Source organism: Cupressus sempervirens, chromosome 10 (assembly GCF_028749045.1).
Source record: "Cupressus sempervirens isolate cs-2001-9-10 chromosome 10, ASM2874904v1, whole genome shotgun sequence".
Taxonomy (NCBI): Eukaryota; Viridiplantae; Streptophyta; class Pinopsida; order Cupressales; family Cupressaceae; genus Cupressus; species Cupressus sempervirens.
This window is the reverse complement of record NC_143127.1, coordinates 478,229,897-478,374,075: the sequence shown is the minus strand read 5'-3', so window position 1 is coordinate 478,374,075 and position 144,179 is coordinate 478,229,897. Positions and strand designations below refer to the sequence as shown.

The window sequence follows — 144,179 nt, the reverse complement described above, 5'->3', positions numbered from 1 at the left end:
TAGTTATTTCTTGTTTTCCAAGAAGTGTGGGGTGTACATGGTGTTGTTCCTCTGGAATGACCATTTTTAAAGGAGTTTTGCAGAGAGGATAGAGGTAGAGTTTTCAGAGTTTTACCGTTGCAAAGGTTGTAGTTCTTCAATGTTTCTAATTTTGTAGAGTGAACTTTCACATTTTCTATGACTCTATAGCCCAATGGATCTTAAGGTCACTAGTTGTATGCATGGTAGGCTTGCATCCCCTCTGAGTCGCCAAAACTATTGATCATATTTGCCTTCTTGTCAAAATTAGGTTTTGCTATCAAATATGCCAATAGTCACATTTATTTCAATATTCAAATGGCCCAATGTCACAAAAATACATTTAGACCTTAGGTTATTTTTTATTACCAAAGTATTTTAAGTGGACATGTACTTTTTTAACCTTGATAAGCCCCTTCCTTTCATCCATCTAATCCTTTGAAGATCTACAACAGTCACTTTATCGTTGTTAGTAATTGTACATCCCAAAGTCTTAATGAAAAAGTGATAGTGTGCCACATATCTAGAGTGGGCCTTTCTTTCTCTGTAGCTAGTAGAGTTGTCAGACGAAATATAGCTGGCAAGGTTTTATTTGTGGCTCGTGAAAGTGGGTTAGTTTCTCAACGTATTTTTGTCCACCATAAAATCTAGGGTGATCAATGGTTGTTGCTACATCATTATGTGAAAATATAAGTTCATTTTCCTTAGAGACATAATGAAAATATGATGCATGGACATGTGGGTCCTATTTCCTTTATGGGTTGCAAGCAAGGTGGAAAAGGTGTTAGATGAGTTGGCATAAGGCAATGTTTCCATTGGATGAGGTACTGACAAGGGTTAATCAATCTTTGGGACCATTAGATGGAATGAATATCAAGCATCATCATTATGTTTCTAGTCAAATATGTGAGGTCATTATCCATGGCAACATAATGACAGGTGGACACGTGTCTTAGAAAGCCCGGTCAGAAAGTAAACAGTCATGGTTAAGTTCACAATTTTGTTGGACAAACAATAGTTAAGTTTAAAATGTGGTGAGGTCAAAAGGATAAGGTGGTTAACTCATGAAGACTTCATGAGCTAGCAAAAGGAAATAATATTATTGGTCCATGTGGCTCATCTTGGTTGCTTGACCTAGTTGACTGATGATTCTTGATGTTTTGTTGAGCCTTGGATGGAAGAAAGTAGTTTCTCCTACATGATCTGATCTCCATGATCAATCCCAACCACTTCCAAATGAATTTCATTCTAGAAAATTGTGAAAGACATGTTTCTTGTTGATTGGTTGTCCATTTGAAGAGTTTCAGAATTAATGGTGTCATTTCATGTCACCTTCAGGGTTTCTTCCAATCAGGTTTTGATGATTTTCCTGCCTCTGAAGGTGTTCCAGATCAAATCTATCATCCAAATCACATCCAATCACCCTCTAATAGTCTTAAAAGCATCGATGAAGTTGTGAAGCAATCTAGAGGTTATGCTTGAACTATAAAAGCATATTTCCAAACCCTTGTTAGGGTTGACTCTTCTCTGTTTTCCTTGGCATTGATTTGCATGCACATTGTAAATTCCCTTTGCCTCTAAAATTCATGACATTCTACCTTATCTTTTTCAGCTATTGATGTACTATTTGAGATTCATTTGCCTCTCATCAATGTATTGTGGTTGTATGTCATTTGCATGATTGTATTTCCTTTTGGCCTATGAATGATATATAGTGAAACCCTTCTTCCTTGTGTCAATCATCTAGTTATCTAATCTACATGTGATTGTTAAGATTAAACAAGTCTAACTTTGTATATTTTAATGTCATGATGGTCAATTGTGCATGTATGGGCAGAGACGAGATTGAACACTCTATTTTAGTGCATCACCTCCTTAAGATAGATTAGGTAAGGGTTTCATGCATGCTTTCTTCCCTTTTTCTCTCTAAGTATAACTTAGGTGCACGCTAATAGCAAAGGAAGTCAACCTTCTCCAAAGATTCAACCTCATTGTTCAAGCCCCACAACTCAGAGGTTGTTTCCATGTTTCACAAGGTTTCCTTTACGTAAAAAGTTGAGGCAAGCATGCAAACTTTTGTGACAACAATACCTATAGAAGATAACTGACTAGTAACAATATTAAACTCATTTAAATGATCTAAAATAGATTCACCTTCTGCCATCTTCATAATAAATAAACACTTCATGAGAAATACCTTATTTGAAGTGGACAACTTTTCATACACTGTCACTAGAGTTTGCATCAACTCTTCCATTGCCTTTACTTTTATAATGTTAAATGTCACTGATGGTGCCAAGTGACCCGCCTCACAATAGGTGTATCATAGTCATGCACTAGGCCTTGCTTAGGAATAATATATTCAAACTAAGGACTATTTCTCCCACTATGAGGTGCATTTAATATTATCAACCCAGGGACAAATACTTGAAATGGTCAGCACAATATGTGCACTAGGTCTCTTAATGAGTCACTAAGCTTATGTTGCAAGAAAGTAAAAATGCAAGGAAAAGAACTTACACTATTGTTGCAAGAAACTAACACAATTAACTCTATAAATACTGGAACTACAATAAAAAGATAACAAATATTCCAACTTGGCCATCCACTAAAATTGTTCTCACATATGCTGTAGGAACATTCACAAAGTGTGATGCTACAAGAAGGAACTCACAACTTCTAACTAAGATGCTATGAATGCTTGAAAATTAATTTATTCTATCCTAATCTAATCCACCTTCCAAGTGGGCCCCCTTAGTTGGCTTCTCTAAACTACTAACACAATATGAAAGCCGAAAACTATTTCATTCAATTTAGAAATTCATTAGATAACATAGAACTATAAAAACACAACTGTAAAAGTTAATAGTCTGTTCTCAAAAAATATTTCTTCTAACTAGTTCTAAAAACTTAACACACTTGGTTCAATTCCTATATATATAGGAAATCACCATTTATTCCATAACAGAAAAGTAAATGACCTAGCTTAAAATCTGCAAGAGAGAGAAAATAGGAAGATAACAACTGAAGGCAGGAAGAAGGATTACTGGCTTAAGGTGGGAATAATAAAGTCTAAACATCCACTCACCATAGAGTAAATGTAGAGAAGGTAATAAGTCTTCATAGTTCCTCCTTACTCGTTGTCGTGTCTTCTGGAACTGTTACAACTTCCTCCACCATGGTTGCTCCTTAGCATTCTCTTCTCCTTAAATGTTGTTGATGCTTAGCTTTTGAATTCCTCCAATCATCTTTTAGTCTTCATTAACAGGTTAGTTATAACATAAAACATGTTTGCAAATAAACATTTATCAAATTAAATTCAAATATAAGAATGCACATTTTGATAACTATATGAAATATTGCATACTATATAGAATATTAGCAAAAGATGGCATAGTTTCTACCCCATAGGTTTATCATAGGTTCAATAAATATAGGTCCACAAATGTTTTAACAGAGTATCAACAAAGTATCTTAAACATCATAAAATAAAGGCAAATTTTGGTCTCATCATCTGCCCCCTGCCAAACTAATGCTTGTCCTCAAGCATTGCACTTCTTTGTCAGTGACCTAAACTCTCCAATGTTTGTTCTTCCCTTTCTATTGCTCTTAAAAGTGTAGTAAAATCCTTTGGTTCTCTCCCACACTTCTCTCTTGTGATCTTCCTACAATTTTTCAAGTTTGTCAACATTAATGTCATACAAGGGCCATCAGAACATTAGAGGCTGCATTGTTAAGGGACATCACAACTCTGATCTAGGTTGCTTCCCTAATTCTAAATATTTTGGAACTCTGTTAAGTGTTGCTTCCCAGTTAATAAGGTTGTGTGGTTCTGACTTCTTAAGAGATTCAGGTAGTCTGGCCCACCTACTCTTAGCACTGGTCATGGCTCTCTGAAATGCAAAGTAGGGAATTTTTTCATATCCAGAATAGACCTTAGTTCTGGTAGCAAAGATCTTCCATAGGTCAATGTGAACCAATCCCTAAGCATTTCATCCAACTTACTACTTTCTGCTCTTTAAGGTAAAGGTTTTGCTCTTTCCTCATCCCTATAGTTATTCAACTGCCTGTCATAATTCACTTCATTGGACATCCAGACATAAGGGCTTTTAGATGTACATCGATTCCATTTAGTCTCCAAAGGAATAACAAAATTATGAACATATAATTCACACAATAAGTTCTGTTGCCATGGTGGTAGAGTCTAATACAATCCATAAAATTCCTATGTTGATTTAAACTTTGCATTCACATTCTTGAGGGTTAACATTAATTGAAACAAAAGAAATTGCTCTTTCAAGCAGAGAGCATAAACTCTAGGTGGTGGCCTACAAGCGAGGGCCTGGTCAGTTAGCTTAAGAGCATGGTCCATGCACTATTTTTGGTTTTCTAGTTGTTCCTTCAATTCTGCAATTTCCTCATTTTGAGATACTATAATCTTATTCATCTTTTTCTTTTATTCTTTCCACAATACCTCAGCAAACAAATATTGTCCATACATTTGAAAGAGGAGTTTTTGTAGTGTGATAGTGTTGTGGTCTTCTTCATCATCCCTTTTCCTCTTCCTTTGTCCTGCCATTGATGTTCTGCTAAATCAATGATCCATGTTGATCTATGTGTAACTAAGGCAATGTTTGGATCAACATATTCAGGAACTATCTCATCCCTACAGTTGGAGATGTCCGGTAAGTCTGTTGGGGTATCATCTAGATTTTCTTTAATTTCTTCCATACACTCTTCAATAGGATTATCGGGAGTTCTTGTAATCTTAGGATGAGGGGGAGAGTGATCAAAAAAAAAATTCATAGGGGATTCCCTAGTGGATGTTTTAGACATAATAGGATCCTTAGAAGCTTTCCCTCTTGTTCTAGGGCTTCTCCTTATAGGGGTTTCTTCTTGTGTTACAACCTTTAGCCTACTTTTCCCCTTGGGTGTTTTTGTTGTAGGACCCTTCTTTGTTCTCTTTTGTTTTACAATTGTAGGGCTTGGTTCTTGTTGAACATAAATTTCTTCTAGCAATTTTCATTTCCTCTTAACTTTGCAAGTAGCAAGTTTAGGAATTTCTTGTACAAGTGGAGGCACATTGTTTTGAATAGGGGTAGTTTCTTGTTCATTTCTTTGAGTCCTTGTAGTTTCAACCTCTTGAATGTTTTGTTCGATAGGCTCACTACTAAGAGCTACATTTTCTCACTATGTTGTTCACTAGGGCCAGATTGGGGTTGCAGGGTTTTAAGTTGCACAAATTCGTCCCACATTAAAGGGAATACATCCCTAAGCAATAACTCTATTAACAAATTAATTAAAGCATGATGAGTAATAGAATTCTCTTTTCCTTTCTAAGTCTCCTCCACACTAATGCAAAGCATATTATACAATAAATTTGGAATATTCACAGCAAGATTATGCCTTACACAACTAAGTAGCTTGAAATGATGTGCATGCAAGTATGAAAATCTGCCTTCACATGTAAAATACCTGATTATGTGCATGGCTAATTCATTGTATGGTGGCAGCAATGACATTCTCCTACATCCTTGTTTTGTGATATCCAATTGAGGATTAGGTGGCCTGGTAAATTGGGCTCTCGTTGACCTAGTGTCATGCATGCTTGGGTAGTGTTCTCCCACCGTAGGTAACCCAGTTACCTCAATGATACGCTCCTTTGTTGCAACTACTATTGAGCCCCAAACAGAAGCCTCTCCTTTGTTGAATGTCTTTGTAAATTCTGTAGTCGCCTCTTCATCATATGCAGTTAAACTCAAGAAATACCCTAGCCATCCACATGTATTGAACCTTCTTACAACTTCTACATCTAACAGTAACATAGTGTGCTCTACTATCTCTCTCCTTTGCAACTTCCCACCCATTTACCTAACACTTCCTCTATTTTCTCTATTTTTCTCCCTTTTTGGATTCAAGCTTCAAACTGTTGTGTTATTCTTCAGACTCCTCACACTTCTTTGTTTTAGGAAGCAATTAATTGTCATAACAAATTGTTATGCACAACAATTAAGTTTTGAATGAAGGTAAATTATAAATTTGTGTGAGAATCATTTGAAAATAGGGTTTGAATGATGAAAAAATTTAAACATAGGTCACATCACAACTTGACATAGAAAATCATTCAAAAATGGGAAGTACAACACCTCACTTTGTGTACTTATGGCAATAATTTTTTATTAATGAAGGGTAATGCGAAGATTTAGAAAATCATCACGGATAAATAGACGTGCCTTTGGATATTATGACCTTCCTTGCCCCTTGCTAAATTTAGACAAGTGTCCTCACTTGTCAGAATCAGTATGGGTAAGAGACTAGGATAACGTTGCCATTATATAGATTATGTAGTATTAAATACAATTACTGAAATCTATGGACTATAAATGAAATATAATTTGAAAATGTTATACCTATCAATTTGATTGTCGCATATACCAAAAGGTGGCAAAAATAATATCAGTGGTAGCATCCATTAGCATTTTGCAAAATGTTATTGAAAACATGGAAAATTTGATGATGTGGAAAGTGGGTGGATGGACGATAAAGAAATGAGATGAGGTGGATGGGTGAAAGGTAAAGAGATGAGATGGAAAGAAAAAGTGAATAGAAAAATGAACTTTATGCGAACATAAAGTCGTTATTATGAGCATGCACACAAAAAAAAACTAATGTTGAAGAGAAGCAGTCGAAAGTTTGACACCTTCAATTACAGGAAGAGTTATTTGAGTTGTATTTGAATCCAGCTGTTGGAACTACTGCAGGAAATCTGCTTTTTTTTATGGTCATTTGTATAATCTGAGTCTGTGACCATTGACTAACAATTTGAAAGGTACCAGATCAATGGTGGTTAGTTGAACAGTTCCATTATCAAAGACATGACTAATTTCATATGGTCCTAGTCATCTTGTTTGTAGCTTCCCTAGCATATCCTTGAATCGGGAATCATATAATAATGCCCAATTACCAACTTGAAATTGTTTACTGATAATATGATAATCATGCCATTGTTTCCTTTATTTTTGTATCAGTTCAGTTGTTCCAAAGCAACTTTGTGTATCTCATCCAATGAGTTAAGATGCAGAAGACGTTCTCTTTGTGCTACAAGAAGTTCAATATCTAATGCTAAGGTTGTCCTAAAAGTTTTATGTTCAAATTCAATTGGAAGCATGGCCACCTTTCCATCAAGAGCTCAAATGGTGTGAATCTTGTAGTATTTTTCTAGGTTGTTATGTAAGCCCAAACAACTTCTTGTAACCTTCTAGTCCAATCCTGATGGTGCAAATGGAATGGTTTTGTTAGTATATTTTTCAGCTCCCGATTTGTAACCTCTGCTTGTCCATCAGCTAGTGGATGATAAGGATTGGATTTTCGGTGCCTGATGTTATATTGTTTCATCAATTTTGAGATTAGATTATAGGTGAATTGTGCACCTTGATCAGTGAATAGCTCTTTGGGTACACCATAGCGAGTAAAAATATCTTCATATAGGAATTCAACAACTTTTTCATCATGGGCATGCTTCATAGCCTTAACTTCAACCCATTTTACCAGGTAGTCAGTGCACACCAGAATATAGGACTTCCCGTTAAATGGAGGATCAATTGGACTAATGAAGTCCATTCCCCATTTGTCAAATGGTGCTAATGCCATCTGAGGATTAAGAGGCATTTCATCTATTCTAGTTGATGGGGGCATCCTTTGACATTGGTCACACTTCCTTGTATAGTTGGCTGCATCCTTATGAAGTGTAGGCCAATAATAACCAGTTGTCAAGATTTTGAAAGCTGTTCTTTTTGCTGCAAAGTTTCCTCCACATGGTTCATTATGACATGCATGTAGGATGTCATATGTCTCATGTTCTCTCACACATCTTCTCATAACTTGATCACGTCCAGTGTAAAATAAGAGATTATCTATCCAGGAGAAATGGAAACTTTTCTCTACAAGAAACTTCCTTTCCTTGTAAGAAAAATGTGCTGGTATTTTATTGGCTGCAATATAGTTAGCAATGTCTACATACCATGGAGTTTGAACAGCAATATGAAACAAATGCTCATCTGGAAATGCATCATCGACCAAAGTAGTTTTAGTATCATCATGATGGATTCTTGATAAATAATTAGCTACAACATTGGCTTTTCCAAGCTTATCAACAATAGTTATGTCAAATTCTTGCAACAATAGTAACCATCTTGCCAACCTACCTGTTATAGTAGGTTTGTTCATAAGATATTTAATTACTGCATGATCAGTATGAACAAATATGGAATAGCCAGTTATGTAATGCCAAAATTTGTTGAGAGCATAAACTACTGCTAAAAATTCTTTTTCAGTCACAATGTAGTTCAGCTATGGACCATGAAGGCTCTTACTAATATAATAGATGGCATTTTCAAGATTTTGGGATTGTTGTGCTAAGACTGTTCCTATGGCATAATCAGAGGCATCTGTATATATGTGAAAAGGTAAATTCCAATTAGGGCCTTCTAAGCTTGGGATTGTGGTCAAAAGTTTCTTAAGCTATAGGAAGGCTTCATCACATTCAGATGTATAGTTAAATTTAACTTCTTTTGTGAGTAATTTATACAAAGAACTAGCTATTTTGCTAAAATCTTTTATGAAATGTCATAATATCTAGCATGACCTAGAAAGGATCTTACATATTTTGATTTTGTAGGTATGGGCAATGTTTGAATTACCTCTATCTTGGTTGGATCTACTTGTATTCTTGTAGTGGATATGAAATGACCAAGTACTACGCCCTCCTACATGAGCACGAAACACTTTTCACTGTTAAGTGCCAAATTATGTTCTTGACATCTTACCAAAACCTTTTCAAGATTCACCATTGCTTCTTCAAAAGTGACTCCAAATGTTGTGAAGTCATCCATGTAGATTTTCATACAATCATGTGATATATCAGCAAAAGTACTAATAACTACTCTTTGAAATGTTGCAGGAGCATTGCATAGACCAAATGGTAAAAAAAAGTATGCAAAAGTACCCCATGGACATGTAAATGTGGTTTTATCTTAATCCTCAGGAGCAATACTGACTTGGTTATAACCACTATACCCATCTAGAAAAAAGAAATACTTCTTTCCAACTAATGTGTCCAAAACTTGGTCTATGAATGGTAAAGGAAAGTGGTCATTTTTAGTAGCCTTGTTCGATTCTCTATAATCTACATAGATTCTCCATTTTCCTCCCTTTTTAGTTACTATGACCAAGGGTGACACCCATCTACTATCAGATATAGGATAAATAAAACCAACATCAAGCAGTTTCTACAATTCAGTTTTAACTATTTCTCTAAGGCTTGGATTTATCCTTCTCTAGGGTTGATGGAGTGGTAGATAGCCTTTATTAATGCATATCCTATGAGTGCATAATGTAGGACTCAACCCTTTCGTATCACTATAATCCCATGCAAAGGCCTTTTCATGCCTTTGAAGCAATTCTTTTAGCTATTCCATCTGTGTGGGTGTTAACCTAGGATTATCATGGAGATTATGACCTTTAGTCAATTCAACAGTAGTAGTGGAGTCTATCATAGTGGCTTCAAAAATTGGACTTGCCTCTAATTCACAAGGTAAAGGTGGATAAAAAAATCCAGGTTCTTTGAGCAAAGTACAATTCTTATCACATTCCTCATATGTGATCAATTCTAACACAAAACTTTCAGATACATCTTTTTCTACCACACAGATATTAGTAACGATACTCTAAAGTACTAAATCTTCCTCTTGCAATTTTAGAAAAGACTATCTATGCAACATCATGAGTTGTACTATAGAATTTAACTCTTCTTCTTCATCTCCTAAATCTGGCCAAATGGATGTACTCAAATCTGGTAATGGTTGGGCTAGAGGATATAAATCAAATTGATTTGTTTCTTGGCCATTTGATATAGTCATATTCCCTGATCTACAACTTATATTTGCATCGGTTGTGGCTAACCATGGTCTACTTAAGATGATAGGATAACCAGATAGACTAACTTTAGGGGAGAAAATCATGAAGTTTGTAGGATACTCCAGAGAATCTAAGGTTACAACTATGTTTTCTATCATCCCATCAAGGGTGATAGTAGAACTATCAGCGAGCTATAGGACTATTGGTGTATCCCTTAGTCCTTCTATTTTCAACTTCTTCATGGTATCTTTGGTCATAACATTTATAGCAGCTTTGAGGTCTATTAAAGCATTTTTAACAAACTAACCATTTATACTGACATTCACTACTGGACTTCCTGGATCAAAATATTTTGGTGTAATCACTTTCCCTAGCATGATGTCAGCCAATTGTCCCACAACATGGACTGTGGTGGGGTCCTTCTTCTTCCTTCCAAGTTTCTTCAAGCAGGCTTCCCTAATAGCTTTTCCATAGACTAGAATGTCCTTAATAGCTTGAAACAGTGGTATTTGGACATGTATATTTTTCCACTGATCAACAATGTCAAAAGGTTGTTCCTTAATTTGTTCAGGTTTATTTTTTATCAGTTTTTCTGGAAAAGAAGGTTCTACTATTGGTTGAGTTAGGGTTGACATGGTGACATTAGATGAGTCAACTGGTTTAGCAACTGAAGGTTTTGATGCTGCAGGAGAATCTAGTATTTTAGTTATAAGAGGTGGTTTAGGCATTGATAAAGTTGTACCAAATCTCAGATGTATGTCAGCAACATTTAGGGTGTAAGTAGGATACTACTGAGCATTAGCACTATACATGGGCTACTGTGGTTGTTGGCTATTCAAATTTGGCTGAGGTTGTGTTAGTAATTGTGTTTTCTTTTGAGGTCTAGGATTTGTAGGTGGTGGCATTAAAGCAAGTTGTTGAACTGGAGGGGGTAATTGTAGAGCACCAATATGTTGGTTAGGCCATTGTTGAGATCCCTTCCATTGGTTCGTAGACTGCCAATTCCCTTGGGGTGGTTGTCGTTGGTTTTGCTAGTTTTTCCAGTAGTTTTGTTGGTTTTGTGGCCATTGGTTACTCTGTTGATTAGGCCAGGGTGGTTGGGAATTATGAGGCCATTGGGATTGTTGTGGGTTATTTTGCCTAGCATTGTTCCAATTGGATTGATTCTATGGAGGACCTTGGAAATTATAGTTTTGCCATTGATTACCATATGAATTTAAACTTTGAAAGGGGTCCTAAGGCATACCTTGACATTGGGCCCATGGTCGACGTTGAGCAACAAAGAATACTTGCTCATCATCTCCATCTATCTTGATGTACTTAGTCGGAAGATGTTGGTTCTCCATGCTTGCGACTAGTTTACATTGGCAATCCTTCTTTTGCTTCTAGCAATGAAGACAATACTCAGCTAGTTGTAATTCAACTTCTACTTGTTTCTTCTTTGTAGTCATTGTATCTAGATGTGTAGCAACATCATTGATGATATCTTGTTTGAAATCTAACAATAGGTTAGATATTCCAAGGTTCGAAATGCCTTGAGTGATTCCTTTAGTGACTATGGAATGAGGTCCTCAGCCTTTCTTCATGGTTGACCTTGAATAATTTTGACAGATCTTCTTGAGATCATCCCAGGAAGCTTGATATATGTCACCACCAGCCATTAGGTCCAATGCTTCTAGACAATCGTTATTCAAACCTCTCAGAAAGACTAGCTTTTGTGAATCTTCAGACAATGTATGCTGAGGGTTCTTTTGCAGTATGTATAAGAAATATGAAACATAGTCTTCCAATGTTTCTTCCTCCTTCTATGATATCCTGAAGATATCATCCCCTCTTGAACCAGATGCTTTGCAATATTCTTTATATTTATCTAGAAACAGAGCTTGCATTTCATCCCAACTTCCTATTGCATTGGCTCCTAAGCCCATGAACCATCATAAAGTTGATTCTTTCAATGTTGTTGGAAACAACTTAAGCTTATGGGCATCAATGTTGTAGTCAAAACTACGAAAAAGGATATCAAATTCAAATAAGAAAGTATCAAGGTCTTCAGTTGCAAGGCCATAGAACTTTGGAAGAGCAGTGGGAGGTATGTTCTTAAGATTAGCATTGGTTATAAGACTCAGAAGAGGAAATGGAAAAGTAGGTTGTGTCATGACTGGAGGTATCAGATGGAAAAGTAGGTTGTGCCATGATTGGAGGTATCAGATTATGAGGTTACTACTAAAAAGGGACATTGGGTACTGGATGATTAACAACTAGTGGATTCAAAGCAATGTTGTCAAGAAAACTAGCCAATACTTTAGTGAAGGGTTAAAGACCAGATATATCTATGGGTTAAGTTTTTGATACTATAGGAAAAATAGGGCTTGCATCTTCAAAAGGTAACTCAACTTCTTCTTCTTCAACTTCTTCGTTCAAATTAACAAATCCTCATGGAAGAAATCTATCATATTCATCTCATTTTCTTCCTCTTCGATGCATGCAATTAAATTTTTCACACTGGTGAAAGGAACTTTAAACTTAGAGATTTCTTTAAAAACTTTATCTAGGAACTATGACTCAAAAATGCTCCTAGCTTGACACCACCCTAGGAAACAGTGCCAAAAATGACCTGCCTCACAATAGGTATATCATAGTCATGCATTAGGCATTGCTTAGGAATAATATATTTAAACTAAGGACTATTTCTCCTACTATGAGGTGCATTTAATCTTATCAACCCAGGGACATATAATTGAAATGGTCGACACAGTATGTGCACTAGGTCTCTTAATGAGTCACTAAGCTTATGCTGCAAGAAAGTAAAAATGCGAGGAAAAGAATTAAAACTATTGTTGTAGGAAACTAACACAATTAACTGTATGAATATTGGAACTACAATTAAAAGATAACAAATATTCCAACTTGGCTCATCCACTAAAACTGTTCTCACATATGCTACAGGAACATTCACAAAGTGTGATGCTATAGGAAGGAACTCACAACTTCTAACTAAGATGCTATGAATGCTTGGAAATTAATCTATTCTATCCTAATCTAATCCACCTTCCAATTGGGCCCCCTTGGTTAGCTTCTCTAAACTACTAACACAATATGAAAGCTGAAAACTATTTCATTCAATTTAGAAATTCATTAGATAACATAAAACTGTAAAAAAACAATTATAAAAGTTAACAGTCTGTTCTCAAAAAATATTTCTTCTAACTAGTTCTAAAAACTTAACATACTTGAGTTGATTCCTATATATATAGGAAATCACCATTTATGCCATAACAGAACAGTAAATGGCCTAGCTTAAAATCCACAAGAGAGAGAAAATAGGAAGATAACAACTGAAGGTGGGAAGAAGGAATAATGGCTTAAGGTGGGAATAATAAAGTCTGAACATCTGCTCGCCACAGAGTAAATACAAAGAAGGTAATAAGTCTTCATAGTTCCTCCTTACTCATTGTTGTGTCTTCTAGAACCGTTACAACTTCCTCCACCGTGGTTGCTTCTTGGCATTCTCTTCTCCTTAAATGTTGTTGATGCTTAGCTTTTGAATTCCTCCAATCATCATTTAGTCTTCATTAACAGGTTAGTTATAACACAAAACATGTTTGCAAATCAACGTTTATCAAATTAAATTTAGATATAAGAATGCAGATTTTGATAACTATATGAAATATTGCATACTATATATACTATTAGCAAAAGATGGCATAGTTTCTACCCCATAGGTTTATCATAGGTTCGGTAAACATAGGTCCACAAATGTTTTAACATATTATCAATAAAGTATATTAAACATCATAAAATAAAGGCAAATTTTTCTCTCATCACCAAGCATAATCAAATGCTTCCAAGTGTCTTTTTATCTAAAATCTCTCGGTCGTCATATGTCATGGTTCCCTATTTCTTTGTTTTTCCTTCCAACGTCTTCCACAAGTCCTTCTAATAAAGATAGTCCTCCATTTTCATTTTCCATAACTGAAATTTTTGCCCATTATACTTCTCAACCTTTAGCTTACCCTCGTTTGCCATCACTCACAGTCAACCTTGAGACCTTCCTGCAGAGGATCACTAAAAAAACAACAACAATGATCTGGCTAAAAAAAATCAACGATCGTCTGGCTCTAATAGCACTTATTAAGAATAACCTCAAATAGAAATAATAGTTACATGCAAATATAACCAATATCAAAAAATAATAGATTGCACAAAAGAGAACACAAGACACCAAGATTTAACGTGGTTCACCCAATCCTTGGGCTACATCCACCAACAACAAGGCCCATATTATTATTATCCAGTGATTACAATCCCCAATCCCTTATAGCTCAATACTACCATAAGAAGCTATAATATCATAATTACATTATGAAATCCCTAATCCTAAGCCTTTTTATACAAGCTTTTTTCGCTTACAAAATTAGGGCTAGAATAAGTCATCCAATAGAGAAAGTAGCAGTTGACACCTTTAACAATATAAGGTCATTTTGGCTTGGGGGCACTACCCCCAAAAACCCCCATGGGGGTGTTGTCCCTCGATCCCACATTGTATTGTGATAGGGAGTGCACCTGTTGTGTTGCCCCAGGACCCTGTAGGGGCATTGCCCCCAAACCCTTGTAGAAATAATATGGGGAGAGAACCGTGTCAAATAAACCTCCGAATCTAATTAGGCTCCACATCACAACAATATTCTTTGAAGATTACTTTTCGGTGAGGATCAATGGACTCTTCCTCATAACCCAATTGTTTGAGCAAAGTAGGAGAACAAATATTAAGACCAACTCCATTATCTAGAAGCACACGATGAACATGTTTCTAGTGTATATTGACTTCAATATGCAATGGTTAGTTATGAGGATGAGTCAAAGAACTATCATCCTCTTCAGAAAATGACAAATAATGATGTGAGGTCAAGTTACCTACCATAGATTGAAACCAATCAAGATCAAGATCTTGAGGTATGCTTGCCTCAGTGAGGGCTTTGTCAAGAATTTGCCTATGAGATGGAAAGATTTTAAGTAGTTCAAAGATAGTTATTTGAGCCATTCATTCATTACAATTTTTCAAGGATACTATAGTTTGCAACTGTGGGGGATGTTGTAATTTTTCTATTTTTTCTAGATGGACCAGCAATGGGTTTGTCTTTATGTTAATCTACTTTAGGAGTAGAAGGCGCAAGGCCTTTAAGTACTATCTTGGCACGACAACATGTAACATCATTGATACATAATTGTGACTAATCATGATCAAATGTAAGAGATGTATCACCTCATAAGACAAATGAAATCTTAGGTTTCATATTATCATTTTTTTCCTTTAATCATGATCACATCACAATGTTCAAAGTCCAAAGGTTCAATCACGTTGATTACATTATCACCATTGGTATATGTATAGTTGACCTTGTTATTATTTTTCTATTTAGAACTTTCTCCCTTGTCATAAGGAGGAAATGGTTCCTTAAAAGCTTTGTGATCTAAATTCTTGTTATGTCCATCCACAACTATTTTACCATCATCAATGAGGTCTTGAACCTTATGTCATAGATTAATACAGTTGTTTGTTTTGTGACCCTTGTTTTGGTGGTATTCACCATACATGTTCGCATTCCACCATGTGTGTCATGGTTGTGGATCATAGGGAAGAGAATTATCAAGTGGAGTAATAATCTAATTTTGAAGTAAAGTCTTATAGACCATGTCAAAAGGCTCACCTGCAGGTGTGTATTCACATTTGGGTTGAGAAACCCAAGATGAATTTTTAGCTTTTTTTCCAAATGTCTTGTTATCTAAAGTAGATTGTTTAGTGGTTTTAGACATATGCATGTTATCTATGAGATTAAAAGCCACCTTAAAATGTTTGGGAGTGATATTATCCACCACTCCATCATGTACTACATCTCAATTTTTGTTAACATACTTGGATTTTATTTGCTAGAGGTAGACCCTTGTTTGATGTCTTTTTGAAGGGTTAATTCACCTTTCTTTACCATGAATTCCTCTATTCAGATACCTTGTGTAATCATGTCTTCGAAAGTATGTGGATCTTGAAGTTGTATTTTATACCCAAAATCAAGTAAAAGATTATTCATAAAGATATCAATTTTTTCAGTTTCAGGGATCTTTCATGAGTATTTGTTGTACAATTATCCCCATCATTGGAGAAATGTTAGGAAAGGTTCTCCAACTCTTTTTTTAAGGTTGCACAGATCTCTTATTTTATTGGATGTTGGATGTTGTGTGAGTATTATTGTATAAACATATTGACAATCTCATCAAACATTTTAATTCCAATAGGTAACCGTGAAAACCACTCCATAACTTGACCACCTAGACTATGTGGGAACAAATGCATAAGATATATTTGATTATGCATGAATTCCATGGACAAAGCACCAAACTCCCTCGAGTGATCTTGGGGATCAAATGTTCCTAAGTACTTGTCATATTTATGTAGCTCAACTCCTCTAGGAAAAGGAGGCATGTACAAGTCCTTGTCAAAAGGAAATGGACAAATAGTGTCTAACGTGTATTGTTTAGTTGGTTTATCTTTTTCTTTCAACATTTGGGCCAATTTCTCTTACATGGTGTGGAGTTGTTTTTGTAACTTTGAGGTTTTAGATTCATCTTCTTGTGTGACTATTGTTTCAGCATTGCAGTGTTGAGGTAGCTTTGCTCCTTCTTGAGCGAGTTTGAGGAAATATTTCTCTTTTTAATCATTGAGCAATATTTCCATAATTTTCTAGAAATTTTTATCTTTACGCTATTTCTCTATGTCTTATGCAAGTATCTCTTTAGTATCCGCATAATCATTTGTGTAGGTGTAAGGATCCTTAAGCCTTTCAGTTCTTTGGAATTCCTCTTTGTTTGCTCTCCTATTGTTTTTACATGTTTCTTGATCTTGATCTGCCATTCTAGGGGTATAGAATTTTTTAGTCTATTTAGGTTGTATAGGTGATTTGAATAAAAGTTTAGCTATTTTTTTTAAATACATAGGTGTCTTATCAATATCTAGATGTTCTTGGAATTTAATAGATTCCTAACTTGTTGCAAGTTTATGGAAAAGACTCTTCAAGCATTAGGTAGACCAATAGGTGAAAGAAATCATGATGACACTTCACTACACTCAAACTATATGTAGAACTGGGAATGACCTCTACAACAATTTCTACCTCTATCTCTACCTCATCTTGGTCTATGTGGAGGAAACACATTTCCACTCCTAGTTGCAACAGTCATAGACAATGACTAATGACAAAGTTTGAACAGAGATCATAGTAGAATGTTGTCTCAAAGTAAATAAGTAATCAGTAAGTGTGTTGTATACCCAAGTACGAGTAGTCAAAGAAATAGCTAGAATAGCCAAGAGTTTTGACTATCGTGACACAAGGTATGACAAATACAAGAGAGAAAATAGGATAACACAATAATGAGACTAGTTCATGTGTGGATCAGAAGTGATCAACTAAGTATGTTGTCTAAGTTTTATACTATTGCAAACAGAAGGAATGACTTAATGTTCTTGGACAAAGACCAAATTTGGATCACATTTTGACAAGGGAGCTCAAAATAGCTCACTATTTTTGGAAAATTCCTAACATATAATCACACAAGGAAATGACTCTAAGTTGAGTAAATGTTGTGAACTAGGCAAGTAAAGACCTTTGGTAGACCAATTTGAATAGCTTTGTTAGTTTATGGTGACTAATTAGGAAAGTACTGTACATACTCCATAAAAATAAATAAATTTGGGCCCTATTTTATTAGGAGTTTGGGATGACATGTAATTATCAATTATAACCCTAAAGTAGTAAAAATACTTGTATAAAAGGGCTTAGGGTTAGGGATTTTTTCAATGTTGTGATGTGAAAATTGGTTCTTGCGGCGGTATTGAGCTATAAGGGATTACATATTATAATTAGGTTGTAATTACTAGATCGTAATAATATTAGACTTGACGTTTGGTGGACATAGCCCAAGGATTGGATGAACCACATTAAATCTTGGTGCCTTGTGTTCTTATCCGTGTGATCTATTATTTTTTGATATTGTTTATATTTGCATGTAATTGTTATTTCTATCTATGGTTTAATCCCAACAAGGTTTTAATAGTTTAATGGAAAAATCTTGCATGAAGATCTTGTAAGACTCGTGCGAGGAGTATGTAGACCCATGCAAGGAAACAAAATAACAATTTCTCAAGTGTTTACTTGCATGAAGTTGTCTATTGAACCATGCAAGGAGATGACAAGTTATCAATTTTAACAACACTTTGAGTAGATTGGAACAAGTTGACAGTGTTTGACTATATGATCGTGTGAGAAAACTCAACCTCTCATGCGAGGAAGTATAGAGTATTGCATGAAGAAATGTAGATTGACAAACCTAAAGGTCATGACTCTTGTGAAATTGTGCAAAAAAGTAGGCGAGTAAAGGATAGATTGACATGTTTTGACTAAATTTAAAGAGATTATAATAAGTTCTAACAAGTTTTAGATAGAGTAGTGACAACATTTTTAGTTTTCAATCCAATGTGGACATTGTTTTCATATATTGACACCATTTTGAATTGTTTTGGAAAGTATCCAGTTGATTTTTAGACAAGGGGATACAAGTAGTAATCATAAATAATCCAGCTGGGGACAAAGCAACTTGGAGGGATGGGGGAGTCTTGACCTTTTTGTTTGATCAATTTGGACAATTGTAGACTTGAAAAAGATACTCTTTTATCCCTATAACCAAAAATGGTAGAGGTAGTAAAATCTTTGTCTCACAACTTATGTGCATGTGTTTACCTCACACAACCATGTCACCCCACTAGAGGGCGCTTGTATTTTTGGTGTATTGCAAGGAATCAATAACATATATGCTCAATGATCACCCTTGTGGTAGGGTTCAAGGGCATAGACCACCTTCCAACATCTAGGTACATGTCTATGGTGAGGATCTACAGGAGAGAATCTTCCCCCTCCTTGAACAAAGATTATGTCCCCTTTCGGAGGTGAACCAGGTATCAATTGACTATAATTTTTTTAATAAGCTTTCATTCACATTAATCCTAGGTGGCCGCGTAAACAAGGTTAAGGATAGCAAGCCACAATGACACCTAAAAGTGCACGCACTTGACTAGCAAGACTAGGGATGATGTTACCCAATGCAACAGACAAAGCCTTCTCTTGATATGTGATATCAGAACCAAGAGAAAGAAATTAACACGGTTTTGGAGTTTTTAACTCTAAAAAACTTCTCTATTATAGTGAGGTGGAATCATTGACATTAGGTGCATGCTCACTTGGGTCATTCTCAGAGGTTGGATTGCTTTGACATGCCCTCTAAAGGTTGACTCGGACTTAGCTCAGATTCAAGGGTCCAAGTTTCTAATTTTCCCAAAGGGAAAAGAGCATACTCCTCTACCTCTTCACCTTACCCAAACACATAGAACATATTCATCACTAATCTAGCTTATCAATCCCAATTTGTCTTTTTCTAGGATTTTGATTTTCCTAATTTAGGAAAAGAGCATCATCCCTTCATAAAAAGTTTTTCTTGGGAGAACCACTACCTTTCTTGCCTCCCTCAAGTACCATCTTCCAAAGGTGTTCAAGTTTTTGATTTACTCTTGGTCATCACTTCCAAATAGCAATAAGCATACTCCCTTATTCCTTTTTCTAGAGCCCTATGAAGTTCACAAGCTCTATTAAACTATGTGTATTGAAAAGCATGAAAATAGACACATTATTTGAGCAGGTTTGAATTGTTCTTTGATAAGAAGATCTTTGAAAAACATCCTACAATCAAACCATTAGTACTTTTTGTATGTTTATTTCAAGGTATCTTCAAATATCAGCCTAAAAACCACTGTTAAGCTATTTCATAAATCATAAAACAAGTGCTTCAAAAAAAAAAATAGAGAAAAAAATCATGAATGACAAACTTAAAAATAAAAAATTCTAATACTATGTTATCAAGTCTCACACAAGGAAATGCTTTGTGCCACAAGAGAAAGTGTTTTCACTGCATGAGTATATGCTATTCCACATGAGGAAGTGCAGAGAACGACGCAAAATTTTAGGTTTCTCGCATAAGAAACCTTCTTTGCACACAAGAATTCACTATTTTGTATGGACAATAAATTAGAATGTTGAAAATGAATAAAAATGAGGCCAAAAAATTGATTTCTCTGCCCCACGGTGGGCGCCACAAATGTAGGTGTTAAATATGGACCTCTAGTTCAACCATACACTTCAACATGATCATTATTTATCAGTAATGTCCCAAAATGAATATGAGATTATTCATCTAGCATGTCTGCATAAGGTGATCTGTTGCCTTCTAACTAGACGAGGTTTTACTATATGCTCTCAGAATTGAGAGTTCAATAACTAGACCAAACTAGAACAAAGGATTTGAATGAATGCAAATACAATATTAATCTATGTTTTTTATTTTATTTTAATGCAAATATATGATTAATCTAGGTGATTTTCAAATTAATCTAAGATGAATGAAAAGAAAATTAAGCTAAATGAGTGCATTGTAATCTAGATTATGAGCATGTAAAAGCAATAGAAATTCAAATGCAAGACGGTTGAGTAATCAATCCACCAACAATTTGATACTCTTCACTTACATCCTCCCAAATGAGAGGTCAGGGATATCTTTTTATATAATCTTGGACCCAATCAATGTTCATGATTAAACCGAGTGTATGGTTCAGATCAAATGATAGATCGAGTCCTCCATTTTTTATGGAGTTGAATGAGATGAAATAGGAGATAATATTGATCCATTCAAATATGTGTTCATAATATTTTTTCTAATTAATTAAATAATCAATTTCATTAATTATGATGAGCATATTTGATTAAATCAACATATTTATTTCCTTTTTTTATATGAGGTGAATTAGGAAAGAATATTGATCTATTCAAACATGACATCACAATTTAATATTCTAATTAATTAAATAATTAGTTTCAACACTTATGTATATTTAATCAAATCTATGTGATTAATTCCTTTTTTATGTGTATTAGAAAAAGAGGGTGGTTTTAATTTAATTAAAGTGTTTAGGACTTATAATCAAATTAATTCAATTAGGAGGTTAATTTAGCCAACTTTAATGAATATTTAGGAATTAAATAAAGTGTGTGATTAATATAGATTAGGGATTTTCTACATTCGACACTTATGTCAAGTAAAGGTGATTAGAACCATACATGCCTAGTACAATAGGACTTAAATGATCAAGAAATAGATGTTGTTAGATTTAGAATGCTAATGTGCCAATTTAGGGGTATTACAAACCTTTGCTAAGTTTGCCCTCAATATCTTTAATCATTTTCTTTCTTTTCCTATCTATCTTGGGCACTTTTGTTTCCTCCATCATCATTTTTATCTCAGCTATCTCGTAGGTACTGAATGGCTTGACATTCATGTCAATCTCTTTAGATAGCATTGTAGTCACTACTACTATAACTTCATCAACATTAACTTCATATTGCATCAGCCTCAACCATGCAACCCTTAGTAGTATTGGCTATGCATATATAAAATATGTATCTACCATAAAATATATATCATCAAAATAATTATCTACAACTAACTTAGGTATGCTCATCATGTTTTTCATCTTATTCTTGAATTATTCAAAGTAATTATCCATTATTGCTTAAATTTTTTCTCCCAATCAGTTGATTAGGTCACTTATCTGCTTAACTGTCAGCATGTTCCTATCCCATGCTACAATGTTGATAGTGGGAAATGAACTATATACATAGAAGAATATACAAACAGGGATCCAAACTTACATGAAGTATTTTTTTCCTTCCTTATCACTCCAAGATTCTTAGATAATTGTTGCGATTGTAGCTCGAGAAGATCATAACTATGATCTTTCTTAAAGATTTTTATATCCCAAGTCCACTCCAATGCAAGGTATTATATTCAATCAGCTTGATTGATAAAATTTGTGTGCAATCCCGTGTACTGCAAACTTAATGACATGCTCTTTGAACCCATCGATCAACATTCCATGACCATTCCATTTTGCCTTTGTTTTTTGCTCGACAACATCTTTCATAGCACACCTCATGCTCTTTGTTCTGTCCAAAGTAGGGTAACTAGTAACTAAGAAAATGTTAACCTTGTTAGTCTTTATTGGTCCATCCTCTAACCCAATCTTCACATCGTGAAATTGGCTCAACACAATCATTATCCACTCAACCTTGAAAACCTTCAGAAAGGTTGAGGCATAGGTCAACCCTTTCTCAACAACTATCTTGTTCTCATCTCTTAACACTCCATTGTCACACACTTTCTCGTAAGCTTCTCAAATCTCATAATCTCCAATTTCTCTAACTTTGCACAAGTAACACGATCTTACATCATGAATCATCAACACTCTTTGTGGAATTGATGATAGGGTGCCAGATTCATCACTAGTTAATGCAAGATTTGGACACTCCTTAAATTTTGGTGGACATTAATTGTTACTCACAATTTGTGCATTGCCCTCCTTAAATATTTCCTTAACAGACATAGATGTAGAAGATGCCATTTCTAAACTAGGGTTTTGAACAAATTTGCTTCAACAACTTCAAAAATAACTTAGCTTAGCACCAAAAACTTTATTTACTATATTCTTCCAATTTTCCAACAACACACTATGATTTTCTTGCTATGTCGTTGAAATTTCCTTAATTGCCTTTGAATCACTTGTGCACTAAAAATTGCTTGGTAAGATGAAAATGAGTACCAAAATTTGATATATACCATCAATTGCTCTTTTAGGTCTATAATAAATGTGTTTGTACTCTAGTAGGTGCACAACAATTGTCTCAGCCTTCACAAGTTGTGTTCACACTTCTTTTCATTCAAATACTTAGTCACTATCACTTTGCTCAATCAATACCATTTTGTTCGGTCAATACATCAGCTCGGTTGATGTGAGCTCTCGATCTATATTGCAATGCTTGGTCAATACAAATTATATTACCAATGCTCAATACTTGACAGTGTAACTTATTCTATTACCCAATTCTTCTCTTAGATTTTTTCTAATGCATCTTGATTCATGCTAACATGGAATTTCAATCACATTTTTTATCAGGAACTAATGTATGATATAACATTTAAGTATATAGTGCCTTACATATCTCTTTGCTTAGTTGGATGTGGTGTGATTAACTGATCCATTGGATTGGGTGATCTCAACTTTTCTTGGTTCACTACTTTCAGCTTCTACTATCTCTCTTAATGATTTACTCATCTCAACATTCCCTTTTCCTTTGTTGCTTTCATTGTATGGTGTTGGTGCTCAAGTCCTGCAGTTCTTGCTAACATGTCCAATTTTGAGACAAATGAAACAAATTAGGTTTCCATTCAACCATTTCTTATAATTTCCTCTGAGATGTGTCTTAATGCAGTTCTTTGGAATGTGTCCATACTCTTCACAATAATGAAAATTATACCATGCATTATAATCCCAATTGTAAGAGCTATCTTGCTTAGGTGCATGTATTTTCCCTTTAGATGTCTAGCTAGATTCTTCTTTAGATCTGAATTCATGAGCTCTATGCCCATATTTTTGACAATTGTAATAGTAACCTTCAAATCTAGGTGTAGTAGGCACATCACTTATCATTGACTTGAATTCATGTGCTCAGTGTCCTTATTTATTGCAATTAAAATAGTTACCAATAAACTTAGGTTTAGATTTTTGCATACTATTTTTAGTTCAACAAATGTTGGTTGTATGTCCAAGTTTATCACAATGATGACAAGTAGGTTTGCCTCTGGATTTTGCATTTCTTTGCTCACCACTCTTTGATGACTTTCCCACTTTAGTAGATGAAGAGTGTTTGATATGTCCTGGACTAGAAGTATCACTTGATGACCTTGTTGATCTCATTAATTCTTCAAAGTATCTAATAGCTTCACTTGGTTTGTTCATTCTTTCCAATAGTTATTTCTCATGTCTTAACTTATTCCTTAGTTGATCACTCTATGATCTCAGATTTGTAATTTCCATGTCATTTCTATTCAACTCCTAATTACAAGTAACAATTGATTCATCATATCCAATTAATTGTTTGTAAGTTTTTACACATCAAATGATCTTTCTTCAAGTCTAGTAGTCATTTTTCTTTTGTCTTCTTCATCCACGATCTTAGCTTCTTCAGCTTTCTTCTTTTGTTCAATCACTTCACATGGTATTACTGATTGAATTTTATGTTCTTTCACTTCTTTACTTAGAATTTTCTTCTTCTCTAGTAGATCTTCTATTGATGCATCACTATCATTAGTATTTCCACTGTTAAGAAATCCTCTGACATCAACTTCCTTGTATAGTGTGTCATTCTACTGGATGGTCATATCTTTCTTTTCTTTAAAGATTTCCTTGACTCCTCTTTTGCTCCTTCAAGTTGCTGCAGTATGATCTAGATTTCAATCATTTGGCCCTCAATGATCTTTCCCCTTTTGTAGTCCTCTATTTCCAAGATCAATACTCTCAAGCTATTAGACTTGTTTCAAGTGAACAAAGCTCTAATACCAATTGTTGGAAGTCTTAATGGGAACAAGATATTGAGGGTGGTGGTGGGGGGTGGGGGTGAGTGAATCAGGATCAATAAAACTTTTCACTCATAAAACAATTAATTGTATTCTCACCTAATCCATCTCATATCTTAGATCGCATATCATATAATCATAAACTTGTAATGCTAAAATGAAATCTATCTAAGCATAACATCCATGAAAACATAAACACGTAACACAATGATTTTGGTAACCCAAAAACACTTCAAGATGAAGATAAAATTGGGGTGGGGATGAAACTAACAAATCTTTGCTACTAAAACAATAAAGTTCATATGTTAGGGCTACAAATTGATCACTTCTTATGATCTACCCTATGAGGGGTCTACTCTGTTAAAAGCTTTTAAAACTGTTAGGTTTTACTTTGATTAAAGGATTTTACACTTACAATGAAGTAAGGACTCTATTAGGAGATTTTAGAAAGGTCTATTAAAACCACTCTATTAAGAGATTTTCCTTGACTCAATCTATTAAAACTAATTTAGTACCTAATCCTTCATTTTTCTCTACAAATTGTTTACGGATATCATCTCTTCAATATCTCTATCTAATCTCCTTATTTGATATGCTTTGCAATGTCCTTCACTAGTAGGTTGCTCTGTGTGATCTCCTAATTGACTTAGCCTTCCTTGCTATGTTCTAAGCTTGTTCACTTCTTTGCTTCACCATACATTATGATTTAGGGTTAGAACCCTTCTTAAATAGATAATCATACAAAGTTCTAGATCTTAATCAATGATCCATTTTGAACATCCTTTTGTCATTTTACCCTTCTGAATTTTTGATTGATTACTCTATTATTCTTGGGATTAATACCTTCTACCAAAATACATAATTTACTCCTTAACTATCTCTATAATTATTAAATATCGAGTAGAAGACAGCTAGAACTATTTACATAAGTGTTTGTTCCATTACAAACTCATATGTAAAAATTGGTTTACTCAACACTCAAATGTTCTGATGGTCAGTCATAACTAACATTCATGTTGTCACTCAACTTCTGTACACTTGGCATATACTAGCTCACTCGACATTAAGTAACTTTCCAAATGCTCGGTCTCTATTGTGTTACTCGGCATGTATGTTGATCCGGTCTCTACTAGGGTGCTCAAAAACCTTTGACTTGTTTGGCATGTGAAGAAATATAAACAAATCCTTTGTAGCTCGACCTTCTCTAGATGGCTTGGTCGCAGTGATGACCATCCAATGTTGCTTTTGGAAATGACTGAGTGTCTAGACACTAATAGGCAACTTAGGCTTAGAGATCAACAATAATTAGTAATACTTTCAAGATCTTCTACAAGAAGAGACTTGATTTTTTTGTTGCTTTTTCATTGTTACAAAAAAATAGGTTTTTTATTGAAGCCATTTAGGTGAAAGAAATATTTTCTTATGTAAATCATAGTATAACTTGACAATTCATTTGAAGACCTTTGAAACTTTTGATGATGTTTAATTTTTGTGATCTCTCTCTCTCCCCCCCACCCCCTCTATATTTCCCCCCTTTACCCCCTAAAACAAATTTAAAAATGAAGAGCAAGTCCTTCCCTAAATGGAGTAACAAGACTAAACTAATAATGTATTAATCCATAAATTCACTGTATCGTATCTAGAAGCAATGACATGAGAATTTTCTAACAATAAAAAAGCCTCCATACCATAGGCTTCCTAATAAAAATATGAACAACACTATGAGAGGTGTTTACTCTAGAGACTGACCAAATATTATTGAAGCTTTACAAATTTCTCCAAGATGTTAATGATCCCTAGGGTGATAGAGATAAATTAAACAAGTATAATTTGGAGCAAAATGAAAGAAAAAAATTGAAAGATAACATATTTAGATTACATAAAATGAAGTAGGAGTTGTAGGAGATCAAATCTAAGTTTATTTATAGTGAATGTCCAATCTTGAGGCTTGAAAATGGTGAACATGTGTTGTTTTCAACCATTATAATTATTACCATTGAACCTCTGGTTGCCTTCAAAAATGATGTCAGGGAATGAATCCATCCTTCATGTTATCCAAAGACATAGGAAAGTAGATACAATCAACTTCTCATATTTATATTTTATATAAACAAATGACAAAAATATGAAACACATTATTTGTTTTAAAAAATTGTGGAAAATTTATGTTACCCACATTTGATTTATAACATTAGAAACATCATTCAAATGATAACATGGACCACAACTCTTTTTTTAAATTTCAAAAACTCTAGGTGTGAGAATTGTAGAAACTCTAGGCACAAAAGAATGCCCAAAAATCATCACACAAAAGAAGGAACAATAATGTTTGGGAAAAAATGATTAACAAATAGGACTAAAAGTTAAACCTTTCTTTGTGTTTGTAGAAGCCCTTCTTCATGGGTAGGAATGATTGTTTTGATTCTGACATGCAACAAATATATCTTAAGAAGTTGCATAGGCTAAAAAGAACCATATGCTAAACATGACTTTTTCTACACAAAATTGCCCAAAAAACATCTTCATTGTGAGTAGGGGGAACATTTTTTTGTTGACATGCCATACTTTTTAGGGAAAATTTTTCAAAAGACTTATGAGAACTTCAAGACTATAATTTAGCCTTACTTAGGTTGCAACACTAAAAAAGCTTTCAATTTAATTTAGTAAAATCAATAAAAAAACCCTCAGAATAAAGGAAAAGAAATGTGATTGAAGGAGAAAATCACATTGGATATTTAGAATCCATAGTTTTTGTTTTAAAAAAATCAAATAAATTATTTTAGAAATTTCTTCAAAACGTTTAGTTAAATAATCCACAAACTAAATCATTAGAAATCAAACCCTTGCATTTGTTTTAAAAACCCCATCAAAAACTTCTATTTCAAATAGTGAAAAGCATTGGATTTTTATTTTTAAAAATTGATAAATTTATTGGAAAAGTCTAGGCAACAACCTTGATTCTTATCATCTATAAATAGCCAAAAAATTAATTGCACTTTTTCCCTCAAATAATCAACTCTAAATATTTTAACATTAAAACTATGAACATGTTTGCAACTTTGCCTTACCAAAATGTTAACTCTTGGCCATTCAAATCAAGATGGAAAAAAATAATTCTAATTCTAGAAATTGCAAAAAATAGATACCCATGGGCCATTTCCTACTCCAACTATTTGAAAAATGCTTTAGATCTATAAAACCCTAAACTTCCACAAGATTTAATAGAAACATTTAAGAAACATTAGAAATATACAATGATATTGTTTTTACTTTTATTTCATTCATCACATAATCAATTTGTTGAAATTTTTTACGTAAAACTAAAAACCAGCAAAAATATGAAAAAACAATGAAATTAAAAAAATATTTATTAAAAAATTTAAAATAAAATTAAAAGACTACTGAACATCATTGTTTTCTTATTTAACATCTACCACCACCAACATAGCCATTCAATTAAATATAAATATATTTTTTATATTTAATCTTTAGCCTCCTTTAATGGATTTTAGTGATATTAGTCTCCTTCACTAAAAAATATTGCATCTTTAGCAAACCATATCTCTATATAATTTTGGACACCTATTTTATAATGTTTCTATTGGCTTTGTAATTATTATTTTCTTAGAAATTTGGTTTTTCTCATTTTCGCATTAGTGTGTAAAATGAATAGTGGGGTTGCCACCTATTTTTTCTAATTATCATTAAACAAATAGGTCTTCAAAATCTTTGTGTTTTAGTTGATGTCGAAATATATTAATTGTCCTAATACTAACTTTTGGAAATAAGATTTGTGTGGCTAATAATTTTTAAATATCTAATTTAACTTTAAATAATATTTTTTTTAAAAAAACTAGTTGCACATGGTCTGATCATGTTTGATATAATATTTTCTATATATGTAAATCTTTTTATAAAAATATCGTTTGAATTTTTTTTTTTTTTTTTTTTTAAATACACACTCCTATTTTGTATTATTGTTTAATATAATAATATTATCACTAAAATTATTTAGTTAGCTATTTAGAGAAGAAAAGTTAAAAAGATTTAATGTTTATAACAAAAGAACTAAAAAGTATTATAAGTAAACTAAAAAGAAATTATTTAAAATTTCAATTACACAATGTAGTCTAATAAGTACAATTTGCTTTGAAACATTTAAAAATAATAGAATTTCATAATATAACTTTTTTTTTAAAGTCATGTAGATCCATTAACAAACATGAATAATATTTCCTTTATATTTAAGAAACACAATGTTTAGAATCATGTTATACATTGAAGAGCCCATCTCATTGAAGATATGCATAATTTGGATGGTGTTTTAGATGAGAAGCATGGACTAGTTTCCAATCATCGCACAAGTTCTACAAACTATCTATAATTCAAACTGCATTATATTACTCACTTTCATGTTCTTTGTCATAAAGGATGGAATGCTTTAGGACTATATGTTACATTACTATTGTTCTTCTCATCTAAGATGGTTAGGATACATTATGAAGTTATTACTCAATTTTTTACACGATTTCTCCAATTTATCAAAGTTACATTATAAATCTTTAAATAATACTTTTAACAATACTAACAATATTAGTAGACATTTTTTATACATTTAAGGTACATAAATTTGCCTTTAGCATTTATAAATTTGGTGATCAGCATTGTATGTTTAATATTTTATAAAAGTTTTCTTCCTCTTACGATTATATACATTTAGAAATACAAATTTTAGTTGGATATCTTTACAATAGTCAGATAATATATCTTAAAATTTGAAAGGCCAATGATAATGATTATTTGTATATAGCTTTATGACAATATGTTTTCTTTAATATTTAACAACTTTCAAGCAACTTCTGAAGCATCATAATTAATGTCAACTATTAACTAGTTATGTTCTATTTTTATATATTAACAATTATTACCATTATGTGCTCATTGACATTTTGTACTTTTAAATTTATTTATTTATTTAATTTGACACATTCCTTTTCTTCATTCGCATGCATAGGCCTCTCAAGGTTGATTTGAAAGTTTGGTCATGAGAAAGCATTTCAAAAAATGTAATTATTAGTTTGTCATACGTCTCAAAATTGCACTATGAAAAATGTCTATTATGTCACGTACTTTCTCAAACCTTATTAGTTATTGTGCTAAATTTTTGCTATCTAAAACTATATTATATTGCTAATATAGATTACTAGAATGAAATAGTTGAATTCCATCTTGTGCTTAATAAAATGAAAACTTTAGAATGAGTGAGGCAACACATATTTACTTATTAATCACAAGGAATAAACGTGTAATAAAACCCACTTTTGAAAATATTAAACTAGCTTCATTTTTCCTTAAAAAAAATAGAGTTTGAATATTGCTTCAATTAGCCCATAGCTTTAGCAACCATAGTATCTAGCATTGGAAAAGTCTGATTCAATAAGAAGGTAAACTTTTTTACAAGTTGAGAAATCTAGAATTAAAAAAATTCTATAAAATATGAGGTCCACACTAAATCTAGCCAAACCAAATAGTTTGCGTCCCTTAGTTTTGGCTTAATAAATTAGGATATAGATTTTATTTTGTATTACCCATTTTGCATGAATTTAGTGGCCTTTAAAATAAAATTAAAAAAATTGTGATTTGATAGTTGAAATAGATTTCCTAAAATATAACTTGATTTGTTTCATTCTAACTTTATTGTAACCTAACATATAAATTATGCGACTTGGTAGAGATATATTTTGATTTTGTTGATTCTAACTTTACTATACCATGCCATTTCAATTTTCAAAAAATCAATTTTAACCCTTCAAAGACATAAATTATGACCACATATAAAGCCTGTATAACTGTACTTTACACATGTATCATAATTTCTAATTTGTATCACCCTTCTTACATGATTTTATCTACTTACAAAAATCAAAATATTTTGTGACTTGATAGTTGTAAATAATTTCCAAAAATATGACTTGATTTGGTTCATTCCATCATATTGTTGTACCATGATATTTAAATGCTTCAAAATTCAATCTTAACCATGTGGTAGATTTTGGCTTCTAAGAATGTATGGACAAATTAATATTCCAAGTCTTGAGTGGGATTGTCCAATCATAGGTACAATTGAGTTGAAAACTTTGGAACATGTATTTATCATACAATGCTCAAATGTTGAGCAATCATTGCATATTGTACGTGGTGAAGATTTCTTGGAAAATAAATTTGGGTCAACATATTATGCAAACATTGTTTCTAAGTTCCTCTCCAACAACATGGACCTTTTAGAAAATAATGAAATTGTGAACCAATTGGCAAACACATTTGTTTAACATTAATTCAAACCTCTTGAAGACTAGGACGCATATATTAATGCGTACATGGCAAAGAAAGGTAATTCCTTCATTGGTGGCTTATTTTCCTTTGAATCTCTAAGCTCATGTGATGTTACGCCTTGTGTATATTATTTGCTAAAATTTGTGATTAGCAACAAGTACATGCCTATTGTAGATCATGCATTATATGCTCATTGATCCCAATTTTGTGAGCATTATGCAACCAAAATATCAAAAGTTTGCAATACAATGATATTATTGCAAATAAATGTCTCCTCTTGAAGTTTCACCTTATGTACCCACCTCATGCTCCACGACATTGCCTTCTACTAGGGAGCTTATATAAGCTATCACAAATTTATCCAAAGTCAGTTATCACTATGGCAATTTCTTATGTAGTAAAAGTTCAATTATGGACCATGTTTATTAATGAAACAAGTGTTGTTCCAAGTCACATTGCAAAGGTATTCAATTGTTTGTTAAATATTCCATGTTAAAGTTATATTTTCTTTTTGTAATTTAAAGCCTCAATTCACATGATGTCATCAGTAGGCTTTAATTATTAATACATAGTTTAAATAAATATGTTGCAGGATGGTCATTCCTTACAGACATAAAAGTAGTTTCAAAATTTGAAGCTTACATTGAAATACAGTTGTCATCCTTGCATTTTGATATCTTAGTTAGTGAAAGTAACATGGGTTTCCTTGATTTAATCATGCTAGTAGAAATATGCATTCTCTTAGTGCTCTTATTTAGTGTGAAGCAAACACCTCTTTTTATTTATTTTTTTGGCTTCCAATGTAATGTTGTTTTATGTAATATTGTACATAATTGATATTTTTTTTATAGTTTTGAGACCTTGAAGCAAAATAAGCTATAGAGTACAATGCATAAAACTTCTATACTTTGTTGTAGCTATTGGCATTGGGCAGACATAATTTAATCTGCAAAACAAATCTAGTCCATACTTTTGCAACAAAAAGAAACAAAAAAAAACATATATTGTGGAATATTATACTCTGTTTGGTTTGATTAAATTTTTCACTTGAATTACAAAGTTGACTTCAAGGATGATTAAAATTTTGGAATAGTTAACATGCAACTCATGGAACAAGTATAAGTGTGTGTGTGATAATAGAAATATGTCATCAAAGACTTGTAGTGAATATTCCAACCATCAATAATATAAAGGTGTAAGAAGATGTCAATGGGATAAACATGTTGTAAGAATAAGGGATCCTACAACCAAATGATGCCATTGGCTAGGGAATTTTGCAACTGATGATGAAGTTGCCTTTGCATATGGAAACATTGCATTTCTTATGTGAGGAAACAAATAATTGACTTATTCAAACTCTAACATTATATAATCTCATAAAACTTTATGTGGAGATGAAAATTGCACTATACAAGTGGTCTCCATAGTTCAAAGCACCATAGAAAGTATTACAACTACAATTTTCATTCCATTAGTTGAGCATTCCATTGCATATTTAGGACAATCTTCAAGTGAGAAAATCATATTTTGTCAAATTGGTCCTAATAAGGTAGTTGATTTTGATGCTATTGTCTCCTCTCCTAAATTTCATGGATGATATTGCCAAAAGGGGTCAAGCTCAATGGAGTCTCCGAGTGAGATAACTCATGCTAAATATTTAACAAAAAAATGTACCCAATTCTTCCTTATTATTATGTACTCCTAGAGACCTAGACCTATTAGACAATGTTGTTCAAAGATACCTACCAAAGTAAGTCCTAGAGGGTTGCAGAGAGGATGGTTACAAAGATAAAAACTATGCTAAATCTTGTTCAATATTTTAAAGTGAACCAATTGCTTATTCCATATCCAAAATGGACAGATCTAGTCAATGGTCATCAAACATAGATATATTGGTCGATGCACCATCCAGTTGTCAACAAATTCCCCAATGCAATGATATGTCTAACATGCACATTCAATTTATGTCATTTGCTTCAAATAGAAGGAATCATTTGAATAACATTATAAAATAGTTGGTTTAGTAATACATTTTCCTTCATTACTATCTAGCTCATAGGAGTTGGAGAAAACACCCAATCCTATACAAATTTCAGAACTCCTCCTAGAAGTTTTAAAATTCTAAGTATAGGTATATGTGAAGTTAAAGCTAAAATGAACATGCAAAACATTTTAGAAGGATCACATTTGAAAAATGACTCTAAAGCTAAGAATATATACAAGACCAAAGTAGGTTGTCTGCAAAATATCAAAGTACATGCAAAGGGGAACCTAGAATTGTTCAAGATATTGTCAAATTCTTCTAGAAATTTCTAGCTTAAAGAGGAAGCTTTCAAACTTAGAGGACAAAATCAAAGCCATTGGAAACTAAGGATTGAAATAAGTAGACCTACATGAGATTCAAATTGTACCCATGTTCAAAGTTCTTTAAACATTTAGCAGATATAAATTTGTAAGGTATAATAAGAACTCATTGTATATGGTATCCTTTTTGTTTTTTTTTTTTATGGAGTAGATGTTCTTAGTTAAGAAATAATCTTCATTATGTCTATGTTTGAATGTTATTGGCCAACACTATTTAAAAAGCTTCAAAATATATATCTCTTCAAAGAGTATGCTCAACACCTAAATTTGGGTGGATAAATGTACTACCAGAACATAATGAATTATCTATAAACAAACATATTTTTGTCTGAGAAAATAGATGCCACATAGGTATATTCCAACATTTGTTAAAATTTTGATCAATTTATAGCAAAAAAATCACCATAAATTTACAAACTAACAAGGGGAACATATTTTATAATGTTGGAAGAGAACTTATTGGATTCCATAAGTATTCATGAACATTACACATATTCAATCCATGTTGATATATTCTTAATTTCAAACAAAATTATTTGTGGAAATAATTTCAAAAAAACAAAATAATAGAAAGTACAATAAATCAAACCAAAAAGGCAACCAACAACCTCAACGATGCTAAGGAACAATATATCAAGAAATCTACAATCTCAATATTTAAATTTAATAAACATGGACACATATCTATGCAAATCCCATTTATGCACATGTGGCATTGATAAATCTCTTGAGGAACATGGATTATACAGATTGCATGACTTCAAATACAATATAGGTGATTGCTCATTTGATACACTTGAATTTCTACTCAAGTTTTAACATACATCAACAGATCTTCATAACAGAACAATAGGTTTTTTCATGAGTTGTCTCCAAAATAGTGATCAAGAAGATATAGACGCCTACAACCATGAATTGCACCCTAAAACTTTGGAAGAACTCCACAACATCAGAGATGCTGAGACTTATTTATGAAGAATGTGATTATTTGCAAAACCAATAAACAAAAATGAAGAAAAAGGTTTATAGGGAGATATATTTTGCCTACACTAGTTCTCAAAGTGGCTTAACATTTATATTTGTGTTTGATCTACAACTTATGGAAAATGATATCTAGACTTCAACCACATTCCTACCACACTCCTACCACATTCTTGGAACTATTACATACAATATCTTGTTCTATGATGCAAATCCTTGGTGTGGACATTTTGAACCACCATTATACACTCAGGAAAAACACGCTATTTAGGCTAGCATATGCTCAAAAGAATAATTAGGGAGAACAACAAGAATTGTTCAAACCATTTAAAAGAAAAAGGAAAAATGGATGTTGGAATGATAATTAGATCTACAATGATACATTTTAAATTGAATATAAGGCACCAAAAAAAAACTTATGTGAAACGAAGAGGCTAATTAGACGTTAAACAAAATTATGGACCAAAATACAATGAACACTTAGAACATTGTAGCTTCCCTCGGTGTTTTTGAAGTTCAAAGCAAAGTTAAAACACAATCAACCCTGATGATATATATCCAAAGAACACCTAAGAAAAGAACTATGACACAAATATAAAAATATATGGTTGCAATAGAGGGCACACCAAAACATCCTTGTTCTATTTGTCAACTTCTTAATTTCAAGAAAGATATAAAGTAGCTAAAAAAAGGGCATAGAGTTGCATTCCATAATTTAATAGAATGCAACATTATGCAGAGTGCACACAATAGAAACTATAAAGGATCTTTTTCAATCCTTCAACATGCACAAATGTATCATTGAATGGAACAAGGATCCCTAATTATGCATCTTCAATATTGATTCAACTTTCACCTTTCCCTTCTTAGGTTTCCTCTTTTCTCCTAGGGTCTACCTTCCTTGGATTCTTTGGAAGACACAACAACCCTCAAGGTGATGACTCAAGTCCTAGGGAACTCTAGACTTGGATAAATTATGGATTTATCCCAAACACCAACAATAAAAACACCTTGCAAAATCTAGACACACAAACTGCAATTTTGTGGCTTTTAGCCTTCTTTCCAACTAGGTCTCTCCTAGCAATTTTTCCTCTAAAACAAGGATAAGGTTGTGGAATCAAAAACTTTTGTGATGGACTCAAATTACTCAAATGCCTTTCTTTCACTTCCCCCAACTACCAAGGACCAATCTCACGCTTGCAACACAAACACTCTAAACAACACTTTAGCCTAATTGATCAAGTTAAGCTAGGGCTTGATAGAAGTGCTTCACATTGGGTGCATAAAATCAATCCAATGGCTTGGTGACTTTATGCAGACTTATTTTAGTCTAATCTAACTAAATATTGGAACCCACAACCTTCTTGTTGATACCACACTAAAACAGTTCATTTTAGGCTAAATACATGGGCTTATTTAGCCTAGGGCATCAAATTACAAACAATAAATAAGATTTCCCTGTCTTGGCCTTTTGGAATCATAAATTAAAGTGTCATAACTTTCATTATACCAAGTGGCATTGAATTCCAATGGTGAACTTGCAAGTTAGGGCCACATCTTTGCTTCAAACCCTAAATTTGAGTGTTTTAGACCTACGTACGAAATGTTGTAACTTCCTTTAACAAAACCAAATCAGACCAAACTAGGTGAAAATGAAAACTAGTTCAAAACTCCAACTTCACACAAACTTTATTTTCTTCTACCAATTTTATACAAGGTCGTATAGAGAAAGTTTCTTCCAAAAAATAGGTTTTTCTCTCATAAAATGCTGCTACAATCCGTATAATTTGATGATCCGCAAAGGTAAGATGTAACATACATTAAAATGTCTTAAACCAACCAATTAAAAGCAAAATTTTTGTGGTTATGAGTGTTGGGAAGTTGAAATTCCATTTCATGACAACTTTTCAAAAGTTACATAAGCAATTTTTGCAAAATATGACAACTTTTTGCATTAAGACTCCTGATAGATGCCAAATGGTTCCAAACCCTTATGAATGGTGGAAAATGCATATCTAAGGCAAAAAATAACTAATTTTCATTCATTAGACTCCAAAACACATAAAAACCAAAAAACACATCCTAGTGAACTAAGGACTCTTTTGTTTTATAAGATGATCACAAAGATCCTTGTCTACACAAAAGGATAAAACCAACACACAAACGATGGTGTAAACACATCCTTATTACATAAACAACTAATGAAAAGATAATTCCTTAATAAGGAGATAGGTATAGGTGCCCTGCACCATGCTACAAGGCTTGAAAGAAACTTAAGTCCCTTTGAGTGGAATGGTAGAAAAAATGAATCCAACTTTCTCAATGGCTTCTTTGGTCATCCATGAAGAATCTTCCAAAGGTTTGCCTTTCCATTGAACTAAGTACTCATAGTAAGTCCTCCTTGTTTCTTTGACTACCCTTTTATCCAAAATGCATTCAATTTCCAATGTAGGTGGCTTGAGGAGATGTTTCAACAACTCATACTGTTGGGACTTGTTTCACCTACAACAAAAGAATCATCTATATCACCTTTGTAAGAATAAAGGTCAACCACATTAAAAATGGATGGCAAATGAATATGAGGAGGAAGATCAATATGATAAGCATTTGAACCACTTTTCTTTAGGATCTTCTAGGGTTCAATCTTTTTCATCATCGGTTTGGTATGACTCCCTCTTGGCATTCTTTCCTTCTTCAAATGGACCATTACTAGATCACCAATATGAAAATGCAACTCCCTCCTTTTTCTGTCAGCATATTCTTTATATTTCTCTGAGGTGTGTTGCAACTAATCTCTAACTTGTTTATGAATGTGCTTCATGATTGTCACAAAGTCATTAGCCAAGGCACTAGGCTTCTCCATGTTAACACTTATGAGCTCCAAGACTCCTCTTGGGTGAACACCATATACACTCTAAAAAGGAGTTCTATTGGTGCTTCTACTGGAAAAATTATTATGGGCAAACTCAGTTTGGGCAGGAGTAGAATCCCAATTTGAACCATGCTCCTGGGTTAGACATCTCAACAAGTTACCAAGTGATCTATTGACCACCTCAGTCTGTCCATCAGATTGAGGATGGTATGTTGATGAAAGACAAACATTTGTTCCTAGTTTCTTCCATAATGTCCTCCAAAAGTGGCCAAGAAAATTAGGATCTCTATCTAAAATGATAGACATTGGAAGTTCATGCAACCTAACAATTTTCTTGAAGAACAACCCAACAATGTGTGAAGCATCATGTGTGATTCTACAAGGAATGAAGTGTGCCATTTTGGAGAACCTATCAGCTACCACAAACACACTATCATGACCTATTTTTGTCTTGGGAAGTCCTAGAAAAAAATCCATACTAATTGAATACCAAGGTTTTGATGGAATAGGAAGTGGAGTATAAAGTCATGCATTACAATTATGACCTTTGGATTTTTGACAAACTACACAAGTTTCAACAAATTTCCTTACATCAATCTACAAATTAGGCCAAAAATAGAATCTCCTAATAGACTCCAAGGTCTTGTCCACTCCAAATGTCTTGCTAGGCTGCCCTAATGTTTCTCCTTTATGATATTTTCCCTTATGGAACTTCTTGGCACACAAAGAAATTCACCATTAAACAAATAACCATCTTGAATAATAAATTTAGAAAATTCAGTATGGTACCTTTTTATCATGTCCACACATACCTTGTAGATATCTTTGAAGTCCTCATCTTCATCATACATGCCTTGGATAGCTAAAATCCCTACACTTTCCAAAGCAATATTCTGAACTGTTAAGTTTCTCCTACTGAGAGCATCAACAACCTTATAAGAAATACCTTTTTTATGTTTGATTATGAAGATATAAGATTACAAAAAAAATTTCTACTTCACATGCCTATTATGAAGTCTTTCTTCCCTATTCAAGAAATTAAGAGCATGATTATCAGTAAAGACAATGAATTCTTTTGGTAAAAGGTAGTGTCTCCATTTTCTGAGTGATTGTACCATAGCATAGAGTTCCAGGTCATATGTAGAATACTTTTGTTTGGCCTCATTCATTTTTTCACTAAAGAAAGCAACTAGCCTTCTATCTTGACTAAGTACACCCCTTTTGGTCTTGTTACTTGCATCACATTCTACCACAAAGACTTTATGAAAATCAGGAAATACTAGGACTAGCTATTCTACAATTTTCCTCTCCAAGAACTCAAATGAATAATTTGCCTCTCTAGTACATTCACAAACACATTTTCTTCCCCCCTTAATGGTATTGATGATGGGTGTGCATATACCACTAAATTTTCTTACAAACTTTCTATAAAAGCTACACAAGCCATGAAAACTTTTTACCTTGGGTACTAAAGTAGGAGGTGGCCAATTCAGTATGGCATCTACCTTGGTGGGGTCCATGTTCGAGTTTCCTTTAGAAGTTACAAAACCAAAAAATACCAAATCTTCTTACAAGAAAGAATATTTTTCCAAATTTATCTTCAAATCCTCTTCATGAAACCTCTGCAAAACCAAGTCAATATGATGAAGGTGCTCTGCCCTGCTGCTACTAAAAATTAGAATACCATCCAAATAGACCACAATGAACTTGTTAAGAAAAGGCTTGAAAACTTCATTCATTAACCTATAAAAATTCTAGGGACATTTAACAATCCAAAAGGAATAACTAGCTATTCAAACAAGCCTTCATTGGTCTTAAAGGCGGTCTTCCATTCATCCTCCTATGTGGTCCTTATTTGGTGATAACCACTTTTAAGGTCAATTTTGGAATAGAACTTGACACCCCCCAAAGAATCCACAAGGTTTTCCATTCTTGGAATTGGGAAATGATATCTTATAGTTATTATATTGATTGCTCTTGAGCTAGTGCATAATCTCCATGTCACATCCTTCTTAGGTGCAAGGACTATAGGGACAACACATGGACTAATGCTTTTCCTTATAAATCATTTGTCTAGAAGTCCTTGAATCTGCCTAGAAACTTCTGCATTTTTTTGCGATGTAAGTTTGTAGGCTGCCTTATTTGGTAAGGTAGATCCTAGTATTAGGTCAATACAATGGCTGATCTCCCTAGGTGGTGGTAGAAGTTTAGTTTGATTGTCTGCAATAATGCCTCTATACTTATCTAGAAAATCTACAACCTCCTTTGGACCAATATTTCTTAAGACTTCTTATTTTCTTTTCTCTTTTCTAGGCTTGGTCTCCTCAGGTTTCATTACAACAACAAAACATGGTACTTTATCTTCTTTAAGGATTTTCAAGAACTCTTTCTCCCCAACCATCGTGATAGTACTAGGCACATCCTTATCCTTAGGTCCTCCTACTAAAGGTGTCATAGTAAAAGTTTCTTCATTCTTGGTTAGAGTATATACATTGGTTTTCCCATCATGTTGTGCATTAGTGTCATACTTGCCAAGGCCTTCCTAAAAGGATATGCCAAGTATCCATGTCTACAATTTCACATATCACCTTATCCCTATATTCACCTATTTGAAACTCCACACAACATTGTTCATTAACCAAAATCTGATGCTCCTTACTTAACCATGAAACTCTATAGGAATTTAGGTGTGGTGTTCTTTTTGGACCAAGTTTATTCACTATTTTAGTAGAGGCTAAATTCTTAGTGGAACCTGAATCAACAATTACTTTGCATACCTTTCCTTTCACTTTTCATGTTGTCTTGAAAATGGATTTTCTTTGAGGAGGCTCCTTATTGAGTGGCACCAAGAGTGACAGGTTAAACATCAGACTCTCTCCACTTTCAGGGCTTGCATGTTTTGAAGAAGTAGCTACAATATGGAAGGAAATTGTACTTTAACATTCTTCATCTTGGGCTAATTGTATTCTCCTCTCTCCTTGATTGTGTGTACCCATACTTTTTGGACATATGAAGGATTGATACCCAATTTGATTGCAAGAGAAACACCTGCCAATAAAAACATTTGTTCCCCTTCCTCCAAATGTGCCTCTAGTATTTGGTCTTCTGCCTCTAAAGGAACCTCTGCTATTGTTGTCATTTTCTGCACCTTTACTGCTACTAGTTTCTCCTTGGTTCCTTCGAAAGTTTCTTTTTCCATTAATCTACCTCTCCCCTAAAAGAGTTTCATCTACCTCTATTGCTTTGTTCACCTCTCCTTTTTCTATTTGAGGGCAAGTTGATAACATTTATGGATTGACTCTACTAATACCAAAGTTAGTTAATCTTGGATATAATATCTAAGTCCATTTATATACCTTACAAGTTTTTGTTTCTCATTTTCATATATCTTAGCCCTAAGAGTTAGGGTATGAAATTCTTGAGTATAGGTACTCACATCCATATCCTTTTGCTTAAGGTTATGCAACTTCTTGTAGAGCATCACTTCATAATACTTAGGAACAAATTGTTTCATGATCTCTTCTATCATCCTCTTCTATATAGAGATGGGTTGCTTTTCTTCTTCCACTCTCTCATTTTGAAGGAAATTCCACCAACTTAGTATTGGCCCTTTCAACTTGGTTGTTTTTGTCTTCACCTTTTGATTTGTAGGTATGTCATTAGGTTCAAAATGATTTTCAAGGGCTTCTAGCCACTCCATACATGCTTCTAGTTCTAGCTTCCCATCAAACATGGGCAAGTCTCCTTTATCTTTCCTTCCTACCCTCTGTAGGGTTGCTACCATAATCCTCTGACCTTCAGGTACCTCAGGCAAGCCATCATCTTCCCTTTCTTCTTCCTCAGACTCCTCATGGTCTCCTTTATGCACTTGCCCCTTCAAATTTTCAATTTCTCTCCTCATGGTTCTATTCTCTTCCTTTACTGCTATGTTCTCAACCATCTGCTCCTTCACTATCTTTGCCAATTCAATATTGGTTATCCTTAATGGAATATCTTCTCCTTCTTGCAGCTTGTTATTCCAGATAGAGTCTTAGTGGCTCTGATACCACTTGATGCAGAGTGCACACAAAATAAACTCTAAAGGACCTTGGTCAATCATTCAACATGCATAAATGTATCATTGAGTGGAACAAGGATCCCTAATTATGCAACTTCAATATTGAATCAACTTTCACCTTTCCCTTCCTAGGTTTCCTCTTTGCTCCTAGGATCTACCTTTCTTGAAAGACACAACAACCCTCAAGGTGATAACTCAAGTCCTTGGGAACTCTAGACTTGTTTAAATGATGGATTTATCCCAAACACCAACAATCAAAATACCTTGCGAAATTTGGACACGTGGCTTTTATCCTTCTTTCCAACTAGGTCTCTCCTAGTAACTTTCCCTCTAAAAAAGGGTAAGGTTGTGGACTCAACAAATTTTCTAATGGACTCAACTTACTCAAATGCCTTTCTTTCACTCCCCCAACTACCAGGGACCAATCTCACTCTTGCAACACAAACACTCCAAACAACACTTTAGCTTAATTGATCAAGTTAAGCTAGGGCTTGATAGAAATGCTTCACATTGGGTGCATGAAATTGATCTAGTGGTTTGGTGACTTTTTAAAGACTTAGTTTAGTCTAATCAAACTGAATATTGGAACCCACAACCTGCCTATGCTAATACCATGCTAAAACAGTTCATTTGAGGCTAAATACATGAGCTTATTTAGCCTAGGACATCAAATTACAAACAACAAATAAGCTTTCCTTGTATTGGGCTTTTGGAATCATAAATTAAAGTATCCTAACTTGCATTCCACCAAGTGGAATTGAATTTCAATGGTGAACTTGCAAGTTAGGACCACATCTTTGCTTCAAACCCTAAATTTGAGGGTTTCAAACGTACACTCAAATAAAATGTTGTAACTCCCTTTAAACAAAACCAAATCAGCCCAAACCAAGTGCAAATGAAAACTAGTTCAAAATTCCAACTTCACACAAATTTTATTTTCTTCTAGCAATCCGCACAAGGCCATATAGAACAAGTTTCTTCCAGGAAATTGGTTTTTATTTCATAAAATGTTGCTAGAGTCCGTACAATTTGATGATCTGCAAAGGTAAGATGTCATATGCCTTAACATGTCTTCAACCAACTGATTCAAACCAACCTTTCATGGTTATGAACATTGAGAAGTTGAAATGCCTTTTCATGACAACTTTTTAAAAGTTGCATGAGCATTTTTTGCAATTTTTGCAAAACGTGAGAACTTTTTGCATTAAGGCTCCTAATAGATGCCAAATGGTTCCAAACCCTTAGGAATGGTGGAAAATACACATCTAAGGAAAACAACAACTAATTTGCAATCATTAGACTCCAAAACACACAAAAACCAAAAAATACATCTTAGTGAACTAAGGACTCTTTTGGTTTATAAGATGACCACAAAGATCCTTCTTTATGCAAAAGGATAAAACCAACACACAATGGATGGTGTCAACACATCCTTATTACATCAACAACCAACGTAAAGACAAATCCTCAATAAGGAGATAGGTATAGGTGCCCTGCACCACAACATCCCATTTTTCAATGATAATATCTATAAAACATGTGAAAGTACCTTGAAGAAAAACACCATTCCTAAATATGTTGTCCCCCAAAATATAACAACAAATAATCCACTTAAGACTGTCTGGATTTTGACACAACTAGAGGAACAATTGGTGTCTTTGACAATAGCATTTGTGCAAATTTGGGAATTAGGATAAAAAAAAATTGAGCTTGGTTTAACTAGTTCCATCATAAATATTTATGTAGATATATACATTGTTCAAAATGCGTTGTTGTTATCATTATCAAACATTTCAACAATTGTTGTGTATTTCAAAAGATGATTGGAATATAAGACTGCTTTTCAAAAAGATATGGTGCAAATAAACATGATCATGCATGCTCTACTTGATTTGAGTAACACAACACTATATAAGATGGAAAATGCACAAATAAATGATAGTTAGTTACAAACTTTAGAAATCAACAATTACAATGAAATCAAGGATGATAGCAGTTCTAGTGACTTTGAATTGAAAAGCAAAACATAAATTGACAACCCAAGTGAAACTATAATGCATGGCTACACACATTCAAGGTGTATTCAAAATGTAGAGCAACAACCAATATTGCATTCAATTTGTGAGAATGAACATTGACTAATTTCAAATTATAGATGAGGAGAATTTGAGAATGTCAGTTGGCAACACAAAACATCTCCCAAGGTATTAATTAGCAGACAACCAAAATCACACAAAATTGAATATTCCCCAAATTTGGTTGGTACCTATCACAAAACAATTCCAAAGTCCATCGTGGTCCACATAAAATTAGATTTCGCAAGATTTGCTCCATCATTATGGACATAACCATTAAATATGATAAGACAATTCACATTAGGGAAACATGTAAACCAAAGTGACCGGCCATAGACAAGTTAATAATTGCACAACCATAGACAGTGCACACTATTCAACACTAAATATCAACATAAATCTAGGGGCTCATACTACAATGTACTAGTTCATTTGAGAACTGAAAACATTAGATTTCTTTTGCAACCCAAAAATAAATTGGAATTGTGACTTAATAATGATGGAAAAAACATATAACAACCCAATAATTCATTGTACACACCAAGTATAACCAAATTTCTGAAAAATTTATAATTATCAAACTAATAGAAACATTCTAAAATAGAAAGTGAGAATTAAATACAACTTGATGATTGATAGAAATTATTTCAAAAGTAACTTCCACTTGAATGCAATAATATTCTACACTTGTACACTTCGATGCTGTAGTATCCTACTATTCCACGTGAACTACAAATTTAAAAACGTATGAACATTACACTTGTCCTTTGATAATTCGAGGGCACAATTTTTCAAACAAAGGGACATAGAAAGGTACAAGTGAAAACATAAACCTACGCCTATATAGGCCCTGCTACCTTAGATTCTAAAGATGATTTTTAAATAGATTTATTTATTTATTTACTTAGCCGAATCCGTATTTTATTTTTCAGTTATTAGAAAAACAAATGTCAGACAGATCCTTCAATGTAGCCGAGCTATTTAAAAGTTTAAAGACGCGGAAAAAGAATCGATTTCAGTTCTAAGCTCAAGCTTTTTCTAAATTCGCAGTCAGATTTGGAAGTGGTAAAATGTCAGCAGAAAATCCAGAGGCAGCAGAGATTGTAACGAATCCCGACTTGAGCGAATTGCGAGAGATGAGCAAAAAGGCTGCCTGGAGTGTCAGCTCTTGCAAGCCTGGCAATGGTGTCCACCTCCTCAGAGATGATAGCGTCGAAACCTATTGGCAGTGAGTTTTCTCATTGTTTGTGTTATTCTTTGCTTTTGAGGTTCCTCTGTCTTGCTGGTAGATGAACATTGGGCTTTGCTATCCAAGTGACCAAGACTTGATTGCGTTTTGAACGCCGATATTTGTTCTGAAAGTTGTAAGTTGCGAGGACGCGAAGCGGAGGATTTGTATTGGAAGTTAGCATGTCTTGTGACAATTTGAATATGGAACTTTGCAATGAAAGTTTATATTTCTTGCGGTTATTTGAAACCGAGGCCCTGTTTTTAAGGCCATCACGTCCCGTCGGGGATATGAATTTGAGGCTTTGCCAAGAAAAATGCTGTTCCGTAAGGGTTTGATAGTGGGGCTCGTTGTGAAAGTCTTCATGTCTTGCGAGGTTTGTAGCACGGGGATTTGCTATTAAAATTACAATTTCCCAAGACAGTTTGGACCAGCGCCTGCATTGAAATTTTAGGATTGAACACCAGGTTTCGTTATTGAAAGCTGCTGAGTATATGTGTATTTCGACACGGTATTCCATTAGGAAGGCTGCTATTATATGCAAATTTGGGGCAACACTATTATTGTTTCTATTTCAATTGAGCATTTTAACAATTGCTGTATTTGCCCTTTGCAAAAATTTCTTTTCATATGGAAATCTCTCTCGCAATTAAATCCCTTGATTTTATAATGTGCAAATATAAAGATCAGTTTAAAACTACTACTTCGCAGTTTGAATGACCTTTGCTTAGATGACCGTGATCTGATGGTCAAGCAGAGTGATTGGTATGTTGACACCCAAGGTCTATAGCTCTAGGGCTAGGAGTTGAAAGGTATGGGAACCCTTTCATGCTTCGGGTAAGTCTTTTTTTTAACGAATTCATAATTTGATTGCTTTTTGAGGATCTTACTTTAATTTATCGATGTTATTATTATCTTGAATTGCTGATGTTCAACAAAGTCATAATAATTTTGAAGTAAAAATTATTGTTTATGGTTAAAAATCAAGAACATTCCAAAAGGGGACATTACTATTGGTATTAGATCCTTCATTCTGCCAGCCTAAAGAAGAAGAAGAGAAGTATGGCAGTTAAGCCAAAAAGTGAAAAGAGGCTTAGAAAGAGAAAGGAGCAAACTAGAGGCAAGTAGCAACCTGATTAGAGGAAATGCAGTGGGTAACAGTGATATTAACCTGGGAAGTGAATTGAGGCCTTTTATTGATCAACAACATAAGACAATGTAGATGCTTATACCAACCCTTAAAGTATGAGCAATTCAATCAATACTATTAGGCCTAACCAAACCAATGGAAGGGATGTTAATTCCAACCATTTTGTGAAAAGTCATAAAAATCCTCTAAGATAATTGCCTAGATTGACAAGGCCCACTTTTTTATCTATATAAGAACAACCGAGAGGGTAGGAGGAACCAGCATGATAGCAAATAACCTTGACCAATGTCTAGAATCATATTCAAGAATTTACCCTAACGTAAGGAGACATATTCCATTAGAGAATATTGTGATGCAAGGACAAGAAATACCTCTAAAAGAGAAAGGAAGGGGCCCAACAAAGATTTACAACATAGAGTACGTAAAATGTCTCTTCCCACTTTTGATGGTTGGGGGAAGGCCATTGCACAAGCTTGGGTCCAAAAACCAATACCTATCACTCAGCCCAATGATAGAAGAGGAAGCTATCGAATTTTCTATTCCTTATTTAGAGGGGATTGCCCATGAGTGGTGGCACCATGGACTTGCCACCCAATGACATCAGTGCATTATGATGTGTGATGAATTTAGACAAAGATATGTAGATTAGTTTCATCAAAAGTATCTCGAAAGACATTTCAAAGAGTTGGCAAAATTAAAGAAAAGAGGGCTCAAGAGAAGATTATGTGACAGAATCATTAGAGAATTTCCCCAATGATACTAGGCGTTGATGAAGAAGGTTCACATACCTATTTATTGAAGGATTGATGGAGTCTCTTCTTGGGTTGGTGGGTGCTCTTTATCCCACATTTCTGCAAGACGCAATTCAGAAGGCATTAAGGTTAGAGATAAATATGATGAGGAACAAGCTATACATCAAAGGATGTAACGATTGAGCAACATGAGAAACCAGTATCTCCTAAATACAACATCGTGGAAGAAACCAAGGACAAGCTTCAAAAAATGAAATCATGTTTTATTTGTAGATAATGATGGGAGTTAGGTCATTGATGTTTGAAGAAAGGACAATTACACCATATAGAAGCAATAAAAGATGAAGGATCTAAGGAGTAAGAATTTGAACCAGATGAGAAAGAGCAAAATAAGGTAAAGAAGAATTTGAAAGTTGTATATTGGGTACACTTTCAAGGGCACCTAGGTATCGCCCCTTTTAGATTTTGTAGTGTTCTACAAGGTCTAAAATTGATTGTTTTTCTTGATAGTGGTGCCACATGCAATTTCATTGACAAAGGTCTACTAATGAGAATGAAATTAAAAGCTGAGGACTTTGAAGGTTTCAAGGTAGTCATGGCCGATCAATTTACTACCCCTTATACACAAATAATTCCACAACTAAGAATTACCTTGGGAAGACCAAATAATGGAAGAATTCTATGTGGTAAATACAAGCGATAGGATGTGGTTTTGGGTATTCAATGGTTACATTTGTTGGATAGATTCTATCAAAAATTTCAAAACATGGAACAGTGTTTACAACATAATGATAAGGAAGTAATTCTACAAGGTCTATTGAATGGATCTTGAATCCATCATCCTAAGAAAGGATAATATGACAAACAAACTTACTAGAACAAGCAAAACCTTAATGATTGCCACCCCTTGATCCTAAATTACACAATGGAAGGAAAGACCTTTGGAAGTGGACTAAAAGGACATAAAACATTTCAGAAGAGAAACACTAAATTTAAGATCATAGATTTGAGTCAATCTTCTAATCCTCATCATAATAGACAACAATTTCAATCTTCTTGCTTTGAATTATAGGGATCTAGAAATTAAAAATGTCCGTAGTTGATTTTTGATACTATGTTTGGCGAAAGAGTTAGTTTTATGAGTTAAAACCCACATTGCTTGATGACAAACAATCTTGGGAAGGGCGGACAGTCATCATCCCACCAAACTAGGGTTAGTAGTCCTTAGTAAAAACAGATTGCAGCCTTTATAAGATCAGGTCATGGCCTTTATATCAATTAAACCTAGGCAATAAAAATAAAAATATAATAGCATTTCCTTGTAAGAGACTAACCTGGATTAAAGGAATTAGAATGATATCAATTATTTGTAAGGGGCCAACAAATGTAAGAAAGAATATTATTATCAATGATTAATTACAAGAGTTCACTGTAAAGAGCTGAACTAGGTAAGAAGGAATATAGTTATTGGTGATTTTGTTTATGAAGGGATGTGACTCCCACCTCAATCTAATATATAAAATGGGGTGATCAATTTTTTTGAAAGGGCATCCAGGAAGAATAATTCAGACTATATAAATCAGAGCAGAGATTAAGGAACAAAATATTTAAGAGAAAAAGTGATTCAGATCCACAGTTCAAGCAGCAACTCAAAAATTTCAGAACAGTAGGACATAAATCAATTAACCATCAAACTAGCATCAATCTATAATTCAATTCATCATTTCAAGGCAGAATTCCCTAAATTCACTCAGCAATACATGTATTTTGAGAAATTTGTCAATTATTCTTAAAAGCATTCAAATATTATTCAAGGGATTGATTGTCAATCAATCAAGAAATATCAATCAGCATTAAAATAGCAAATTCATCAAACAGTAAGTTTGAATTGGAGGAAGAGTCTTGTAGGAGTTGGAAGGATGCAATACTTTCATGCTCAAGGGCTAGGAGTTGGAAGGTTGAAAACTCTTTCATGCTCTGGGGCTAGAAGTTGGAAGGTGCGGGGACCTTTTCATGCCCTAGGGCTAAGAGTTGGACGGTATAAGAATCCTTTCATGTGCTGGGCAAATAAATTCCCAAAGAGTTCACACTCTGATTGATTTTTAGGACTGTGATTTGATTTGTTGATCTGATTATATGAATTTCTGATGTTGACAAAGCTATTATCATTTTGAAGTAAGAATTATTGTTTTAGGGCAAAAACTAGGAATATTGTAAAAAGGGACACGACGCATATCATTTTGAAGTAAGGATTATTGTTCAAGGGTAAAGCTCAGGATTATTGTAAAAATGGGACACTGCACATTGATTCTTGGGTTTCCAGAGAACTTTCCGACACAATTGTTATGGGTAAGTCCAAAAGACAAAAAACATTTCTTGATTGTGTTGATGTTTTGTTCTAGGAAGAGAAACCTGGTCAAGAAAATGCTCTCCTAGTACAATAGATGATATGGTGGAGGAAGGATTAATGGAAAAAAAGGAAAGAAGAAAAAATTCCCAAATGCTCTGATTCTGCAATCCATAAAATCAAAGATACATTGCATTATAATTTTCAAATTATACTAAAACTTTCCTACTACAAGTGGCCATGAGCAAAGGAAGAAGGGTGTACGAACAAGCAAAAACATAGAATTGGAAGACTAGAAGCCCATGTTTGTAAATAAAAAGCACACACAAAAGGTTGGAGTGGAAGACTAGAAGTCAAAGCCTCTATAAACAAAACACCCAACTAAAATCTTGTAGGACGAACTCACCAAACGATGTATGATTCACTTTGCTGTGGAGTTTTTTTATAGCCAAAAAATCTATATCTTTGTGGACTAAGTTGATAGTTAACTATAATCTATTCTAGATTTGTCTATCTTTTAAAGAATCTAATCCTAGAAATTTGACACACATTTGTTTTTCGTGTCGTGGGGGTGCCATACAGACATAATATCGCTGTTAGGTAAGGCAGCACATGTACCAAGGGTTGGGGGTGTATTATCTAGTAACTTGGGGGATAGAATCAAATTTGTGGCTGCATCTAATGCCTCCTTTTGGGATAACCCCATACTTTGCTCTAAATTCACAAATCCAAAATGAAACTGTATTAAATGTAATTAGAGACATAATTCTTATCCAAATAAGATGAGATATGCTTTATGCATGTCTGAAGTTTGATTTCTTATATGAAGTTGAACTCTTAGATCAATCTCTTTTATCAAATGGAATTCTTCTGCTCAATGTGCTCTCAAAATCTGAATATTACTCTTTTATTGCTACTCCTCTTATTCATTTCCAACTTTCCTTACAAAATTACCATTCCCTATTACAACAATCACAACCTTTTATAATTACCATCCTTTGGATGAGTCACAACCCTTCATCGTTTCTGCCCTTTGAAAGAGTCACAACCCTTCATAATTGTTCCTTTTTGAAAGGATTAGAAACCTATATAATTACAACCATTTTGAAGAGGCACATCCATTCTTAACTTTTGCCCTTTGAAGGAGTCACATCCATTCTTAACTTTTACCCTTTGAAGGAGTCACTTCCCTATTTTCTTCATATTGTATTTTTTCTTTTCTAATAATTCTTCCTTGTTTCACACCTTCCTTTTTCTTATCCTTCCTCTCTTCACCTTTTAAATGAGGTTCTCTTCTTTCTTTTTATATCTCATGTTTGAGGGAGTTACATCTATTCATTTCATGCCTAATGACCCTTCACTAACATAAATAAATTTAATAATTTTATACTTCAATTTATTTTTATTGATCGGTAAACAGCCGAAGCCTAGATTAGTTATTGTTGTTTATTCCAATTAATTATTTTTATGTGTTGAGCGAATTCAAACCCAAGACCTCCCACATGAGAGGCTCATAAGTTACCATTGTGTTGTAGGCTCCTGTCTATTTAATACTTTAATTTTATTATATTATATTTTTAATTTAATCTATTTTTTGTTCTTTTCTACTTTGATTTCATTATTTTATACTTTCCCTTTGTTTTTTTTTTTGGGAAAAAGGGGTAAAAATTTATTCAATAAAAGCCAAATTACAAAGGCCTTAGGCCCAATCCACCAAACCACAACCCAAAAACCATTAAGTTCTATCCTTTTCCACTAAATGCTCGAAAATCCCCACATAATCAGCAAGAAGATCATCCCTATCAGAAATATCCCAACCAGCTCCCTTCTCCGATGCCCATTTTGCCAAGACATCAGCAACTCCATTCCATTCCCTGGGAATATGACAAAAGGAGATCTCATCGACAAAGCTACTCAAGTGAAGAATCTCTCTAACAAGAGAGGCAATATGCCAGTTACAGTCCTCTATTCTCTGGTTACTTATCATGTCCACAACAATCTGAGAGTCTGATTCACACACTATTCTCCTCCATCCAAGAGAGCAAGCCCGCTCCATAGTCACCTTAATGGCCAAGGCCTCCATCACGTTATTGGAATGAACTCCTTTGTGAACAGAGAATATGAAACAAACCTTGCCATCTGCATCTCTCCCAATCCCCCCCACACCAGCCTGTCCAGGATTCCCACGGGAGGAGCCATCAGTGTTAATCTTTAGGACATCATCTGGTGGAGGTCTCCATCTCCCCTTCCTACACACTCTTCTTTTTAGTGGCTGAGATCTCTTACTGCTTCTACTTCCCAATCCTTTGTTCGCCAATCCCAAATTCCTAACTATCCTGAAGTCATCAAGATCCACTGGCTCCGTCATATCACATTTAGCATAGATAGTCTCCTGAAGCCTGCTTAAGATCAACTGCCATAATTTAGTGACTCCCAGGCTGGAGTTACAGAAAATCCGACGATTACGCTCCAGCCAAAGATTCCAAAGAATGAAAGAAGGTCCAACAGCCCAGGCCACCTGGAGGAATGAAGTTTTTGCAAGGGGTCTACCAAGGCTATCCCAAAACTCAATAAGAGATTTAGCATGAATGCATCCATGACACCATGCCTCCCACCACTTATGCCAGATTTCTCTAGAGAGAGGGCATAAGAAGAATAAATGAGAAACATCTTCTCCATGCAACCTACAGAGGGGACAGAAAGAAGGACCCTGAAACCCTCTTCTCTGGAGGTTATCCCAAGTAAGACACTTTTTTTGAGCAACCAGCCATAGAAAAAAATTACATTTAGGCCATGAGAATCTATTCCAAACCTTCCGCCACTAGGGAATCTCGTGAATTTCATTACATTGACTATCCAGTCGAGCATACCCCTGGGCCACACTGAAAATACCTTTAGGGCTGGGACCCCAAGCCATGATGTCTTTGTCCTTAGAAGAGCTGCACAACCTAACAGAGAGAAGATTGGCCAGCTCAGCCCGAATCTTCGATGAGCCCTCGTGGGGCCAATCCTGAGGATCCTTCCAACTAGCCACAACCATCGAACCGCATCTCTTCATAGTTTTGAACTGAACAACTTTGGTCCATCCTGCAGCTGAAAAAATCTGACATAGAGGCTGAAGGTGTGGATAGCTGGAGAGAATGGGAGGATAGCCATCCCAGGAGCCCTGCCAGAATAACACACACGATCCCTCGTTACATATCCAGAAGAGGCCGTCCTTGATGAGAGGAGCACCTCTTTTAAGAGTGTCCCAAATAAAGGATCCCTTACCATCCAGCTCCAGTCTAGGGATATCCTGAAGTTCCACTCTTGGGAAATACTTATGGGCCAGAATTTTAGCCCAATCTCGTTCTTTATTCTTGCACCACCTCTAATATAACTTAGTCGCCAGAGCCTTGACACCAAGAGCCATACATTTAAGGCCTAATCCCCTAGCAAACTTAGGCAGGCAAACAGTGTCCCACTTGACCAAGCTCCATTTAGAAGAGAGGAGATTGCCAGACCAAAGGAATTGTCGCGACAGAGCATCAAAATCTTTCATAACTCCAATGGGGGGAGTTTGCACCAGACACCTATAAATGGGAAGAGCCTGAATCACAGTCTTGAGGAGGATGACCCTTCCAGCAGAGGAGAGCCATCTATGAGTCCAGTGACTCACCTTGCTACGAAATTTGTCCAACAGACCTTGCCAATATTCTTTCAGTTGAGTCCCCAGGGCTAGTGGTACTCCAAGATAAATCAAAGGAAGTGATCCAACCTGAAACTTGAGAATTCTAGCAATCCTGACTTGAATTGACTGAGGAGTATTAAAGAAATAAATAGATGATTTACCTTCATTAATCTGCTATCCAGAAGCTTTCAAATAAGTATCCAAAATCGTTCTGAAGTTCGTTGCTTCATTAATGGTAGCCAAACCCATCAATCCAGTATCATCCACAAATTGGAGGTGCGTGTACGCTGGAATATCATTGTGCCACTTCCACCCTTGAACAAGTCCTTGTTCTGCTTGAGATTTTATAAATCTGCCCAAAGCCTCTGCCATAATGATAAATAGATATGGAGAGATAGGATCCCCCTGCCGAAGCCCTCGAGAAGCAGAGAATAGATCAGTAGGTTCTCCATTAATAAGAACTGAAAAGGATGTGGAATTCACACAGCTGAGAACCCAATCCACCCATTCCATATCAAATCCAAAAACAAGAAGCACATGACCCAGGAACTCCCAACTAACTCGGTCATAAGCTTTAACTAAATCCAGCTTAATAAACATAGCTTTTTCCTTGGACGTGGCCATAGAATGAATAGCCTCCAAAGCAATAACCACTCCATCAAGAATCTGTCTACTACCAACATAACCTCCTTGTTCCTTGGATATCAAAGAGGCAAGGAAAGGCTTAAGCCTTTCAGCAATTAATTTTGTGATAATTTTGTACGTGACATTACGTAAAGCAATAGGTTTGAATTGATCCAACCTGTTAGCTCCATCAATCTTGGGGATGAGAGTCAGGAAAGTAGCATTCAAAGACTTGAGCATTTGTTTATTTTGATATGATTCCCGAACAACTTCTAGAAGATCAAATTTAATAATCTCCCAAAACTCCTGGAAAAATTCAATGGGAAATCCATCTGGGCCCGGGGCTTTACCTTTCTTCATACCAAATACCACCTTCTCCAGCTCTTCGAGCATAACAGGTTTTAACAGATCTCTATTCATACTGCCAGACACAAGATGAGAAATGCAATCTAAAATAGCCCTTGTCTCCACCAAGGAAACAGGTTCCTCCTTAGAGAAGAGTTGAGAGAAGTAATTAGTGGCCTCTAAAGAAATTGCCTCCTCAGAAAAGAGATGATCTCCAAAAGAAGAAACAAGAGAAGTAATGGAATTTCCAAACTTGCGAGCTTTAACAGTGTTGTGGAAGAAAGCAGTGTTTCTATCTCCCTCCTGCAACCAATCCACCCGGGACTTTTGTTTCCAAAATATTTCCTCTCGAAGCTCCCATTCTTCAACCTCCCTCAAAGTTGAGGATTCTTTAGACAATAAATATGGAGTCATACCTTGGTCCCTGATCTGGCGAGTGACACTGTCCAGCCTGGCCTGGGCTCCTCTTAAATGCACTTGAAAGTTTCCAAAGCACTGTTTATTCCACTGTTTCAGCCTGAATTTCACATGTTGAAGCCTCTTCTCAAAGGTGTACATGGCAGTACCATGAGGAGGCCTGCCCTCATACCACCAGGCTATCATAAGATCCTGAAGGGAAGGATCCCTCAACCACATCAGCTGAAACTTGAAAGAGGGATTCTTAGAAGTCTTGAAAGGAGTGACAAAGAGCCTGATAGGCCAGTGGTCAGAGCCTCTCCAATCAAGAATTTTTGAACTAGTAGACCATCTAATATTCATCCAAAAACAAGATACTAGGAACCTATCAAGTCTTTCAGAGGTAGCCTCCATCCCACTCCTTCTGTTATTCCAGGTGAATATACCAGAACCAGGTTTAACATCAATAAGATTCAAAGAACTAATATTATCTCTAAGCATACTAGAAGAAGGACCCAATCGAGAAGTCCCGCCCCTCTTTTCCTCTAGATTAGTAACAGCATTAAAATCTCCGGCAACAATCCAAGGAAGGAAAGGATCTAAAGATTGGACAAATATAATATGTGACCACATAAGAGATTTGTCTACCAAATCACTAGGAGCATAAATATTGGAGAACAAGCACCTTTCACTTGTCTCAAAGTGAGAAGCCATAAAGGAGATGGAAGACCTGCTCGCAATCCACCACAAGGGAGTCACCTTCTTAGGATTCCAGAGACAAGCAAGACCACCTGAGCTTCCTTGAGCACCTACTCCCTGCCAACTACCATGGGGCCATAACCTTGGCCCACAACTATTCAATTCATCAACTGAAAGTTTAGTTTCCTAAATGAAAATAACATCTGGAGAGTGAGAATCTATCAATCTACGAACAACCTTTTGTCTAGGGATGCTGTTCAACCCCCTAACATTCCAAGAAATAACAATCATTTAGAAGATTGCGAGAAGTGGGAGTCAATGGGCTTCACAAACCCCGCCTCAACCAAAGTCTCACCCATCATCTTAACTTTCTCCTGATTCGTCTTCCTTCCACTCTTAGCAGACTTCTCTGAGGTCCCTTTTTAAAGGGCTTTTGCTGTAAGCCCAATGTGGATGCAGCTTTAGAGCCTTTTGTGTTGTCGGTCACTCCTTTCTTTCCAGGATGGGTAGAGGCTATGATATGTGGACCGTCATAGGGATGTTAGCCACCAGGAATATCACAACTTAACTCCTGAACCAATCCATCTGAACCAACTGGCTAGCCTTGTACTTCCTCAGGAATCTGGACTAGATTCCCAACTTCCTCTAGCTGGGGTTCCAAAAGAGAACCATCACCCGGGGATATCTCAACAGGTATACCTTCCTCCTGAATCAAGTTCTCCAGCACATTAAACCTGTTGAAGGTGTCATCACTTTGTCTATTCGTCCAAGTTCTCTTCTGCCCCTTTCCTTTATTACGCGGCTTCACTGGGATAAAACCCTCCTTATCCCCAGAGGGACCAGCTGGCATAGGGGCTTTACCCTTGTCATCCTTAGGGGTCGGCATAGTGGTTGTTGATGATTGAGAAAATTTATTCCGGGGGCATTTGCGTTGCAAGTGCCCATACTCACGACAAATCCTGCATCTGAAGGGTAGAGTCTCATAGTCCAACTGCTGAATCCATGAATAAGGGCCTAAGAAAATTTCCATAGAATTAGGCAGCGGATTAATAAGATCAACCTCCACACAAATTCGTGCATATGAAATTACCTTTCGATCGTGGGTTTGGGTGGCCGACCCAACTGGTTTCCCAAGCAAAAGAGATATCGAATGAAGAATATCCTCTCTCCAAAATTCCAGTGGCAGATGTGGAAGCCGAATCCACACAGGGACCCGAGACGGGATCTCCTCAGCGGAATTGAATCTAGTGTGCCAGGGTTTGATGAACAACCCAACTTGGTTAAAGAAGTATGGTCCTCCTTCAAATACTTTGTTCTTGTCCGACATGCTTGAGAAAATAACCATAAAATAGTTGTTAGCCGCTAGTAGAATTTCCATATCCCCTTCCGGATTCCAAATCCGATGCTCCCATGATTCCAACACAAGGAGAGAGAGTCGGAGACCCAAAAACTTACATATGAGTGCATGCTTACCCCAATACTCCAAATCTTCTGAAATTTGCTCTGGTTGAATAATCAACATTGGTCGATCATCGGATCTCTCCAAACACCCATTCGTCTTCTTAATTCGGATAGAACCTTTTGATGATGCCGCTTTCTCTCCAAATGGAAAATTGTCCGTCTGGCCTTTAGCCCCTCCTCGCATCTGAAAAGATGTATCAGCCATTACCAAATCATCAGACAAAATCTGAGCCCCAGGTGCCTCCGATTGCCCCATGCTCGGACTCAAAGGCATTATCCCCAAGCTAAAACCTGAAACTAGACCCACCAGTTCACTTTTGTGCCCCCCACACCACCGTAGAAAGAAAACTCCCTCTGTACGCCTAACCCCAGCCGGCCACGACTCCACACAAACGTCCAAAGCCCTCACCGCAGCTCCCCCACTCCTACATAGATACTCGCCCCAACACGCAGCCGAAACGCAGAAACAGTGGCTCTAGACACCGCAGCAAACGCTCGAGACCAGCAGGCTTAGGACACGCAGGCCCTAGCCTCGCAGGATGCAAATCCGCAGCGCAGAGCCATCCTCCATTCTAAACCTTTATACTTTCCCTTCATTAACATAATTAAATTTAATTATTTTCTACTTTAATTTTATTATATTATATTTTTAATTTAATCTAATTTTTATTCTTTTGTATCTTGATTTCATTATTATTATTTATTATTAAACCCTCTGTTAAAAGGGGGGCATCATAGTTTGCCCTTCCCAAAATTGCTTGTCATCATACAATACTTGAATTCTAATATTGCTATTAGGATTCAAATGTGTAGTTTTTGAGTCAAACTTGTTGACCCATCTCTCATGAGGAGTGTTTCACACAAACCCATCTCTCATGAGAATGAATGGAATGCCTGACACTCATTGCATCTAGGTGATGTTCATAGAGGTGAAGCAACAAGACTTCTTGGGAGGTCACCCATCCCAATAACATGGGCCAATGAGTTTGACTCAAAACTATCGTTCAATCCTGATAGCAGTATCACAATTTGAGTTGTTGTGGAAAATATCTCCTACTTATCAATGCTTGAATTATCATGAAATCCCATCCATAATCCACCTTCTGCTATACAACTCTGAAATCATCATATATGTTAACTTTTTTCCCTTATTTTGAATGTGAATTAAGATCAAACTTGGCAAGGCTTAGCTGAAGACAAGTTTTCTCTCATCTCCTAGAGAAAAGGATCAAGGCCATCTTATAACAGTGCCAATTGAATTTGGAAAAACCAACATTGCATGATGGCATGGCTCAAATTCATATATTTTGGTTCACTCTTAGTTATTCTCTTCTTTTAGATCAACAAAAAATATAGAGCAAAGCACAAAGCATACACTTAAAAATATGAAGTATACACATGAATGCATGAAGACACAAAGCATACACAACATGAATATATCAAGACACAAAGCATACACATGAATATACATAGACATCACTTGGACTGCAAGAGGTAGGAGCATCTAACTAGACCAGATCCATCTCTTGGAGTAATCAATCCACATGTGGCAGGAACACTGAAGCAGGACCATAACCGTCTCTTGGAGTAACCAATCCACACGAGGCAGGAATGTCCAACCAAGTATAGATCCGTCTCTTGGAGTAACCAATCTGCAAGAGGCAGGGATGTTTCACCGGGAACTGATCCATCTCTTGGAGCAACCAATCCACAAGAGGCTGGAACATTTGATGAGGACCATATCCATCTCTTGGAGTCACCAATCTGCAAGGGCAAGAATGTTTGGTTAGGACCAGATACATCTTTTGGAGTAACCAATCCTCAAAAGGTAGGAATGTCTGGACTTTGACCAAGACCAAATCTATCTCTTGGAATAATTAATCCATGAGAGGCAAGAATGCCCAACCAAGACCAGATCAATCTCTTGGAGTAATAATCCACACGAGGTAGGAACACCCAACCAAGACTAGATCCATTATGTGGAGTAACAGTCCACAAGAGGCAGGAATGTCCATCCAGGATCAGATCCATCTTTTGGAGCAACCAATCCACAAGAGGTAAGAACATCCAACCAAGATCAGATCCATCTTTTGGAGCAACCAATTCATTACTTAGCCCACAAAGGCAGGAATTTCCAACCAGGACTTACATCCATCCCTTGGGATAGTCTAGCTTGCTTCTTATCTCCAGTCATAGGACTGTCACTTCTCATTACCCTTCAACGTAGGGTTAATTCTCAAAACCTTTGCCCCTCTTGCGTCCTATTCTTGGTTTAGAAAGTTAAGAAGATCTCTTTTTTGGATTGTCATACCTTCTGCTTCATCTATGCAACATAGAGTTGGCATTTCTCTATCATGTTCTATGTATTGTCATCTATCTTTCTATGCTACCTTTGATGTAAGTCTGCAACTATGTTGTTGAAGTTTCCCATATAAACCATATCCTTTGGATTGTTCAAAGGGTTTTAGATTGTCCGAATGGTGTTTATTCACTGTAAGAATTGACATGTCTCCTCCAAGAAATAAAACGATAAACGATTGATCTCTTTCTTTGATTAGTTTTGAAACTTATTATCAATTAGCTCAAAAAAATGAAAAAATCACTTCTAAATATTGCTTATAGTACTCAACGTTTGTACATACTTGCTGTTAAGATCTGCAACAAAACACCTTCAAAAGCTATTTAATTTTCTTTAAAAATCTCTGCTCAGGAGGGTCTGATACAATCTGCTAAGTCTGCTTAAATCTGTTCAGAAGTCTGAAAAATGTTTACTGATAAATCTGGAAAATGTTTGCAATAGATTATGTCAGAATGTGCTTATGAATTATGATGTTTGAAACTCATCCGGTCTGCTAAATCTGGTCACAAAGTCTGGTTTAATTGATAATTAAACCTTCAAAAATCTGGTCAAGGTCAACTAAGATCTTCTTTTTAATCATAGGGATAATCTTTTGAGCCCATAATAAAATGATGTCCATTATCTTCTTATTTATACCCTCCAACTACTACTTGTAGTGTCTCTTAGGGTGGCAGGAATGTTGCTCTGATACCATTGTAATGTCCGTTTTCAGGATAACCATATGTTTTGCCCTAAATTCACAAATTCAAAATGAAACAAGAGCAAAATGTAGGTAGAGATGTAATTCTTACTTGAGTAAGATGAGAAAAGTTGTATAAATGTAATGTCCCCATTTTTAGCAAGTTTTTGCAGTTAGCTAGGTCAGTTCATTATTGCAACCCTCGTGAGCTGACAGTGGGATTTGAGGGTCTCATTTGTTGACTTGCTATTTATAGTAAGTCTATTTTGGGCAGTTACTATGTTTGGCAGTGTAGTGCTGGCATTGGCAGTTGGTCGCCATTTGCAAATGGTTGGTACATTTATTTGATGAAGTTTATAATATTTGGTTTGTTAATGAGGCTTCACATTTATTAAGGCACTTTATGTCACTTAATGTTATAAAATGGAACTGTGAACATGAAACCTCTTAAGTGAAAATTGTCTTCATGAAGCCATGTGTTAGAAAGTTATTTATTTAAAAGAATTTGATGGAAGCTTCTAATTGAATGTTGTGTTGATGAAGCTACCTTAATGAAAGGTGTATTGGTGAAGCGAAATTGCATTATAAAAGAATGCTTCATGAAGCAAATAGAGCATCTAATTGTCATTTGTTTTTATTATCTTTTGTAAGGGTTTGTATTGAGTTAGTGAATTTCAATCCATTACTGAAGAATAATGGACTTGGATTGAGATTTTGGTTCTTTCTCTTACTGTGGCTGCTGTAACTGATAATCAATTGATTTCTGAGGAATTTTCTGAGGGTTTCATAATTGAGTATTGTCTGGGTTATGGTCCAGTTTATTGCTGAGGTAAAACAAACTGGATTAATATTTCTTAGCTTGAAGTTCTATTCAATTCAATGCTGTTGTAAATTGAATTGAATTGCAAATCCTATTATAGTTAATTTTAAATTTACCTTGATATTATCTGAGGGTTTGAGATCAAGTTTGTGCAACAAACCACTGCTGAGATATAGTTGTATTATTTGGTCTGCAATCTGGTTTGGAAGACTTCACTTACTGTATCAACTGTGTCTGAGAAGCATATCATTGCTGAAGAATCTAGTGTGGGGAATTCTGAGATTTGACTGCCATTTCTGCTTTTGTTGGCGTGGCTCTACATTGTATTTAGGCACACTTATTTTCTGCTATCAAAGGCCAAGGTTTTCCCTTGCATTTAAGCATTGGCTCTCTGCAAATTTCAGGCGCCAACCTCAACATGTTAGACGCCTAGATCACTGGTTTATTGGAGTGGAAAACCTCTGCAGATTGGGCATTATTTCAAACTGAATACCATGTGCCCTGTGTAAGAACCCTGTCTGGTTATAGCTAAATCAAGCATCAATTTCTTTCACATTTCAATGTTTTGACATTTTGTCAAACACTTGGCAAGCAGCCCAATTACCATTGAATATATGATGTCTTGAATTTTCAAACACAATATCAGGATGTACAGGAAATTGATCTCAAATTTATTTAATTTTGGCCTTATAGGTTTTGCATAAATAAATACCAAACGCCAATAAACAATTCTGAAATGATTCACACCAGCCCCTGAATTCATTCATCAACAAACCATATAGCAATATAATGAAAAGGGAATTTAATTGTGGGCTGATTATAAATCAGAATTCGAAGCCATCTTGTTTACTTTCAAACTATGTAATATTAACTGAATTTTACAAATTAAGAACTTGGGCTTTGCCGTAGAATGTAATTGCAAAGTCAAACTGAAAGCTGCCTGGTCCAATTTCAATTTGGCATTCACAATCTACCCTTACAAATGCTACCCAAAACAAACTCCAATCTGCAGACTAAACCCTCGTCCAACAACGAAGAAATTATAATATTCAATTGTATAAATGCTCCTCAGCCACAGTTAATACAGAAAGAGGAGACAATAATATAACTCAAAAGTGCACAATACCTCAGCTGTGGATTCTCAGAATTAACTACAATACTTTAGTTGTAGATCCCAAACCCGTATACTTCAGCAAGGGCACAAACTTCAAACTCATAAATGTCACAAAGACAACAAGAGCAAAATAAGTTAATCAAATAATTGGATGCTTTTTTCATCAAATGTCCTTATATTTATAATCTCCAAATGGCACCGGTTTCCCAAAATAACTCCACTTAAGAAGCTCAGTCTACAAAACATTATAATATATTAAAGTGCCATTAATATAATTTATTAATTGCTTTTGGCTCCAAAAAATGACCTTTTCGACCATTACTTAAATTTTTGACACGTAAGGCCATTGTTTCTTGTTCCCACGATTAAAAACTTTTTGTCCCAGTTCCAACGAGCTATGATACCGAGGTGACCAACAAACACCAACAAAAATAGCAACCTCGGCGTATTTAGATGAATAATAATAATAATTCACCTGTGTTGCGAAAACAACTGAAGAAGCATTAGATTCGAAATTTGACAACACCAAAGTGATTCTGATGATGAAAGACGATGAATGAACCTGACGAGGTGACTTACTATAAATAGACGCTCCCTCCAAGATTCTTGGAGCCCAAATCGAAAGCTTGAAATAAAAATCGAGGGCATCACCCAACTCCTCTAACTCAACTGAGTTAATTGGAACAAACAGTTTGACTTACTATAAATAGTAAGTCCCTCAAATGGAGCCAAAACACACCATAGGCTGTTGGAAAGTCTATAACCACATAATTGAGACCCTCAAATCCTACTGCCAGCTCACGAGGGTCACGATGGTGAATTGACCTATCGAACTTTAGGAAGCTGTTAAAAAAGGGGACATTACAATCTTCCCTCCCTAAGATTGCTTGTCCCCAAGCAATCCTAGAGCAAAATGGACATCACAATCCACCTAGATCCCAAAGGTAGAATTGTGTACTATCCCTACTGTGTACAAGCAACTCCTGTAGCACCAACACCCAAATAATGAATATCAACATCAGAATCATTTGAAAACTGATCCGAGTCGTTGATGTAGGCAACAACTCATTGAAACTCAACCCAACTAAAATACCAAACCTGTCCACAGTTGAGTCCCCATCAAACTGATAATCACACTCAACTGCACTGTGGCGATGGTAACAACCATAGGTACCTGAAACACTACCACTAACTCCAACCTCTACCAAACTGTCTTGGGTGTGTAGATATTGCAAGGGGTTTAATTTGCAGCTATCAATCCCATCTGCAAAAGATGGTGCTAACAACCCATCCCATAATGGATGGTATGAAATTGGAGCCAACCCACAATGACGTAAAACCAAATCCTCTACTTGTGGTCCAAAATAAAAGTGATGAGCACTCCTCACAGTGTAATGTCGATAAAAACTCCCAATCTCTGTCAAGGGCTCATCAGTATTAGTTTGGGAATTAGAAGATGACTCCAATCTCTGACTTTGAACTACTGCTTGGGCAGGATCCTGGGCTATCCTCTCAGCATATCCAACCTTAAAATCCCTGTGGGGAAGCATAGTAGATAGTCTCTACAATCTTTTCCACCAACCTCTGAATGACACAAGAGCCTCGGATGAGAGTACCCTCAGACACTTTGTATGAATCCTCTTGCACATCCGAACTCTACAAAAGATACTCCATGAAAGACTCTGTGCAGTAGAAATTATATGTGGAAGCTTCAACCTGCTCCCTTGTGACCCACAACTGATCTCTTTGAAAATGTGGCACTACCATCTGTCCAATGGTACCAACTATATAAAATGAAGAAATAGATCCACTTCCGGTAGAAGGAAGCAAATCACCGTGAGAGCTCGTCTCCCCTGATGCTCTCACCTCCTTTGTATCTACCACACCCATATGTTGGACGGATGTGTCGGTCACATCATCATGTCCCTCATCCCTAATCGTGGAAACAAACTCACCACCAACCACAATATGTAACTAAATAGGGTCTGGGGTTGGTGTTGACTGTATTCGGTCTAACTCCACGGTAACCTCACCCAACTGTGGTTATGACTCTTGAAGAGCCCACTGAGTACACTGAAGAGAGTCCATGGTTACCTCAAGCTCTTGGGTGAGCTCCACCACCTCCTCTTTCTCTAACGATGTCTCATGACAGGTGCTACCCCACTCCACAAGGTAATCCCGGTCAACAACTTGTGAGTAATTATGCTTCAAGATCTTGACAACCTCTCGAAGTACATGAACCTTTGCTAGAGAAAGAGTACTATCACTACATTCATCAGACATAGGAGCACCCCAACCATATGTAGTTAGCATCTGACAGACAACATCATAATGGCCAAGAGCTGAAGAAATGTCACTATCACTCACCTTCAGTTGATTCATCACATGATGCCTCTGTAGCCCCTGACTCCTATGCAACCTCTTTAATTCACTAACTGCACTGTGATAGTAAATTGAGTAAAAAATGCCCACGACAAGATCACTCATACGTGTGGTATCATCCTTGCACAACTCCACATCTAGATACGACTACTAGGTACCTCAACCAACTCCTCATCTGAAGAAATGGAAGCCCTCGCAATATTAGTCTCCTTGCATGTCTCAGCTTCCACCTTAATGGGAAGATCATGTAAACATCGATCTTGGGACTCATCCAAAACCTCCTCGGAGTCATCACCCAATATCTGACAAGGGGTATCATACTCGGTGCAGCTCATAGCATCATCGAGTATATCATCAGATGTATCCACACCATCTGCATCCACATCTCCCGACTTCGTTGTAACACCCATATCACCAACATCATAGTTGGGTGACTCCATACGTGCCTTGGTCCCACCTAAGGAAGCAACTGCCTCCTGTACTGGAGCAACACTACAGTAACTGACATATAAGTCACCAATAACAACTCCCTCCTTCAGTGAGTTTGAAAAGTCAGTGACAACTACATCATCAATTGCCTCTGAACTAACCATAGCGACTACTTTGGGAGCCTCAACTTGTTGAAGCTCAGTGTTACTATCCATCACGGGCACCAACACATTCACATGTCCCTGTGAAATGAGTCCATCAACATTGCGGATAGGACTAGCAGGTGTCACACTAAATATAGGTACATCAGCATCATGGACACCTGTCAGGGAAAACTTAAGCTTCCTTCCCTGCAACTTCAATGTCGGCCTTCTAAAGGCGGAAACCATATACCTCGCTGCCCTCTTAATTGTCATTGGATCAGATAAGCTCGCCGCCAATCTTTGTTGATGAAGCTTAAGTTTCTGCGTTCTCTCCTGTAAAGCATTCTTTTTTTTACGCTAACTTCTTCATTACTCCATTGACTTCTAGAATTGCTAGTCCTATGTTTGTCCATAGTTGGAGAAATTAAAATGTTGGTCACTCTGTAAAAAGATCTGAAAATGAAATAACTTTCCTACGCCACAGGATGACAGGAAATTGCTCTGATACCACTATAAGAACCCTGTCTGGTTATAGCTAAATCAAGCATCAATTTCTTTCACATTTCAATGGTTTGACATTTTGTCAAACACTTGGCAAGCAGCCCAATTACCACTGAATATATGATGTCTTAAATTTTTAAACACAATATTAGGATGTATAGGAAATTGATCACAAATTTATTTAATTTTGGCCTTATAAGTTTTGCATAAATAAATACCAAATGCCATTAAACAATTCTAAAATGATTCACACCAGCCGCTGAATTCATTCATCAACAAACCATATAGCAATATAATGAAAAGAGAATTTAATTGTGGGCTGATTATAAATCAGAATTTGAAGCCAGCCTGTTTACTTTCAAGCTATGTAATATTAACTGAATTTTACAAATTAACAACTTGGGCTTTGCCGTAGAATGTGATTGCAAAGTCAAATTGAAAGCTGCCTGATCCAATTTCAATCTGACATTCATAATCTACCCTAACAAATGCTACCCAAAACAAACTCCAATCTACAGAGTAAACCCTTGTCCAACAACAGAGAAATTATAATATTCAATTGTATAAATGCTCCTTAGCCACAGTTAATACAGAATGAGGAGACGATAATAAAACTCAAAAGTCCACAATACCTTAGCTGTGGATTCTCAGAATTAAATCTACAATATTTCAGCTGTAGATCCCAAACCCTTATACTTTAGCAAGGGTACAAACTTCAGACTCATAAATGTCACAAAGACAACAAGAGCAAAATAAGTTAATCAAATAATTGGATGCTTTTCTCATCAAATGTCCTCATATTTATAATCTTCAAATGGCACCGGTTTCCCAAAATAACTTCACTTAAGAAGCTTACTCTACACAACATTAGAATATATTAAAGTGCCATTGATATAATTTATTAATTGCTTTTGGCTCCAGAAAATGACCTTTTCCACCATAACTTAAAATTTTGACACGTAAGGCCATTGTTTCTTGTTCCCATGATTTAAAACTTTTCGTCCCGGTTCTAATGAGCTATGATACTGAGGTGACCAACAAACAACACCAACAAAAATAGCAACTTCAACGTATTTAGATGAATAATAATAATAATTCACCCGTGTTGCGAAAACAACTGAAGAAGCATTAGATTCGAAATCTGACAACACCGAAGTGATTTTGATGATGAAAGACAATGAATGAACTTGACGGGGTGACTTACTATAAATAGACACTCCCTCCAAGATTCTTGGAACCCAAATTGGAAGCCCGAAATGAAAACCAAGGGCATCACCCAACTCCTCTAACTCAACTGAGCTCATCGGAATGAACAGTTTGACTTACTATTAATAGTATGTCTTTCAAATGGAGCCAAAACACACCATAGGCTGTTGGAAAGCCTATAACCACATAACTGAGACCCTCAAATCCTACTGTCAACTCACAAGGGTCGTGATGGTGAACTGACTTAGCCAACTGCAAGAAGTTGCTAAAAAAGGGGACATTACACCTTGGCTCACATTATTTTGGTGCCATTCCACTGAAGGAAATACAGGTGTTGATCTGCGCTTCACATCTGATATCGTGCCTAGGTTGGAGGGCGATTTGTTATCAAATACCGCCATTTATCTTGCTGCAATTAATTGCCTAGTGCTGGAGACTTCTGCTACTCACCCATGGCCATATACTGTTCACGCGGCTTTCATCATTGCCTGTGTCTAGTTAAGACAGGTCTACATTTCAGAATTGAAGGATTAAGAGCACACAATTCAGGTTCCTATTTAAATTTGTATTTCAAAAATACCGTGTTAAAAACAATGCATATTGGTAACTTGTTGCTTGAATGTTAGTTTCCAGTATTTGAGTTGTGGCAGTTATTTGTGTTCCACTTGATTGCAAGTTCCTCAAAGTTATATATACATTTCAAAAAACCAAAATATTACAGAATTCGAAAAAATTATCACTGCTTTTCATCAACATAACCAGCAGAGCCAGCCCAGGCTCATTACAGTGGCATCAGACCAGTTTCCTGCTATTCTGTGGGGTAGGGAAATAAATTTATTGTGCATATATCAGAATCATGGCCACTAATTCGAAACAATGGGATGGTATTGTGAAATAGTTGAATGCGTTAGTGAATGAGTTGAATTAAAAACTACAAATGGATGACAAAACTGATTACAAATCCAAAAATTGAGCACAACATGATATCTTTTTAACAAAGGAAGCAATGTGATGGTACAATGGACTGTGCACACCGTGAGAGAGCAAGAAAATGTTTTCAGTCAAAACTCCAAGTCTTATTTTTATACAGCAGTGGCCCACATGGGATTATAGTTGCACTTGGTGTCATAGAAAAGTCCAAAAATGTTGTGGATAGAGTAATGGATGACAGTGTGCACATTTTTTATACTACTGAAGAAGATAACATGGATAGTGATTGTCACATTAGTTCTGATTTGCATAACAGCAGTGAGGAATTTTGGCATCATGATGATACTGTGGTAGCTACAGATGTGCAAGACATTCCTTTTGAGTTACCACACGTCATTGCTCAGATGTTGGACACATTGGATGTAGAGTGTGATTGGAAAAAATCTGCAGATTGTGCATTATTTCAGACTGAATTCATGTGCCCTTCCTTACATCACTTTGGTGCCATTCTCCTGAAGGAATCACAGGTGTTAGGCAGCATTTCATACCTGATATTATGCCTAGGTTGGAGGGAAATTTGTTATCAAATAACACCGTTTATCCTGTTGCGATTAATTGCCCTGTGCTGGAGACTTCTGCTACTCATCCATGGCCATATACAATTCACATGGCTTTCGTCATTGGCTGTGTCTGGCTGCGTCTAGTTAAGACACCCATGTTTCAGAATTGAAGGATTAAGAGCACGCAATTCAGGTTCCTATTTGAATTTGTATTAGAAGAATACTGTCTACAAAATAATGCATATTGGTAACTTGTTGCTTGAATATTAATTTCCAGTATTTCAGTTGTCGTAAATATTTGTGTCCCGCTTAATTGCAAGTTGCTCAAATTTATATATGCATTTCAAAAAAGTTAAAAACCATAAAATGGAAATATTACAGAATTCCAAAAGATTGTCACTGCTTTTCATCAGCATAATTAGCAGAGCCAGCTCAGGATCATTACAATAAATATCTGAAGTCTGTTTTCTCATATCAGGTTGATCTCTTAGAATGATCTCCTTTATCAAATGGAAATCATCTGCCTAGTTTACTCTCAAAATCTGAATAGTACTCTTTTATTGTTGCTCTTGCTATTCATCTTTAACTTTTCTTATATAATTACCATTCCCTTTTACAATGGTCCGTACCTTTTATAATTACCACCGTTTGGACTATTATGGTAATATAATTAATGTGTTATTAAACAAAGATCATGAATGATCTACAGATACAAGTATACACAAGAATTTTTCTATAATGAATAAAGAGAGAAATAGAAACATTTTGAAAAGAGAGATAAAGCTTCCATAATGAAAAGAGAGAGAATATGGAAACATAGAAGAAGAGTGACCATTAGAAATAGAAGTAAATCTATAGAAGAGAGAAGCAAAAATAGAGAAATTTGACTCTAATACCCTCCCTTAATGGGCAGTCTAACTTCAAAATGAAAAAAATTTGCAAGGGAATTTGCTTTGGATGTTCTACAATATTGATTTGTGGTGGTATTGACCATTGTAGGACAAGTGTTAGCACCCACAACAAGCGCCTCAAGGCGATGGTACTCTAAGGTCGTCATCTTTCTTTGCTTCCAAGTGTTGTTGTGCTTTTCGTCGAATCATTAACTGCCTTCCAAGAGAAGATTGGTGAGAGGTGCCATGACACAATTTTAATGCAAAAAACATGAATATCTGAAAAAGCACAAACTTCAAGGCAAGTTGATGGAAGACCCACAAAAAATGAAAGGACACCCAGAAGAGCATAGAATACCCGAAAAGATTCAAAAATTAGATTCTGAATCTGCTGGCTCAAAATTTGAGGCACAAAAAATGATGCACCCAAAAAAAATAGACACTGACCTAGTTGAGATCTACAAAAGCATCCCAAGCATCTACAAAAAGTTTTTAAAAATTGCATGGAAAAAGAGAGTTTCGAAGGAAACCCTAGTCATTTATGAAAAATCATAAAATGGCATATTTGATTGTAAAAATGGTGGAAAAGAAACTGCTGGACGAAAATCAGAGATAGGGGGTTTAAAACACCCTAGGTGCCGAACTTTGTAGAAGATGCGCCAAAAAAGACAGGTCAAAAATGCTAAAAAAAGCCATGGATTTGTAGAAAAATAGGCTCACAAGTAAATGCCAAATGTAGGCCAAAAAAGTGCCAAAAAGCTAGTTGTTTTTCAGAGGAAGTTGGTTGCATAGGCAAGGGAAGGGCAGATGATGCACGAGTTGGAGGAGAAAAGCCACGCAAAGAAAAAAGAATATACAAAAACCCTAGACGAATTTTAGAAAATATCCCTGCAAACAAATTTTTGAACACACCTAGGCAAAGGATGTTGAAAATCTCGAGTCTAAAATTTCATGAAGAAATTAAATATTTTCAAAACTTATTTCGAAAAATAACTCAGGAAATTTCAATAATGAAATTATTATTTTTCGATAAAAATAGCTTTGATACCATATTATGGTAAAATAATGAATGTGTTATTAAACAGATGTCATAAATGATCTATATATACAAGTATACACAATAATGTTTCTATATCGAACAAAGAGAGAGAAATAGAAACATTTTAAAGAGAGAAAGATAAAGTTTCCATATTGAACAGAGAGAATATGGAAACATAGAAAAGAGTGACCATTAGAAATAGAATTAAATCTCTGGAATAGAGAGAAGCAAAAATAGAAAGATTTAACTCTAGTATGGAGGAGTCACAACCCTTCATCATTTTTGCCCTTCGAAAGTATCAAAACCCTTCATAATTGATTGTCCCTTTTGAAATGTTCCCGCTAAAATCCCAAAAGGCTAATGGCAAGTGATCCTAGAATGGCCATACGGATGCAACAATTGCATAGGAAGAATGGTTAAGGAAACAGTGCCGTATGGTGTGAATGGACGTATGGATGCAACAAAAATTGTACGGGAAGAATAAATATGTGCTTAGTTATTATAGAAGTCCGTACAGTATCAGAGACCAAGAGTGAGAGGCCGTACGGTGAACTACTAATGGGCCGTATGGTGATAGCAAAGCTGGCCGTACGGTGGAATCAAGTTGGCTGTATGGTGTAATGTAATGGTCGTATGCTGAGACAGCCGTATAGTGACTAGTCGTACGCTAAGAGCACTATTCGTACGGTAAGATAGAAATGGAATATGAAGCCATACGTTTAATGGTGTATTCGTACGGGTTGCAGGGTAAATGCAAAGTGGAGGGGAGTTTCACTAGGCTATACGTTAGGAGGTGAGGCACAAACAATGGCAGTGTGATTTGCAGGGCAGGACAGATAGGTAGAAAGATGCCACAGGAAATCACACAGAGGATGATGGAAATCACAATGTTGCACGATCACACGGATACAGAATATCATTAAATCAATGGTAAACATAGAAGATTTGGAACTCCAAAGAATTCACCAGATTGATAAGAATTGCAAATAATGAGAGCACTCCAATTTGCCAGATACAGAGCAGTTGAGCACCAACGGAATAGGGTGAGGTTGAATCCCACTGAAACCGCACAAGCCAAATAGGGAAGATCTTTCATTTTCGAAATGGCGAACAATGCCGAACTCCAATAGGAATCCGCAGTATGGAGAGATATAATCCAAAAGCATGCCTACAAATTGACTACAAGTCGCGCTTAAATACCCATCGGGAAAAGCTTTCCGAGGGTGTACAAAGTTAGCCGACGGCGACACAAATTACGAAAACTAAATAAAATGGGTCTGGGATAAAATAAATCAATTGGCCCGTTACAAAGATTAAATGAGTAAATTTATTTTATGACGGGGACATTACAGTCCTCCCGTCCCAAAATTTGCTTGTCCTCAAACAAGTGCAGTGCTAGGTGTTGTAGGATGTGTTCGCCTTCTCACGTTCTGTCGTCCAGTGGTAGATGTTGCCAACGTACTAAGTACTCCCTCACGATGCGGTTCCGTAGGACCTTTTCACGCACTTCGAAAATCTTGGCCGGTTCCATAATGAGCTTTCCTTCCTCATTGAGTGGCAGAAGGTCGATAATGACTGTGACATTTTGCCCTATAGCCTTTTCTAGATAGGAAACATGGAAGACATTGTGAGTGCAACTACCCTCCGGAAGTTCCTTATGACGGGGACATTACAGTCCTCCCGTCCCTAAATTTGCTTGTCCTTAAGCAAGTGCAATGCCGGGTGTTGGAGGATGTGTTTGCCTTCCCACGTTGCGTCATCCAGTGGTAGATGTTGCCAACGTACCAAGTACTCCTTCACGGTGCGGTTCTGCAGGACCTTTTCACGCACTTCGAGAATCTTGGCCAGTTCCAAAATGAGCTTTCCTTCCTCATTGAGTGGCAGAAGGTCGGTAATGATTGTGACGTTTTGCCCTATAGCCTTCTTCAGACAGGAAACATGGAAGACATTGTGAATGCGGCTACCCTCTGAAAGTTCCAGTTCATACACTACCTCACCAATGCGACGAATCATGTAGTAGGGACCATAAAAACGCAGCTTCAGTTTCTCCTTTCTTGTTCCCTTTAATGAAGACTGTTGGTATGGCTAAAGTCGAAGATAGACCAGATCCCCCACTTCAAAGCTCCTCTCTATCCGGTGTCTGTTCGCATACACCTTCTGTCGATTTTGTGCCTGTTGCAGGTTTTCTTTCAAGCTCCTCAGAATGTCCGGTCCTTCCTGAAGCAAATCCTTCACCCTTGGGGCATGACTATCGCCTATAATTGTGTCAATGAAGGAGAGTGGTTCGTGCTCGTACAAAGCTTTGAACGGTGCCATCCCGATTGACATGTGATACGTGGTGTTGTAGCAATACTCCTCGAGATAGATCCATTTTACCCATGTGCGTTGTTGAGCCGAGACGTAGTTCCGTAGGTAGCCTTCGTGCCATTTGTTCACAATTTCAGTTTGGCCATCTGTCTGCGGTTGGTAACTCGTGCTCAGTGATAATTCTGTCCCTGCCATCCGAAACAGCTTTGTCCAAAAGATATTGACGAATTGACCATCTTGATCGCTGACGATGTTTCGGGGTAACCCGTGTAGGCGAAAGACTTCTCCGAAAAACAGTTCGGTGACTTGTGCAACCTGAAGGTCCGAGGGGATGGCGAAGAAGTGAGCATACTTTGTCAATTTGTCAACCATCACGAAGATGCAGTCCTTTCCGTTCACCCTAGGAAGACTTGTTATGAAGTCCATTGATATACTTTCCCACTTATGTTCGGGAATTGGCAGAGGCTGTAACAGTCCGGCAAGAAGAGTGTGTTCGGATTTGTTTTGTTGGCAAACAATACATTCTCTCACATGTTGCAACACGTCCCCTTTCAATCCCTTCCATGAAAATCTCTCCCCAATACTTCTGTAGGTTTTAAGGAAGCCGGGATGTCTAGCCAGAGGGGAGTCGTGCACTTCCTTCAAGATCTTCTGCTTCAGTTTGGATTCTGACACTACGTAGATCCGATCTTTATAATAGATGATATCATTCACCACCCTGTACCGATCATCATGGATGTGACCATCCATTATCTCATAGGCAAACATATTCTTGGAATATTCTACCAATAGTTGTGCCTTCCAGTCAGCTGAGATCTGTTCTAGCGAGTAGATGGTGGGTTTTCGGGACAAGGCATTTGCAACAACATTGTTTTCCCCTTTACATATTCAATGTCGAAATCAAAAGACTGAACTTTGCTTACCCATTTTTGTTGCCGTTCGTTCAAGTCCCGCTGCTCCAGGAAATACCTCAGACTGTTGTGATCCATACAGGCAACAAACTTGGCACCAACTAGATACTGCCGGAACTTGGTCAGTGCATGTACAATGGCCAACATTTCTTTATCATAAATAGAATATAGGTGTTCTGCTGGTGTAAGCTTCCTGCTCTCATAGGCGATGGGGTGTCTGTCCTGCATCAGAACCGCTCTAATGCCCTCCCCGGATGCATTGCATTCCAAAATGAACGGTGGGGTGAAGTCAAGCAGTGCCAAAACCAAGCAAGTGCTCATGGCCTCTTTTAGTTTATCAAATGTGAGTTGTGCTTCTTCGTTCCACTAGAAAGCCCCTTTCTTCGTCAGATCCGTTAAAGGCGTGCTAAGCTGACAAAAACCTCTGACAAATCTTCTGTAGTAACTGCATAATTCAAAGAACCCTCACAAATTCGTGAGTGATTTTGGGGGAGGCCAGTCGAGGATAGCCTTAATCTTCTCCTGATGCACTTGAACCCCGTATCAACTGATGACATGCCCCAAGTACAATATCTCTGTCATACCAAACTTACATTTCGACTGTTTGGCGAATAGGGACTGTTCCTCCATGATACTCAGGACTTCATTCAGATGCTTTAGATGCTCCTCCCATGTCCTACTATAAATAAGAAGATCATCAAAGAATACCAATAGATACTTACGCAACTGTTTGTTGAAGATGCAGTTCATGCACGACTGAAATGTGGCAGGTGCATTGGTCAGACCAAACGGCATGACTAGGAACTCATAGTGTCCATAGTGGCAGTAGAAGGCTGTTTTCTCCACATCTTCCCTCATTCGGATCTGATGGTATCCGGAACAGAGATCTATTTTTGAAAACTAGACCGTGCCATGTAGTTCATCCAGTAGCTCATCTATCCTCGGGATGGGGTACCTTTTCTTTATTGTCCCTTTGTTCAGAGCGCAATAGTCCACACACATGCGCAACGTTCCGTCCTTCTTCTTGACCAACACCACGGATGATGCGAACGGGCTAGAACTGGGATGGATCCATCCCTTCTCAAGCAACTCCTGAATTGTCCATTCAATCTAATCCTTGAATTTCTTAGGGCGGCGGTACGAAGTGGTTATGACTAGTTTTGCCTCTGATTCCAACTCTATTGTGTGTTCAAACCCCTGATGTGGTGGTATGCCAGGTGGAATATCCATGAAATTTTTTTCATGCCTACTTAAAATATCCTGAAGCTCATCATCCTGTGTAGGTGTTCGGTGCCCCTTCATAGGTTCCACCGAGATAAAACAATGCGTAGCCCACTCAACATCATTGTGCCGCAAGACTACCTCCATCCGATGTGCGAAAACTTCCTTCGGACCTTCATTTACCATCCCTCGGAGGACAACCTTCTTTCTGTCAACCACAAAAGTGAAGTCCATTCGCTTGAAACTTTGAGTGTACTCATCAAGCGTCTCCATCCACTGTATGCCAAGAATGACTTCCATGTCGGCAAGATCCACTATGAAAAAGTCCTCCTTAATTGTGTGATTCGCCATCGTGATGCTCAACTGAGGGACAAGGTGTGTGCAAGGCTGGAAAGTCCCTCTGGCAATCGTGACCTAAAAGCCTGCCTGTGCTTCCGTAGGGAGACTTCTGCACTTTACCAAGGATGAGTTTATGAAGTTCAAAGTAGCTCCACTGTCCAACATTACAGTGACCCTTTGTCCTTGAAGGGTACCCCGTACATGGAAAATTGTGCACCTCGGACTGCTCATCAAAGCAATGGATCCCCCACGTTGTACCAAGGTGTTAATCCTTTGTTCGGTTTAAACTAGCCATGCTGGTGTCACTGCTAGTTTGGATATCTTCCACTAGCATTTCCTCTTGTTCCTGTTCATCCTCTTCATCGGACATTACCTCGATATAATGGATCTTCCCCTTCTTGAGGCATCGGTGGCTAGGCTCCCAAGGCCCCTTGCAATTGAAACACAACTTCTTCCTTCAGAGTTCTTGTTGGGATGCTTCATCCAATGATGACTTCTTGGGCGGAGGTTTGTCCCTCGGAAACGTCGGTGGTTTCGGATGTGAGTAACTCCGAGATGATGAAGATGATGCCGACGATGATGCCATGCTTCGGGCCTTATTGATCGCTTCCGACAGGGTTGACGGATTGAATCCCTTCACCCAAACCTTCAATGGTTCTGCCAACTCGTCCATAAAGAGCACGACATGCCTCCTTTCGGAGATGTCCATGACCAACATGGGAAGTCTCTGAAATTCTGCAATGAACTAATCTATCGATCCAGTTTGCCTCAGTTGCGCCAGATCTTTAGAATTGAGCTCGGGGTCCTTTCCATCAAATCGTTCTATTAATCTCTTCGTAAACTCTGCATAGGTCTTGATGTGATCATGCCCTAGTGTGATAGTGCCGTGGTGCCACCATTCGTGTGCAACACCCTCCAAGTGCAATGCGGCGAATTTGATAGCTTCTTCTTCAGGCATAAGATTTAGTTGGAAGTAGGTATCGGCTTTCATCACCCACGCCTGTGCTGAAATGGAGCCCGATCTGTCAAATGGAGACGGATTTACCTTACTCAATTTTCTCTTGAGATCATCGTTAAAATATCCTCCTCTGTTTCTGCCTCCCGAGTATCTCATCCTTAGATCTACGTAATCTTTGTAAGAAATATCCTCTTCAAGGTTTGCATTTCTCCAGTCCTCTCTTATCTCTTCGAAAGTTGGTAGTCTCTCCTCGTGGTGTGCTTTCGTTCGTGGTGGGAAAGTCAGCATGGAAGGTCAAGAGCATGATGGTTGAGGGTGTGGTTTACTAAATACCGAGGTCGCGTTGTGCCCATCTTGTTCACCAAATATTTTGTTTTCCACCAACTTCTTGAGGGTTTCTTCCATGAGTCGCTGCGTATCCATGATTTGTGCTTGATTTCGGGCAAGTTCCCTCAGAAGTGCCACAAGTTCGGTGCCGGTTGATTCTCGTTCGTCAGCCACTAAATCAACGGAATGTGTCCTTCTCTTCCGACTATAAACTCTCATTCACTATCCACAGGCTGGCAATACCGAAGGCTCTGATACCATTGAAATGTTCCTGTTGGAATCCCAACAGGGGAATGACAAGTGATCCTAGAATGGCCGTATGGATGCAACAATTGCATAGGAAGAATGGTTAAGGAAACAATGTCGTACGGTGTGAATGGACGTAACGAATGCAATAGAAACAGTACAGGAAGAATAAATATGCACTTAGTTATTATAGAAGTCTGTATAGTATTAGAGACCAAGAGTGAGAGGCTGTATGGTGAACTACCAATGGGTCGTACGGTGATATCAAAGCTGGCCGTATGGTGGAGTCATACGGTGTAATGTAATGGCCGTACACTAATACACCCGTATGGTGACTAGCCGTACGCCAAGAGCACTATCCGTACGGTAAGATAGAAATGAAATATGAAGCCGTACGTTTAATGGTGTATCTGTATGAGTTGTAGGGTAAATGCAAAGTGGAGGGGAGTTTCACTAGGCCGTATATTAGGAGGTGAGGCACAAACAATGGCAGTGTGATTTGCAGGGCAGGACGGATAGGTAGAAAGACGCCACAGGGAATCACATAGAGGATGATGCAAATCACAGTGTTGCACAATCACACGAATACAGAATATCATTAAATCAATGGTAAACACAAAAGATTTGGAACTCCAAAGACATTCACCAGATTGATAAGAATTGCAAATAATGAGAGCACTCCAATTTGCCGGATACATACCAGTTGAGCACCAATGGAATAGGGTGAGGTTGAATCCCACCGAAACCGCACAAGCCAAATAGGGAAGATCTTTCACTTCCGAAATGGCGAACAATGCCGAACTCTAATAGGAATCCGCAATATAGAGAGATATAATCCAAAAGCATGCCTATGAATTGACTACAAGCTGCGCTTAAATACCCATTTGGAAAAGCTTTCCGAGGGTGTACAGAGTTAGCCAACAACGACACAAACTACAAAAACTAAATAAAATGGGTTTGGGATAAAATAAATCAATTGGCCCGTTACAAAGATTAAATGAGTACATTTATTTTATGACGGGGACATTACACCTTTTTTAAAGAGTCACAAAATTTTATAATCACCACCTTTTCAAAGTCACAACCCTTAAAAACAGTGGCCCTTTAAAGGAGTCACTTACCAATTTTCTTCTCATTTCTTTTTGCGTCTTCTATTAATTCTTCATTGATTCCTACCTTCCCTTTTCTCTTCCTTCGTCTATCCCCTTTATAATAAAGTTCTCTTTCTTTCTATATCTCATGTTTGAGGGAGTTGCAACTTTTCATTTCATGCCTTTTGACTGTTCATTAACTTAACTAAATATAATTATTTTATACTTTATTATCATATATTTTTTATTCTTTTATATTGTAATTTCATTGTTACTATTTATTGTAAGCCCTCTTTCAAAAAAGGGACATCATACTGCACCACTCAAATTATCTAATAACGTGATTATGGATGTAGGGCCAACAAATGTGGTCTAGTTTATAGTAGATAATGTTGCTTCTTTTTCTTGACAGTTTCTTGATGGTCAATCCTCCATGGTTTTTAGCCCTTGCATAATACATTTTTTTTTCTTGTTCTTGAGAGTTTCTTGATGGCTAATCCTCCATGGTTTTTAGCCCTTGCATAATACATTACCTTTATCAAACTCCAAAGGGCATTGGAAAACTTGAATGGGTGAAGGAGGTATTTCAAAAGCCTTGCACAATTTAATATGTTCATCTACAATCACATTAGGCTATTGTGTATGACATGCTTCTTCACATCAGGCAAGGAACAAGTTCTAATAGGAGGGACATGATTTTCTATGCACTCGCTTGCCTTGCAAACATTTTTGTCAACAAAAATACATTGGAAATAAATGCTTGTTTGAAATGAGTTGATATAGTTTGGCTTCACCAACCAAATGAATCGTGGAATATAGTTTATCTGTGAGATTTTGGGATTTAATGGAACAAGTGGTTGAATATTTACAGCCTCTAGTAAAAGTTTTGAGACTAGTTAATGGGTAGTAAACTTGAATGGGTTATTTGTATGAGGCCATGGATAAGGCCAAGGAGGTGATTAGAATGGTAGATAACACAAAAAAGTACATGCCATTGTGGAACATAATTGATAGGAGACGGAACTCACAAACAAACCCCCGAATCGGGTCTAAAATTCCATTAACACAGAGATTGATCTTAGGTGTGGGACCCTTGTTGGAGCCAGGCATCTAGAGAAGGCTGACTTCTTCTTTACCCTATATGCACTAGTGTTGGTCCAACCAAGCACCGAATAACCCTAGAATTAAATTGCAAAAAGAAAAGGAGGGAAAAAGAGAAATGCAAAAAATAAAGGGGTCATGATGCGGGTCTGAAATTTCAATAACACAAAGAGATTGATCTTAGGTGTGGGACCCGTGTTGTTGGATCCAGGCATCTAGAGAATGCTGACTTCTTCTTTAACCTATATGCACTAGTGTTGGTCCAACCAAGCACCGAAATACCCTAGAATTACATTGCAAAAAGAAAAGGAGGGAAAACGAGAAATGCAAAAAACAAAGGGGTCATGATGCAACTTGGTTAAAATGGTGACTTCTTGCGCACTATAGTAAAAAAGCCACACAATTCTCTATCTTGCTAGCTTCTAGATGGATGTATGGAGGTTAAGGTTTGAAAGGTTTTAAAAGGGAATGGACAATCCTCGACCAATAACTACAAACAAGGTTAACACAACAAAACCTTAGAAACAATATAATATTCACTAAATCTGGAGGTAATCAGGATTACACAACACATCAAAAGGAGAATAGGTGAAAAATGACAGATCTATATATTTTTAGTTAAGAAACCTTCTTACATTTGCAGAGATCTAGAAAAATATATGCATCTATAAGAGAACTAGGAAAGAACCCCCTATAATAAGTACAAAAGTGCCTTTTTTTTTTTAAGAAGAGGCACCAAAACGTGCCAAACATAGAAATGCTAACCTCTAATGAAACCCAAAGAAAAATAGACATGTATACACTTCAATCAGATTTGGGTGACCAAGGAGGTGTGATAGGAATTTTGCACTTCACTGTATCCTAGAACTAATGAGTTTGAGTGTAGAAGATTACCCACAAAATTTGTGCTCTAGATGGACTTTGACGAAAGAGGCGCTTATAGGCAATAAATGAGGTATGGGTGTTGTCGCCCCTTCTAAAATCTATGCCAAGATCAGATGCATAAGGACTAGTAGATAGGATGGTTACTCTTTATGGGAACTTGCTATTTTTAGTAATTTTGTCATATGAGCTCGGAATGTTTTCATTTTCTACAAGAATGTTCATTTTAGAGTTATAAGCCTACCATAAAAATCTCATTGCTCCAGCTAAGTATCGGAGAAGTTATTGCGGATTTTTGGTGGAAAAATTTGTAGAAAAATCTTTAGGCTCACCGTTGGAGGCCTTAGAGTGCCTGGTTGAGGTCCGAAAACTCAACGGAAGGGCGCTTGCGCGGTTTCAATCCTGTAGATCATGAGTTGGTGTTTCCGAAAAGTGGTTATAAAAGCCAATCAGAGCAACGGTTCGAGAGTTATGGCCTTCCGAAGTTGGGCTACTCAAAATATCTAAAATAATTGTCAAAGATGTATTTGGCCGACTCTATATGCATTGTTAGGGTCTGTCGGCCGTAAGTATTAAGTTTTGTTGTCTACAACCTTCTCGAGTGACATAAAATTGCCTATTTAAGAAAGACCCGAACAATGTCTAGGACAACTCTGGATGATAGTTCGCAGCTTCTTTTGCAGATTATTGTAATGAAGGTGCCCATGTGGGTTAGCATATTGTACTTGTGAATTCTATAATACTGCATTTGCAGCACAAATAAGAAGTCCATATTTTGTTCTTGCATTTGCTGTTGTTTCTTTGTTTTTATTATGAGTTTATGGTATTAAGGGGAGCACCCTTCATCAAAATCATTTAAGATATTCCTAAGTCTATGCCAAGAACATTTGAGATATTTCTATAACTAACATGGATTGAGATTTGATAGTTGGAGTCATTGAGTATTAATGTTGTTTATATCAGTTGAAAACATGCTTTGGAGCTATCATCCAAGTTTTGAGCTCAAGGTTCCATTGTGCCAATGAGAAAACATTAAAACATTTGCGACCTTGAAAAGATTGCTCCCACTAGGCATTGGGCCTCAAACTTGCCACCTATTGCTTGCTGAAATAGGAGTGAAGATTATAAAGGATGATCAAAGTTGGAAGATAAGGAAATATGATGCTTATTTCATGCCAAATAACAGGATGAAAATAAGGGGGAAGCTTGAAGGAAACCAATAAAAAGACTTAGCAGACTTGTAGAATTGGCAAGATTTAGGGATCAAGAGAATGGAGGAAGGAGAAATCAAAAGCGGTAGGAGGATGAGGAGAAGATTGAGGATTGAAGGCCCAAAAGGGGCAACACTAAGCCTTTTAGGGATTGGGTTTTAGATTTTAAGGGGACAATTTAGTGAAGGACATTGAATGCGGTAAGGAAGAAAGGTAGATGCCAAAGGCTTGAAACTTAACAATTTTGACACTTATCCAGTTTTTAGAGGAAGCGAGGAAGGCCTTAGGGCCAATAGCAATAGCACGATGACACAAGGGTAAGTGAAGGTATGGAACCATGACAAATTTGACACTTGGCTGAATTCTGAGTTCTTTGGGGGCACTGGCTAAGGCAAGAACAAATAAGGCTAATACGAAAAACATAGACAACTTTCATGCAAGGTGGTCAATGTGGAATCCCTCATATTGGTTATTGCTGATTAAACACAATTGGGTATGAGATATGAATAGATACCATTTGGATCCATTGTTGTTTTATAGCATCTCATTGAAAGATGATGTTGTGGGTACATGCAACTTACTTGTGAACATCTAGAAAATGAAAATGTAGCTTACCCTATCATTGTTTGAGGCAATTATAGTACTAGTCCTGATGTACAAGTAGACAAGCAATTCTTTTTGAAGGTTTTTTGTCTTACAATGATACATTAAAACTAGGGAGTCTTTATTAATTTTTATCAATTTGATAATCTCTCTATATTGTAAACAAGTATATTAAAAGTTCTAAGCTTTTAGTATATATTACGTAATATCATCTCACAATAATTTCTTTTTTTTGTGCAATGATGAGATATTTGTGGCCAAGGAAAAAAATTCTTTGATGGATGGGAATGTGCATTTTGAGCCAGCATTGTGGTTAATTTGCTTGTGAGCACATTTGGAGTGTTTTTGAATGCATACATTCTAGGACAACTATTTGAAGCAATAACCGATAAATGACTTTTTTTTTCATTCACCACAATCTTCACCCAAAGCTAAAGAACGCTAGAGGTGAGTTTGAAATATGGGCTCTTGTAATTGTTTGTGGCAATCATTATTTTTGTTTTATTTTGAATTACCAAATCAAACTTATAGATGGAAAAATTAGGTATTATTGACCTTGACAAGATTGATCTAGTCTTTAAGCAGATTGTAACCATAGTAATGAGAATTGCAATGATTCACACGATTCGGCGCTAGGCGATTTTTTGTGAATCGGTGAATCAAATCAACGATTTCTTGGCATGAATCGCCATGAATCGGCTGGAAAATCCAGGTAGCCCAATCGGGCAACTTAAAAACATAAAAAATACAACTTTTTTAATGATTTTTTTTCACATTTCTCTTTCTTATAACTTGAAAAGGCCTTCTATTTGTTGAATATGACAAAAAGAGAGGAAAAGTGAGAGTTAGACTTTAGCTAGAGCTAGAGCAGATAGACTTGTCTTTTCATTTTGTTTATAGATAGACATATGTTTCATGGATCTTCATCTTACATACATTTATAATTTGATGTCATGGGTTTTATGGATCTTCATCTTACATACATTTATGATTTGACAACATTTATAATTCTATATATCTATGTCGTGACTCATTGTGATCCTATGATTTCTATTTACTTAAGCTAAAATTTATATTTTACATATGTGATGGATATATCATTTGTGTTCCTTGTTTATGTATGTTAGACTCTATGTGATGATGTTATGTTGTGTTTAAGTTATATTCGATTAAGGCTGCATGAAATAAGTTTTAAATTGTTAAAATCTCTAAATTTCAAGGGTTCTTTAAATTTGCCGATACATATTTGATTCAGTTCCGATTCAGGTCCAATTCCGATTCTTGTTACTTTGATTGTAATTGATGATTTCCTTTTCAATCTCAATGATATTTATATCCTAATAAAGGTTAACATTGACAGTGATGTTGTTGAAAGACTTAGGAGAGGCTCTCGCCTACGAGCTTCATCTTTAGGAGTTGCATCCCTCTAGTGTAGTAGCAAGAGTAATTGGCTACATTTGATTTTGAACTCTGTACTTGGTTGGTAAGTTGACTTTGTACAATGTGGATTGTAATTGAAAACTTGAGAGCAACTGGTGTCTATCATCATCTATACAGTACATACCGACCTCACTAAGATCCATCTAGATTTTGAGTGGATTGTAAGTTATAATGTCCTTTTCAATCTTGAAGATTTTTATATCCTAATAGAGGCCAAGATTGATAATGATGTGGTTGAAGGACTTAGGAGAGGCTCTGATCTAGGAGTTTCATCTTTAGGATTCGTAGCCCTCTAGTGTACTTTGTTGGTTCACTTTGTACAAAGTGTATCATAATGGAAATTTTGAAAGCAACTAGCATCTATATATCATCTATAAAGTACCAACTGACCTCAATGAGTTTCTGAGTGGATTGTAAATGATGATGCCGTCTTCAATCTTGATGATTTTTTGGTCTAGCAGAGGCCTACATTGATAGTACTAGTAGTGTGATTGAAGAGCTTAGAAGCTTCATTGTTAGGACTTGTGGCCCTCTAGTATAGCAGTAAGAGTTATTAGCTATGCTTGACTTTCTTTAACTTTGTACTTAACATTTTGGTTGACATTGTACAAGGTAAATTATAACTGAAAATCTGAAAGCAATTATCATTTTGTCATCATTTCTGCACTATGTAATATGCATTGTTCGATACAGTGTAATTAGTGATATGAACATAAATAAGAAATTGTTTATTCCACATTTAGAGGGCTAAACTCTTATGTTCTTATGCTATCTATATCTCTTTCCTCTTAAAATGCTATTAAGTTTTAAAAGCAAGAAGTTTTCCTCCCCTTTTTTTGAAAATCAGATTTTTTTTTCTAGTCTTTGGGAAAAATCTTAATCTTTCAGTTTGCTTTTTTTTCCCAAAAAGCTTTTCTTGCAATTGCTCAAACATTTCAGTTTGAAAAGATTGTTGATTCTCTTTGAGCTATATTTTGAGCACACTAAGCTTTCCTTGTTGAGACATCAAATTTGAAATACATATATGTTATCAATAGTGTTACTGAGAGATGCGTCTCCCCCTCTCTGAGATGAGTTTCGAAGACTCTTTGCATCTCCAAAGACCTCAAAAAATATTGGAGACTCCATGATGAAGTCTCTTGAAGACTCCGAGTCTCCAAATTTATAAAGTGAAGCCTCCCCGGTTCTCTTGAGTAAAAAATAAATTTAAAATATAATATTAAATTTGTTTCATGTCTTTTGGCCCTCATTTTAGTGCTTTTTTAATGCAAACCTTAGCAGACTTATATATTTTACTATTTTGGCATCTCACTAGATATATTTCTGATTTCTGTTTACAGTTTACAGTTTTTGGTTTGTGTATCAGAGATTTAGCATCAAACTATATTTCTTTTGAATGTCAAATTTGAATATGTAATGATAGTCTCATCAGATTATTAATCTGATATGATGATGATCCTATGCAATATTCAGAAATCAGATATGACTATGAGATATGTAATGTGAGTTTTGAACTATTTGACTCTATATTAATAATTAATGTGACATTACTATTATTATTTAGTTTTACAGTTTTACTGTTTTGCATTTAGTATTAGTCTTTTTAAACTTTTGATGTTCAATGTTCATATTTATAACGTTTTTGTCATACTTGTTTTCAAAGCACTATGCTATGAATCTATGGTATTTCTAAGGAATTAATAAATTATATTAGAAAAAATTCCTGTCTCCAAGTAACCTTGTCTCCTATTTCTGAAAAATAGCCATCTGGTACCAGTACAAGTACCGGAGATCTCCAAGTCTCTCTGTCTCCCAGTAACACTGGCTATCAACTTAGCTGATTGGGATCTTGACTCTATGTTTTGTTCCTCAATTAGTTTAATTGCAGAACTGTTAACATAGAGCTAATGATGGTGTTTATAAATGATTCCATATAAAATGCAACTTTTGAATTTGTCTTTATATTTGTCGCTCTGGTTTATTTAATGATTTAGTATTCTTCAGGCCATTCTCTCTGATAGTAACTTGTGATGGGTGTGATTAAATTGACAACCACTGTAGCTATACCCAACCAGCAGAAAATATCTTAACAGAATGCAATAATTTCTAAGCATGTTTTCCTATATGTTTCCATTTCATTATTCTGAAGTTTAAACTCAAATACAGTAGCTGTTATGTTCTATCTTTATTTTCTATTTGCAAGACATACAGTTGAAAGCCCCAAGATTTTATTTCCAATGTTTCCGTTTTTGTTGGTTTTTATTCTAAGTAATTTTTTTTTCAACCTATGTCTTATAGGTCAGATGGCGTGCAGCCACATTTAGTGAATATACAATTTCAGAGGAAGGTCAAACTGCAGGTACTGATACTCATCACTATTTGAATATTGTAATTGAAGATTTTTTTTTTCTTAATACAGCATCCAGTGGGATGGATACAGAATGCCAAGATATTGTATTGTAGTTGTTTGACTTGACACATGTTGCAGCTTCTTGCAATTTATGTAGATTTTAAGCATGATGAGAGTTATACACCAAGTAAGATTTCCATCCGGGTTGGTAATGGTTTTCGTGACTTAAAGGTAAGAAGACAAAACTTTACTAATCAGAAACTTTATTCATTTGTCCAATCAAGCTTTAAAATATGCATTATTGTTCAGTTTCATTGTGAATCTGTATTTACACACAACCGGAAGACAATTCAATGGAGAAAAATGAAGAGTTGTTATGCTCTGAAATTGGTGGTAGGAAAGATAGCTTTCCTCAGTTGATAGAGAATTTTGAAGAAAATAATTAGGGCCAAAGTGCCAGTTAAAATGTTCTTTGTATACCATGGAACAAATTCTGCAACATTCATAACCTTATGTGTTTAGATAAGATTGCAGATTCCTCTCATCCATCATTAATCTAAAATGCACTTTTCTTGTGTAATGTTGATTGTGGGTAAAATTGTAATAAAATATGTTAGTGTCTCGAAAAGAACCTATAAAAAATTTCCAAACATATATTTGGTTGCAACTGTATTTAATTCACTACAATGAATCTGTTGTTTAGTGTGGAGCCTGATCAGTCCCCAAGTGGGAGAGTGTTAGATTGTGGTGACTGATCAGGAAAGTGCTTAGGGTTAGGGATTGTTTCATAAGGTGTGATGCGAAATTGGTTCTTGTGGCGGTATTGATCTGTAAGGGATTACGGATTGTAATCAGGTCATAATAATCACTGGATCATAAAAATATTGGACTTGCTGTTTGGTGGACATAGCCCAAGGATTGGGCGAACCACGTTAAATCTTGGTGCCTTGTGTTCTTTTCTGTGTGATCTATTATTGGTTATATTTGCATGTAATTGTTATTTCTGTCCGTGTTTTAATCCTAACAGAATCAATATTTTGGACCCAACATCTAGACCCCCCTCCAAGGATAAATCGGAATGTAGGATAGCTATCATAATAAACAAAATCATAATTACTACATTAAATACGGGTGTATGAATACTGTTTGTTAGAATATGATTTAGTGATAAACTGGGGGTACTTTCTGCAGTAAATAAGTTAATAAAAGGATAAAATTTCAGTAGGCATACTCTCATCATAAAGCTGAAATTCTACGCCCTTTTCACTGGCTGCTCTCTTGCTTGCCCGGCTACAAGTTGTTTATACCATAAATAAGTCATGGTAATAGCCATGATTAGGAAAATGTTTTAAAATGGTATTATAAATATACCTCTTGTATAATGACTCATTTCACAAATTTCCAATAAAGAGAAGGTATTTAGGTGAGGGTTAATAACAGTCCCTCCATTTCCAAAGTCTGCAATCCCTTGCATTATGGAGCACATGCCATAGCTCCTGCGCACTTCAGGTTGAATACAAAGAAAAAGCTAGAGAAGCAAAATAACATACCAAGTCTTAAGAAGATTCAAATGGTAAGACCAAGGCGGCTTGAGGGATGCTACTGTTCTAGATGATCCCATGTTCTAACGTATGGGACGTGCTTTACTTTTTCTCTTCTTCAATCATTTTGATTTTGTTGCTGTGACACATGATATTTAGAGCTCATGAGAAGTTATTGGTGAAGAGGCAGGCGTAGGCTCTTTAATCATGATTCCACGTGTTTCCAAGAATCTCAATCTTTATCAATTTAACCTTTCTGTAGAGTTTGATGAAAGCAATGTTAGAATTTTCCCCATGGTTGCCAACCTACCGGCATCCCTATTTGTTTCCTTAAAGGATTGCTTTCTTATAACCTCATCAAAGTGTGAAAGGAGATGCTGCTGCCTTCACTTAATATGCTGCTAATCCTCCTATTGGGACTCAACAAGTCTTTTCCTTGTCTTGACCTTCTACAAGGTCAATCACCTCATCCATGTTATTTGTGCTGTTACCAAGGATAATGGGGAGCGCCTCTCTCATCTTTCTTGTATCCATGGCAGTGTTAGCTTTTAGTAAAGCTTTATAGCACATATGATCAATGATTTTCAATATTACCCTATTTTTTTTGTTTATGACCACCACCTCTGTTTATTTGGACATCTTTTACATAAATAGCCTACTTTATTTGGTATATCAGTTTTAAAAATTATAAATAAAACTATGTATGTTCCCTCATGTTTCATGGATGGGGATGGTAGGAAACTTGGAGACACGTTCCGTGGATGACAGGATGCGAGACCTTTTTTTGGGGTGATGAGTGTCACAAAATAGGAAAACAGAAAAAAAAAGTCAATTATACATATGATAATGCACTCACCATATTCATTATACCATATTACACATTAGAGTTGAATTAAGAATTCAAATGAGGGTTGACATACAAATTGTCAAAATGAAATTGTTTTTGTTTTTAGGATAAAATCTGTTCAGGGGTCTGAACAATAAGGGTTAACGCTTTTTTTACAGATAATTTAGTTGCAGGGCTATAGGGGTCCACTCTTGTGAAGCTCTATTACAGTTAGCTCAAAACCAATAAACTTTAACATATGCTTATAAAAATAGCCTTATGAAGTCTTACAGCTAATGGCACTAATTTTCGTAATACGGCATAACAGCATGAGAGACTCTATTAGCATACACTGTGCAGGAGATTAAAATAGAGCAGGAAAAAGAGCTGCTAACTCATGACACATTTCGACAGTCATTACCCCTGGCCCTACCATTTCTTTCAGTTCCTTTCTCACCATTTCATCATGAGAAATGAAGGGATTGTAAATAGGTTGGAGATGATTCAATTCCTTTCTCAGGGGATAACTCTTAAGCTATCCATAGCAAGCGCCAAATGCACGCCAAATAAGACACAATTTCCAATCTGTTACTCACAGATCCTTGCCCCGAAAGATGAAAATGTTTCTGAAAGTCCTCTATTTTTACCTAAAGTTCAGGCATTTTGTAATCAGAGCTATCTGCCACCTCTACCACAAGTTGCGAAGCTGAGAACATATGCAATATCCGGTCAACAGTAGCTGGGTCATCAACCCTAGATAAAGTTTGTTAAAAACTGTTAAAGGGGTGAGGACTGCAGCCAAGACAACCAACCTTTGCCATCCATAATTTTCTCAACAAGATCTCCAACACACATTGGCATGACTCCTTATCCACAGTATTGAAGGCTATACAAGTAGCTGACTCTAACCCTTCTGTCCACAACTGACAACTAAAATCTGCCATCACAAAGAAAACTGCTTCTGCAAAACAGCCTGGAAATAAAAACTAGAAAAATGCACTTTTTATTAACAATGCCCATTGACACTGAGGCAAGCGAAGTGGTCCTGATCTTGAGGTATCTCCATGGTTAACCATGCTTGAGTGAGTATCACTGGGATGGGTGACCTCTTGGGAAGTCCTGATGCTTCACTCTATTCAGCATCCCCTAGATGCAATGAGTACAAAGGAGACCTTACATTGATGGATGAGATTGATTCAAAAACTATGCAGTTGAATATTGATAAAACATCGCAGGAATATTGAAATAAGTTCCGCATGCCTGGTCACCTCTTTGCTCATTGCCAACTCCTGATAATACACCTGTTCAAGCGACAAAATCTAGCAAGCAAGTAATATCACATAATATTTATGGGTGAAGTCTAAAACTAGGTGGCAATTATGGTTTGGTATGAAGTTTATCATAAATTAGTAGATCTATATTTCACTATCTATAATCATTAACTTATGTTGAAAAAGGTTTCTGTCTATGTTAAAATTCGCAAACCTACCTGACACCTTATTTTGTCTTTCTATAGCAACGTGAATAACTCAACTATTTACTCATTTGCTATCAGTTTCTCATCTTCTGTAATTTTCTTTTAATTCCAATCTCACATCAGATACCCAGGTGGGGCCCTCAGTGATTATCTTGAACCTCACTCTATGTCCAACTTCATACAAAATATTGGCTCTGCTAATTTTATACTGTTAAGAGATTGACTATCTTCGCTTCATAATTTGATTTTACTCCTAGAAAGTATGAAAAATATTTAATATCACAACCATAGTTCCAAGAATCACGGCGATTCATGCGATTCATGCGATTTGGTGATTCGATTCAAGCCAAACGATTTTTTGTGAATCGGTAAATCGAATCAGCGATAAAGGGTTTATGAAATAAGTTACTCACTAAATTTCAAGGGTTTTTTAAATTTTCCGATTCATGGCCGATTCGATTCCGATTCATGGCCGATTCACGATTTGATTCGGCCTTGCCGATTCCGATCCGATTCCGATTCTTGTTACTTTGATCACAACTGCTTCTACAAGATCATGATTTTTTTTTTTGATTGATCTACAAGACCATGATTTGCTTGTATTGCTCCCCCAAATTTAATTTGCAATATTCTTTCTTGAGAAGCAACCATTTGCAATGCATCCTAGCATAATATGTCTGTTAATATTATATATTTGGATGATATGGTATTGTTTTTGGAAGACATAATTAATAGTTTAGTGTTTTTTACTTACCATGTATGTGATTTATATGCATCTGTATTTGAAATGCTCTTGAGAAAAGTTATATCGGTTTAGTTTTATGCTAATTCTGCCAATGCTCTGGTCACAATCCCCTTTTGAGTCGGGACCTTGATATTCAGTAAAGTTTCAACAACTGAATGAAAACTTAAAAGATACACGATAGAATCATCATACAGTCCCTTACTAAGAGATTCAATTCTGAAATGTCTTAACTGAAAAAAATCTGTTTCAATTATTACGATAATGGCTGCAAAAATGTTTCAATTAGAGTCTCAAATATTTAGTTTAGCTAATTTTTATGGGTATTGCCATAATGAAATATTGTGATGTTGGTTCTCAAATATGTATGACTTATTTGACGTAAAAAACACAATATTTCAAAAAACTCATGTTACTAGATTTGATACCCTTTGGTTCTAGTATATAACTAGAGGGGAGTGTACACTCTCGCTGGCTCAAATATGCCAGGTATTCCTAGCCAAACCCAAAGTCCTGTCGGTATTTTTAAGCACAAAAGAGTTATTTTAACTTGACACATTTAAAAAGTTTTCAAAACTATGAAGCATGAATAACCCACCTTTAAGTGACCAAGAACACTAGCTCTACAAAAAGAAAGCACAAATGATCCATATTATCACCCTATGCTATTTTTGTATTTTGCTAGTTTTTTGGAAAGGTGAAGGGTTGCAAAAGTGCCAAGATAGGAGCTATGAGAAGTAGCTAGCTGCCACAAAGGATATTTGTTTATCAAAGGTGAAGTGTTGGCTGTTTTCGTCACCATTAGCCCACATGGATAACTGATCCGAGAGGACTTTATGGGCTAACTGCAGTATGCTTTTGACACAATTGGTGTACTATGTTTTCTACACTGGTTTCACAAGCAGGCAAAAACAATGTGTGATTTTGTCACCTCACATTTTGAAATATCCCTAACCGGATATTTACTCGATTTCCTTTTCAACAGTATATTTAGGACTGGACATTGCAGATTTATTACGAACACAATCGAAACCAGTAGAAATCCCAACAGATGTTTAACTAGCTTCTTTTTGAATATAATATTCAAAACTCAAACATAGGCAAATGTAATACGATATAACAATAAAACCAGAAGATTCTCCACAAGATAATAACCCACTCTCTCCAAAATAACATTCAAGATTTTGGCATATAACAATGCGTTACAAACTAGTAATATAAAAACCAGCAAACTCTTATAACTCCTTAAAATATGTTATTGCATTATACAACAACAATACAATAACCAACACCAACAAATCCAATCTTAAATACAGTTTAACACTCAGATTGGAATACTAGAATAAGAACCTATAGGTGCATATGAAACACCTGAATTGATGTCTCCCCTGACAATGAGTTTGTGTCCATTGTTTGCCAGCACGAGGGGCTAGTCCTCATACTAGCTAAAAGCTGAAGCTTTTTGAATAACTCTCACAAGAGAGAACACTGACACTGAGTCATAAATCAAGCATGCCCAAATGAAAGAGTCCCATCTCCTTTTACCCTCACAGCTATGACTCTTCAACTTCCTTCCTGGCTTTTCATCTTATCTCTCCTTGCCCTTTTGCTGACTTTGTAATATTAAATTGATCTTTTATATTTTGAGGCCACGCTCTCCAAGTCAATTTTAATATTATATATATATGCCTTTAATATTTCTAATGTCCCAAAAAGGAGACATTTCAAATCTCCCCTCCTTAAAATTGCTTGTCCTCAAGCAATCAATACCAGTATCCCATACAAATCTGCAAGTAGATCTGCAGCCCAAACTGAAAGCAAATTTGGCCATACTGTGAAGCAAGGTGCCACTCTGCAATCCATCTGTCAACTAGATCCCTGGATCCCATATAACTATATGAAAAAATGTTGCACCTGTAAACTGCACAACTATGATCATTACTGCATCCAACCTCAAGCTAAATAGGATTACAGCCAAGTACTCAACAAGCCATAGGTACAAACGGCCAACACCTGGGTCCCAAGCCCTGTTGTCCTAACCAACTGATATAATAAGATAGAAATGTATCAATGAACTATGTATGACCCAGTAGATGGTGACAACCCGACCAAAATAGACGATGAGATAAACAAGCCACTCAAAAACTAAAAGTAAACCCTGGGTGCATCAAATACCATACTGTCAACATCAATGTGGAGAACCTCCGGGTACATAGGTACTATGAATAAGAATGAAGCTGAAAGAGCATTCCCTATGATCAACACATAACTCTCCTCAATACTACACCAAAAACTATCCAAAGGCTAATGTATATAAACCGACCCACTCTTGTATGGTGTGAAATCAGGAACCCTATTTGGACTAATCCAATGACGCATCATCGTAGTCAATTCACCACTCTCATCCTTTGACCAAGTTTCTTTGCTAAGAACTGTAGCTTGATTCAAATCTCTAAAGCCAAGGTTGTCCTCTTCTTGGAAATCAAGAGGAACTCTCCTCTACATCAAAAACTGGGTTATCGGAAAACCAAACAACATCTACCTCAAAGAAAGGGTTGTCTATAAGTTGAATGTGATTTGAAGTTTTGGAACTTGGTCACTTGGGGCAACTATCCAAATCATACGTCTGCTGAATATTGTTAAGTTCATCAATTATCCCTAGGAAAAATTCTTGCCTCTCTTTATCCTCATGTTCCTGAGAGTGATTTGTGATCCTAATCTGATTTTCTGCTTCCTGAAGGGAGATTCGAGCATTGTCTAATGCCTCATGAATATACTTAAGCTCTCTATTGAACTCCATAATCTCATTCCTTTCTTTATTCAATTGGTCGATATAGGATCCAACAACCGTAAGAGTGTAACCCCTGTCGGAAAGCAAACATAGGTAATCTGATTTCATAGATTCAAGGGCTGTTTTGACCACCCGTAGATCAGCAACAGGCCAATCTTTTTTCTCTTCCCTTTGTGCCTTCTTGTAGAGATCCTCAGCTATCTTGTGAGTGCTGTCATAACGTACCATCGAGGCCACAACCATGTCTTCACTAACCTTTAGTTGGTTCTTTAAGGTATACATTTCATTGCTATCATGCTGATGTGGTTCATCGTCTTGCAGTGTCGTCTTAGCTTGTTCCTCCAAATTCATGTCATGGACATCGGAAATATATGGTTCATCACCTCTCTCAAAATCATAGGTATTCTTTCCCTTGCTCTCTTGATTTGTATGCAAAGGCCAAAGTGTTGTCATGTTATCATTTACATAGAAGGGCTCATCATACCAGGACCCTGACCTGCTATTACCTCGAGTGCAACCTATCTCATCCATCTGCCTGTCAAAGCTAACCTTCAATTCACCAACATAGAAACTTGCACCCTGAGTAACATCCTCTACACGATCGCTAGAAGGCTGTAAATCAATGGTAGTAGACTGCTCCTCTATAACAAGAACCTTTATTAATTGATTTTGGTATGCTGGAAATTCTTCATACAAATTTTTGTACTGGTCTTTTTCAAGGAGATCTTGAACCAATTCGAAGTACTTTATTTTTGCCATATCCATCTTATTTGGCTGCTCTAGATGAAGCTCCAAGTAATCATTGAAGGGTAAGTCATTTTGAACTCGGTTAGGCAGCTTTTTATATTCTCCGTAAAGGTTGAGTATTTCTGCTCTTATATCGGCTTCAAAATTCTGGGCTAACTGTTCTTGTAATTTCATAGTACCTTTCAAGATTTTGTCCAAACCTTGTACTTTTCCCATAGCCATATTGCTTGCCTGTGCAAGTGACTGTTCAAACGTCCAACCCCAATGACACGCAACAAGCTTTTTTGAGTGCAACTCCAGTGACACGCTTACCTCACAATAATCTCCATCAAAACTAAACTGTTCGTGGCTATATTACATTTGGAGGAATACTCAGGACTTGCTATTTCGTTATTGTGCGCACCGATGACCAAAATATGACACTCCCTTAAACAACTAACATCCATTACCTAGTTGTCTTTTGTCGATATTATTTCGCCCTCATTAGTTGTTATTCAAAAACCTCTGCAATGTATCTGGTATTTTGAAATTCATATGTCAATGCTCCAAAAATAACAACATTTGGGAGAACACTGAATCTTCTTATAATCCTCATGATTCATCAATATATTGGATTGTTCTCAAGTTCAAGCTAACAACCAAGTAATCTTTGCAATATACCTTTCAGCAACACAGAGAAACTCTTGTACGTATTAATTGGAAGAATAGTAGGGTAATCTCTTAGTGACTGGCTTAGCTTGACTTTGGAAATCCCATGCATGAAGGAAAGAAAGTCTTATTGGCAAGATGAGTTCAAATAGGTTTTGAACCCAAAGTTTCATACCAAACATCTACTTAACAACATTGGCATTTCCTTAGTCGCTGCAATATTCAAGAAGTAATGTAATAACCTCTACTTATTACTGCAAATTTGTACTTGTCACTCTAGTAAACAATTGTCATTAAATGAAATGTTTGAGTGTTAATGGTTAATGCAAATAGGAATTTTTTGAGATTTCTCTCATTTGCAACTGACAAACAATTATGTGCAGAGATGATAAGAAATTCTAATAGCTTGAATCATGACCCTGCACCTCTTTCTTCCTCACCTTTAGAACAATCTCTCTCACGCTTCGAAGAATCCTTGGTTGTGTAAAGACCCACGACTCATGACCACCCGCTCTTGCTAATGCTTGGGAGTCTCATTTTGAAACAGATAACCCAACCCATACTCCATGGCAAACACCAAAACCATCTCAAGTCAAAATTTGAATAATCAAACCCAAACGGATACTCCCAAGCAGCTTCTTCAGAAACGACAATACATATCAAGACAATTCAAACTTTTTGTGTTGGTATATGCTTCTAGAATGCATTATCAACTGCTTGTTTTTTGTTCCCAAAGAACAATGAAACTTTGGAGTTGCAAACATCTTCACGCCTGTATTGCCACGTTGTTGGTAGAAGATTCCTCAAAATGTGCAACTCTTAAGTACAAGATTGCCGTGTAGATCTCCTTGAATCTGCTTCAAGATGAGACAAAAGAATAGGCTTCGATTTTGAGCAACAACTCCTGCTCAGTTACTGACGACAATTGTCTTACTTGAAGGCTTCGAACAAGCAATCTTTTGTAACAACTCCAGAATATGAAACGTCTCTCCAAAAATAAAGAACCACAATTTTTTTGTATTATCGTCGAGTGTTACTAGTAATGGAAGTTTTTAGTTTTTCGCTCAATCTTCTAGCAAATACAAATTAGGAGTCGAAATGGCAATCAAGAATTGTCTTACAGGAATGACAATAGAAAATAGCGCCCCCTCAAGATTGATGTCTTCGCATTTTCTTTCATCGCAGATTATAAATGATTATTTTCGGTGGGACCTCCAAAAATAAGCATTGTTTCTAAGGTTGATTACAATGCTTGAATTGGCAACATCTTCGAACGTATATGCATCCACCAGAAATGAATCCTCATGATTACTGAATGGCTTCCCCTCAATCACCTAGGTGGGTCCTGGATGACAGAAAACAAGATACAAATAGCGCTAAAGTTTATTGGCGAATGTTTTAATAAATTTAAACCAATTACTGCCCATCCAAAGTGGATTAGCTTGTATTTCTCCGCAATAAATACTAATTTCTTGGTAGACTCTACGATATGAAATTTAATGTCCCTGGCAAACAGTTGTGGATTAGTGTAGCCCTTGGTTCCGGATATTGCATTCAATGCATCTCCCACGGCCACGACCTATATTAACTTAGTTCCATGCGCAGACCCATGAAGGATGTCGCTGTAACTCCACGACCTTGGAACAAGAGTCACGAACTGCACTCTTCTATCACTTGCAAAACTGAGATTGTCTACCAGTCCACGTTGCTATGATGATCTCCACTCATTAACTCTATTGTTATATGGCCACCCAATTACCACTGCTGCATCCAATCTATGTGCTTGCTGAAGGTTGTCGAAAGATAGATTGTGACTGACGTTGTTATAGATAGGCGTCCCACCTTCCTCAAACATTATTCTCAAACTCCCACAAACCGTTGGTTTTCTCTAACAATGCGTAGCTACTATTGCTGCATGCAGACCACACCTCTCGCAAATACTGAATCCTTAGCCACAAAATATCATTTGCCACTATAGCAGTGGAGTCCATACATACCTATCTTATGCATACTGACTTTTCCATTCAACTTACATCTGCTGATACCATCAAATAGTCTGCGTTTCGCTTCTTGTCTCTGATACAATCTCCCACAAGGGACAAGACACATTACTATCAAGACATAAGAACAAGCAAGCTTTGTAGCTGTAGCTTTTACCAGTCCTTCCTGTAAGCACAGGTTATCAACTTTACCTTCTTGTGCCCCGATACTGAATTAAAGAACTTCTAATTGTTATGAATGTTATGAATGCAAAACATTGATAAATTTGATAACGACTTTATAGATTCATCTTTGATATCAATCTCACAGGTTGACAGGAAAACCAACTTTGATACCATTGAAATATCTCTAACCAGATATTTACTCAATTTCCTTTTCAACAGTATATTCAGGAGTGAACATTGTAAATGTATTACGAACACGATCGAAACCAGTAGAAATTCCAACAGATGTTTAATCAGCTTCTTCTTGAATATAATATTCAAAACTCAAACATAGGCAAATGTAATACGATATAACAATAAAACCAGAAGATTCTCCACAAGATAATAACCCGTTCTTTCCAAAATAACATTCAAGATTCGAGCATATAACAATGCGTTACAAACCAGTAATATAAAAACCAACAAACTTAAAATATGTTATTGCATAATACAACAACAATACAATAACCAACACTAACAAATCCAATCTTAAATACAGTTTAACAGTTAGCTTGGAATACTAGAATAAGAACCTATAAGCACATATGAAACACCTGAATTGATGTCTCCCTGACAATGGGTTTGCGTCCACTATCTGCCAGCATGAGGGGCTACGTCCTTATACTAGCTGAAAGTTCAAGCTTTCTGAATAACTCTCACAAGGGAGAACACTGAAACTGAATCATGCCCAAATGAAAGAGTCTCATCTCCTTTTATCCTCATAGTTGTGACTCTTCGACTTCCCTCCTGGCTTTTCATCTTATCTCTCCTTTTCCTTTTGCCCACTTTGTAATATTAAATTGACCTTTTATATTATGAGTCCACGCTCTCCAAGTCAATTTTAATAATATATATAATATGCCTTTAATATTTCTAATGTCCCAAAAAGGGGACACTACACATTTTTGTGTAGGAGTTCAAAAAATTTGAGAGGCTTATGTGGGTGCATAGGGAATAGTCATGTTGTGTTAAAACATCGTGTGTTTTCTTCACCTTGAGTGTCTTCGCCAAAAATGTACATTCATGTGCAGACATGCTGGGAATCATTGGAGGCATGTGTTTTTCGCACCCATAGGATCTAAGCAAGCACTTCTCATCTTTATAGAGATCAATGGTTTGGATTTCATTGCACTTGTACGATTAAATTTAAGATGTGTGAAATTTTAAGCATCCATGTGTGCAGTAAAAAAATGTGTGATTTTGGCACCTCACATTTTCGTACAGGAGTTTAAATTTTTTGAGAAGCTTATGCAGGCGCACAAGGAATAGTCGTATTGTGCGAAAACATTGTGTGTTTTCTGCACCCGCATGCCTTCGCAAAAAAGGTATTTTCATGCACGAACATGTTGGGAATCATTGGAGGCATGTGTTTTTGGTGAAAATGCTGTGTTTCTCGCATCTATAGGATCTAAGCAAGCATTGAGCATCTTTCTGGAGATCAATGGCTAAGATTTCATTTTGCTTGCACGATTAAATCTAAGATGTGTAAAATTTTAAGTGCAAATGTTTGTGGTAAAAATTGTTGTGTTTTAGCCTTTGGGTAACAATCATTTCTCTCTAATATATGTTTTTTGGTGAAAATGTTGTGTTTTTGCATATGTGGGATTTTTTGCTAGTGACTGAGATACTATCCAAAGACAAAAAATTGAACGTTGAATTACATTTTTAGCCTTCTATATGTGACAGGAGCACTTTTCATTACTTTGTTGCCACTTGCAAAGGTATTTATTGGCCCATTTCTGTCACTTCATGATCAAATATACACACAAAATCAGATTTTATCTAACAGTTTGAACTTCACTGTTGTAATCAGAGTTATGCTTGTAAAGGCAAGCTTTGTATATATTTTGTGTTCTCTGGTTATTTTGCACGAACATTATGCTCTGTAATAGTAACTTTGCTCTTGCCATATAATAATGCCTGATTTTTGCCTGTTATTGATTGTTTCTTTTATTTTCTCATAGACTATTTGCCGTGTTAAATCATCTTAATAGTTTCTATCTTGTGAATGCACTTTCTTTGTAGCACCCGTTATGTTGGAACTTGCATATGAGTCTTAGGAGGGTAGATTAGAGTGAGAATTGTGTAAGTTGAGTGCTTTATTCCTAGGCAGGGAGCATCCATATTTCAATCTAGTGCTTCACCCCTTTTAAATTTCTGAAATCTCCTTCTCCCTTTTCCATCAAAGTGCTTTGTTGATGCTATTTGCACTCAGATGCTAGGTGTATCCATGTTTCAATCTGGTGCATCACTCCTTTGACATTTCTACAATCTCCATCCTTTTCCTTCAAGGTGTGTGTTAGGTGCATCTTGATTGGAAGGAAGCTAGCCTTCTCCAGAGATTTAGCCTCAAAGTACAAGTCCCACACTTGGAGGCTGTTTCAATCTTTCACAAGGTTTCTTGGCAGTCATACCTAAAGATTGGGTGCAAACTTTTGTGACAATAGTAAGGATTTTGTGAGTTAGTTTTCAATTTTTGAGGAATTTTTTAACTTTCCTGCACAAAAATATTAAGATTTTTTTCTAAAACATTTAAAATGTTTTTTCTTATGATGTGCTTGGTATTGCATAGGAACTTTGGAAACAAAATGTGGGATATAGCCCCATAATGTTGGTGCCAAGGAGGTCACCAAGTCCACCAAAAAACATAAAAAAACTGTCACAACAAAGAATCGATGAGAACTTGATCAGTAGCTACTTATTAGGTAGATTTTAAATTGTTCTTTACTTTATTTTGTTTATATGTACTGTAAGGGTTAAATTTTCAAATTCTTTTTCTTCTTCTAATAACAACAATCTATTTAAAATGGTTAATAGTTCAAGTTCAATGGCCCTAGAGATATACACTTCATATCTGATCAAGCCTTCACATCAATGGAAATATGTCACAACAATTGAGCAACTTCAAGAATCTAGGGCTTGTTTTTTGTAATTATAGTCATTGTGAGATTAAGAGCTTGCAGAAGTCTAGTGAAAGATCACCTCTATGGTGTGAATGACCTAGGAATCAGAGTTGTCAAGAGCAAACAACAACGGGTTGCCAAAGCAACAAATTATGGCATATATTAGAGAACAAGTTGATGTTGTTAATTGGAGAGCAAATTTTGAATCTCATTGTTTACCGAAGAAAGGATTAGGGAAGCCATCTATAGGGTCTCCTTCAATAGTGGTTACAACTATCCTTTCTTGAAGACCTCGTCTACCTAAGAAAAAGATTACTCTTTCTTCATGCAAAGGGACCTATGGGAGAATACATTTCAGAATATGGCAAGGGACAATGTAAGAACTAGGCATATTTCATGCAAATAATTTTTCGTATTTGCATTTGAAGGTACCAATTCTACAACATCAACATCAACGTCGAGGATTAATCAACTTCTAGTAAATTGTCATTGCTTTCTTGGTTTCTCATTCTATCTTAACATTATTTAGTGTGGTACATGGTACTTGGCTTGGCATTTGAAATAGGGAGTTACAAGGTTGCACACTAACTGTTTGATGAAATGCTTCCGCTATAGTTATTCATTTTAGTTTATGATGAATTAATAATTTTCATGCCAAGAGTTTGTGAAAACGTCCATTGGCTGTAGAAATCATATGTATGCATTCAAAAAGACGAAAGGGATTGTATCTTCACTTTAGTTCTTTGCTTAGATATCTTAGCAATTACATGCAAACATTGTAACTTTATCGAGACCTTTCCAAGCAAGCAAAAACAATTTGAAAATAAATGTCAGAAAGATAAGAGGTTGCATGCAAAGTGTTTGACACAAAATGACAAACATTTGAAAAGTAAAGCAATCTAGTGTTTGCTAGAGTTAGAATTTGCAGGGGTTTCTTACATAAACTTTAGGGATCTTCAAATAAGTGTGTGTAGTGTAATTATTGTCACAAGTTTGGTCATATGAAGATAGATTGCAAGAAATGGTTGGTAGCCTGAAATCTTCATAAGGAGGTCCTTAGTAGAAGGCCCAAGATGCTATACATTTTGATCAGCAATTGCCTCCTATGTGTTCATGGTCACATGCCCATCAGATCATGAGACATCATGACCTTGGTACATGATTCTGATGCCTCTCGGCATTTTACACATCATCAAGACTGGTTCATAGAGTTTATGCCTTTCTCTTATTTAGTAATCTTTGGAGGAGGTGAGGAGTATATCATTGTTTGTAAAGGCATTGTTTAGATTTCACTTTGTGGGAGGGATTTGATCTTTCTTGATATATACTTTGTTTTGAAACACGAAGTCCAATCTATTGTCAGTCAGTTAGATTATGCTTCCATCTCCCTAGTTGGATGTTGTCTTCACTTCACATAGTTGTAATATTGTCAGTGTACCTTGGGGATGTGTCTCCCCTAAAACTTGAGTGTTCCTAGAACAATGCACTCGGGACTTGGGAATGACGTTCAAACATGCCTAGCGGCACCACCATTTTTTGCTCCTGCAATTGGGAATGTGGGGATATCCTAGCGTCCCCAAAACATTGAGGGAGATGCTTGTGCATCCCTCGAGCCACTTGTAGCGGAACATGAAAAGTATGTTTTGTGATATAAGAAATGCTTTTCAAGGGTAGACCCCCACTTCCCATGTACATTGGAATACAAAACCCATCCTTAGGGCAAATCTGATTAGCGAAACCCAAAAGGATGAAGAGGTGCTAATGCAAGCCCTAGATAAAGGGCAAATAATCAGGGTATTTCCTGTACGAAAAAATTTATGTATATGACATGTAAAGTATGATCGTTTGATGATATGTGAAATATTATGTTACAAATGAAATGTCATCATTTCCCAAAGGAAGTAGAACTACAATACAATGGAAGAAATGATGTAAGAGTTACAAAGAAGAGTCTTTTTGGGCCGACATCACGGAGGCAAAAAATAATAGGGGTCTACCATTTTGCATCATCCCAAGTGGATAACACAAATGCACATTTACAAATAGTGGCATATGCACAACATAAAATGTAACACTATATAGAAGAAGAGAGATACAAATAGAAGAATGTTTACGATATTGCGATTCGTTTATCATCTTGTGCCAATGGAACAAGGATTTAAAGAAATCTAAGCAAAACATATAACAAGCTATACAAACACACAAAGTCCGCCACCCAAGAGGAGCTAATCAAGCACGTATCTCTTGCCCACTTATATCGGCCTATAGTGTTTAGGGAAGGTGAGCAACATCAAAAACGATAGATGGAATAATAGCCGGTTCCAAACAAGGACAATGCTATGATGTAATATCCCTTTCCGGATATTTTACTAAAAAACCCTCGATATAAACTTGCAGATTTAAGACCGAACAAAAAATCAATATCCGATATAAATTCCAGAACTTTAATCGATTTGTATCCAGCAGATTTGCATACAAAAAAACTTAGAAAAGATTGTTTTATTCCTCCAATATTTAGAAGTACATATTTAAACCAGTAGTTAACACAAATAGCCGCCAAATAACATTACTGTATTATACAACAACAATACAATAACATGCAACAATCCAAATAATCCAATCTTATAAACATAACTAACAGTCGGATTGGCAAATATAGATAAAACCTGTAACAAGGCTAGGTTTGCGTCCTACCTCCAAAGGCTTCTTCAAGGGTTTGCGTCCTTGAAGAGATAATGAGTCACCGTTTTCAGCTCCCAGATTAATATTTGTTTTAAATATTATAATCCTCATATCTTCCCATGTGGAGCTTGTTGTACCTTTATCACTTTTCCCAATGTGATGCACACTCTTTTAAGTAATGTGGGATAAAGCACCTTTTTTATCCTTTAGTCACTTAAGTGAACATGGTACCTTTAAAAAATAAATAAAGTGACAAGTTAAATGAACTTTAATAGTCACTTAGTCAGTAAACCATATAATCATCAGGCATTAAAATAATTGATCAAACGAACTCGGATAAGCACGTGCAATAGCTCGTTGGAAAGCTCTTGGCGAGACACTTCCAAACCAACACTAGGATATCAAGAATACTGAGCTCTGTTTACTTACTAAAAATAGTAAGTATCTGAACAACCTACCAAAACTGTTCTGATGGGTCTGAAACTGGAAATGTCTAGGTCAAACCTCGAATTGACCTCGTAAAGAACATTAAAAAGCCTCCCTTCTCAAAGATTGCTTGCCCTCAAGCAATCTGCTCATACCTGCAGAAACCAAATGCCAGGATCCCATACTCGCCTCGAGAAAAGGTTCTACACCTCAGCCGATTTACCTTGACATGCATCTTCCCTAACTCAGAATGGTGAAACAGTACAATAGGAATCGATGTGCCAAATAATTGAATGCCAAGATCCCAAGGCTTGCCAAATTGCCATATGTTGCTGCACTGTGTATTAATACCCTCAGTCAGAATGAATGCCTCACTCCATGAGTGACCCTACGAGTCTCTTTTGTCAAGTGATGATGGGAGCTCGACAATATACCGATATCCACCCCAAGATGATAACAACCAAACTCTCCTCCTAGCTCCCGATAAAAGGCAATACATAGGGATGCTCCCCGTGGATCCCAAGTGAGAACTCGTGCGCTATTTGAGATACCACTGACTAGCTCCTATAATATCTGTACCACTGTACCACTCCTACAATAACTGTACCGATGACAATGACAGATCCGACCAATCTGACTCCACCACTATTTCACCCTGGTGAAAACAAAGTAATCCTAATCTCTGGAACTTTGATGTTTCAAAAGGCTGAAGCACAGATCATAATCCTGTGACTGTGTAACAACACAACATAATCCTCTAGATGTAAAATACTATTAACACCTGGATTCCCAATCACCCAATCAACATGATCCTAGATAAAGGAAGGAGTGGTTGGTGAATCACCAACATCATGAATGCTCACACAGTCTTCAATATGCCACTGGATAAAAAATGAAGGCACCTCATGTGGAACGTAGGGTATTGTATGTTCTCCCTACTCATTTGTAAATAACTCATTGACCCCTGAAGGCCAAATAGAATCAACGAATATACTACTAACATCCATAGGCAAGTCACTGAATGCTGAAATATACCAACAAGAAAAATCACCAATCAACAAGTAGGCTGTGGCCATCTCGTAAGAATTGGGTGATAAATCTTTGGGTAAGTTGAAGAATCCCTTAGAGCATGCCAAGGATAAATTTGAACTTCCTACTCCACCATAAGTACCCTTGCTTATGTCAAAGTCTTCGTAAAAGGAAGGTTCACCATTAATTGAAAACTCTGAATTATCCTTACTTGTTGTATCACTAACCATATGCTCATGTGAAGATGTACAACTGCTGTCATAAAAATCAGAATTTCCAGACTCATCAACTTGCTGATCCATAAAATTTTTTTCATCATAGAAAGTCTTTGATGAGGAGCACGTGATTGAATTACATTGTTTGGTTTCACATCTACCTGCTTTATGAATTTCTTCAATGATTTGCGTGATTTCTTGTGCCCTTGAACCATGGTTATCTTCTTCATAAGTGGCTGCCCCACTTGTTTGATTTTCAATTTTGTGGATGGAGTAATGTGTTAAACTCAATTGAAGGTATAGTTCATCTACCTCAACTCTCCTTGTCCCTTCCAAATTTTATTGCTAGATCTCTATCTATTAATAGTTGCAAGTACTCATATTTTACCATTTTCAAAGTTTCAAAAATAGTATGTAAAAGAGGACTTGTGAGACCACATACATTCCCATGCCCCTCTTCTATCGCAATCTTCCACATGAGATCCTCAATCAAATTGGAAGAATCATCCATCCTTGTCAACACTTGGACAATCTTGTCCTCTTTGACCAAAAGCATATCCAATAAGTCAAGGAGTGATAATGGTTTTTGACCATCTCCTTCAAACACAAGTGGGCTATTCTCCACAGATTTTTCTGATTTTTTATCACCTAGGGGAACAACATTTTCAGATGTATCCTCTAACTCAATGTGTGCTAGATCATCTATCCTGCCAACATTTCGGTCCATTTGCTCCTCAAAATTTGACATCATTTTCAGCCTAGTATCACCATAAAATTTTTTCAAATTAATTTCCATGTCACCAAATAAGATGCTGGTGTTTTCCATGTCTAAACAAGATGGGAAATTGCCAATGTTGGCGGTTTGGTCAACTCTTCTACCTGGTCCATCAATATGCTCATCAGGAGGACTAGTGTAAACAACTCCATAAGTTACTTCTGTCTCCCAATTACCCATTAGTATACTTGTGCCATTATTATTATTTTGCATATTATCATGCGAAGGTTGCTCTTCTTTTTTTATTACTACTATCCAGTTGATTGATATCTTCCCTATGCAAATTTCTGAATTTGTCCTTTGCAAGGAGATTTTGAGCCAAATCATAGCATTTGTTTCTTATCATAACTGTCTTGTTTTGCAGCTCTAGCTGAAAGTCCACATAATCAATGAAAGGAAATTCTTTTTGAAGATTTAACGGGAATTTGTTATACTCCTCGTACGGTCTCCTTACTTCAGTTTTAATATCTAGTTGGAAATCTCATCCCACTTCCTCTGCCATGTAGCTTTTCATGTGCCTGTAGATGTCCAATACTGACTGTGCAACTCCAGAATGGCTTCCAAAACTCCCGTCTTGTCCCAAACTGATCAGAAGAGTTAAAGGTATTTGGTCAAACAGTTGTCATGAAGATCACAATCCTTTAGCATTTATGCACATTATACTCATCATTTCACTGTATTACTGATACAGTGGTTATGAAATGATATTTGAACTTCAACAAAATGGAATTATATCCTGAAGGAGTACGTCACAGATGTACTGCCAAATTTAGCTAAGCCTCCACATTCATTTGTCACTTCATCAAGCCCATTGATTAAAGAACTACTGCTCCCATTACTACTCCCACAGTCACTGATATCTTCAAAATCATTAGCTGAATAAACATCCCCTTTTGATGCATTCCACATATATCAAGAAGTGAAATAACTTGTGTCAAGCGCCCCATCTGCGGTTGGAACAAAACTTGCCTTCTACCTTTGTAGTGTGTCCCACTTAAAGTTCTTAAAAAAATGAATGCCTTTTCACTTCTGCTGCTCCTTTAGCTCCACGTCATTAATTCGGATCCTCAGTAAGAGGTCTCTAATCTTAATGACTCGTGAAGAGTATGCAATGAACCTTGACTTGCTCTCCCAAAGCTTATACTTGCCGCTAGTACTCAGTATGCCAATACACTCTTCCTCATTGCTACAAGAATACCTCCTTAGTCAGTTATCGAGCATCTTTCTCTACACTATCATCAATTTCAGTTGTTGCCCATGCATCACATATCAGAAAACATATATCTTAAGATATACATTATAATGCACATGATTAACACTTGGCATCTTAACACGTCTAGTTCGAACTCAAGATTCTACGTGTTTGAAGCACATTATTTCTTATTGTAGATGTTGGTAAAGAAAACTCTCACTGATGAGTTGTTCTCATACATAGCAGCCGATAGATAAGAATAGATTTCTAACTGCCGAAATCACTTTGAACGCACCAGCATTTGTGACTGAGGAATTTACAGTAGCATTTATTTCCAGAACGCACATTATGTTTTCGCAGAGCAACCAAAATTAGAAAACACCTGTGACAGTCGTCTTTAATCACTCCTTCCATCTCCAGCCATGTAGGTGAATAAATTTCCACATTGGCCAATCCACATGTCGTCCTAGCTACTGAAAGATGCTTACGCAAGGCTGAAGAAACTACAAACCATACGCCATCCCCAACCATGACCTTGCTTCTGTGAGATAAAAGAATGGTTGATTCGACAATGGTGAATGGAATACGTCTTTCTCCAGGCGGTCAACTAGCTGCCGCCAACCATGGTATATTTATCTTTCCTTCCACTGCACTATGCGTGTTTTCAGAACTTCCCAGACGTCCTGAGATTGCCGCCACCCTGTTGCCGTGGACTGGGAGTGATAGAAATCCCTCCTCCAATGCTGGATGAGAATTGGGTACCACTGTTACCACTGGGCGATTGGAATGATTGCCAGCAGAATATCTAGTAACCTGCGACTCCAACAAAACTTTCCACCAATCTCAGTTTTCAATAACACCTTTCCAACAATGCCATGAATCTAATTGCAGGCCGATGGATGCAAGTGTTAATGTCCCAGCCAAGTCTCTTCCAACTGTTATCATGTCCTTTCAGCTATTGAATATTGGCTCTGCAAGAAGAAAAGACACAACCACGCCCTTCACCAAATACTCCAACTGACTTAGCTATGATTCATTGCTGTCAGTCCACCACAATATAACAGGAGCTGCTTCCTGTACGTCTGCTCAGAGAGGAGGATGGCTCCGGGGACAAAGCTATGGTTGTTGGTTCAGACCTGAAAGTGCCTTCTAGAACTTTTGCAAATTGCGAATACTACTAACCCGCAGGAATGTACAGAGGGTCTCTGCTATGAAAACTTCAGTTCGGCACTGCTAGGCTTGATCAATCAAACGCTGTTCCTTAACATAGAAAATAAGTAATTTGATTCACACCATGAAATTCTCACTGTACTTTATCTGTTGATATAATTTATATTTCACAGGCTGGCAAGAAAACCAGCTTTGATACCACTGTAATATCCCTTTGCGGATTTAAAACCGAACAGAAAATCAATATTCGATATAAATTCCAGAACTTTAATCGATTTGTAACCAGCAGATTTGCATACAAGAAAACTCAAAAAAGATTGTTTTATTCCTCCAAAATTCAGAAGTACATATTTAAGCCAGCAGTTAACACAAATAGCCGCCAAATAACGTTACTGTATTATACAACAGCAATACAATAACATGCAACAATCCAAATAATCCAATCTTATAAACAGAAATAACAGTCAGATTGGCAAATATAGATAAAACCTGTAGCAAGGCTAAGTTTGCATCCAACCTCCAAAGGCTTCTTCAAGGGTTTGCGTCCTCGAAGAGATAACTAGTCACTGGTTCCAGGTCCCAGATTATTTTGTTTTAAATATTATAATCTTCATATCTTCCCATGTGGAGCTTGTTGTACCTTATCACTTTTCCCAATGTGATGCACACTCTTTTAAGCAATGTGGGATAAAGCACATTTTTTATCCTTTTGTCACTTAAGTGAACATAGTACCTTTAAAAAAAAAAAATAAAGTGACAAGTTAAATGAACTTTAATAGTCACTTAGTCAATAAACCATATAATCATCAGGCATTAAAATAACTAATCAAACGAACTCGGATAAGCATGTGCAATAGCTCGTTGGAAAGCTCTCGATGAGACGCTTCCAAACCAACACTGGGATATCAAGAAATACTGAGCTCTATTTACTTACTAGAAATAGTATGTATCCGAACAACCTGCCAAAATTGCTTTGATGGGTTTGAAACTGGAAATGTCTAGGTCAAACCTTGAATTGACCCCGTAAAGAACCTTTTTGCCTAGGCAAAGTGAGCCGGCAACACAAAATTATAATGTTCCAGAAAAATGGGACATTACATATGAAGATAAGTCACTATGTTTGTTACTAGGAGTGATAGATAATTGTTGTGAAAACATAGTTGGTAAATCATGATCAACATCAATAGTCTCATACATGTTATTAGAATCACTAGCATGACTATCATTGCTAGTATCATGAACATCATCATCAAGAGTATCCTCATCATCAAAATTAATTGTAATAGAATCTAAGATACAAAGAACATTGTTATGATTTCTCATTTTTATTTTGTTTAAATTCGCTTCCTCCATAGGCTCAAGCGCAGATTGGTCAAAGGGAAGCAAAGTATGAGGAGGTGTATTAGGTGAAGAAATGTTCTGAGAAGCGCATTGATGGGCTCTAGCATGACACTTGCAATGACAATCACGAGCGTAATAGTTATGTTTGGTCTTGCTAGAAACTTGTTTTGAGATAGGATCAATCGACATTAGGTCCTTACTTCTTTAGGAGGAAGAATGGAAGGAACCATACTAGGCTAAGAGATGAGAGGAAGAGGATGCATATAAGCAATAGGAGGTGGAACAAAAGCATATAAAGGTGGTATAAGTGGTGTAGGAAGAAGTCCACAAGTTCACAAATCTTTTGTTCACTTAGGTGAATAGGAGTGCATGTGTGTGGTAAATTAACCTAGTGTGAATTATTCGACTGAGTCCAACTATCTCAAGGTTAATTCATAAATGATTTAAAGAAATAAGGAAAATATGCATGGGGTTTTCAGTGTGTTTCAAGTGTGAAAGTGCGAATACAAGACTGTGTTGGACTGATATAGGTATTTCTGTTACAGAGGTCAAAACAATAAATATCGGAGATTAAACTCTATGATTGACAAGCTGACTGCCATAGACAGACACGCGGGTCCAAAGGATGAAAATGCACCTAGGGGATGCTTGCATACGGTTGGTATTCCATACAGACAATGTTCCAGAATCACGGGTTTTGTCAAAATAGATACAAAAAATGCTCAAATAAAAGGTAAATGACTATCTATTGGATAAAACAAAACTATCTGAAAGTGAATTAATGAACTAAATAACAAGGAAATGACAATATTTAACTAGTTTAAAGAGATGTTTATTTTATGATTATTAATTTGAAATAATCAAAAGAAAGAGAGGAAGGAAAGGAATGAGATCGCTTTTGAAAGCCAAGGGCGCATTGCCAAATGAGCTTTCAAATCTCCAATGCTACTACACAAAAGGGAGACAATGGTTGGGGCTGTTTGAGAGGCTTGCCTTAGTCAAATCTTTGCTTTGGTGTTTCCACCTCCATGGATGACCAAGAACAATGATAAATGGTATTGAATTTGGTGATAGATAAGCAATCTATGATAGTGGAACAATAAGAATAACAGTATTATGCTAATGAAATAACTAGAAAGAGAGATATAGATTCAGTATGCTCAAGTAGACACCAAAGAATAAAATGAAGGGAGAAGGATATCTCCCTAAGAACTCAAAGAAGAATGCTAATGTGACTGTCAGCACCAAGGAAGCCAAGAAAGTAAACCCAATAACAAGAGTGTGCAAGATGGTAGCAATGGGGAGCCAAGAGCAAGATGGAATGGTGAGTGAATGGAGTGTTTTGAGGACATGATGAGTGAAAATGGATGTTGCAAGTGTGAGAATGCTTGATAGAGTGAGTGCGGAGAGTGCTTAAGGATCCAAAATGCATGCAAAGTAGGTATTTAGCATACTCGGATTCTTTCGCAGAGCCATGATTGGAGGCATTACAAACCTGCAGGATGACAGTTTCGTAACACCTAAACAATGCATGTCTGCAGATTTGCAGACGCATGCATGGTGCGTGAATGTCTCATTTGAGGAAGATTCCAATGTTAAAATGTTGTGGATGGATGACTTGAAGGGTGGTGGTTGACTTTGATTAATGGGGGTCAATATGTATAAGTGGTGCACACCTAGGGGTATAAATTTTACACTGTTACATCTTCATTCTTGTTGTTTTTTGGTTTTAATTAGTCTCAATTTTATTGATCACCCTAGCTCAACAAAGCACTAGTTCGGTGAGGCGGTGCAAGAACTAATTTGTAAATTCCCTTCTCGACACAATGCTTTTATCGCAAGCCTGAATATTTTTCTTTGATTGTACAAGTCTACAACATTGTTGCACATAGCTCTATCCATCAATTTTGAGGCAGAGAACACAATATACAAGGAAACACAACATTGTCTATTAAAATAAAATAATGATTTAATAATTTTTTTGAAGAGCTCTCAATTTTTAAAAGATTAAAATAAGTCAAATTTTTGACTTCATATAATTCACAAGAGCTTTTTTAAGAGTTGAACAATTTTGTTTAAAGCCTCCATTATGACTAAAGTCGAAGTAGATATATTTAGAGCAAAAGGTGGACCTCTCTTTGTTGATGGAGTTGTACTTGCTTGTTTAATGCTCATATTCCATAAAAACACTTTTATATTACATGAGAGCTAAATTTTAATAGTTTGTTTCACCTTTGTACGAGCTAATCTATGACTTGAAACTTGTACTTAGAGCACTCCATTTTGGACCTCCTAACAAAGCTCTTTGCCTAGTCAATAACAAGTGCCACCTCTTTTGCTGTGCAACATACCATTTGTCCAATTAGCAAACAATCAGATTGTCTTATAATGTATTGCCACCTCAACAAGCTATATGACTATATGAAATGCAAGTGCTTACTCAAATTAGAGGGATTTTTCTTGCATGTATAGACTTTAATCAAGGTCATTTTTTTACTCTTAGCCTTTTTTTTTTCTGATGGTGTAGTGTGGGGAAATAGAGGTCACTTACTTCAATGTGCAAACTAGGGAACTAGATCTATTTAAGCTTAAATTAATTTGGGAGGGGAGTGATCCAATTGGCTTAAGGTTCTGACACAAAATGGATTCAACATTCCCTTGTGATGAGTTGAAATGATTTTATGAAAGACAAAGGTTAAAGCTACAGTTATGGATAGGAAGATGAAGGTTTCTAACATATACAGAAGCATAAAAATCAATGCGAACAAAAGCAATATATTTGAGAATAGAAGATAGAGAAGAATGGGTTGAGCAAATTTGGGCCAATATCTGAGGGACGGTGGTGAGTGGGGCAGCCTTTTCTTGGGATGGTGGTCAGCGACGCAACCTTATCTTGGGATGATGGTGAGTGGGGCAGCCTTTTCTTGGGATGATGGTGAGTGGGGCAAAGCCTTTTTTTGGGATGATGGTCAGCGAGGCAGCCTTGTCCTGGGATGATGGTGAGTGGGGCACCCTTGTCCTTGTGTTTTTGAATCTACAAAGGGGGAATTCATAGGTTATCTCCTTGACCTGTATCTGGATCCACACCTTACTAGCTTGCCACCTGTTGAAAAAGAAGGAAAAAGGTGGGTTGATGGGGTTTTGCCTATGTCAAATCCTGATTTAGAAATTAACCTTGAAATCAAATTGAAAAGGAAAGCGTGCTGATATGAAACAGAGGCTAGATCTGAAAATGAATTATTTGAAACTTATACCCTATTGATACAATACTCTTTGGATGTGATTAGTAGTCTCAATTGAAATCAATCATAAAAGCATGCTTTTTGTGGGTTGTTACAACTTACCATAATGCTCGATCTGAAAAATATGATGAAATACCACCTTGATTGCTTGAATGCTTGATGTTGATTTGAGAGGATAAACGTATGAGATGTTTTAATTCAAAGGGTTATGCTTTCTTTTATTCCTTTCCCTTGCATTTCAGGTTTGTAATTTCAAAGAGAGCCAACATGCAAGAAGTTTCCCTAATTGTTGGGACAAGGTTGCTCTAATTTTAATTTGACCCTAACTGTTGGGACAAGGTTGCCCTAGGTGACCTTGACTTCCCAATACAGGCAGAGGCAGGACTTGAGGTATAGATTACAATGATGATGTCTGATGTTTTAGCCAATGCGAGCTGATTGAAGAGGATTGGGCATGGGAGGCTGTCCACACTAAATGGAGGCCTCAGTGAGCTTGATATTCCAGAGGTATGCAATTCAATGCTATAGATGGTTACTTAAGGTAAGATATTGTTTGCATTTGGTGCCTCAATTTTTAGAAATTGTGGTTGTAGTAGATGTTTGTAGTAAGATAATATAGGATAAGATAAATTTATTAATGTCCATCAAGAGACCAATGAGGGTCTAAGGGATTGGAAACAGTACAAAGGGAAAATGCTAGCAGGGGGAAGCACCAAACGGTGTTTGCAAAAAGAACGTGAAAGCAAAACAACAAAAGAAACTAGAAAAGGAATAACAACAGCTAAGAATTCATAGGTGAGAAGTAGTCCAAAATGGAAAGGTGGACATTAGAGCAATTAGTTACTTTGGAAGGTCGCCTTTGAGGTCTACTTGAGGGATGCTGCCGAGGGCAATCTCTGCGGGGTCTCACAGATTTGGTGTGAACCGAGATAGTGCAGAGAGGCCACTTCAATCCACGAGAAGGAACCGTGGGACTGAAGAAAGAGGTGATGAGTTGCGTAGGGGTCGAAGTTGAGCAAAGCAAGAGATGTATAGTGTGCTCGCGAAGCCACACAGTCTCCTAAAGGTAGAGTGCAAGATAGTGTTGGTCAATATATCTGAAAAATGAGGTAAGAGACTGACACTCTCTGAACAAACAGTAGAATCTCCCTTGGATCTCATAGTAAATGGGACAACGGAAAATAAAATGAGACTTGGTCCCAACCTCCCTGAGGTGACAAAGCCGACAGATCCTGTCCTCCCTGTCAATCTGGTTATCAGTCTGAATACGTAACTGGTGAGATCCCACTCTAAAAGATCCCAAGGAGATGCAAAGAGCGTGAGTCCAACGACGAGTGAGATACCAGGGGCGTAAGATGATCCCGTCGTGGATATCAAGGAAGTGCTCAACTTAGAATGCCATACGCGGACAGAGCCCACCTGGGGGATTTCTCCAGGTCGTGATAACATACTGCCTGTAGATGTCAATTCTAACATGCTCATTCAACTCCAGCTGAGGTGGAAGATGGGTTGGAGTGTCCAAAGAAAATTGAAAGGGGGGAAGATGATCCAAACTAATACCGATCGAGCCAAAGAGGGCAGAGACCTAGGTGTACCAGCAACGAGACTTGTGACTAGAGTTTGAACTTGCAACCTCCATAGAGGAACAATAAGTCAAGTAGGAATATCTATAATGATTGTCAAAGGAATCAACGAAGCTTGGGAACCGGTGAAGAAGCCAAACTAGATCAAAGATGGTCGCCAATCTGAAAGGGTGAGCACCAAACTCTGCTAGAACGATGTTGTGCGGTGTGGACTGGTGACATCTGATAATGTGCCAAAGGAAAAGAGTTTGGACTCTCTCAATAGAGGCCTAGTCAGACTCCAAGAGGGAGGGGCCCTAAATAGTAGAGCCGTAGAGGACAGTCGGCTTGACTAGAGAGTCAAGAAGAGACATCTTTGTCGTGGTGTCCTAGAAGTGGTAGTCGAAAGCAACGTCGTTCAAGAATAGCGAGGGAGCCGAGCCCCTTGTTGACTTTGGGCTGCATGGTTGGACTCAGGTTGAACTGAGGTCCAGAAAACTTAACCCCCAAATAAGTATATGAAGATGCAATCTCGATCTCGGTACCCTAGAAGTAGAAAATGGAGGTGTGATGTCCTCAAACAATTGAAGACCATAACCTGAGTCTTGCCCAGATTTACAACTAGCTCACATGAGTCGCATAAAGAGGCCAAGCCATCAAGGAGCCGCTGAAGACCATCGGGAAAAGATGCTAGGAGAATCACATCATCAACAAATAGGAGAATAGAGATCAACACCTGATGTAAATAACAACCATTGCCAGGGAGCGAGCAATCACGAAGAAATGCCTCAAGCTCGTCGATGTAGATGCCAAAGAGAGTGGGAGAGAGGGCAGCCTTGTTTCACCCCGATAGTGCTTTGGATAGGGTTAGAGAAGCCCTATGGAGTCTTGAATCTGCCCACGACGCACTAATATAACCTCATAATAGCTGTAAGGAGAATCGTTCAGATCCCGATGTCCCTAAGACGATGAAAGAGAGCCGCCCGAGGAATAGAGTCGAAGGCTTTGCGAAAGTCAACAAAATAACAAACTTTCGTCAAGTGGTGGCAAGCCTCAATGATTGCCCGTAAGGTCAAAATGTGACCAGTGGTCTAAAAATCTGTACGAAACCCAACTTGAACTCTAGCTTGACAATGTCTTTGATCGAGCTCTCTGGACAGGATATCGTTCAACATAGTCGCATAGAGTTTGGCGAAGGTATGCCCAACCATGATGGTCCTGTAGTTCTCGGGGTTGGAAGCTAGCCCAGATTTATGGATCGGATATATAGTAGGTCATGACCAAGAGTCGAGAAAGTCCACTCGATTAAAGAGCACTGTAAGAAAGGGACCCAAGATAGAGATACCCAACTTGAAGAATTTAGCTTTGAATCCTGCCTCACTAATGTGGGAAAAGGAGAAGAGGTGACAACGGGTGGGGGGGAGGATGAGACGGAGAGGGGGCTGGCCAGGAATATCATAGAGGGTGGAGGTGTGGGAGGCAAGGGAGTGAAGGCCTAAAGTGGAGGGGGGGGGGTGGTGAGGAAACATGGTGCGCCAAAAGAGCTTTGGAGACTAGAAGAACGTGGCACAAAGAGATCTACACTGTAGCAAAGTGAACTTTCATTTCTTATGCCAAATAAAGCGATGGTAGTCAAGCCTCAACTAAGAGGAAGAGGAGGAAGAAGTGGGTGGAGTAGAGAAAAGGATGCAGTGAAAGGATTTGCAGTCCTCATCAAACCACTGGTTCATGGGCCAAGATCTACGAGTGGGGCGAGGGGTGAGCGAGGAGGTGTAGTGGGGAATGGAGAGAAGGGCAGACTCCCACAAGATGGATGCAAGTGAATGGAACATGGAGGTGACGTCCTTGGAGTCAAAGAAGGGATCTTGGGGGAGAAGCTGTTTGAGGTGATGGATGAAGAGCTCCGTGTCGCCATCGATGAAGAGAAAAGAAGTGTGAGCGTGGGGGGGGGAGAGGGCGGAGGCCGCAAGAAGATGAGGGGCAAGAAGAAGTGGACAAGTGAGGGAGAGGAGGTGTTAGGGGTCCTCGAAGGGTGATGCTTAAGAGGGCATGGTCAACCAGAGGAAGGCGAGAGATGGTAAAGTGGAAAATGAGAGGGATGAAGGAGGCAATAGAGAGAACATAGTTCACAACGCTAGCACCACCACCATGTGACCAACAAGTGAAGAGTTTAGAGCCAGGAAAGCAAGAGAGCCCATTCAAGATCACTAAGTCTAATGACTCACAAAGCTATAACAAATTTCGACCATACCTAGTGAAGGGCCCCTAACAGTCCTCAGAGAGCTGATGCAGACCCATAGAACCAGGATTAGAAGCAGTTGTACACATGGGATCAGATCTACGATCATGGAGGGGAGGCTGTAGGTCTCTGGTCTGCACGTTAAAGTCTCCAAAATGATGATGCCCCCCGTGGTAGAGAATCTGGTAATGTGCTCAAGGTCCTGATAGGGGTCCCCACCCTCGGTGTTGTGAACTGTATAGTATGAAGATGTTGGCGGGAAGTAACAAACATCGATATAGGTATCTCTATAGAGTGAGGTCCCTCGAACTTGGCATAATTGTCAGAGTGTCGGAGTGAACCAAGGAAATATTACTGAAAAGGTGGTCTCGAATAAGACAGGTGACTCCACTAGAACCTCTGACCCCACCAGAGCACTTGACCTCATCTCTAAAAGAGGAGAGCCACTGATAACCAGAAATATTGGGAAGAGGATGCATGGGGCTCTCATGTGTCTCTATAATAAAAAGAAGGTTGACAGAATCAATAGCGTTGTTAAGTAAGCCAAGTATAGACCAGAGGGTACCATTACCATTCCAACAGTTGAGGCACAAAGAGCCTGTGCTTAACTGCCACTGAGCACATCATTTGGCCTTAGAGGCCGCCCTCGAAGCCCAACCTGTAGGAAAGGTGTCATGGATTATTGCTTTAAGATTTCTGATGACTACATATTTACCCTCTTGTCTGGTTGCCACAACAAGAGCACAAACTTGCTTGAGTTTTGTCACTTGTGATTGGGTGAGATCCTCATCTAGGTAGATCTTAGGGGAAAGAGAATAACTTTCTCTTTGCCCTTAAGAGCCCGCAACCTATCAGAGAGGGAGAGGAACCAGATGAAGAGATTGCCATCTAGGCCTAGCCAGCACTTGTCAAGAATGATGTCTGAAATGTCTAGCATTCGAGGGATCATCAATGGAGGAGAGACCACAGACTCGTAGGTTAAGTTCATGGGTCCGCCTAACTTGCTCATCATCCGTCTTCCCTTGTACTATCTTCTCAATGCCTGAAAGGGGAGCCTCAACCGTAGAGTTGCATAAAGAAGCCCAAGACTTTACCTTCAATTCAATCTCCATTAACAGTGAAGAATGCCTATCCACGATCTCCGATTATTTCTCTTTGATAGTGTTTAACTCCCTAAGCTACATGGTAGTAGAGTCCAGATTAGCCTTGAGGCCTGTAGTTTCAACCATAGTTTGTAGACTCGGACTCGGAGAGTACTCGGCAAGCCCAAAATTTTCAACTCGGGAAAAACTCGGCATATTCTTAACAAAATCTCAGGGAAAACTCGGCGACTCAGAAAGTACTAAAATTTAAAATCTCTTAAATAAACATATATATTTTTATAAAATACAATTATAAAATGTATTAACTTAGTAATTGACATTTCAATACAGAAAATGTATAGTTTTATAGCACTAAAATGATGTGAAAAATGCATCTACTCCAATGTTTTCCATGCATCAAAATGTTTACCTACGTTTTTTAATATCTATAAATACGCGAGAGTTAAACCTGAGAGTACTCGCCCAACAAAAAAACTTGAGAGTACTCTACAACTCTAAGAGTACTCGGAGAGTTTGCAAACTATGGTTTCAACAACTAGAGATTGCACAGTATCTTGTAGAATATGGTTCTCGGATTCCAACAAAGCCAACCATTCTGCGAGTTTAACATAGAGTAAAGTTGACTGAGCAACAACACTTTGTAGGACAACATAAGCAGACTCCATTGTAGTCAAGCGATCAGCTAGCTGCTGGAGTGCAATTGGATCAGATAAGGGTGCCATGGCTCACAAAGAAGGAAGGTACGCCTGCAACAAGGTGCCCTTGGGAACTCACAACATTATGACAGTCTTGGCATTTTGTCAAACAGGTCTATGTGCCCTTCGTAGGGTTTTGTTACACAACTTACAAAACAGGTTTGGCAATTTGTCAAACAGTTAGCAAACAATCCGTAGACACTAGCATACAACCCATGAAAACACCCAAGAAACCACACGAGTCCTAGCAACATAGTGCGGCCAGGGCAATGAGAGGAGGCGAACAAAGAAATGGTCCAATTTCGGTTAGAGGCTATCAGGTTTCCCCATCCCTGCCTATGGCATTATGGCATCTCCTGGCATCTTCAGCAATGTTGTTACACGGCCTGGTACGGGAAGCACAAGGCTCACGGCACCAGAGCCAAACACCAACAACTCTCTGCAATGGCACACGACACATAGCACAGGAAAGCTTTGCAATCAATGACATGCATATCACTGTCTAGATATAGTGTGAAAGGAGCATTTTTTGTTTCGAAAACTTCCAAAGCTTTGTTCTTGCACATACAAAGTTTCTTTCTTTTTTGAAAGTGCAGCATTTTTAGTGCTGCTTCTTGAAGGATTCCAGTGATTCATTTCAGTAAGATCATTAATAACTATCAAATACACTTCAATGGGATGCATGCTGATTATATATCTCGCTTAAGTATGTCAAATCTCACCTTTGGGATTTAGATTACACTATTAAGGAGTAGCTTTCCTAATCGATGAGAACTCTTTGGTATGCATAAATAATCGTGTTCTCTCTCCTCCTCTACATGCCTTTGTGGTGTCATGCCCTATAATTGTACCTAAGAATACCAATTAGATCTTGACAGATCTCAGCATATAAATTGGGACCAATGAACATTTTCCAAAGATTTTGATTTGTTTCTTCCATCATATCCTTTCGCAGAGTGGGAAAATCTTCAGCATGCACCTATGGAAATCTCTTGTTAAGAGATAATTTTTTGTTTGGTGAAAGTGGATCTTCTTTAATATCTAGTATTGTTCATCACCATCCATTTCCAGCGCAGAGGGCTATTTATGGATAACTATCTCTCATTCCTTTGGAGGTATGAGGAGGCTTAATTTATTTTGGGGTGGAAGGTTTCTTTGTACTTGGGTACCTAACATGGCCATCTTGTTATGGTCCATTTCATTTCCTTTCTAAGTTACACTTTAAGGGATGCGTTGGTGTAATTTTCTATTGCACCTATTTTTCTTAACTTAGGAAAATCCATATCTCTTATAGGTAGCTAATAATGACTTGTCATCCTTAATAGACAGTAATCAAGTGTGACATTTACCTAATGAGTTCTTCATTAATGACAATTAGATGCCTCTTCTACCTAATCAAGTGTTATCACTGTCTAACTGGATTGAGTCAACTTTTTTCTTGAATGAACTTAACTTATATCCTCTTGGACATGTGCCACCATGACTTCCAATCCAAGAGGCTATATGTATGTATACTTTTTATTATCTGCGAGTGCAAATGAGAACAGAACGGCCGTTTCTTCTGAAGTGTGTCTTTATTATTTTGGGCGAACATGCTAAAATAGCTAATTTCTTAGAATCTCTAGTTTTGGGTAAAATTGTTTTGCAAATCTGACAGTATGTTGGCTCCATCTTTTCCAAGTAACTGGAAATCAAGTCCAACAATATATTTGAATTCAATGGCTTTTCTATCAAGAAAGTCCAAAGAACTAAGAAGGCCCTTCGCGTCAAATTTGTGTCAAGGTCTCTTTCTCATCTCCAAATGGAGTTGGAGATCATCACTATCACTGCCTTAGAGCATGCATTCAATTTCTGTTAAGAGGAAACCAAGCAGCAAATTAACTCTTAGAATACCAGTCGTTCTAGTCCTCAATCAATGTTCAGGATTTTCTCATAAAGTTGTTCCACTAAGAGGTTAATGAATGTGAGAATGGGGACGGAAACTTTTGTGCCAACCACAAACACAGTGGACATGCCATTAAGATTGTTGTTTCTTGCTCCAAATGCCTTCCTAGCTGGGCAGAAGTTACAACTTTACAATTTAGAGGTCCGTATTTTCAATTCCAATAGTTTAATCATTATGTAAATTTTGCTCACTGGTAACAACTAATTCTTGATAATGGCAGCTAGAAGACCCCGATTGCACAACAGTTCGCGGGCAATCTCTAATTCTCAACTATATAGTGGATCGATAAACAACTTGCATAATTTGTTATTCTTTGTTTTACCTAATTTTCTTATGAGAACTCATTAAACCATACTCTGCAGAAATGCTGTTCTTGATATACATTATATACGCTGCCCATATTGACAATTAGACCAGTGACATGCACATTGACTTTGTGATGGCACTCCAAGTTCAACATCTAGAATGGACTTGCCGACAATATAATTTGTAGCTATGTTGAAGAAATTTGTAGTTCAGGAGAAGTAATATTTGGTTTTTTGGCGTTAAGTTTCACCTTAAAATTTCAAACATTGTCTCCCACTTTGTATGCAGCTTGTCTTTTATAGTATACCATCAGAAAACGTCTCCTTAATAGGGCCAACTTAAATATCTGTTTTGAATTTTTATTTATTAAATTTCTTTGATGGTTGCAATCGGCAATCAGCCAACTGAAGAGAGAGTTCTCATTAACATTTTGGCATTAATTTGTTTTTTTTTTTTTTTTGTTTCTTCATCTGGTTCAAGATATTCTTCATTTCATCTCAGGTATATGGTAACCTTCAATATTGAAGTTTGCAGGAAATCAAATCAGTGGAACTAGTGGAGCCTACTGGTTGGACATATATATCGTTGTGTCCAAGTGAATCTAGGTAAGTTGTGATTATTTCTTACAATATTGACTTTTCTATGTTGACTCTACTTTTGTCACTCTTGTTTTTGCTTTAGTTTAGGAAGATAATAAATACAAGAATAACTGTTTTTAGTTGCAAAATAAAATCTTTTGTAGATAATAATTTCAGTTTTATCCTTCTAGGAATAAACATTTTATCTATCTTTCTTGAACGTAAGGACTTTGAGTGCTAATATATTCCATGATTGGTAGGTAAATTTGTTTAGTTTGTTTCCTGGTGATACTTGAGTTTCTGACACCAACAACTTCAAATGAAGATATGCTTTTGATTAGGTAAAAACGGTTTTGTAGGTTACAGATGACATATATGTGTTTCTCTTTTGAGATTAGCAAATTTGTTTTGGCCATGGTAATATGATTGAGAATTTGTCTTCTGCTCTGCAAACTGACAAACTGTACAATTTAAATGTTGGAATTTAAATAATGGATTTGTTGTGGGCTTATTATTAGAGCATTGAATATTAACATATTTCATTGAGGATTCGTAGAAGGGTAAAAGATTATAAAAAAGTTTAGGTTTTCCTGTAGTTCATCTCAGCCTTTCAAGAGCATCAAACACCTTGTAGATATTCTAGTCACTGACTCAGTCAAGAAGCAGTGCTTCCAGGGCACAAAACCACAGAGACACCCTATTGAAGTAATATCTGGATGCCTATCATTTGTCATCCCAACTCAGAACTTATTGAAAGTTCTATGTCACATGCTTTTCTTATTCCAAGAAACACAGATTCCTGGGATGTTAGGAGAGCCACAAGTTGCTTTTGTTTGTACACCCTAAGCGTTTTGCAGTAGTGTCCCCTAGATCCAGTTCAATCTCCATAGGACATTATCTGCTCAGCGTTTGTGCTTTTAATGTAGTCAAAATAGTTGCTGACACCTCTGATTGAGGCCTGGATATAGTTTGGCTGCTCATGACTTTGAGGGCATTTTGTTAATTTTCATTGCAATGAGTTTACCAAGAGTTCTTATTTGCATGCACTATATTTAACCTATCAATTAATCTTGAAAATGGTTTTACCTGTGATGGCGATTGTGTTTAGTTAAATGTTTTCCATTCTTCTTAAGACTTACAGATGTTTCCTTGTTAATGTATTCCAGGGAAGCATTTGTGCAAACATTTATGCTACAGCTTGCTGTATTAGCTAATCATCAAAATGGACGAGATACCCATATTCGTCAAGTAAAGGTTTATGGTCCCTATCCGTAAGTATATGCTGTTGCCTTCATATTTTGTATGACTGTTTTAGTTCATTTTAGTATAAAATGGTGATGCTCTTTCTTTATTGTCTGCATCTTATCATTTCTCATTATGTATCTGTGATTTTGTCTTGTGCTGAAATAGAAATCCAGTCCCACTCCAGGAGTTCCAGTTTAATTCGCTCGAGTTTACAATGTATTCGGACCTCAGATAACAAGTGGCTCTACATGTTCAAACCTCACCTTTTATTTATTGAGCACAAAGCTTTGTATTTAATATCCATACATTTATTTAAATATTTGAAAAGATCAAACTAACACTTAATGATTGAACTGTGGAAGTTTTTTTAGTATGTTTCTTTTTGTGCCTTTGGTACAGATTAGTAAATTGATATCACACACTTTGTTTTCTGTACATCTTTGTTTCTGTCTTGTACTGTTCCATGAAATATAAGCTTGAATTTCTTATGCTTGAGGAATGGAAAATCATTGTGGTGGCTTTGCAATCAATAATTTGTCGAAGACCCAGGGACTCCAAGTCTGTGTGCTACATTATAAATAGCTTTATGACCTAGAATTGTCATGGATAATGTAAACTGGTCTTGTGCTGTTCCATGATAAATAAGCTTGAATTTCTTGTGCTGAGAAATGGAAGATCATTGTGGCAGCTTTGCAATCCATATTTTGTTGAAGACTCCGGGACAACAAGTCCATGTGCTGCATTATAAATAGTTGTATGGGCTAGAATTGTCGAGGACTATGTTAAACTGTTTTCCTGGACACAGTTGCATCTCATGCTGCGATCTTGTGAATTAAGAAATAATAAATGTCTGGTGCAGATGCAGCTAGCTGCAAGTGTGGGTGTAAACGTAAGTGCTAATATAGGAGTTGGGGTCATTGGTAGGGCAGCACGTGTCTTATATTTGAATTTGTATTTAAATTTTATGAATGTTGAACATCAAGAATTGTGGCAGATTAGGCATCTTACACATGCACTTTGGGATTTATTTGAATCCTAGCAAATTGTTGCTGTTTTTTACTTATTTTCAACAAGTATAGGGGATTCTGTATACAGGGCTCCAACCCCGCAACACAGCAAAGATAGAATCTATGTGAAACTAAAAATGCTTGATCAACCTAGGAAGTTGGCATACCAATATACATAGCATTAATTATAAAATCCATACAATTCCTACCTAACAGAAGACTACAGCATAAGAGGGACACCAAAAGGCATTTTAAAACCCCAAGAAAACAGCAACTGGGATCCTGAAAGCTCCATACTAGTGGTGCCCTCTTGCTGGATCAGTTGCCAAACTAGAAGACTGCCAGTGCTCAAAGGCTCTACTTTTAACAATATAATCAGAAACCACAACAAGATACTTGTTAGTGAATAGTTTTTCCTCCTAGTTATTTGAGTTTATATCAACAAGAAAAACAACTTTCACCACAAATGAGTCTTAATAACTTGCACAGAATCTCTATGTTTCAAAGGCACAACACCCTTCTACAAGAATTTATTAATACAATTCTTAATGTAAATGAATTGTAACAGTCATTCTTTTGACCTGAAAGAACTTAAGGAAAGTGAACACATCCTTTCATAACCACAAAAGAATGTTGTGGATTGAACAATTAACATTCCATATGCCATACAACACATAGCTTAAAATTCCAGATTCGTGATCAAGCTCACCAAACCAAACAAAAGGAAATAAACTTCAGCACAATTAATGAAAACAACATCTATACAGGAATGAATTTCACATGAATTCCATCACCTAGCAAGACAATCACACAATTATCAAACAGATGCACAAAAATAACCATACGATCAATTCTATTATCATTATCGTTAACTTTACTATTCGTTCAAAAAAAAGGAAACACCTAAAATTACTAGTAGAAGAAAAATACTAAGTCCAGAGAGCCGACCCTTTAGATCTATCAAAACATTACATATATAGCCATGCAAGGCTTTTCGAATTCATTTCAAAAAGGCGATTCCTTAAGGAATCCCAAATGTCTTAAAACAGACAAAATCTTAAAGCAAAGTTAACTAAAAATAGGCGCTGGGAAATCTTGCTTATCTCTTTGATCTTTCCATATGCGCTAGGAAATCTTGGAGTTACCCACGCTCCATATCTTCACATCCGTTGCTCTGGAGGTGGGGCCAACAATGGATTTCTCAGTTGTATAATCTCGAGGTTGTATTTCATCTATACCTTTCTCAACCATTGGCTTCATTACCTCCGCGACCCACTGCCCAGTATTCTCATCAATATTCAACACAATTTCAATCTTTGCCCTTTTAGCCTTAGGAGCTTTCTCAAGACATTTGCTTACCATATCACTCACTGGGAGAGTTGCTGACACTATGCTCCTTTTCTTACTCATTGATAACTTGACCAATTAGGGACATAAGGATTCTCTTTAGGAGTAGGGGTTTGTAGCACGGGCGATGAACTAAGTGCTATTGCACTTAAAGTGTTAGCCCCTTCTATTACTTGTTAACTCCCATGTTCCATCTCACCAATTAGGGATTCCCCAGTTCCTTCTGTCTCTTCCCTTAAGTCAAGCTCTAGCGTTACTCTATCGTTAGTGATTTACGACGAGTCTCCTTCAAGCTACTCGTCTGCTCCTACTTCTTCTTGCTACGAGAACGAGTCCACTTGATGGAAGGAGGGAGATGAACTGAACCTTGAATAGAGTGTTCAAGTTCAACACTTGACTTTAGCTTTCTTGCAATGGCAGAATGAACAACTTCATCAGTACCGAGAACAACTAAAGGTGAACTGGAACTAGCATGAACCTTTTGAACACTACGAGCCACTGATTTTGACTGTTTCTTGCTTATGAGCCATTGTTTTTGTTTTGGTTAGGACAAACAAGGTTCTTGTATACGGGTCATCCTCCTCTAACATTGTCCAATCAATTTTCGGCAATGGGTAAGCTTCCACTTGCTCAGTGTAAGCTAGGTCAACAACTTCTTCATCTGCTTCATTGATTATCCCAGAAGTATCTAGTGGGAGATTGAAATCTTTGATATGTGCTAGCGACAACCTAGACCATAGCCCCCTCCTAACTTCAAAATCATCTTGACAGTTAGCTCAGAAATCTTCTAAATGGGAAAAATGGAGAGCAGAGGAACCTAGCTCGGAGTACCTTAGGGAAAACTCTTGACTGTCAAAGTTAGGTCGAGCAGAATAGGTTAATAAGTTCATGGATTTAATCTTAGCTTTGAGCTTAAGGGCATCTTGGATTGTCCTACATTTGTAGTGCCCAAGTTCAACAAGGAAGGTGTAACCAGAACCCTTCCAAGTCTTACAATTCTTGTCAATATCTGCCAATTGTCTACATATCTCAATCAACACAAAACGATCTAGCTAGTGACGAGGTAAACTCAGAGGCCTTCCTTCATATCCTTCGATCCTGAGGTAGGCGAACTTGGGGAATTGAGTAAAGAAACTAACGTAAATATCAATCAACTGAGTGGCTTCCTCCGTCAACCTCACATTCTCTTTACCTTGCAATTCAAACAACAATTTAGCCAGGAAAGTGTCTTGAACTATTTTGAAACCCTCAGGGTTTTTATTCTTCTGCAAGAGGGGGTAGTACTCATAAATAGGCATGCTTGGATTCCAGTCTGAGTTTGGTAAACCCTTCCATTCTTTGCCACAAGCTAGGATATAAAACAAATAGGAGGTCATATAAAAACCAGAAATCTCAAAAGCCCAAGAAAGTTCTTTTTGTAGCCTAGTAGCTATGATATCCACCCAATCGATGAATTTATCTTCTCTCAAGATTGTTTGGATGAAAAAGTACATCCAATTCTCCCAATGAAAAGCGTGTGGGTTCCCTTTCACTCTGTTCAACAGTGTAATGACATCTTTAATCTCAAGGATCATGTGTTATGTGGCCAATGGACGTGGAACTCCCTCTCTTGGATTTGGAAAGCCATCCTTTTGCAATGGTATTATTGAATTCAGTGACATTTGTGAAGAATTGTGTGTAGGAAGAACTAATAATCTAGTCCTCATAGATTTTGATGGGGACACGACCCAAGCACATAATGGACACAACAGGAAAGGGAAAATTGTATTAACTGTGCAAATATGCTATTACATTCAGTACAGAGAAAATAGACTTCAAAACATGCCTTAAGGGCTTACAATAGCATAAGTCTGGAGATAATTTCTTCTCCTAGTACCTCCTCTCAAACTCCACTCCGAACTGCCTTTTACAATGCTAGAAATGTTCTTAAATAGACCCTGAAGGGTTAAGGATTAGGAATACATTCTAGAAAGTGCTAGTTGGCATCCACCGACCAAATAGAAGGCTGTAGAAGTCGCATTAGAAGTCGGCACAAAATTAGAAAAATTCAGAAACGGTAACCGAACTTTCAGGAGGCATAATTTTTGAACCGTAGCTCCGATTGACGAACTGTTTACATTTTCGAAAAGCTCTCGAAGCGCTCTATAGCCCTATGGACCAGCTTCGCTAGTCCCCCATTTTTCGGTCCTGTTCAAGGTCGTTTAATGCCCCTAACCTGACTTCGAAGCATTCTTAGGAGGTCTCCAGAAATCGAAAAACTGCGATAACTTTCAAACCGTGGGGCCTTTTGACCTGATTCTTTTTTTGGAATGCTCTAAATTACAATTACGTTCATCCAACCAACTTACACCCTCTAATTCACCAAAATTATGGCTCAATTACATACTCCTATTTTTCTAGCATTTACACATATCCCAAGGTGTTCAAATACTCTATCCTAGAACACTGATAGTGGAACTGTGAGAGTTGGAACCTTTATTTAACCCAAATGGGTATCTAGAAATGAAAACACATGAAACAAAAACTAAGTCTAAGTACTTTTTTTTTTGGGTGACACAAGATTGCCCTTATACCTCTGGATGCTCTGCATTAGACACCCAGGGTAGATTGAAAAGTGACCCTGTCACTTTATGAATGGTAGAGGAAATCCCAAATGGGAAACCTCAACTGCTGAAATCCAAGTTGAGTCCTCTATCAGCCGTCCTTTCCACTTGACCAAACATTCTTCATACTGCCTATTTTTGGTACTCCTACCCACACGATGATCTAGGATGTCTTCTATCTCTTCCTTCTTAGAAGCAGGAATTGGACATGGCTCTAACATCAGCTCCTCATCTACACCATCATCATGATACTCTGTTAAGTCTGCAATGTTGAAAATAGGAGAAATGTGAATACCATCTGACAACTCCACCTCATAGGCATTTCCTGAGTCATGTTTCTTTAGAATTTTGCAGGGGCCAAATTTCTTCATTTTCAGCTTGTTGTAAGTACAGGTTGGATATCTTTCTTTTCTTAAGTGGACCATGACTAGATCCCCTACTTGGAACTCCTTATGTCTTCTCCTTTGATCAACCCTAGCTTTATACTCTTGATTCATCTTGGTAATGTGTGCCTGGACCTCCTCATGTAGACGCTTGATATGTTCAACAAATTCTTTAGCTTCAGCACTTGTCCTCTCCCCTTGCTCTATCTTCTTCAATTCTGGTGCAGTCCTTGGGCTACTTCCATATACAATTTGGAATGGTGATTTTTCAGTACTCCTGTTTAGAGAGTTATTGTAAGAAAACTTTGCTTGTGGTAGAATCAAATCCCACCCCTTGGGCTTATCCCCAACTAAACATCTCAGCAAATTGCCTAGACTTCTATTTACCACTTTTGTTTGGCTGTTAGTCTGCGGGTGATGTGTGGAACTGAATTTCAAGTCTGTTTTCAACTTCTTCCACAATGTTCTCCAGAAATATCCCACAAATTTAGTGTCTCTGTCAGAAACTATACTTCTTGGGAGACCATGTAGTCTTACCACCTCTCTAAAAAACAAGTCTGCAATATAGACAACATCATGAGTTTTGTGGCATGGAATGTAATGTGCCATTTTTGAGAACCTATCAACCACCACAAATACTGAGTCATTACCCCTTTGTGTCCTCGGCAATCCAAGAACAAAATCCATACTTATGTCCTCCCATGGCTTTGATGGAATAGGCAATGGCTGATATAGTCTAGTATTGTGACTAAATCCCTTGTCAACTTGACAAATCTGACAACTCTGTACAAACTTCTTCACATCCTGTGAAATCTGAGGCCAAAAATAATGTTCTCTAAGAATGGCAATGGTCTTATCTTGACCAAAATGTCCTGCCATCACTTCACTGTGTTTCTCCTCGATCAAATTTTCCCTCATGGAACTCCTTGGAATGCATAATTGACTGCCCTTGAATAACATACCATCTTGAATCAAATAGTCTAACCACTTAGTTCTGTCTACAGCAACAGGCTCTTTACAAGCTTTCCACGCTTCAGCAAAATCAGGATCCTCAGGGTACAAATTCTTGAGTTCATCAAACCCAGCTACTTCAACCTGCATTACTGGAAGCAACAACTGTCTCCTACTTAATGCATTTGCAACCATGTTATATTTTCCACTTCTATGCTTCAACACAAATGTATAACTCTGCAAGAACTCTACCCACTTCATATGCCTCTGATTCAATTTACCTTGGCTATTTAGGTACTGTAATGCCTGGTGATCAGTATACAAAAAAAATTCCTTTGGCAACAAATAATGCCTCGATTTCTTTAAGGCTTGAACTATTGCATAGAACTCTTGATCATAAATAGAATACTTCTTTTTTGCATCATTCAATTTTTCACTAAAATATGCAATAGGCTTACCTTCTTGGCTTAATACAGCCCCAATAGCGCTGCCACTAGCATCACAATCCACCTGGAACACCTTTCTAAAATCTGGAAGTGCCAACACAGGTTGTTCTGTCACCTTCTTTTTCAACAATTCAAAACTTCTCACAGCTGCCGCAGTCCATTTGAACTCTTTTCTATCCCCTCTTATTGTGTCAGTCAAGGGTGCACATATGCCATTGAAATTCTTAATAGACTTTTTCTAAAAACTAACCAGACCATGGAACGATCTTACCTCAGTAGCAGACCTTGGAGTAGGCCATTCCAAGATGGCTTTTACCTTCTCTGGATCCATTTTGAGACCTTCAGATGATATAACAAACCCCAAATAGACTAACTCCCTTTTTGCAAAGATACACTTCTTCAAATTAATTAACAGCTTCTCTTCCCTTAACCTTTCAAGGACACTACGAATATGCAATAAATGTTCTTCCAAAGTCTTGCTGAAAATTAAAATATCATTCAAATAGACAATAACAAATTTTCCCAAGAACTTCTTAAGTACCTCATTCATAAGTCACATGAAGGTGCTTGGGGCGTTCGTCAATCCAAAGGGCATGACTAACCACTCATAAAGACCCTCCTTGGTCTTGAAGGCTGTTTTCCACTCATCTCCTTCTCGTATCCTTATCTGATGACAACCACTCTTGAGATCTATCTTTGTGAAGTACTGAGCTCCACTCAAGCAGTCCATAAGATCATCCATTCTTGGCAAAGAAAATCGATACTTGATGGTTATCCTATTTATAGCTCGAGAGTCTATACACATCCTCCACTCTCCATCCTTCTTTGGTGCTAGTACTGCAGGTACTGCACATGGACTCAAGCTCTCCCGAATCAAGCCCTTCCTCAATAGCTCCTGAACCTGTCTATTTAGCTCCTCAGTTTCAGTAGGAGTCATCCTGTGAGCAGCCTTGTTAGGCAAACTGGCTCTTGGAATTAAATCTATCTGATGACTGATTTGCCTTACCAGTGGCAAGCTTTCTGGAACATTATCAGAGATGATATCTCCAAACTCACCTAGTAAATCTGAAACTTCAAGTGGTATTTCACTACTACCTTTTTTATCTTTCCTAAGAATCAAAGCATAGCACATACGCTGATGTTTCATGCCATCTAAAAACTTCCTTCCATCAACAAGAAAAATCCTAGCATTGCTACATACCTTTTCACCTGTTTTCATGGGCTTCAGTTTGTGGCGAACTCCATCATTTGTTAGAGAGTAGGTGTTTGCATGACCATCATGTACTGCATGCCTATCAAACTGCCACAGTCTACCCAACAATAGATGACAAACATCCATTGGAATAACATCACAAAGAACTTCATCATGGTAACTCCCAATTTTGAATTTCACTAAACATTGTTCACTTACCAGGACCTTATGATCATCTTTCACCCAAGCAATTGTATAGGGCTGGGGGTGTTTCTCCCTCTTGAGCTTCAGCTTAGAGACCATCTCCTCTGACACCAAGTTATCAGTGCTACCACCATCAATGATCACATCACAACATTTATCCTCACACTTGCACCTGGTACGAAATAAACTCCTCCTTTGTCCTGGTTCAATCTCACCACTTAGTAGGACCCTTTCATTTACTAAAGTCTCTCCTCTTTCTGCATCCTCTGAATGTGATGATTGTGCATCCTCATCCACATGAGCAACCCTAGCTTGACCCTCAGCTCTCCTATTTGTCCTTCCTTGTTGTTGAGGGCATTCAAAGGCACGATGACCTTCTTCATTGCAATGGAAACAGGTACCACAGAAGCCTCCTCTTCCTTGTCCACGTCCTCTACCTCTTCCTCTCTAATTTCCAAAGTCTTGATCTCGGGAGCGGTTGAAACCCTCGTTCCTCTTGTTCCTGCTAGTACCCACATCTTCATTCTTCTTTTGGGTTTCATTTCGGCCTCCAGATGACCTACCACTACCTCTTCCTCCTTGACCACACCCTCTTTGTCTCCCTTCAAACCTCTTATTTAGCTTCTCTTCAACTTGTAGGGCAAACTGGTATGCCTCTTCAACACTGGTCATTCTTATCAGACTTAATTCCTCCTGGATGCTAGGTCGCAACCCACTTATATAACGAGCAACCTTCTCCTTATTTGCTTCTACATGCCCCGCTCTAATTAGAAGTCGATAAAAATCCTTTGTATATTCCTGGACTGATTTTTCTGCTTGCTTTAACCCATGCGTCTTCTTAAACAAATCAATCTCATAATCAACAGGAATGAACTACTTCTTCAATTTGTCCACCATACGATCCCACCTTGTGATCTTCTCCTTTCCTCTTCTGTTTCTTTCCAATTGAACCTCTTGCCACCAGATTTTGGCATGTCCTTTCAGTTTGGCCTTTGCAAACTTAACCCTATCTGGGTCCCTGATGTCCTCATACTCAAAGTATTCTTCCAGTTCATTGATCCAATCGATCAACTCATCTGGTTTCAAATTTTTTGAAAATACACCCACATCAATTGTAGGTATTTTTCCAAACTTAGTAATGGCCCTAAAAAGCCTTTCCTCTGCCTGATTCAGAACTTCCCCATCAAATTCCCCTTCTGGTCCAATTTCTTCTTCTTCATTGTCATCCTCACTTTCATCGCTTGTGGCAACATTTGTTCCTCTACGGAGCTCCTCCTGCAATGCTTGTACCTGCCTTTGAAGGGCTCTAACCTTCTCAGGATTAATAGCTTTGGCCCTTCCACCACACTCTCTTCGTGGAGGCATCTTCTTAATTCAAACCCACAACCACACAGTCTTGGTGCAAACTGCCTCACAGTCGGCGCTTTGTCTACACACTCAGGAAAATCAGCTCTGATACCACTTGATGGGGACACGACCCAAGCACAGAATGGACACAACAGGAAAGGAAAATTTGTATTAACTGTGTAAATATGCTGTTACATTCAGTACAGAGAAAATAGACTTCAAAACATGCCCTAAGGGCTTACAATAGCATAAATCTGGAGATAATTTCTTCTCCCAGTACCTCCTCTCAAACTCCACTCCGAATTGCCTTTTACAATGCTAAAAATGTTCTTAAATAGACCCCGAAGGGTTAAGGATTATGAATACATTCTAGAAAGTGCTAGTTGGCATCCACCGACCAAATAGAAGGCTCTAGAAGTCGCATTAGAAGTCGGCACAAAATTAGAAGAATCCAAAAATGGTAACTGAATTTTCGGGAGGCATAACTTTTGAATCGTAGCTCCGATTGACGAATCGTTTACATTTTCAGAAAGCTCTGGAAGCGATCTATAGCCCTATGGACAGCTTCGCTTGTCCCCCATTTTTCAGCCCTGTTCGAGGTCGTTTAATACCCCTAACCTGACTTCGAAGCATTCTTAGGAGGTCTCCAGAAATCGAAAAATTGCGATAACTTTCGAACCGTGGGGCCTTTTGACCTGATTCTTTTTCTGGAATGCTCTAAATTACAATTACATTCATCCAGCAAATTTACACCCTCTAATTCACCAAAATTATGGCTCAATTACATACTCCTATTTTTTCGTCATTTACACATATCCCAAGGTGTTCAAATACTCTATCCTAGAACATTGATAGTGGAACTATGAGAGTTGGAACCTTTATTTGACCCAAATGGGTATCCAGAAATGAAAACACATGAAATAGAAACTAAGTCTAAGTACTTTTTTTTTTTGGTGACACAGGATTGCCCTTATACCTCTGGATGCTCGTGCATAAGATTTCGTGCTAAGAGATCCTTAGTGCACCCATCATGACAACTTGACTACCATACACTAAGACTTCACATTAATGGAACTTATACACTTTTTGGTTGCATCATACCTATCTATGCATGCTAAGACTAATTCAGGACATGGGAATGCTTCAAGGAAAGTAGACGCTTGCAACAAACCACTATCTGAGACTTTTTAAGGTATGGAACTGGGTTTTGGGTTTGCAAATCTAGTTAACAATTTACCCATATCTTCTTTCGCTAGGAAAGTGTCGTCAATGTCGAACAGGGCACTACTTAGAATAGACTCCCTAACCTTATCGGTAACTTAGGGCGGAATGCAACAACCATTTTAGGAAGGTTAACTAGAATGAAACAAAACAGAAAGAAGCACAATCCTTAATGCAAGAAAGAAAACACACCTGAAAAACGAAAGGTTAGAGACTCACCGTGCCGAGTGCATGCAAGCTTGTTGAAACATGATCCTTAAGCTACCGCTGCGTATATCCAGACGAGACAAAATAATCCTTACTAAAAGTAGAAATGGAAACAAAATGACAACAAGGCAACTTCCTTTTAAAACATAAAACCTAGACTTAAAACATGCAGATGTCTGATAAGACCAGTGACATGACAAGTATTTTCAATCATTAAAAGCTCACTTGAGTTTCACACGTGCTGCAACATGCCTTACCATCATTACCTTAACTCCCAATTAATATATATCTTTTCCATAGATTTGGTAAAAATTGCCCTTCTACTGAGTTGTCAGCCTGGACACATGGCACAGAAGGCATCAATCTTTATGACCAAGTGAACATGAACAATTGAATTACAAAACAATTCAATGTTCAAGTTCAGTAGTCGCAATATACTGGAAACTATGCTCTTTGACAACAAAGACTGGCCACGAAGGTGAACCCGTGGACCTTGAACCTTGAAGAAAGTGTTCAATATTCAAGTTCAACTTCAATGATGAGCAAAAGTATCCTTGTAACGATTAACTTTCTAGAATTGACCAAAGAGAATTGATGAACCTCGAACCTTGAACAAAGTATTCAATGTTCAAGTTTAGAGATTTGTTCGGCCAAGAGACTTAAAAAAAAGAACGTTGAACTAGTTAATGCTCACAATGGGACTTCAATAAGATACCATCCTTTTATAGCAGTTTAAAAATACCATAATCATGTACAAAAAATAAATGTGGACCATTCATGGGTAACAATACTCATGCACAATAACACTAGATATGTTAACTAGGGAAACCCTTAATTAGAGGGAAAACTTTGATGGGGATGGTACCCACAAGATGATGTACTAATATAAATATTCCTTGCTAAAAGATGGACCCTATTAGGAGTCTATAACAATATTTAGTACATATCAGTCCCTGTTAGGAGACTTTGAATCCCTATTAGAGATTCCAACCCTATTAGGAGTTATGGAAGGTAGATGGACCCATTGTCCAAACAACTTCAAGGGTAATACCAATGAGCCCACTGTCCAAATAATCTCTGTATTATTCCTTGTAGAATAATAGAATTGAATTGTACTTCTTTCCTCTTTCTCTGTCCTGTCAACTAGACTTCTGCTCCTTTTAATCTTGTAACCAGATCAAAAATCTCGCATCCAATAATACCTTGGATCGCTTATTCACATTCACCAAACACTTTGCTCCTTTTTGCACTTCACATAGGACATTCCCTTTATTACTTTTTTACAAACAAGGAAAACATCTTTCCTTTATATTGTATCTTTAAAATAATTCATTGAGTCTACCTTAAGGCTTTCCTAATTAATTATAATAAGATAATTAATCAATTCACAATTACAATAGCACTGTCGGCTCATAGTCTATACAACTTCTTACACGTGTGACTTCAGGACCTACGCACTTGCTGACGTCATTATTAGACTGTCCACTGTTATTGGCTAACAGTGCATCACCTGATTATATCTCCGCTAGAAGATATAATAGGATCATCAGTAATTGCTTTCCATGCACTCTGTCTCTACACTGCTCTCTATAAATCACTTACAACTTCCATACATCTTCGACTTAGACTCTACACATTTGACCTCGTCATTAGAACACAAGGTACAACATGTCCTTACATGTGCTCCACTTGTACATCAAAACTTTGTTCGTACAAGTATGATATCTGTCTACTACTTTGCTAGTCTTCACAAACTTACTGTTATGTTGCCATCAATGACAAACAGTCATGAATGCAACATTTCAATACTCTCTAATGCTTAGGATACTTCCCCAAAAGAATACCATCAACATTCATGCTAAGAATCTCCCCCTTTGACATTGATGACAACATAGATAAAAAAATTCTAAGTTCCAAGAATATCAAACAATACTCTGCTGCTGATGTTCTCTTCTTTTCAAATCTTCTTCAATAATCAAATCTGAAAATCCTTTGGAACACTTCTTGTTCTGTATCTTTATACTGTATATCTCACCCATAGAAATATTCATGAATCCTTCTGAATCTCCTTAATAAAGTAGAGGTTTTTTATGCACTCTTCTCCCACATATACACTTAGGACATTCTTCTCCCCCATACATGGTTAGGAGATGCTTTTCATGCACTCTTCTCCCCCATTGACATCAATGATAAATATCTCATTATGTCAATTGCTGCTCAAAGACTTTAACCAACTCAAGTTTCCAAAGACACTATTCAATACCAAATACCAAGAGTCCTTAATGACTCTACTTATCATGAATACTCCCCCTTACAGGAAGCGTCAACATTCAGTCCAGTCAAACAATAGTGCTCTATACCACTAGAGTGATGCAATCTCTGCATCATCTATTTAAGTAGGTAGGGTATGACCCCAAGCATACCTCTCAAGTATTCAAATGTATATTTAAGTAAAGGCTTCGTAAATATATCTGCAATCCGAGCTTTAGTACTCACATACTCCTTTTTTGTTGCTTTCACTCTCAAAACATGATACTTAATAAATATATGCTTAGTCTTAGAATGCAATACAATATTCTTAGACATACTCACTGTACTTTGTTATCACAGTATATGATAACAGGTTTTGAAAATTCTATCCTAATGTCTTTTAGCACTTGTTTCATCCACACCACTTGATTACAATTATTTATTGCTGCCACATACTCTACCTTAGTTGTACTCTATGAGATACAATCTCGTTTCTTGCTTAGCCAAGAAACCAATCTTCCTCCAAGAAAGAATGCTCCACCATTGGTGCTCTTTCTATCATCCATACTGCTTGCCCAATTTGCATCAGTATATGCACATGGAGTGAAATCACTCGATCTGTCATACCATATTCCATAATCAGATGTTCCCTTCAAATATTTGAATATCCTTTTTACTGCTGCATAGTGATACTCCTTAGGACCAACTTGAAATCTAGCTACAATCCCAACTACATTTTCTATGTATGGTCTAGTGTGAGTCAGATATTGCAAACCTCCAATCATGGATTTGCACTTTTTCTCAATTGTAGGTATCTCATCTTTTTCTAGATAACTTGTGACCAATTATCATTGGTGTAGCAACAAGCTTACAACTTTCAAAGCCAAATCTCTTCAACAAATATTTCAAATACTTAGCTTGTGATATAAAGAAACCATCACTATTATGCACAATTTGCAAACCTAGGGAAAACTTCATTTCTCATGTCATACTCATCTCAAACTCATTCTTCATTTCTTCAGCAAACTTATCATTTGCTTCATCATTACCTCCAAATCAAAAAATATTACTATTATCAATAAACCATTCTCTATTTCTTTCAAATACAAGTAACTATTTGTTGTACCTTTAGCAAATCCAAGCTTTGCCAAATAACTATCCAACCTTGCATACTAGGTTTTAGGTGCTTGCTTTAGGCCATATAGAACTTTCTCTAGTCTGCATACCATGTATTTTTCTTCTATGTAGAGGAAAACCTTCAGGATTTTCAATGTATACCTCTTCTTCAAATTCTCCATTTAGGAAGGCCGATTTTACATCCATCTGATACACTTTGAATTTTTTGTTCGCTACATATGCCAAGAACATTCTTACTATTTTCATTTTGGCTACAAGGGCTTAAGTCTCTTCATAATTTACTCCTTGCTGTGAATATTCTTTGCACACAGATATAGCCTTGTTCCTTACAACTTTGCCTTGCTCATTAATCTTGTTTCTGAATACCCATTTGGTTTCAATAACATTCTTGTCTTTAGACCTTGGCACTAATTCCCATGTTTCACTCTTCACAATTTGATCTAATTCTTCCTTCATTTCTTGAATCCAATGATTATCTTACAGGCTTCATCTGTACTCTTAGGTTCAACTTGAGAAATCAAACATATCTCTTCACTAGCTATGTTTCTTATCATCACTCCTTTGTTATTGCTTATAATTATCTACTTTGGAGGGTGATTCTTTGTCAGATTCCTGTTAGAGGTAGGAGTTGCTAACTCAACTCTTATCTCTTCCCTTGGTTCAGATCTTTCTCATCTTTTCTCAACAATTTGCACATCATTGTTAGTCTCAAAGAAAACTTCTACATTCTAACGGTTAACCTTTGGATCAACAATAGTTACTAATGTTATTTCTTCTATTACTTCTTTCTTAACCAATTCGGGCTTATTATCAAAAAATGAACTCTTTCTAGATTTTCTTTCTCTATTAGGACATCTAGATGAATAATGACCAAGCTCTTTACATGTCCAACAAATCAAACTTTTCATACCTTCTAGGTCTCTTTTCATAAGTAGATCAATTTTTTCTTTGATCTTCCTATCTTCTTCTAATAAGGATCTGCCTTTTCTTGTTCTTCTATTATTTTCTATGCAACAAAAGGATTTTGGATCAAGTAACTCAATTCTCTGTTCTTTACACATTTCTGATGTATCAGCAAGAAGCTCCATCTTCTAGATGACATAGATTTCTCTTATTTGACTTAGGACTATACATCTCCCAAAGTTGTTAAGCTTTCTCTTCAAGGACCTGATGCTCTGATACCAATTGTTAGAATATATAATTCACCAATATAATTGAGAGGGGGGGTTGAATCAATTATCCAACTATTATCATAATTATCAACCTTCATCAAACTTAACCATGCAAATAATATAATTAGAAACCACTACAAGATACTCATGCACAATAACACTAATTATGTTAACTAGGGAAATCCTTGATTAGAGGGAAAACCCCGGTGGGGATGGTGCCCACAACATGATGTACTAATATAAATATTCACTGTTAGAGGATGGACCCTGTTAGGAGTCTATAACAACATTCAGTACATATTAGTCCTTGTTAGGACTTTGAATCTCTGTTAGGAGATTCCAACCCTGTTAAGAGTATTAGAAGGCAGATGGACCCACTGTCCAAACAAATTCAAGGGCAAGACAAATGAACTCATTGTTTAAATGATCTCTGTATTGTTCTTTTTAGAATAATAGAATAGAATTGTACTTCCTTCTCCTTTTTTTGTCCTGTCAACCGTACTTCTGCTCCTAATCTTGTAACCAAATCACAAATCTTGCATCCAATAATCCCTTGGATCGCCTACTCTCATTCACCAAACACTCTACTCCTTTTTGCACTTTGCATAGAACATACTCTTTATTACTTCCTCTTTACAAACAAGGCAAACATCTTTCCTTTATACCATACCTTCAAAATAATTTCTTGAGTTGGCATTGAGGCTTTCCTAATGAATTATAATAAGATAATTAATTAATTCACATTATAATAGCACTGTTGGCTCATAGTCTATGTAACTTCTTACACGTGTGATTTCAGGACTTGCGCAACTGCTGACATCATCATCAGACTATCCTTTGTTACTGGCTAACCACATATCACCAGATTATATCTTTGCTAGAAGATATAATAGGATCATCAGTAACTACTTTCCATGCACTTTGTCTCTACACTGCTCTCTATAAATCACTTATAGCTTCCTTACGTCTTTGACTTAGATCTACACATTTAACCTTGTCATCAGAACATAAGGTACAACATGTCCTTAAACATGCTCCATGTGTACGTCAAAACTTCGTCTGTACAAGTATGATCTCTACAAGGTTTACTTTAATGGCGAATATTTGCCAAATGGCTAATCTCACTCATCGGGGACCCTGAATCTGACAAATTTTTTGACACTATTTGGGTGGCAACATTGCTCACAATTTACAGAAATTGGGTTGCATGCTCAGACCAATTGCCAATAATGATACATAATCATTTTTATTTTGATGATGGCTTCGCCAATGGAATATAATCTTTCCACATGGTAAAATAAATGTTTTTGCCCACAATTTTTGAGTCATGTCTTGATGGTCATATTCATGAATCTATGGTAAAACTTTAAGTTGAGTTATAGGTAAAGTACATATATTTGACAAGTGTCTCTATTTCGAAGACTTTCTTAGGAAATTTTTATCCTTCTAATCTTTGGCCCGAAATTGATTATACTGTTGACAAGTGTCGTTATTTCAGAAACTTTCTCTGAAACTTGTTGTAATTTAACTTTTCAGCCCAAAATGGGATTTAGACCTTTGATTTAGGATCATCTAATGGTCATTAAATAGGGCTATTGTATCTTGGCTGATACAAATTTATGGTTTCTATATATTTTTACTTTTGGTCACAATTTTCTAAAATAATTAAAGATTTGCCACAGTTTTACAAAATTATAATATGATGGGAAAAAAATGGCCAATAAATTTTATTTTTTTTTATTTGAAAAAAAAAATCTCCAATTTAAATTAACATTTTGCCCCTAAAATAATGTTGGATTCGCCACGATTTTGTACATTTTTTTCAAAGAGGGGTTTCTTAAAGTTATCCTTGGATCTCTGTCTACTACTTTGCCAATCTTCATAGACTTACTACTATGTTGCCATCAATGACAACCACAGTCATGAATGCAACATGTTAATACTCTCCACTATTTAGGATACTCCCCCAAAGGAATACCATCAACATTCATGCTAATAGGCTCTTCCTATTTCTTGCATTGATACTTTTGAGAAATTATAATTTTTCTTGACACATTGTGACACTTAGACACTATCCTTTACATTAATACCTGAGCTGCTAATTTGGACAGAAGCTTTTGGTAATTGCATTTATTAGTATTTGTGAGATCAATTTCAATTTCAACCTTTTATAACATGGTGACTTGGATCCTTGCTAAAAGGGTTGCCCACTTGACATTGTTATTATATTTATTACAAAGAAATCACAACCCCCTACTATAAAATAGTCATTTGTCTCAAATAAAACCAATCCCTACTAAATAAAGATACCTTTTGAGATTTTGTCAAAATTTAGTTGACACCCTTACACAAAGCTTTCCATTTCTTCCCCTTTCTGTTATCTTCAATAGTTAAGAGAATTGCAACTTAAGCCTCATTATTGAATAATAAGCTTCTCAAAGGAAGATAGTTTCTCAAAATTATTTTTTACTTGAGAAGGCACATTCTTCGACAATTGATTCTATTGCTTTCCAAGTTTTTTCTATTCTTAACACTAGTAGGCCATGGACACGAGGGGCCCCATTAGGCACAGAGTTTAGCGTTCTTGATTGTGTATTAATCATTTTTAAAACATAGTAAAGATGGTTAAGATAGCTAGAACATCAAAATTTATCGGCTAGTTTTTTAGATTGTGGACTTGATTAGCAACAAACTTTGTTGTTGTTTATATTTACATTACATATATTGCCTTCACATTTAAAATTTTGTCAATAGCTTAAAGAACATACATACAAAAAAATTTAAATATCACTATATGCAATCAGATCAGGGGTCATAAGCCCTAGTGATGTTATTACTGAACTCGATTAGTTTCATAGGTACCAAGAGGAGGATCAATGACTTGAGGTATCTCTATAGCTACTTTCTAGTGAGGAGCATTCAGTCCATGGGTCTTTGTCATCTCTTTGTTTTCTTTGACCACATTAATGTCTTTGTCCTTGATTACTCATCTTTTCAAGGATGTCCAACTCTTTTTTATCCAACATATCACTATAGTTGTGGCAATAGTGAGTTGACTGAATATCAATTTTGTAAAGGATCGTGGCACCCTCTCGAACTAATTTGGAATTTCCATCACAATAGATGCCTGTGACATAATAAAATAGTGGGTGATTTTCTTCTTAAACTCAATGACTATCCTACTCTAGCCTTGAAACACTTCATTATTTATCCTTATACATAGAAACCAAAGGAGCTCTACTATAAAGATAGATCAAACTTGTTAAGATTAGCATCAAACTCATAAAAAAAACCAGCAAGAACTTCAATCCAAGACAATCCCGTTCTAGTATTATGGATGATGGGAGAGCCAAAGAAAATAGGCTTGACAAGGGAAGCATATTTACAAGAAAAGAAGATATGATCAACAGTTTTAGGGACTAGACACTATTAGCAACAATACAAAGTAACAGCATCAGAGCAAAGCACATGACCAACGACAATTATCTTAAGCAAAAAGTCATCTAAAGCACCATTTTTTAGGGTATCTGGGTTGATGCCAAAGAAAATTAAGGATAAGTGCCATTTGGAGTCTAGCTATGAAAGGCCCCAATGCTTATTTAAACATTTAATGATTAAAGAGTCATTTTTTAACATGTTATAAATTTGCTTGGTAATGCTTCCATAAGATACAACATCTTTCAATTATAACTGCTTCAGAAATTCATAATTATCCATCATCTTACTTGGGAAGTACATTCTAACAACTTTCACTAGTACATTTGAGGTGATTTTGCGACCATTTATCAAAATGTTTTAGATTGGTCACAATATGGAAGGAAAAATCTCTTTTTTTTAAAATCCATGCCCGTGTTGGTCAAAATTTCGACCAAGGCTTAGTTGAACATGGCAAAATGAAAAAGGGCATTACGCCCACCCATTTCATTGTTTTGTTAAATAGGGTTTAACGTGTTGGTAAAAATTTTGACCAACACTTTGAACATGACAAAATGAAAAAGGGCATTGCGCCCGCCCATTTCATTGTTTTGTTAAATAGGGTTTAACGACCGCCCATTTCATTGTTCTATTAAATTGGGAGGCGGTAGATTAGCGCAGAGGGTGGGAGGTATATCGCTCGTAGGGCATGTGTGCATGTCGATTTGGATGTGAATACGGGCATGCGGGGGAGATGCACAAACAATTTAGGAGAAGAGGTAGAAATCGAGGAAGAGGCAAGGAATCAAGGTGCTTATCACGTTTTTCTGCCATTTTTTGTTCAATCTTAGCCACGGCACCCATTAGGTCATTTTGAACAAAGTTTTTCTCTGCAATCTCTTTAGCAATTTCCACCACATGTATATCATGATTCATTGCCAATTGATGCTTTCCTATGTATGAGCACCCAATTGTCGTAATCAACCTGCTGCATAAACTTTGCTAACTCTTCCAGGCTCATGTATGGTTGAGAAGAACAAAAATATCTCCTATATCATTTTGGACATTTATGGAGTCTTGGATTCGTGACTACAGTATCTACAAAATTCTTCATAAAACACATAAATCCTTTTGTTTCCTAGATATTTCTATGAATAGGCACTGATTCTAGCTAAAAAGGAAAGGTTTGAAACCCATCGAGTCACTTTTTCAATCATCTGGGTTTTTGGCCTAAACAATTGAGACGCCCACTGGGCATTAAAGTTTTGATAGTTGATATATGGAACAAATGATAGTAGTTATATTTGAAGGTTATGTTTTTAGTATTTAATTGTTAGATGGGTTAAACTATTCAAGTGAAGGGATGAGTTTCCCTATACAACTAAATCCAGAAACTCTTGTATCAAATCTTTTAGGTATGTTTTTCTTTAGCGCCACATAGGCCACATAACGTCAACTCAATGAATATGAAATATTATGAGTTAAATTTTTAAAATAGAAAATTTGGTACATGAAAAATGAAATGGCATTTCAAACACCTAAACAATTGATGGCAAGGAGTCTATTCCATCCAACAACGAGCCTCCTTGGCATCAATGCTTTGATTGTTGATGCATTGCATGAATGTAAATAGCTAGATTTGATGATTATGTTTGCAGTGTCATAAAAGCAAGTGCAAGTGGAGCAACACCCCTGCTTGGTGAGTGAACCTCTAATGAATGAAATAATAATGTATAAAGTCATTTGTGGTTCACATATCTAAAAAGAAACAAAATGTTTGATAGGTTCTTGAATCTTTATTAATGAAACAATTAAGTTATAACACAGGTATGATAGCATCAATTACTACACTTACTGTTCTTGGTGTCCTAATTAAATGTTCATCATTGGATGAAATGGACTCCCTACTATCAATACTTCAGGTGTTTGAAATGCTAATTCATCTTTCATGTACCCAATTTTTTAATTTCATTATTTCTTTAAAAACTTCATATTCATTGAGTTGATGCTATGGAGCCTAAGTAGTGCTAAAGAAAAACATAGCAAAGAGATTTAACTTTTGAAATTTGAGTTTTTGGATTTAACAATATACAAAAATTAATCTTTACAGTTGAATAGTGTACCCACCTGAGAATTGAATTTTGATTCCTTTTCCATGGGCCTCTTTAGCATATTCTGCCATTCCATCAGGTGTTCAATGAGTAGAGTCAATGGTTATCTGCAACACAACCAGAATTCAAATATCTTATCAAAATGTGTGGTACCAAATATTGTTGCATTCCATTCACTTAAGCATTTCTTAAAATTATTCTTCAGGAAATTGTGTGCAATTCAAATAGGCTTCACAAACCAACCTCATATGAGACGCTAAATGATTTGAGAATTTCTACAGCAGCTGTCATGAATGGCAGATTAGAATCTAAACCCATTATAATACCCACTTCTGGGCTACCTATAAGAAATAGACAAAAGGAAGAAATCTTAAGACAATAGTCTATGTATGTATTGAAACAAATCATAGAATGAAAAATAAGACAAAAAATTGTAATGCAGAAGAATAGAGATATTGGAACTACAAAATCAATTGGGACAGACGCCTAAAAATATTGAATAAATAATAAATAGTCAATTTGCAAAACTGCAAGCATATGTCATGATGAATGAGTTGATATTGTTGTACATCAAGGGTCTAATACACCAAGATGATGGAAATGAACTTAAACATATTCATCTATCAATTGGAATTGCTCCATTTTTCTGATCTACGTGCTGCTAATCCTATGTATTCAAGGTATGATACATTGAGATGTTAGAAGGGAACTCAAGCTTGATGGATTGTGAAGTCTGATTTGCGGTCTCTGTGAGCTATTATCATCCAAAAAATATACCCCCTTTCATTCATCTATCCATGAGCTATTTCTTGTGATTGTGATTGTGATTGAGCTTGTAACTCAATGACCTACTTTGGTTGCTAGTGTAGTTTTAGTCTTTTGCTTACTTAGATTCACTCCTCTATCACAATGTAATGTCCCCAAATCTTATTTGATATACTAACAGATTAGATCTAATAGAGTAAATATTATTCTAAATAGAATAGGAAAAGGTGGATTATAACTAACGAGGACTGTCATCAACATTTATTTTCCAAATATAATTTTCAAGCCTCTTGGAGCATGCAGGGGAAGAAGCTGACATAGCTTATGAAATTATGCTATGCTCGTATTCTACAGAACCAATTTTTGTTGAGGTTGGACACCAAAAATATTACCTCACAACCATGTTCATGGTTGATAAGGCACTATTAGAAAAGAGTCAATGCACAAATTTTTTTATCAATGCACATAAAAATTCAAAAATCATTCCTAATGGATATAGAAAATTAATGAAATAAGGGGGATATGATCATATTGTGTGACTTATGAAGATAGATATTGGAAACCTTAACATGAACTAATATACTACTATAATCTTGTTAACATGTTTTTTTTTTTATAGCAGATGATCTGTGATGCAGCCACATTGTTCTTCGACATTGAGATCCCGATCATGTTTGGAGGCTTCATAGATCAAAATTTACAATTATTTTTGACTGATCTTTGAAGGATTCATAGATTAATTTACAATATTTTCAGTAATCTTCAAGGGCTTCAAAAAAAAATTCACTTTGTGTGATCTGTGAAGGCATCAAAGATAAAGTCATGATATTTTCAGTTATCTTTGAAGACTTCATAGATAGACATGTCAAATTTTCCTAAGTTCAAAGATTTCAGAATTTATGTATTTCATAGAAGTATAAATCCCACGGCGTAATTATATTGTTAGTATCTATTTTCTCAGAAACTAATTAGAGAGGAGTATATCATTGAATATATAGATTTTAGTGGCTTAAAATGAAATTCCATGTGGATGCATGGCCAGGATTGATATAATGCCTGGATATCCAAAACATCTCGAGGATAGGGGTATTGCAAAATGTAATGACACACAAAATGATTACCTAGAGATTCAATATTAATAAAGGAGTGAAAGTCTCAATTAACAAGAGTACCAAACCATGTCTAATAAGGATAAGATTGAAAACTAAGAAAAGATGACAACTAAAAGAATAAAATAATATTCCAATCAACTAGAATGTTAAAAACTTTCAGAAAATCCAATCTAATTGGATAAAATGACTCACCTCTAGATTTTTAAAGCAATGCTGGAATAGAGCAATGCTTCCACCACCCATGACACCCATTCAAAATGCAATTCGAACCTGCCAAAACTGTAAACCTTACAGAAAATCCAATGCAAATGGATATTGGGTCCACCCCTGAACCTCATTTGAAGCTCAATTTTACGAGGAAGAAAAGAAATTATACATACCCCAATTCTCTCCCATTATATCTACATAATCAAAATACAAATCAAAACAAAACATTAAGATCAAGATTCAAGGATATGGAAGTCAAATCACAAAAAAAGCATTTATAATAAAACCTGGCACTATAATCTTCTCTAATTCGGATAAGTATCTACCAAAGGATTCAGTCCACAACATAGCTTTTTTGCTTTATAAACTATTATCCAAACCAAAACTACTCTCATAAGGAAGATAGGGCTCAACCTTTTAGACCAATAATTACATGGAAATGTATGTGAAATGTCTGATCCTATAACCCACTTCAATTTCCTGATCATTTTTTTTTGTTCTCTTTCATAAGATTTGGCAGACATTTGTTGGTTTTGTGTTTGGATGAACTAATTTTAGAAGTTTACATTACAATATTTGTGAAATTATCCTTCCAAAATTGAGAAGGAATTCCATATACAAGAGAGATTCTTGGGTGAATCTATCCACTTATTTATAGTAGCTATCTTTATCTAAAGGAATTTGGCAACAAAGAAAACTTGAGGAAATATCACCCTTGTACAAATGGCTTTATGTCTTTAATATATTGATTTGATTGTACTAAAAGCTAAGTTATCAATTTGGAACTCATAGTCCCTGGATCTGGGTTTGATATAAAGGTTATTTTAGATCCAGTTCGGTGTAGTAATGCTTATGGGTTAAACCCAACAAACTCAAAATGAACCGAGTTGGCCCCTCTCTAGAAGAATGCCTCTATATATCATCTTAAAATGAAAGGATGTTGTTTTTTTTGCCTAGAAAATCTTCTTTAACTCTCTGCTCATGCTTTTGTATAGACTGTTTGTAAGGCATTCTTCCTTGGCCAGGCAGGAGCTAATAAAGCCCTACCGTATTCAGTTGTCTACTGTCAGAGAGTCTTCCCCAAATCAGGCCTTTTTTTGTTGTGTGTCATCCAATTATTTTTATTGTCATTGTTTTTGTTTTTATATTTCAATATGTGCAGATGGAATATATATAGACATGATGCAACATTAAGTACTGCAAGCAAGATCTTGGTGGGCATCAGTATAGTAGGGTGTCAAATAGTGCCTGATAGGTTGTGATGTGTGCTGGAGAGTTAGAAAGTGCTTAAAACACTTTATGACCTCTTGAACTTCTCAATCAAACCAAGAGCAGATTTTTCAAAATTGGACCATTGAAAATAGGTAAATACAATGGAAGTTTGTATGAACCAATTTTAATTATATTTAGGATTATGAAACAGACAACAAATGGTTGTGGGCGTCATTTCTTAACCTTGTTATTAGAGTAGCAATAGGTTTTGTATCTTCCACTCACCATCAAGATTTTAACTATCCAAGGGAAAATAGGCAAGAGAAGCCATTGATAAGGCATTGAAAGAGATCATTCAAAAGCCTTGTAGCATGGA

At 36.6% G+C, this 144,179-nt stretch overlaps 1 protein-coding gene across 2 annotated transcripts; it reads left to right on the top strand.

Moving 5' to 3' along the window:
* Nucleotides 1-44,056: 44,056 nt before the first annotated feature.
* Nucleotides 44,057-119,950, top strand: APC10 (anaphase promoting complex 10). 2 transcript variants are annotated; one of them, XM_089806490.1, is made up of 6 exons: nucleotides 44,057-44,408; nucleotides 83,840-83,900; nucleotides 84,030-84,122; nucleotides 118,227-118,297; nucleotides 119,437-119,541; nucleotides 119,681-119,950. In XM_089806490.1, the coding sequence occupies exons 1-6, from the start codon at nucleotides 44,251-44,253 to the stop codon at nucleotides 119,748-119,750; spliced, it is 558 nt and encodes a 185-aa protein (XP_089662616.1). In that variant the 5' UTR covers nucleotides 44,057-44,250; the 3' UTR covers nucleotides 119,751-119,950. The 2 variants fall into 2 exon arrangements, with proteins under 2 accessions (XP_089662616.1, XP_089662617.1); XM_089806491.1 differs by lacking the exon at nucleotides 84,030-84,122 and having other exon boundaries at nucleotides 44,059-44,408.
* Nucleotides 119,951-144,179: the final 24,229 nt, after the last annotated feature.

Coding starts and splice junctions, on each gene's coding strand:
- APC10 (XM_089806490.1), top strand. CDS start 44,251: ATGTCAGCAGAAAATCCAGAGGCAGCAGAGATTGTAACGAATCCCGAC. Junction 44,409..83,839: donor AGCGTCGAAACCTATTGGCA/GTGAGTTTTCTC, acceptor TATGTCTTATAG/GTCAGATGGCGTGCAGCCAC. Junction 83,901..84,029: donor AGAGGAAGGTCAAACTGCAG/GTACTGATACTC, acceptor CACATGTTGCAG/CTTCTTGCAATTTATGTAGA.